The sequence below is a fragment of the Schistocerca piceifrons genome, chromosome 2 (genome assembly GCF_021461385.2).
Source record: "Schistocerca piceifrons isolate TAMUIC-IGC-003096 chromosome 2, iqSchPice1.1, whole genome shotgun sequence".
In the NCBI taxonomy this organism is placed as follows: domain Eukaryota; kingdom Metazoa; phylum Arthropoda; class Insecta; order Orthoptera; family Acrididae; genus Schistocerca; species Schistocerca piceifrons.
The window spans coordinates 153,220,958-153,365,136 of NC_060139.1; positions in this window are offsets into that span (position 1 = coordinate 153,220,958).

Consider the following 144,179-nt stretch of genomic DNA (forward strand, 5'->3'; position numbering starts at 1 on the left):
GCCTAGAAAAACATTGACCTGTAATGCCATGGCTTGTTTTTCCAGCCATACCATTAAACACAACGCATGGATAGACTTGACCATAGTGGATTTGGAGGCTCATTAAACAGCTTCTATGATCCTATGCAACCATTTCCGTGATAGTAACTGCTTGCTTGTGGTTACTCTGAGCAGTCACTGAACCTTCGTCTCTTTCCGAATCTTGTTACCAGTTTAAGGTATTACCGTCCAGATGTAAGAGAATTATTTCATTATGCAACTCTTCAATTAATGGTTTCAACTTAGGATCAGTGCAAACTAAGATTATATCCAGCGATTAAGCAAATGGCTTAATTTTATTAAATCCTAAAGACATGGGCACTCATTGGAACACTACAGCGAGGTTTTCTATATTGGCTTGGACGCTCGCAATGAGGCTGCTACTTACTGAGCAACTGTCGCTTAGCTCACTGATGCTTAACAGTTACGCCTTGTTTCAGTGTGTCTCACAAACAGTGACTCAATCCAGTCACTCTGCCCTCAGCTTCAAATCCAAGTAACAATAGCTCATGTTCTAATTGTCTCTTAATTAAATCCGAGATGCCTAGCATGCCCCTCTATCTCATTGTACAAGGTGAAATAAAGTTACCTGAAACTTCCAAATAATGTACATACACAAATTACAAAAAATGGCTCTGAGCACTATGGGACTTAACTTCTGAGGTCATCAGTCCACTAGAACTTAGAAATACCTAAACCTAACTAACTTAAGGACATCCTATCCATGCCCGAGGCAGGATTCGAACCTACGACAGTAGCGGTCGCGCGGTTCAAGACTGTAGTGCCTAGAACCGCTCGGCCACTCCGGCCGGCCACACAATTACAATCTGTTGTACTATGACACTGGACAAAAACCCCCTGTGAACTTAACACATCCATGATCTGCTGCCATTCAGCTGAACCCAGTGAAAATTACAAAAAAAAAAACAAAAAATAACATTTATTTAACAATTTGACAGATCCAGTACGCAACATGGACACAGTCAGAAAGTATAAAGTTAAAAAAACGAAAAACAGACAACCTTTAATAAATGCAATCGTCATTCAGTCAAAAACATAACGTTACATCTATAATAAACTCAACTAAGAAATATTCACAGTTAAACATATTTTCTTTAAAATTACATTGAACTACTCTAATATTTGTACGTATGGAGCTGGTGCTAGAATAGCTTAAAAATTTATGTTACTTGCATCCTTCAAAAGAGTGTGTAGTCGAAATGATACAAATGTTTACCAAGCAGACACCCCGAAAATTTCTTAATGAGAAAGACCCTTATATTTTGGATGAAGTTCCATTGGATATACCAGATAAAGAGTGCTGAAAACTGTCACCAAGACATCAAAAGTAGAAAGAACCTACCAGAACAACCTTAAGACTAGAGAACATAACAAGCTCTGAAAAGAAACACAGTTTACAACATTATTCTAATAATTGAATTTAATACACAGTTACAAATTTTCATTCGAAGAAAGCAACCAATTTGGTCCGATCAAAGCAACAACAGCCCAACTTTTAATGTAACAACTGTTTAAATATTAACTATATTTCATGAACCATCTTTTGGACAGATGAATTTCTAATCATGGGACTCCACACAATCACACATGTTATTAAATATAGCATACTCAAAAATGCTAAAGACACAGACTTATATTCTAAGGCAGCTTTAATGACACACAAAACAATATACGTGACCATTTGGCCAAGGTGAGACTTTAAGCAGTTCTGAAAATATTTGATAAATGTATGATGCAGCAAGAAATTTTAATACAGCAAACAATTCATCTGACTTGATAGTGTGACACCAAAACCATTACATTTTTTCCACTGAAGTAAGCTTATTAAATCTGCTTAAGTTTGACATACAACAGCAGTGCCAAAACCTATGAATAATCACACAAGTATTTTATCATACCTCCTGAGCATGGGCCAGTTTTGTGCTATATGTGCTGCATTTGTTGGGCTCAATACATTAGCCTAATATACCAGCAACGACACAGTAGGTTTCATTCAAAATCATATAACACAATTAAAAAAACCAGCTGGGTCTGAAACCCACAACCTTATACTAGGTTGCATAGTATATGGCAAACAACGAAACAAAAAATTTTCTTCAACAAATAACATAGAGACATGAGTCAAAATACAAATAAGCTGATTGCTCTTGCAGAGCTGTAACTGAATACCAGAGAAACTCACTATACTTGCAGTTATTCTGACAATAATAATGATAATAAAATAATAATAATGATGATGATTAGCCATGTAATATTGGCGCTTCTTGCCAGTACAGAATGTGGACTGAGTGAGACAGAATGGTTGTGCAGCAGCCACCACTTAACAGACAATGTCTACAAAACTTCAAGCCCACACAAGTAGAATGGTGAAGATAAACCAAGAAATTGCTCACCATTACAGTTTGTTATTCTGCAGTGAAGTCGTTCCGGAACTGACTTTCTTATGAAACTCTGCAAAGCACTGATTACAGAATAAAGACCACAGGGCAAGTCGGGTGGCTGACAACACACGCTGCCCCTTCCGTCATGGCCACAGACCCACTGCTGATATGAATAAGCTGCTGACAGCCAAGATCCCCAACTGCACTTGTGCTTCCTCATCCGTGCGACTCTGTGCCATACTTCCTATGCTATTCCTCAGCAGGCACCACCGCCTAGAAAACTGTAAATTCGTTCTGACAGAAGCGGCCAAAGAGTGCAAGGTAAGAAGGATCGACACTAGAAGACAAGTCATAAGGATTGCTGGAGCATGGCACAACATGGTCTAAATAATTGATTTCTTCTAGAAGAAATTGACTCTATACTTACAGTTAAATGAGCTGCCTGTAACCTCTTGAGTATTTCTGTTCGTTGTTGCCTATGCTCCTTCAATTCTTTTGAAAAGATGATTATATGAAGGTACACCAGACACTGACAAGGTTTCAATCCTTTTAACACTATGTCCAGTAAACGCTGGAACGTCCCCAGTGCAGCATATGGAGCCACTTCTAACTGATTTCACCGATGTTTCAAGTCCATTATCGAGAAGTACTGGCACTGCTCAAGATTATCAATTATTTCTGTGATGTTTGGAATAGTGTAGATATCTGTCTCATTCTTACTATTTAAATGGCGATAATCACAACTGAGCCGTGCTACGGCTCGCGTTAGTGCTGTTTGTAGGTTTCCGCCCTCTCTTGGAGGCCAGACAGTATCGTTTAGTTGGCATGGTTGCGGTTGATTGTCTTATTCTCGTGTTGACTAGCGCCACTCGGTTTCACAAGCTTGTCCTCTCCGCTAGTGGCAGCAGCGGCGGTTATCGGTATGTAGTTACTGTTGTCCTATCTTTGGGGCGACGTCGTTGTTTTTCTGGGTCGTGTGAGTGTGCGGGCTCGGTTGGGGACTCAGAAGGAGCCCGGACCGCGCAGTGCCAGTATACGCTGGGACCGCTGCGGGCACGCACGGATGCCGAATGGAAGGGCTGTGGTCATGAGGGTGCGCGACCACGTCGTAAACCGGATCCACCAAGCTTTAAGATGAGTGCATTTCAATCCAAGTAGAGAAACCTTCACCATTGTGATATCTCGCCATTATCCAGCGACTTGGGTTCGTGTTGCTGCTCGTAGTGTCGCCAAGGCGAAGAGTAGCGAATGGACTGCTTTGGGAAGGCGGACATGATTAGCTTTACTCGACTTCTTATTACTATTTACTGCGTTCAACTTGTTACAATTTGTGAAGTTCAACCAGCGGTAATTTTTCTTGCCTCGTGGCCGCTAACTCCCCATTTACCTGCCCTGTGGGCCGGTTGGTGATTCTTCTACTCTGGTGGTAGTGATTCCTTTCTCGTTCCGGAGCACAGTATTCTGGGGACGTAGTGCAGACCGCCAGTTCCGGCTTTGGCGTATTGTTCCATCGTTGCATTTGACTTATCAGACATCAGGTAGCTTCAGCAAGATTATCATTAGTTATTCATTAGACTGCCACTAGTCTGAGTTACAATCTTGTGAAGTGAATGCAACTTTTTGCTGCCTCTCTCTTCGCTCGCGAAAGTGTTTGTCACCGAACCTTCTCAGAGGTTGATTCCTGGAGCACCGTCTGTGGCCCCTTGGTTCTTGTAAGACGTGTGATCTAAAAGGAGGTCTGATGGGCAGTAGTTCAGTGTAACGCTCCTTCAGTCCACACCTTCTGCGGGTATATCTGCCTCAGTACACTTTAAGGAACTTATGTACTGGTCTTTGTGTTTTATTATTGTATTATTTATTACAATACCTTGTAATGCCTACATTAAAGGTTATATATGTCTAGTTTGAGCCGTGTGTGGCTCGAGTTCTTGCCGTTCATAACTTGGCGTCTTGCAATAGCGGTAGGGGCGTCTCGTTTCCTTCTTGTGTTAATGGAGCCACTGAGTTTGCTAATATTGTTTGTCCACGAGAGGCAGCAGCAGCGGTTATCGATAGCCAGTACTGTGGTACTGTCTTTGGTGCCACTGCTTGTATTTCCGGGTCGGAATGCAGCAGTGAGGAGGTCTGCAGCGCTAGGGCAGGCTGGGACCGCTGGCTTCGTGCAGGCACTGTCGGATCGAGGGGCTGTAGCCGACGACCGAGCCCAGGATGTTTGAAGTTGGGGTGAACCTCATGCAGTAGTGAAACCTTCACTGTTTAACATCTCGCTGTTGTTTGCGTGTTGCTGCTCCCAGGGTCGGTGAGACCAACCACAACAAGTGGAGTGTGTCAGGTTGGCAGAAACTATTAACCGCCTTCTACTGCTTGATATTAGTTTGAATTTGGTGTTGTTATTGGTGAAGTGCAACCAGCGGTATCTTACTGCCTAGTCGCGACTAATGCCCCAGTTACCTGCCCCAAAGGTTAGCGTAATTTGCGGCAGTGTGCTTTTCCTCGTCTTGCCACTGCTGTCCTGCGTGGCGTGTAATTTGACAACTTCCTTGATTGTTGTATGGATGTCTACCTTGGTTATAATGGTTCCTTCTGCTTTTTGGTGTTTTAAAAACCGGATTCTGGAGACGCAGTGCTATCCGTCACTTCGCCCTCGCCTGAATTATTCCATCGTTGTACTGATTATCTGGCGAAAGGTGGATTTGGTAAAAGGGTTCATCGGTGTTTAAAGCGTCTCTAGTTCGAGTTGCCCTCCTTAGCTGACATTACTCTTGGCCGCCAGTCTCACAGATTGCACAGCTGTAGTGACCTTCCTCAGAGAGCATTGCCTGTGGATCACCCTGTATTACTTGGTCAAGTTGTCATCATTATTTAAAATTCACATTAATGTTTTAACGTGTAATTGCCTTCCTTACATGTTATCCAGGCCTAGAGCCGTTAATTGTTTGTAAAATTTCTTGTGGCCTTCAGCCGAAAAATAATTTTCAATTCTGTCTTAATAAGGCCTTCAGCCGTCACTATAGCCTGTTACAGTTTATTGAGATTGTTTAAAAAAGGTTTTATTATTTTTAATGCGTAACTGCCTACCTTATTTGTAATACAGGCCTTCAACCTTTGAGTATTCTGGAATTGCTTGTGGCCTTCAGCCAGCGAATAATTTTGAAGTTTTTCTTAATCAGGCCTTCAGCCGTTGATTGTGTGTAACATTGCTTGTGGCCTTCAGCCAACAAATAATTTGCAATTCTTTATTAATAAGGTCTTCAGCCGTTACTATAGCTTGTTACAGTTTTTTGACTGTTTAAGAAGAAAATATCTTAGTATTTGTTAACGTGTAACTGTTTCCCTCACTTTTAATTCAGTCCTTCAGCTGTTGAATAGTCTGAAGTTGCTTGCGGCCTTCAGCCGACAAATAATTTTGAATTCATTCATAGTAAGGCCTTCAGCCGTCAGTGTAGTAAATTCGTTTAAAGTGATGTTTGAAAATTATTTCCTAAAATAAAGTGTATGTGTTTACTGTAGCCAACAGTAGCTGTTTACGGCCCCATCCATAATCGTTGCCTTATGCTGCCTCTTCCTGACTACCAAGTCCCATAGTTAATAGTTCTCGTCGCCTTCTGGGATAAATATAGCAGTGTAGTGTTCAGTGGGTGTTAAAGGTTGTGTTACAAAGTTTACCATCATCTTATTTCACCCGTCTGGTGATCAGTTGCTTTTTTTTTAATTAACCTTTGCTATTATATTTGCTGTGTTACATTTACAGCAGGTTTCTATATTTTTTATATTATTGCCGTTCCTGGTGTATAAGGCCTTCAGCCGTGATTGTGGTCACTTTCCTTAATATTCTAATTTGATATTGGCATTTACGCAGTAAGCCTTTAAAAGCTTTTTTACTGCCATTCCAGGCGTCTGATGCCTTCTGCTGTGTTTGTGGCGACTTGCCTTTAATATTTCAATACCTAATTTGTAAGTTGCAGCGAGTTTTAAACAATTCTTAATTTATTGCCATTCCTGGCGGGTGAGGCCTTCTGCCCAGATCACAGTGGCTTGCTTTTAAAACATTATCAGCTGTATCTGTATTTAATGGTGATTTAATAAATTGTAACTCACTGAAAACACTATTATTTACACAGTTGTTTATTCCTTCATTAATAACGTGTGGTATTTTTATTTATTGTTGAGTCTGGAATTACTAGTTTAAAATAAATTGTGTGTAACTGTAAAAGGCAACCAATAGTAACTGATTACGGCCCCGTCCACAATCGTAACCGAATCCTTCCTTCCCTTGACTACCAGGTCTCAACAACAGAATAGATATTTCCTCAAACCGTCAGCAGACTTCTTTGATACAATCGCAATTGCCACCCCACCTCCCACGGGCTGCAAATCTTCAATTTTACCCTAAGCCAACTGCTGATGGATAACCTTCTCCAAAGTCGGTTGCAGAGAGCATGGCATTCTCTACGGCCTCCAATAAACTGCTGCTTCGTTCCCCGTTGGAATCCTGTGTTATGTCTTGGGAATTGTTGGCAGCGGCCATTGCTGAAAGAGCAGATCTTGAAATTCGATGAACAGTTCGTCCACTGTGCTCTCTCAGTGCCCTTTAAATGCTTCACCTCCTCACGAAATGCAGTCCCAGCAGCAACCTGTGCCCTCTTAACAGCCCACTCCTCTTGTGCACCTATCTTCCTCATCCGGGATTTCCAACATTTTAAGAACCTTCAACATCGCAGCCCGTCAGCAATCGTTGGTTAATATATTAAAAAACTAGAAACCCGCCTCGGTTGCGAAAAAAGTACCTAGTGTTAACCTAGGTTTCGGCGTAGATAACTACACCTTCTGCAGAACAATGAAACCCACAAGTGAGTTTTATTGTTCTGAAGAAGGTGTAGCTATCTACGCCGAAACCTAGGTTAACACTAGGTACTTTTTTCGCAATCGAGGCGGGTTTCTAGTTTTTTAATATATTTCCAACATTACCCCTAATATTCACTTTAACAACTGAACCGTCTCAGCACCAAAACTATTCTCATTGACAGGTATCACCTCTGATCTGTGCCTTCCTTGCAAGCGTACGATACTACTTTTCAATAAGCAACATGCCGAAACTAGTACCTCACTATCTTCCAGATGTTCCCCTACAAATAACATACAGATCTGTAATTCAGGCTCCACACTCAGCCACAGTGATTTTCCGGTACTACTTGAAGCACGGTCATTCAGATTAAACCGTAATGTCATTGTTTGCGGTTTAAGTGGACTGCCTTGGACAATAAATGTTCCTGGCGCTAGAGCAACCTGATCAACATTAACGACAGTATCCCCTAGATGGAATGTCTTCCCACTAACCTCCACTATACGTCGCAAAAGGCCAGTTATGGCATGATGCTGACGTAGTACGATACTGGAGACCTCCCTACATCAGTGAAGAGTCCTGCTGCGAAATGAGCTCCACCGACCAGTGAAGACATGCATGGAGACACCACAGACAACAGAGGGATACCAAACGGATTGCTGGGCACCATATGGCCCGACATGCAGGAGTGATGGTCTGGGGTGATGTTTCCTTTTATAGAAGGACACACCGTTGGTTGTCATTCGCACCCCTTTACAGAACGATGGTATGTAGACGATATTCAACCCCCGTTCTCTTATCCTTCATGACAAGCCAGCCTGGGCTTACATTTCAGCAAGATAATGCCTGTTGCTTTTCTTCGTGCTTGCCAAATGCTACCTTGGCCATCAAGGTCGCCATATCTCTCCCCAGTCAAGAACGTTTGAAGCATTACAGCCAGGCCCTCCAACCACTTCGGGATTTTCACGATCTAAGTCGCCAGTTGAACAGAATTCGGCACGACATCCTCAGGAGGACATTCAGCAACTCTTTCAGTTAATACCAAGCCGAATAAATGCCTGCCAGAGGTGGACCAACGCATTATTGACTTGCGCAATTTGTGGAGCTCTTTCTCCTGAACAAGTTATTCCATTTTTCTGAAATTGTAATCATTTGTTTGTCTGTACATGCACAACACGTCTACCAATTTCCGTCGTATCGGCTGCTGTCCTAATTACCAGCTAGACGAACCAGAATTGATCGCGTTGTGTACCCAATGGCAACAAAAATCATCAAACCAGGAGCTGAGCCCATGTGACAACGACAAAAGTTCGATTTCTTCAGAGCATCCACGCCATCGTGATGCTGTGCGCAGAACCGGATCTCATCTGAACAGATGATGTGCTGCCTTTCCGCTGTCCAGTATTGTCTTTGGGTTCACCACTGCAGGCCCGCCTCTCTTCATTGTCGCATCAAGGGAAGCCGCAACCATGATCATTGTATTGAGAATCCACGTTACCTCAGACATCGTTGAACTGTCCGTTTAGATATTTGACTAGCTACAACGAAGGCTTCCCGACCCTATGTACGTCATTTTCCAGTCCGTGTACGATTCCGCACAGTCCAGAGATCAGTATGTCTGCCATATCGGATGCTACTCCCGCGGGTTAGCCCAGATCCTGCTTGAACTTCAATATGGTCCTCCTGAATCTATCGATTCCATATTCGCACGTCAGTCGCAGGATACCGACCAACACGAGCAGGAATATCGCGGGACGCAGCCTCTATGGAGCACGATACAGCGGCCTTCGCAGTACGGCAGTAGGAATGCCGCAGAAATGACGACACGGAGATAATGCAGACAGCAGAGTTCGCTGCAGATTTTGAGGATGAGGTACAAAAAAGCTTTGTTTGGTATAAAAAAGAATCTGTAGATTTTAGGAGTTCTTTTTAAGAAAGGTATATAAATTCGTTAATATTGCATTTATGGAATTTCAAAAGTAAACTTTTTCAAACTATCTTTAATACGGAGCCTCTAATCTTGTTATGATTTCTGTCGTATATAGAGGTGGTCTCTTCGTAAGTGGACCCTGGCTCTCATACTGATCTCAGTTACAGGAAGGTGTCCGTGGCTCATTAATGGGAGACTGGTGGTGCTTGACGAGGGTTCCCAAGGTGGTGGTCCCGCAGTCACGACGGACTCTCCACTGAAGCTTCCAACAACACTATCGTAAATGAATTCTTCAATAAATGCTATTCAGCTCAATATCGTCAGTTACTAAGATCCCAGAGCTCCCAGAGCTCCTCTCTCAACCACTAAATTCTCGGTACAATGAAACATCAGAACAGTTGGATGAACTGATTTCTTAATCATTTGTAATAATTTCGTGAACTTCTACCAGTTATTCCATAAATAAGATGTACTGCTCGACGTGGAAGGAGTTTTCCACAGATGGATGACAAATACTGCAGTGATTTAATTCGACAAGCTAAAGACGTGTAAGCCGGCCGCTGTGACCGAGCGGTTATAGGCGCTTCAGTCCGGAACCGCGCTGCTGCTGCGATCGCACGTTCGAATCCTGCCTCGGGCGTGGATGTGTGTGATGTCCGTAGGTTAGCTAGGTTTAAGTAGCTCTAAGTCTAGGGGACTGATGACCTCAAATCTTAAGTCACATAGTGCTTAGAGTCATCTGAACCATTTTGAAAGCCGTGTATTAGTATTTAAAATAAAAGCCATGTTCCAAAGAATCATTTATTAATTACAATCCAAAGTGTTAAATATAATTATTATTGCAGTGACTGCACCTATGGATTTTGTTTTAAAATGCTACTCTAACAATGCAGTCTGAGGAACTGGGTTTTTGTTTTACTACAAATGTGTAGTATGAAGACATTCATGGGTGCATATCCTGCTATTTTGGGCATATTCTGAGGCTTAACAAGGCTTTCTGTCTGCTTATAACGAGAAAACATGGAGTATTATTTAAGCAGTTTACCTTTTTGATGTTAAACTCCACAATGTCATTTTTGGTAATCATTTCGTGGTAGTGATGATTCTCTCGTCTTGTCTACCATGACAGATAAGAGCGCAGTCTCAGAATATCGTCAAATTTTATATTAAATATATGTGTAAGTTTATGGTGCTAAATATGGAATAATTATTAATGAAGACAGCAATCGCTGTTAGTGGTAACTATCCTTAGACCTGATAATAAAGTTTCTTTCACGTCCGTAAAATCCATACATATTATAAAAAATTGATGTACCTATGTTTGTATGTTCTACATCTGGTCCTAAACATTGGATCGATTTCAACCAAACTTGGTACGCATATAAGCTGCTGCCTCTAAAGAATTTCTATGTGGCTGAGAACCGACGGGGTACGGGTGGGGGTGAAAAAGCAGTGTAGCGCACAAGGCGCGAATATCAAATTTTAGTCATCCAGAATTTGAGAATGAGAGCGCATAGTGACTCACAACAAACTTTACACATAAACTCAAACATTTAATAAACTTTTTCCCCCTGATAACCCTCACAAAATCATATTAGGAAAAAGTTTATCGATTACTACATTTTCGTTGTTCAAGTAGTAAAAGTGTCGTACGAAGCATTGTTCTAATTTATTACTTCTTTACTATTAACTGTATTAGCGATACATTTTGCAGGCAGTATTCACATACACCACTGAATGCACCAGCAAAACTATGTGATTGTATAACATACAGTTCGGGAGATTTGGCATCGTAAACTGTGGGATACATGAAAAACTGTCGCATCGTGCAAGACATATAAATTTATCACTTTGTTGTTACTAGCCCTATTCGCAACGCTTTTGGCAGACAGTATCCACGTATTCAATTGAATTTATCTACGAAAATAGATCATTTTACGAATTTCAGTTCGGGATTTAATATCAAATACTGAGGTACGTGAAAAACTACCGCATCATGCATGACGCTTTAATTTATTACATCTTTAACTCTATTTGCAACATATTTCGCAAACAGTATCGGTACATGCCGCTAATGCGCCTGGAAAAATGTATCATTGTTCGATGCATAGTTCAGAAGTTAAGACGTCGTAACCACTGAAACCCGTGAAAAGCTGCCCGATTAGGGATGTGTTTTAATTTGTTACTTCCGTATTGCTAACTCTGTTCACATCATATTTCGCAGATAGTCGCTACATATACCAATCCATGTATTTGCAAAATTGTATGATTGTACAGCACATAGATCAAGAGATATGACATCATAAACATTGAGCTGCATGAAAATTAAACTGCAGAACGAAGCTCTCTATAGATACAGGTGAAATGGGATGTACAAACACATATGAAATATGTTAAATATACTCGAAATGTACTCGCGTTTGAAATATGCATACGCGGGCAAAGTCTAGGGTGAAAAGCACATCCTAAACCTTTGGAACGATTTCAACAAAATCTGGTACACATACTAGTTACGATCTGGTAAGAAATACCGCGGGGTAAGTATCACCAGCCTCCTATTGGATAAGTGGAGAGAGAAGGGTGGAAAAGGAGATGGACAGAGAGGGGAGAGGGAAATGTGCATGGAGAGGGAAGAACCTCAGCTTCTTTTACACTCCTGGAAATTGAAATAAGAACACCGTGAATTCATTGTCCCAGGAAGGGGAAACTTTATTGACACATTCCTGGGGTCAGATACATCACATGATCACACTGACAGAACCACAGGCACATAGACACAGGCAACAGAGCATGCACAATGTCGGCACTAGTACAGTGTATATCCACCTTTCGCAGCAATGCAGGCTGCTATTCTCCCATGGAGACGACCGTAGAGATGCTGGATGTAGTCCTGTGGAACGGCTTGCCATGCCATTTCCACCTGGCGCCTCAGTTGGACCAGCGTTCGTGCTGGACGTGCAGACCGCGTGAGACGACGCTTCATCCAGTCCCAAACATGCTCAATGGGGGACAGATCCGGAGATCTTGCTGGCCAGGGTAGTTGACTTACACCTTCTAGAGCACGTTGGGTGGCACGGGATACATGCGGACGTGCATTGTCCTGTTGGAACAGCAAGTTCCCTTGCCGGTCTAGGAGTGGTAGAACGATGGGTTCGATGACGGTTTGGATGTACCGTGCACTATTCAGTGTTCACTCGACGATCACCAGTGGTGTACGGCCAGTGTAGGAGATCGCTCCCCACACCATGATGCCGGGTGTTGGCCCTGTGTGCCTCGGTCGTATGCAGTCCTGATTGTGGCGCTCACCTGCACGGCGCCAAACACGCATACGACCATCATTGGCACCAAGGCAGAAGCGACTCTCATCGCTGAAGACGACACGTCTCCATTCGTCCCTCCATTCACGCCTGTCGCGACACCACTGGAGGCGGGCTGCACGATGTTGGGGCGTGAGCGGAAGACGGCCTAACGGTGTGCGGGACCGTAGCCCAGCTTCATGGAGACGGTTGCGAATGGTCCTCGCCGATACCCCAGGAGCAACAGAGTCCCTAATTTGCTGGGAAGTGGCGGTGCGGTCCCCTACGGCACTGCGTAGGATCCTACGGTCTTGGCGTGCATCCGTGCGTCGCTGCGGTCCGGTCCCAGGTCGACGGGCACGTGCACCTTCCGCCGACCACTGGCGACAACATCGATGTACTGTGGAGACCTCACGCCCCACGTGTTGAGCAGTTCGGCGGTACGTCCACCCGGCCTCCCGCATGCCCACTATACGCCCTCGCTCAAAGTCCGTCAACTGCACATACGGTTCACGTCCACGCTGTCGCGGCATGCTACCAGTGTTAAAGACTGCGATGGAGCTCCGTATGCCACGGCAAACTGGCTGACACTGACGGCGGCGGTGCACAAATGCTGCGCAGCTAGCGCCATTCGACGGCCAACACCGCGGTTCCTGGTGTGTCCGCTGTGCCGTGCGTGTGATCATTGCTTGTACAGCCCTCTCGCAGTGTCCGGAGCAAGTATGGTGGGTCTGACACACCGGTGTCAATGTGTTCTTTTTTCCATTTCCAGGAGTGTACTATGTTTTTGTGTATGTCTCGTCTTCACTTCCTGTATGTGATACAGCATCAGAGTCAGTGTCTTGTTTGTATCTGTGTTGTCTGCTATGTACCGCTGATCTGAGCCTTCTAGCTTACGGTCTCTCCTGTTTGTATGCCGCATGTAGTGCACGCGACACTTCGTCTGTGATGTTGTTTGTAGAGTCCCACTCATTCCGTCTGCGTATTAAGTGTCCTACACTATGTGATCAAAAGTATCCGGACACCCCAAAAAACATACGTTTCTCATATTAGGTGCATTGTGCTGCCAAGTACTCCATATCAGCGACTTCAGTAGTCATTAGACATCGTGACAGAGCAAATTTGGAGCGCTCCGCTGAACTCACGGATTTCGAACGTGGTCAGGTGATTGGGTGTCACTTGTGCCATACGTCTGTACGCGAGATTTCCACACTCCTAAACATCCCTAGGTCCACTGTTTCCAATGTGATAGTGACGTGGAAACGTGAAGGGACACGTACGGCACAAAAGCGTACAGGCCGACCTCGTCTGTTGACACAGAGACCGGCGACAGTTGAAGAGGGTCGTAATGTGTAATAGGCAGACATCTAACCAGACCGTCACACAGGAATTCCAAAATGCATCAGGATCCACTGCAAGTACTATGACAGTAGGCGAGAGGTGAGAAAACTTGGATTTCATTGTCGAGCGGCTGCTCATAAGCCACACATCACGCCGGTGAATGCCAAACAACGCCTCGCTTGGTGTAAGGAGCGTAAACATTGGACGATTGAACAGTGGAAAAACGTTGTGTGGAGTGATGAATCACGGTACACAATGTGGCGATCCGATGGCAGGGTGTGGGTATGACGAATTCCCGGTAAACATCATCTGCCAACGTGTGTAGTGCAAACAGTAAAACTCGGAAGCGGTGGTGTTATGGTGTGGTCGCGTTTTTCATGGAGGGGGCTTGCACCCCTTGTTGTTTTGCGTGACACTATCACAGCATAGGCCTACACTGATGTTTTAAGCACCTTCTTGCTTCCCACTGTTGAAGAGCAATTCAGGGATGGCGATTGCATCTTTCAACACGATCGAGCACCTGTTCATAATGCACGGCCTGTGATTGAGTGGTTACACGACAATAACATTCCTGTAATGGACTGGCCTGCACAGAGTCCTGACCGGAATTCTATAGAACACCTTTGGAAAGCCGACGTCGTGCCACGCCTCAAGGATCGGTCGATACCTCTCCTGAGTGCAGCACTCCACGAAGAATGGGCTGCCATTCCCCAAGAAAACTCCCAGTACCTGATTGAACGTAAGACTGCAAGAGTGGAACGTATGATCACCACGAACTTGTGAGTCATTTTCAGCTAGATGTCCGGATACTTTTGATCACATAGTGTATGTCTTGGATCCCCGACCTCGGTCTTGCATGTCCTAGGGCATCGCAGATGAGCTCTGTGTGTTCAGGTGAGCCATTCTCACCACAGGCACAAGTAAATGTCTGTTTTAAGCCAAACCTGTGGAGGTGAACAAGGATACGAGCAGTGGCTCAAGAGCAAGTGCACCATGTCGCATGTTGGATTAATATAGTTCGAATTCATCCGTTGTCGGATACTGGGAAAGACAGAGTAGACCCGTCTTCCCTTGAGAATTGTGTCCCATTCTGTCTGCCATGTATCACTTCTCCACTTACCTAATTTCCGTTTGTCTATTATGTCTTGTCCAGTTACTTCTCTTATTTTTTCGCGTCTTCCTCCCTTCAGCGATAGGCCGCTCCTCTGTGGTGAACTGTAATATCTGTAGGGAAAATTTCCAGGACGACACACAGTAGCTCAGTCGTGGTCGAATCGAAAGCCCCCGAGATACTGATTAGAACATTCTTCGGGCCGCACCTCACATGGTTTTACGCGTACCTACTCATAATCGCCCCCCCCCCCCCCCCCCCATGAACCATGGACCTTGCCCTTGGTGGGGAGGCTTGCATGCCTCAACGATACAGATAGCCGTACCGTAGGTGCAACCACAACGGAGGGGTATCTGTTGAGAGGCCAGACAAACGTGTGGTTCCTGAAGAGGGGCAGCAGCCTTTCCAGTAGTTGCAGGGGCAACAGTCTGGATGATTTACTGATCTGGCCCTGTAACACTAACCAAAACGGCCTTGCTGTTGTGGCACTGCGAACGGCTGAAAGCAAGGGAAAACTACACCCGTAATTTTTCCCGAGGGCAGGCAGCTTTACTGTATGATTAAATGTGAAAGCGTCCTCTTGGGTAAAATATTCCGGAGGTAAAATAGTCTCCCATTCGGATCTCCGGGCGGGGACTACTCAAGAGGATGTCGTTATCAGGAGAAAGAAAACTGGCGTTCTACGGACCGGAGCGTGGAATGTCAGATCCCTTAATCGGGCAGGTAGGTTAGAAAATTTAAAAAGGGAAATGGATAGGTTAAAGTTAGATATAGTGGGAATTAGTGAAGTTCGGTGGCAGGAGGAACAAGACTTTTGGTCAGGTGAATACAGGGTTATAAATACAAAATCAAATAGGGTAATGCAGCAGTAGGTTTAATAACGAATAAAATAATAGGAGTACGGGTAAGCTACTACAAACAGCATAGTGAACGCATTATTGTGGCCAAGATAGATACGAAGCCCACGCCTACTACAGTAGTACAAGTTTATATGCCAACTAGCTCTGCAGGTGATGAAGAAATTGATGATATGTGTGATGAGATAAAAGAAATTATTCAGGTAGTGAAGAGAGACGAAAAGTTAATAGTCATACGTGACTGGAATTCGACAGTAGGAAAAGGAAGAGAAGGAAACGTAGTAGGTGAATATGGATTGGGGCTAAGAAACGAAAGAGGAAGCCGCCTGGTAGAATTTTGCACAGAGCATAACTTAATCGTAGCTAACACTTGGTTCAAGAATCATGAAAGAAGATTGTATACTTGGAAGAACCCTGGAGATACTAGAAGGTTTCAGATAGATTATATAATGGTAAGACAGAGATTTAGGAACCATATTTTAAATTGTAAGACATTTCCAGGGGAAGATGTGGACTCTGACCACAACCTATTGGTTATGAACTGTAGATTAAAACTGAAGAAACTGCAAAAAGGTGGGAATTTAAGGAGATGGGACCTGGATAAACTGAAAAAATCAGAGGTTGTACAGAGTTTCAGGGAGAGCATAAGGGAAAAATTGACAGGAATGGGGGAAAGAAATACCGTAGAAGAAGAATGGGTAGCTTTGAGGAATGAAATAGTGAAGGCAGCAGAGGACCAAGTAGGCAAAAAGACGAGGGCTAGTAGAAATCCTTGGGTAACAGAAGAGATACTGAATTTAATTGATGAAAGGAGAAAATACAAAAATGCAGTAAGTGAAGCAGGCAAAAAGGAATACAAACGTCTCAAAAATGAGATGGACAGGAAGTGCAAAACGGCTAAGCAGGGATGGCTAGAAGATAAATGTAAGGATGTAGGGGCTTATCTCACCAGGGCTAAGATAGATACTGCCTACAGGAAAATTAAAGAGACCTTTGGAGAAAAGAGAACCACTTGCATGAATATCAAGAACTCAGATGGGAACCCAGTTCTAAGGAAAGAAGGGAAAGTAGAAAGGTGGAAGGAGTATATAGAGTGTCTATACAGCGGCGACGTTCTTGAGGACAATATTATGGAAATGGAAGAGGAGGTAGATGAAGATGCAATGGGAGATATGACACTGCGTGAAGAGTTTGACACAGCACTGAAAGACCTAAGTCGAAACAAGCCCCTGGAGTAGACAACATTCCATTAGAACTACTGACAGCCTTGGGAGAGCCAGTCCTGACAAAACTCTACCATCTGGTGAGCAAGATGTATGAGACAGGCGAAAATCCCTCAGATTTCAAGAAGAATATAATAATTCCAATCCCAAAGAAAGCAGGTGTTGACAGATGTGAAAGATGTGAAAATTACCGAACTATCAGTTTAATAAGTCACAGCTGCAAAATACTAACGCGAATTCCTTACAGACGCATGGAAAAACTGGTAGAAGCCGACCTCGGGGAAGATTAGTTAGGATTCCGTAGAAATGTTGGAACACGTGAGGCAATACTGAGCCTACGACTTATCTTAGAAGAAAGATTAAGGAAAGGCAAACCTACGTTTCCAGCATTTGTAGACATAGAGAAAGCGTTTGACAATGTTGACTGGAATATTCTCTTTCAAATTCTGAAGGTGGCAGGGGTAAAATCCAGGGAGCGAAAGGCTATTTACAATTTGTACAGGAAGCAGATGGCAGTTATAAGATTCGAGGGGCATGAAAGGGAAGCAGTGGTTGTAGCCTCTCACCGATGCTATTCAATCTGTATATTGAGCAAGCAGTAAAGGAAACAAAAGAAAAGTTCGGAGTAGGTATTAAAATCCATGGAGAAGAAATAAAAACTTTGAGGTTCGCCGATGACATGTAATTCTCTCAGAGGCAGCAAAGGACTTGGAAGAGCAGTTGACAGTGTCTTGAAAGGAGGGTATAAGATGAACATCAACAAAAGCGAAACGAGGATAATGGAATGTAGTCGAATTAAATCGTGTGATGCTGCGGGAATTAGATTAGGAAATGAGATACTTAAAGAAGTAAAGCAGTTTTGCTATTTGGGGAGCGAAATAACTGATGAAGGTCGAAGTAAAGAGGATATAAAATGTAGACTGGCAATGGCAAGGAAAGCATTTCTGAAGAAGAGAAATTTGTTAACATCGAGTATAGATTTAAGTGTCAGGAAGTAATTTCTGAATGTATTTGTATGGAGTGTAGCCTTGTATGGAAATGAAACGTGGACGATTAATAGTTTAGACAAGAAGAGAATAGAAGCTTTCGAAAAGTGGTGCTACAGAAGAATGCTGAAGATTAGATGGGTAGATCACATAAGTAACGAGGAGGTATTGAATACAATTGGAGAGAAGAGGAGTGTGGCATAACTTCACTAGAAGAAGGGATCGGTTGGTAGGGCATATTCTGAGACATCAAGTCCAATTTAATACTGGAGGGCAGCGTGGATGGTAAAAACCGTAGAGGGAGACCAAGGGATGAATACAATAAGCAGATTCGGAAGGATGTAGGCTGCAGTAGGTACTGGGAGATGAAGGAGCTTGCACAGGATAGAGTAGCATGGAGAGCTGCGTCAATCCAGTCTGAGGACTGAAGACCATAACAACAACTCATATTCGATGAAGCCAAGCACTAGCACTACCTCAGGGAAGGGTGCTTTATGAAACGACTACTGGTCATAGACTGACGAGATGATCCATGTTTCCTTGCCTGAAGCTCTTTCGTCTGTAACCGTATGTTCTTGCGTAATTCGGTTATTTGTGTTGCTGTAAAATGAGTGTTTACTGCAAAGACCGCATCCGTGGCTTTGTTTTCATCTGTGATTTGCATGTACTGCATCGGAAGGTCTGGAATTCTACCACCTCTAGCGTACGTTTCCAGTAGAAACAATATATCCGTGCATACCTCGTTCACTAGGAAGTTTTCTTCGATGTATTCGTAGGGCTTTTTTCTTACTTCGTGACTTTGTGACTCTGTCTGATGTATTGGACGGTGCTGTTTGTCTCTTCATCCAGTTTCCTGTCTTGGATGATGTTGGGGTCTCATCTGTTGAAGATTGTGATTTTTCAGTGTAAACTTTATGTGTGTTCATGCTGTTTTTAATATCCATATCGTATGTGTTCACTCACTGGTAATTGATTCTTGCACTTCAAATGCCTTTTCGTGCGTTTACCCAACGTAGATGAAACGTACAGCGTGCATGTATGGTTTACATTTTAATGTGCCAAATTCATATTATTCTGTAGTTGTAATTTCGTTATAAGGTAACCTGCCCTCTGGTGAAGGTAGAGTTAATTTACGTTTATGTTGTTTCTGTTTGTCCGGATGTACTGGTGTTTCGTCTGCGTCGTGATCCTACACTCTTGATGGGCCTGACCGTGTCTCGGATGTCTACCGGCATTTTTATGTACTTCTGTTAAGTGTAGTGTATTATGTTTAATGACTGTCACGATCCTGTTCTTGGTGGGTATGACAGTGCCTCGGGTGGCTAAAGTCATTTTTGTGAACATCTGTTGAGTGCAGGCCGGCCGGTGTGGCCGTGCGGTTCTAAGCGCTTCAGTTTGGAACCGCGTGACCGCTACGGTCGCAGGTTCGAATCCTGCCTTGGGCATGGATGTGTGTGATGTCCTTAGGTTAGTTAGGTTTAAGTACTTCTAAGTTCTAGGGGACTGATGACCTTAGGAGTTAAGTCCCAGAGTGCACAGAGCCATTTGAACCATTTTTTTTTTTTTTTGTTGAGTGCAGTGTGTTGTTTATGATGTCTTCTTTGCTGAGGGCTTCCTCTCCCAGTTCTTCTACTGTAATAAAGGTCGCCGTTTGGAATGTTGTCCACTGGAGACGTTCGTGTTTGATGGCGTCGTAGAAACACACACCGTCGATGTAGTCTGCTAGACTAAAACATTTTTCTTGAGCAGTGTGGCAACTACTGCGGGTTTTGGTGTTCGCTGGAGAGTCTGTGGTCAGCAGCAGCCCACGTTGTTGCTACAGCACGTCGCCACACTCTTGTTTGAGCTGTTGGTGATTTTTATTTGCTTCTGCGACGTGCTATGCTGGTGTTGATATCTGTTTTTTGTTGAAAGCACTGTTGTTGGTATTTAAATTCATATCTCTACCTCAGTTTTCAAAGGGTGTTGTGGTCTCACTGCTTTTGCTTTGGTGCGTGCTAGTTGACATTGTTGGTGACGTCATACTCAGCTTTTCCTATTTAACTTTCATTGTATTCTTTGTAAGTAGGGCATTCTAGTCCACCAGCTTTGTTATGTGTTCTATTCCTGTTCTTGCAAGGAATACAGCCAACAGTTGTTTCTTCATGACATTCAAATATTTTTGACCAGATCGCATATATCCCCACAAATAGCTTCCCTCTCACATCTTTTCTATGAATGGCCCAAAATCCCAACAGTGGAGGCACTTTTGCACTGACACAAAGTCCCTAATGCGTAAAGATTCAAATTGTACGTAGATCCTATCCCTTTCTAATAACAATAAACTGACCTTTGATATCACCTCTAGAATACTATATATTATTTCGTGTTCTTCTCCCTTTCGGACCTATTTTGAGTCGTATTCTGACTACTTCTCGAAATTCCTCTTTAGTGACGTGGTCGCTGAAATTCATTTCAAAGAGTTCTAGAAATTCTTAATAAGTGTAGTTGAAACCCTGTTTACTACCAGTAGTGGTCACAGTTTTCTGGGTTCTTCCCATCGAATGTCCTCTAAATACAGGGTGATTCAAAAAGTATACCACAACTTTAGGAATTTAAAACTCTGCAACGACAAAAGGCAGAGCTAAGCACTATCTGTCGGCGAATTAAGGGAGCTATAAAGTTTCATTTAGTTGTACATTTGTTCGCCATTTCAGCCAATAAAATTTTTGGTCCCTTTTTCTTCGAAGGTGCTACTGTAACTGGACTACAGTATCTGGAGATGTTAGAGAATTGGCTGTTCCCTCAGCTCGAACAAGAAGCACAACAATTCATATTTCAGCAGGATGGAGCGCCACCACATTGGCACTTATCTGTCCGTAACTACCTGAACGTCAACTACCCGAGGCGATGGATCGGCCGCCAGGCAGCCCGTGACAGAGCACTTCATCACTGGCCTCCAAGAAGCCCTGATCTTACCCCCTGCGATTTTTTCTTATGGGGGTATGTTAAGGATATGGTGTTTCGGCCACCTCTCCCAGCCACCATTGATGATTTGAAACGAGAAATAACAGCAGCTATCCAAACTGTTACGCCTGATATGCTACAGAGAGTGTGGAACGAGTTGGAGTATCGGGTTGATATTGCTCGTGTGTCTGGAGGGGGCCATATTGAACATCTCTGAACTTGTTTTTGAATGAAAAAAAAAACTTTTTAAATACTCTTTGTAATGATGTATAACAGAAGGTTATATTATGTTTCTTTCATTAAATACACATTTTTAAAGTTGTGGTATTCTTTTTGAATCACCCTGTATGATGAAATAATGTCCCTCTTGTCTGCTTGTGTCTCAGTTCCAAGAATTTTTGTGTTTGCTTTGTTCCTCATTGCTTTGACTTTTATTTTGTAAAGTCTAGGTCTGTAGCGTCAGGGGCCTTGCCGTCGCTTTTTCCCTAAGCAATCTTCCGTTTTCAGATCTTAGTTCATTATTTCGTCTACGAAGTCTGATTTGACCGAATGTTGCTGGCCAGACTTCATATCTAGCTGTTGCAGTAATTTTTGTAGACACCCTTTTCCGCTTTAGTTTTAATTGAAAATCCGTCAGAATTTCATCTACAGCTGCTATCAATTTTGATTCCACGTTTTTATGTCTGGGTCTTACATCCCCTGTTGAGCTTGTTCGTCTGTTCACTCTTTGTTCCCATGTTGATGTGCTGTCGTTCCCATTTCCTACTTACGTTACTGTAGTGTTTAATTTCGGCTTGTGACCGCCTTCATCGGTGTTTGTTGCGCCGGCTTATGTGACCGAGAGGTTCTAGGCGCTTCAGTCCGGAACCATGCGGTTGCTAAGGTCGCAGGTTCGAATCCTGCCTCGGGCAGGGATATGGGTGATGTTCTTAGGTTAGTTAGGTTTAAGTAGTTCTAAGTCTAAGGGGCTGATGATCTCACATGTTAAGTCCCATAGTGCTAAGAGCCATTTGAACCATTTTGTGTTTGTTGCAACCGACGCCAGCTTGGTGCTCAATGTATGCTCCAGTGCTCGCGTGTTTGCTCGAACGTGGAGCATGGACAGTCCGATATGTACGTACTCAAAATCTTTCACAAAATGAAGCACAGGTGGCCGACACTGGGCACTACCTGGTAACCGCCAGCCAGCTCCATATCTCTGGGTCTAATGCAAGTGAAAAACATTCTTAGTCCTAATAAACACTGTTAACTCGGCTTTCGTGTTCAGGCAGTGTGCCGCTGCCAGTTTTAAAGAAGAGCGAGGAAATAAGAGCCACACAAATGAACGCAAGGGGGACGAGCCATTGGACACAGACAGATGGAAGGAGGAGATGATCTAATAGAAGACTGGAACAAATTCATACTCGGGCGACGCCGGGTACTCAGCTAGTATTAATTATTACATGTGCAGCGGTGCAACACTTAACAGCGCTCATTTACATATCCATATTAATCACGCGGGAGCGAGCTCGCAAGTCACTGCCGCGTATAGCTTAAACAACACTTACAGCCTCTAATGCGCTGCATATTGTTACGTAACCTAAGAAGTCTGCAAATCTCCGGTGTCCGCAAGTCTCCCTGTCCGCTTATCTCCAGACACCTTTAGCAGACGTTTCTTCTTTTTACCCGAGCTATAACCGAGATGGATCCGAGAACAAGCGACGCCTCTCCCCCTTTTTTTTTTACCTTGTACACTGCCACCGGTGTCAGTTTTCACTAGTATTTGCGATGCACCCCTCCCAGTTTGAAGCTCCAGTCGGCCGCTACTAACTGCGATACGTCATGTATAGAAAAGCCTCTGGTAACCCTCACAGCTTGGCGACCCCAGCAACTGCTTGGTCGCTTGGGCCTTAAACCAGTTCTAAGTGTAACACACTTTCTCACAAACAAACTTTTGTAAAGCCTTGTCGCCAATTTTGTAAGCCGTCGTCGCCAGTTTTGTAAACGCCTCGTCGCTACTGCTATGGAGGCCGAGTTGCCACTGTTGTTACGGTAGACCGAGTTTGTGAGTTCGTGAAACGGCTTTTGGTGCAGTACACCGCTGAGACAATTTATCCCGGCCACTATTACACAGCTATGCCCCAGGCTCAGGTAACAGGATAGAATAACGAAGGTTCTACAACACTCCAACAAGTTAGTAACACAGTCACACCAATGAGTTAAAAAGGTTTACTTATCTTTTTGACTTGTTGAATGGTTAATGAGCCGTGGCGACTGCCGCTAGTTATGCTCCACTTGCGTCGTTGATATCGACTCTCGTCTGGTATCTCTGACTGTTCCGCCTTAGGTTTCCCGGCTTGGAGTGTGGCCGGGGGCTCTCTCTCCGGTCGACGTTCAACGAGGCAACATGTTTTGAAGGCAGCCCCCCGTCTCGATCCGCTGTGCCTGGGCCTCACCGACCTCGCCGTCCTTGCACTTTTGCCGCGCGCCGGGCGTACGGTGCTGATAAATCGACGCTTTTGCGCGCGAAACGGTGGCGGGTCCGTCATCTCATTTGTGAAACTTATGGTGGCATGTTGTATCTGCCGGAGATCAGTTAAGGATGGTTCTGAATAAGACAGTGCTATACGGAACATACAAAGTCTAAGGCTTCGAAGTGTTGTTTTCGCGGAGCAGAGTCTAAATATTTCGGCAAATGCCAAAGTGAATAGAGTTTTACTGCTTGTTTTAAAGGTTGCTTGCAGTGTTAATTTAATGTAGTATGTTAATTAGTGTGTTCTTCGCCCAGTTTTGGTTTTAGACTTTCGTTTAATATGAAGGGCAGAACTTTTGTTAAGTCAGTGTAATTTTAATTGTTCTTTTAGTCGGTAAATGTCTCATTTTGGTTTTCAGTTATGTTACAGATAGTCACGTATTTAGTGGCCTTGTATGGTCTTGAAAAAGGTGAATCACGAGTAGAACTTGTCTGCAGCGTGAATTATTTACTGTTGCAGAAATTGCCTGGTATGTGGGGCACATACGGTTTGTCGGCTTGGCGGACAGGCTAAGATTGTGTGTGTGTGTTGGTGTGTTTTCTGCCCTGACTTGCAGCCTGATCATCTTCGAAATTGCTTGGCGGTTGTTTTCTACTCGTTTGTTCCGAGTACCACCGTGTATAAGGCGCGCTTCCATCCTTTAGTTAAATATCCGGTCTGTCCGCCCGGACGGACGAGATCTTTTCTTATGTAACTCAAGGTGAATCATTAGGGTTGTGTAAATTTTGGTTGTTTCAGCAGTGAACTTAATAGTGTGCTTACGGTGGTGACTGTCTCTGATTCTTTTGCAATCAGATCTAATTATTATCTTTGAAATACTGTTTGTTATATTAATTCATGATCTAATCACATAGTTTTTCTAAGTTTGGTGAAGGACAAGCGTCCAAAATTTAAAGACTTGATCCTTCATAATTCCATTTGTATTTTTTTTAAAAAAAAAGGGGGGGGGACAGACTGTTAGAGTCAGGTGTATATTTTCTTAAGAGGACAAAGGTCCGAATTAAATGTTTATATTGTTATTCTAATTCTGTAATTCTGTAATAATGAAATTTGTTCTTTATTTGAAATTAAAATTATGTACCAACCACAAGTTTGTCCATCTGCAAAGATCCCTAGCTTCCCATCTCCTCTGACTAGCTGTGGTTAAATTGCAATGTTGGTTTCTCTAGCAGGTAACTTGAGTAGTAACACAGCTCAGTTAAGTCTGCAACACTCCATGTAACATAACACAAAAAAGACCCTCAATGGCTAAGTGGAAATAATCGTAGGCTGACATCACAGAACATAGTAAATGCAATTGACAGCAACTGTGTTTTCACTTCTAAGAGTTTACTAAACGACTTTCACCGTCTAAGTCAGTCCTGGACGAGGATCTGCAGCCAAGTGGTCGAGAGCTGCTCTTCCATCTCCCGGGTAGGCTTCTGTCCGTTATCGTCCGGTATTTGGCCGAGGCAAAGTCGATTTCTTCATCCTCAGCGCCGCCCGTGGCGCTGGTGGAACTCGCGCAAGTGGCGAGCCTCTATGGCACTGGTACCAGCTCGCATCTTTGCGCCTATGGTGCTTTGTCCTAGCTGTTTGGACGACATCACAAACAACGATAAAATAAATAAAATACGATCTCTGAATGATAAAGCCACTGGGGAACTACGACCACAGCCATAGATGGAAACATAATAGACCAAAGACACTATTAGCAAGGAACTAAACATCCATGGTCCACAGCACGCTAACACAACAGTACTGGCGAGCCACTGAAACAGAGGCACTACTGGCAACCCCAGATCTTCGACCCGCCGAAAAACACGCAGTCGCAGGGAAGCCGTACTGTACCAGCCGTACTGTACCAGCCACACACACCCCCTGCACTGTGAGCTGATCTATGGCCGATCGTCCACTAATGTATGACGACCTCGGACTGTTACAGGGACGCAGCAGCTGCAGCAGGCCCAAGAGAATTCACAGGAGCCCAGCTGCAGCCCCCGGACTGACCCATCTGCAACGAGCACCCGCAGCGACGAAGGTAACGATGCACGATACCTCACACTAACGTAATCTCATCTTGCATGCACTGTGAAACATCCTCGTTTTGTCCATTATTGGGTTTTGAGCGATTTACCGAAGCCGCCAAACAGTTAATTGTTATGATTATATGACCGTGTGCCTAATGGATGAAGGCTACCGGTTTTCCTGCTGTGGTTTCGGGGGTATTACAACCGAAAGCGGCTGTTCTGAGACGGAATAATTAACGATTGAGAGTTTGTCTACTGAGGACCACAAAGGTTGCGATATACAAACTGATATGTATTTTCTACTAACACACAAATTACGAGGCAGTTGCTACCTTCGGCTTACACGTTTAATTACGGTTATGTCTTTTATTAGATGCTGATTTCAAGTACTTCGTCACACGTAATGATGATGGTTAACATTCACAACAATCCTCACTGCAATCCATGGTTGTTGCTGGCCGACGCGTTTGACGCGAAACACGTAATCCGGCACTTGTCACTTTCGGTTTCATATCACTCCCGAATCGGTATTAGTGAGGGTCAACCCCACGACGATCAGGGGGTCGTTCTCACTCGTCATACTCGGGTGAATTTTACCGTTTACAACTCACTCGACCACCATTCTTGCCCGTCTCGCCCGCACCACAGCTCCTCACCCAACACTCTCTAGTACTACTGCGCACGCAACACTCGTCTGACTGCCTACTGTAGCGCTCGACAATCGACTCCTGTCTGCTGTCGACCCGGGCGTCGGATACTAGCACCTATGTTCGTGGGATCACGGATCCCTTGCAACTGTCGCAGCTAGCAAGCCGCTACTGCCCTTACTACCCGTCCTACTGTCGCAGAGATTATTTTCCCCTTGGCGCTTTCCTTGGCACTTTTTTCACTCTGCCCTTACAAACCGCTACCCTTCGATCGCTTTCGTCCGCTTTCTGTCTCCTGATGGACCATGTCAATGAAAAAATCCTACCCAGAGACATGGACAACATCACAGCCCGCATCCTGTGACGGCTGATTCGAAAACTAACATGTTGTACGGAGGTGACAGTACAACATTTGGTTTTGTCACCACGTCGGTGCCGGCCGGAGTGGCCGAGCGGTTCTAGGCGCTACAGTTTCGAACCGCGCGACCGGTACGGTCGCTGGTTCGAATCCTGCCTCGGGCATGGATGTGTGTGATGTCCTTAGGTTAGTCAGGTTTAAGTAGTTCTAAGTTCTAGGGGACTGATAACCTCAGAAGTTACGTCCCATAGTGCTCAGAGCCATTTGAACCATTTGAACCACGTCGGTGTGGTGACCAAAGAGAACGCATCTCTACCTGGACTAGAATCTTTTGCCGGCCGAGATGTCATCGCCTACAAGACTTGGCACTGTGGAATAGACCCCAAGACGCAAAGTAGACCTAGTTTTGCTTATAGTAATATGCCTTTTACTTTGTATACCCGCTCATGTAGAAAAGTGTCTAATGATGAGAAAATACTCTATGGATGAAAGGACTTGGTGTACTTGCTGAGAATGTAACTGCAACTGGTGATATTACTTTGTATTACAATTATTAATAAAGAGATATCCTTGACTCCTGTAACCGGGGGCGTCAGCCTAAAACCGCTAGTCGTACATCTGGTGATCGGGGGCTCAAGGATGCAACAATCTGAAAAAATTAACAAAGCATATTGCCGCACTGCCCGCTGGGCGCCCCGCCGGCCGGTTATGCAACCCGCCCGGCTTGGCGCTAGGCCGGCGCACCAGCGGGTACGCTCGCTCCGAGTGGGACTAGAGCGCGCTTACGGCATAGCCCTCGCCTGCTGGTGCCTGCATAGTCTAAGTCCGTTATCAGCGTCTTACGTAATCAAGGTCACGCTCTAGCTATATAAGCGGGCAGTGCATGCCAGCGGAACCAAAACCACCTCCTCCCAAACACCCAATGTGGCTTTCGACCTTCCTTCTCTGCTGATGACCATCTTTAAAATGGTTCAAATGGCTCTGAGCAATATGGGACTCAACTGCTGAGGTCATTAGTCCCCTAGAACGTAGAACTAGTTAAACCTAACTAACCTAAGCACATCACAAACATCCATGCCCGAGGCAGGATTCGAACCTGCAACCGTAGCGGTCTTGCGGTTCCAGACTGCAGCGCCTTTAACCGCACGGCCACTTCGGCCGGCGATGACCATCTCCTCCGCCTCACTCATCTCCTCTCCCTCCAGCTTAACTCCCGTCGCTCCGCCATTTTTGTCTCCCTTGACCTCGAAAAGGCCTACGACCGTGTCTGGCATCCCGGTCTCCTGTTTAAACTCCAAACCTACGCCCTTCCTATCAACTACATCCGTCTGGTGGCCTCCTTCCTCTCCCACCGCCCCTCCTATGTTACCATCCATAATGCCACTTCCTACGCCTTCTACCCCTCTGCAGGTGTGCCCCAGGGCTCTGTCCTCTCCCCTCTCCTCTACCTCCTGTACACGGCAGATATGCCCGAACCCCCCCCCCCCCTCCAGTAGACCTCTTGCAATATGCTGATGACACCGCATTCCTCGCCCTCGCTCCTACCCTCCAACGGTCCCAACGCCTTCTCCAGACTCACCTTGACCTTTTTGCTGCATGGTGTAACCAGTGGCTCCTGAAACTCAACCCTTCCAAGACCCAGGCAATCATCGTAGGTCGTACCACTCGCTCCTTCCGGCTCCTGGATTTCTCCCTTACTGTCTGCGCCCGTCCTGTCCGCCTCGCCCCCACCCTCACCTACCTTGGCCTCACCATTGACCGTCACCTCACCTGGATCCCTCATCTCCGCTCCATCCAATCCAAAGCCCACAACCACCTCCGACTCCTCAAACTCCTCTCCGGCCGGACATGGGGGTTGCACCCCTCTACCATCCTCCACACCTACACATCCTTAATCCGTCCCATCCTCTGCTATGCCAGTCCTGCCTGGATATCTGCCCCCCCCCCAAATTCTATAAGTCCCTCCAGATCCTTGAGCGTCATGCACTCCGCCTTGCCTTCCGTATACGCCTCCCGTCCCCACGCGGATCCTCTATGATCTCATTCCTTTCCCCCATCTGCTCCTATTCCTCGAACATATCCGCGTCCTCTGCACCTCCCGCCGTCTTGAACCCCCTCACCTCCTGGTTGCTCCTCTCCTCTCCGATACCCGCCCCCTGCCACGTCTTCACCGTTGTGTCTCCCCTACCCTCCATCTCTACACCCTACATCTCCTTTCCCAAGGTGGCTTCCATCAACTCCCCCTCCCGGATGATGCCCTCTCTCCCTCCATTTACCCCTCCTATCAACTCTGATCCTCACTCCCCCTTCTTTCCTCTGTCCTTTTTCCGGGCTCCCTCTCCCCCCCTTCCATCCTCTTTCTTCCCCACCTCCCCTCTCTTTGCCCCCTTCTCTCCCCTGTATCCTTTTCCATTTCCCTCCCCTGCCTCCTCTCATTCCCTCATGCGTCTGCCCTCCTCCCCCTTTATTAGTCCTCTCCCTCCTTGGTTCCCCCCTTTTCGTTTTTTCCTCTCCTCCCTCCTTGTTTTTCCCCCTCCTGCGGGTCCCCCCCCCCCCCCATCTGCCTTTGGCTCGGGAGTGTCGTCTTTGTGCTGCCACTTTCGTGCAGTGTTCTACAGTGAGTGTTCTACAGTGCGTGTTTTACAGTGAGTGTTCCGTTGTGTTTTTTGGGACTGGTTGCGAACGGCCATCATACTGTCGCTGGGTGTGCCTTTTATCTCTTGCGAACAGAAACCAGACTGTCGCCATGTTTTTTTAATTGTGTGTCTACTATGTTACTTGTCTGATTCCTGTGTATTTTATCTACAGTGCCAACCCCTTTTGCTTTCTGTTTTAACTTTCCGGAATTTTACGCCATTTTACACTTTAAATCACCATTTTATCGCCTATTTTTCCTTGTTTCTTTCTTCTTCCTTTATTTAAAAAATGTCTGTAGGCTGTAGAGCAGCGTAGTAAGCTGCTCCCAGCCCGCCCCCTTCGGGGGGGAATTGAAAATCAATAAAGAAAAAAAAAAGCCAGCGGAATCATTCCGCTGTGAGCTCTATCTGCAACAGCACTGAAGCACTATGCCACGTCGACGTGTTTATCGTCATCTCGCCGCCGCATACCAGTTTATAAACACATAATCAGCCTTGAAAATAAACAGAACGTAGGTGGCGTTGCTTTTATCTACTTCTTGCAGTTGCGGTCAAACGCTTATCATTCGCGTATCGTATCATGTAGTACATTTCATGTCATGTTGCGACCATCTTTGTGCTGTTGCAGTTTTAACATCCAGCAGTGTATAAAAGAAAAATCTACAGAAGTCACTTAAATGAACTTTTCCGTAATATAAACTGTGTTAAGCTGCACAAAACGGCGCTGTGTTAAGAGTAGGAGTTGCAAGAAGTTAAGTGCGGTAGCAGATGTAGATGCGCACTCGCATAATAGCAGGAAATGCGGAGAAGGGCCGACGATTGAACTGCTCGCAGACCACGGGTCGCTGCCCCCCGAGGACTGAGGCCGCTCAGGGGTACGGAATGAGGCGGCTATCCTGTGTCCGGGAACGTGTGCGGCTATCCGCGCTGGGATGCCGGAGGTCCGCCGCCCTCGGCGTCGCGGTCCCCTCCTTGTCGGTAGGCGGGAGGCGGCGGAGGCGGAGGCGGGGGCGGCTTAACTTCATTTGCGCTCCCAAAATTGAGCCTTTCATGTCGGCGCTGCGAGCCGCTACCTTTGTCCCGGCAGCTGCCGCCGGAGCAAGGAGCCTGCGTAGGCGGGCGAACGACCAGCGCCGAGGCGTGGCGACAATTAGATTGCTGGCGCCCGCGACACCCGCTAACGACGCGGCACACTTTCCGGCGAGGGCGGGCGCCCGGCTGTGGTTGCAGGCGCCCTGTTTAAAATTCCAGCGGCGCGGGACGGCGCGTCTTTGCGTAGCAGCAACTTCCTTCATCTCTTAGATGGTTACCCTTTAAATGTCGTTGAATGGGGCTACTTCTGATAGCTGCACTTCGAACTGTGTAAGCTTTAGGAGAGGCATGTGCGCGAAGGAGAAAGTGTCTAAACCTAAGAAAAGTATACAAGGATTTCGTGAGGGCCACATGGACGTATATTTCTGGATGTTATACACTGAAGGGCCGAAGAAACTGGTAAAAGCATGCGTAATAAAATATAGAGATATGTAAACAGACAGAATACGGCGCTGCGGTTGGCAACGCCTATATAAGACAAGTGTTTGGCGCACTTGTTAGATCGGTTACTGCCGCTACGACGACAGGTTATCGAGATTTAAGTGACTTCGACCGTGCTGCTATAGCGCGAGCGACGGGACACAGCATCTTCGAGGTTGCGATGAAGTGACGATTTTCCCGTACTGTAATTTCACGAGTGTACTGTGAATATCAGGAATCCGGTAAAACATCAAATCTCCGACACTGCAGCGGCGGGAAGAACATCCTGCAAGAACGAGAGCAAAGAGGACTGAAGAGATTCGTTCAGCGTGACGGGAGTGTAACCCTTCCGCAAACTGCTGCATATTTCAATACTGGGCCATCAACAAGTGTCAGCGTGCGAACCATTCAGCGGAACATCATCGATATGGTCTTTCAGAGCCAAAGGCCCACTCTTGTACACTTGACGACTGCACGACATAAAGCATCACGTCTCGCCTGGGCCCATCAAAACCACATTGGACTGATGATGACTGGAAACATATTGCCTAATCGGACGAGTCTCGTTTCAGATTGTATCGTGCGGATGGACGTGTAAGGGTATCGAGAGAAACTCATGAATCCTTGGACCCTGCATGTCAGAAGCGGACTCTTCAAGTTGGTGGAAACTCTGCAGTGGTGTGGGACGTGTGCAGCTGGAGTGATATGGGACCCCTGACACGTCTAGATACGACTTTGACAGGTGACATGTACGTAAACATCCTGTCTGGTCACCTGCATCCATTCATGCCCATTTGGAATTCCGACGGACTTGGGAAATTCCAGCAGGGCAATGCAACCCCACACTTACAGAATTGCTACAGAGTGGCTCCAGGAACATTCTTCTGAGTTTAAACATTCCGATGGCCACCAAACTCCCCAGACATGAACAATATTGAGCGTCTGTGGGATGCCTTGCAACGTGCTCTTCAGAAGAGATCCCCATCCCCTCGTACTTTTACGTATTTATTGACAGCCCTGCAGGATTCATGATGTCAGTTCCCTTCAGCACTACTTCAGATATTACTCGAGTTCATGACACGTCGTGTTGCGGCACTTCTGAGCGCTCGCGGGGTCCTACACGATATTAAGCAAGTTTCCTTAGCTCTTCAGTGTAGAAAAGACACCCAAGTATTTTTCCTTCACTAGATACCCCTTCTAAAGGTAATACAACAAAATTGCCAGTGCAGTACCCTCGTAAGCATGTAATCATGTAGGCTCTTACATGAAACAAAAGCAGACATCACCTGAGTTCAGTAACCCCTTCTGCGACATGGGAAGATTTCAGGGTTCCACTTACATCGCATTACAATAGCAGGAACACAAAATGCGAAAGCTGCGATAATAGCAGTTAATAAAAGCTTCAAAGGAAACATAGATCACGCAGTTTTGCCTTTGCTCTGAACGCATCGCCACAACAGAAATAATAGACGGACATGATGTATGGCTCATATCATCTACATTCGCTCAATAGTCGTATGATATAAAACCTTCCTTAGACAAAATAAAAGACATTGCACGACACTCAGAAAGAAAAAGGCTGCTCGTTCTAACCGATATCAAAGCAAAATCCCCCTTGTGAATCTCAGATAGAACTGACGACAGAGGACAACTAGTGCTTGACGTGGTAATTGAACGCAACTTGTTCATACTATAGGGAGGGACAGCCACCTATCTACCGCGGAGACGGTGGTGGCGTAGGTAACATAGATCTTCCTCTAGTCAACACATGGAGGGCATTAGATAGAGCCACGACGGCATAGGATTCGGCGCCTTTGAAACCCGCCTCTTTCTTCAGATATGTTAATGATACTTTTGTTGTCTGGCCTCATGGTAGTGAGAATTTTAATGCCTTTTTAGAACATCTGAACTCGATCCACCCGGACACGTTTTACGATAGAGGTGGAAGAGGATGGTTGCCTTCCATTTCTTGACGTTTTGGTTAGGAGAAAGGTTGATGGATCATTGGGACATGCAGTTTACAGGAAACGTACTCACACTGACTTGTACTTACAGACTGATTGTTGTCACCATCCGGCTCAGTGTGAAGGGGTACTTCGCACCTTGTTACACAGGGATGATGATACTGGTTTGCGTAAGGCGGGTGTATATCGCATTCCTTGTAGCCGAAATATCGGCGGACGCTGTAAAATTACCTGGCTGAATACCCGTAAGTTGTTAGAAAAATGACTTCTTTGGTATTTCAGAGAGTTGTAGGTGGTCGAAACCATAGGAGAACACAGACTGAAATATATTCAACCAATAATTCGGATCGTTGGGTGCAACTGCTACTCGGAGAAGAAGAGGGGCCGGCGGATGTGGCCGAGTGCTTCTAGGCGCTACAGTCTGAACCGCGCGACCGCTACGGTACAGTGAAGTGACAAAAGTCATGGAATATCTCCTAATACCATGTCACACGTCCTTTTGTCGGGTGTAGTGCAGTGGCTTGATGTGGCATGGAATCAACAAGTCGTTGGAAGGTCGCTGCAGAAATACTGAAATATGCTGCCTCTATAGGCGTCCATAACCGCGAAAGTGTTGCCGGTGCAGGACTCTGTGCACGAACTGATCACTCGATCACGACCCATAAGTGTTCGATGGCATTCACGTCGTGCGATCTGGGAGGCCAAATCATTCGCTCGAATTATCCAGAATCTTCTACAAACCAGGCGAGAACAATTGTGGCCCGGTGACATGGCGCAATGTCAACCATAAAAATTCCGTCGTTGTTAGGAAACTTGAAGTCCACGAATGGCTGTAGTTGGTGATCGCTTCCCTTGGACGTGAGGGCCAAGTCAATTCCTCGTAAACACAGCCCACACCATAATGGAACCACTAACAGCGTGTACAGTGCCTTGTTGACAGCTTGGGTCCATGGCTTCATGGGGTCTGCGCCTCGCTGGAACCCTACCATCAGCTCTTACCAGATGAAATCGGGACTCGTCTGACCAGTCCACGGACTTCCAGTCGCCTAGGATCCAACTGATATGAGCCCAGGAAAGGTGCTGCAGGTGATGTCGCGCCGCTCGTCTGCTGCTATAACCCATTAACACCAGATTTCGCCGCACTGTCGTAACGGACACGTTCATCGTACACCCACATTGATTCTGCGATCATTTCACGCTGTGTTGTTTGTCTGCTAGCTCTGACAACTCTACGCCAACGCCACTCTCCTCGATCGTTAAGCGACGGCCGTCGGCCACTGCGTTGTCCGTGGTGAGAGGTAATGCCTGAAATTTGGTGTCCTCGGTACAGTCTTAACACTGTGGATTTCAGAATACCGAATACCCTAACGATTTCTGGAATGCCATGTCCCATGCTTCTAGCTCCAACTATCATTCCACTTTCAAAGCCTGTTAATTCCCGTCGTGCAGCCATAATCACTTCGGAAACCTTTCCGTATGAATTACCTGAGTACAAATGACGGCTCTATGTAAGTAGACTGTTTATGTTTTTATACTGGTAACGCCACGTACCCCCCCCCCCCCCCCCCCCCGAGGGTGAACCATGGACCTTGCCGTTGGTGGGGAGGCTTGCGTGCCTCAACGATACAGATAGCCGTACCGTAGGTGCAACCACAACGAAGGGGTATCTGTTGAGAGGCCAGACATACGTGTGGTTCCTGAAGAGGGGCAGCAGCCTTTTCAGTAGTTGCAGGGGCAACAGTCTGAATGATTGACTGACCTGGCCTTTTAACACTAACCAAAACGGCCTTACTGTTGTGGTACTGCGAACGGCTGAAAGCAAGGGGAAACTAAGGCCGTAATTTTTCCCGATGGCATGCAGCTTTACTGTATGATTAAATGATGATGATGACGTCCTCTTGGGTAAAATATTCCGGAGGTAAAATAGTCCCCCATTCGGATCTCCGGGCAGGGGCTACTCAAGAGGACGTCGTTATCAGGAGAAAGAAAACTGGCGTTCTGCGGATCAGATCCCTTAATCAGGCAGGTAGGTTAGAAAATTTAAAAAGCGAAATTGATAGGTTAAAGTTAGATTAGTGGGAATTAGTGACTTTCGGTGGCAGGAGAAACAAGACTTTTGGTCAGGCGAATACAATGTTATAAATACAAAATCAAATAGGGGTAATGCAGGAGTAGGTTTAATAATGAATAAAAAAGGAGTGCGGATAAGCTACTATAAAAAGCATAGTGAACACATTATTGTGGCCAAGATAGACACGAAGACCACGCCTACTACAGTAGTACACGTTTATATGCCAACTAGCTCTGCAGACGATGAAGAAATTAATGAAATGTATGATGAGATAAAAGAAATAATTCAGGTAGTGAAGGAGAGACGAAAATTTAATAGTCATGGGTGACTGGAATTCGACAGTAAGAAAAGGAAGAGAAGGAAAGAGATGGAAACGTAGTAGGTGAATATGGATTGGGGCTAAGAAATGAAAGAGGAAGCCGCATGGTTGAATTTTGCACAGAGCATAACTTAATCATAGCTAACACTTGGTTCAAGAATCATAAAAGAAGGTTGTACACATGGAAGAATCCTGGAGATACTAGAAGGTTTCAGATAGATTATATAATGGTAAGACAGAGATTTAGGTACCAGATGTGGACTCTGACCACAATCTATTGGTTATGAACTGTAGATTAAAACTGAAGAAACTGCAAAAAGGTGGGAATTTAAGGAGATGGGACCTGGATAAACTGACTAAACCAGAGGTTGTACAGAGTTTCAGGGAGAGCATAAGGGGACAATTGGCAGGAATGGGGGAAAGAAATACAGTAGAAGGAGAATGGGTAGCTTTGAGGAATGAAATAGTGAAGGCAGCAGAGGATCAAGTACGTAAAAAGACGAGGGCTAGTAGAAATCCTTGGGTAACAGAAGAGATACTGAATTTAATTGATGAAAGGAGAAAATACAAAAATGCAGTAATTGAAGCAGGCAAAAAAGGAATACAAACGTCTCAAAAATGAGATCGACAGGAAGTGCAAAATGGCTAAGCAGGGATGGGTAGAGGACAAATGTAAGGATGTAGAGGGGTAAGATAGATACTGGCTACAAGAAAATTAAAAAGACCTTTGGAGAAAAGAGAACCACTTGCATGAATATCAAGAGCTCTGATGGAAACCCAGTTCTAAGCAAAGAAGGGAAAGCAGAAAGGTGGAAGAAGTATATAGAGGGTCTATACAGGGGCGATGATCTTGAGGACAATGTTATGGAAATGGAAATGGAAGAGGAGGTAGATGATGAAATGGGAGATATGATACTGCGTGAAGAGTTTGACAGAGCACTGAAAGACCTAAGTCGAAACAAGGCCCCGGGAGTAGACAACATTCCATTAGAACTACTGACAGCCTTGGGAGAGCCAGTCCTGACGAAACTCTACCACCTGGTGAGCAAGATGTATTAGACAGGCGAAATTCCTTCAGACTTCAAGAAGAATATAATAATTCCAATCCCAAAGATAGCAGGTGTTGACAGATGTGAAAATTACCGAACTATTAGTTTAATAAGTCCCAGCTCCAAAATACTAACGCGAATTCGTTACAGACGAATGGAAAAACTGGTAGAAGCCGACCTCGGGGAAGATCAGTTTGGATTCCGTAGAAATGTTGGATCACGTGAGGCAATACTGAGCCTACGACTTATCTTAGAAGCTAGATTAAGGAAGGGCAAACCTACGTTTCTAGCATTTGTAGACTTAGAGAAAGCTTTTGACAAAGTTGACTGGAATACTCTCTTTCAAATTCTAAAGGTTGCAGGGGTAAAATACAGGGAGCGAAAGGCTATTTACAATTTGTACAGAAAGCAGATGGCAGTTATAAGAGTCGAGGGACATGAAAGGGAAGCAGTGGTTGGGAAGGGAGTGAGACAGGGTTGTAGCCTCTCCCCAATGCTATTCAATCTGTATATTGAGCAAGCAGTAAAGGAAACAAAAGAAAAGTACGTATCAGGTATTAAAATCCATGGAGAAGAAATAAAAACTTTGTGGTTCGCCGTTGACATTGTAATTCTGTCAGAGACAGCAAAGGGCTTCGAAGAGTAGTTGAACTGAATGGACAGTGTCTTGAAAGGAGGGTAGAAGATGAACATCAACAAAAGCAAAACAAGGATAATAGAGTGTAGTCGAAGTAAGTCGGGTGATGCTGAGGGAATTGGATTAGGAAATGAGACACTTAAAGTAGTAATGGATTGTTGCTCTTTGGGGTGCAAAATAACTGATGATGGTCGAAGTAGAGAGGATATAAACTGTAGCCTGGCAATGGCAAGGAAACCGTTTCTGAAGAAGAGAAATTTGTTAACATCGAGTACAGATTTAAGTGTCAGGAAGTTGTTTGTGAAAGTATTTGTATGGAGTGTAGCCATGTATGAAAGTGAAACATGGGCGATAAGTAGTTTAGACAAGAAGAGAATAGAAGCTTTCGAAATGTGGTACTACAGAAGAATGCTCAAGATTCGATGGGTAGATCACATAACTAATGAGGAGGTATTGAATAGAATTGGGGAGAAGAGGAGTTTGTGCACAACTTGACCAGAAGAAGGGATCGGTTGGTAGGACATATTCTGAGGCATGACGGGATCACCAGTTTAGTATTGGAGGGCAGCGTGGAGGGTAAAAATCGTAGAGGCTGACCGAGAGATGAATACACCAAACAGATTCAGAAGGGTGTAGGTTGCAGTAGGTACTGGGAGATGAAGAAGCTTGCACAGGATAGAGTAGCATGGAGAGCTGCATCAAACCAGTCTCTGGACTGAAGACCACAACAAAACAACATAGTAACGGATACATTCATCGCACACCCACATTGATTTCTGCGATTATTCCACGCTGTGTTGTTTGTCTCCTAGCTCTGACAACTCTACGCCAACGCCACTCTCCTCTATCGTTAAGCGAAGGCCGTCGGCCACTGCGTTGTCCGTGGTGAGAGGTAATGCCTGAAATTTGGTGTCCTCGGTACAGTCTTAACACTGTGGATTTCAGAATATTGAATACCCTAACGATTTCTGGAATGCATTGTCCCACGCGTCTAGCTCCAACTATCATTCCACGTTCAAAGTCTGTTAATTCTCGTCGTGTGGCCATGATCACTTCGGAAACCTTTTCGTATGAATTACCTGAGTACAAATGACAGCTCCGTCAATGCACTGCTCTTTTATAGCTTGTATACGTGATAATACCGCCATCTGTTTGTATGCATATGATTTTTACCACCTCAGTGTACGACTTTATTTTAACTAAACATGTAATGTTACAACCATGTTTATGATATCTGGAGTGTTTTTAAGAAAAATTGCCGCAGTCAGTTGACGGCCCTTGAGGGTTGGCGCAGTGATTTGCAGGCTGCAAGTATTTGCATCAATGCCTGCTGCTGTTGTCAGTACAGCAGTGTTATTGACAGTTTTAATCTGTACCTAAATGTATAGCGTTACAATCACTTCTTAAGAAGACTAGAATAGTTTGAAGTTTTTTAAACAAAGGACAATTTTAAAAATTTGTAGAGTTTGTATCCGAATATAATAGTGTGATTGAGGGACGCATACCGAGAGGAACTATTTTATATTAGCGGAGATACAGCGGTGCTGTGGCATGACGACAACGCGTATGAACTAATATTATTCACTGATGGTGCCTGTCACGCACACTTAACGACATATGCTAAGTTGACCTAGTGGGGGGTAGTCAATTGCACGGCTGAAAGTGAGTTCGAATATACAAAGTGAACCAGAACGCCACCGACAAAATTTCGGACGTTGTTTAGGGATATCTTCGGAGTATTTCTGATATAAAGCCCTGTGGTCTCGAGTGGCTCTTTACAGATTACTGCTGTAATTATGACTTATTCAAACTTTCTGGCAGATTGAATCTGTGTGCTGGACCGAGACTCGAACTCGGGACCTTTGCCTTTCTCGGGCAAATGCTGTACCAACTGAGCTACCCAAGCACGACTTACGATCCGTCCTCACAGCTTTAATTCCGCCAGTACTTTGCCTACCTTCCTACCTTCGCCTGTCTTCCAGGAGTGCTAGTTCTGCAAGGTATGTAGGAGAGCTTCTGCGAAGTTTGGAAGGTAGGAGAAGAGGTACTGGCGGAATTAAAGCTGTGAGGACGGGTCGTGAGTCGTGCTTGGGTAGCTCAGTTGATAGTCGGCACGGTAGCTCAGCGTGTTCGGCCAGAGGGTTAGCTCCCCTCTGTAATAATAATAAAAAAAACTGAGTTAATCGATCAACGACGAACTTAAATGGGTGTCTTACGACGTTCACCCCAAGCAGATGCAACGAACAAAAGAGAACAAAATGAGATTAAAAAAAAAAAGTTGGTAGAGCATTTGCCCGCGAAAGGCAAAGGTCCCATGTTCGAGTCGCGGTCCGGCACACAGTCTTAATCTGCCAGGAAGTTTCATATCGTCGCACACTCCGCTGCAGACTGAAAATTTCTTTCTGGGCCATTTATTCACTTCATCGCCTCCAAGTGCCTTTATTTACGGGAATAAATCTTCACATGAGTGAAAGAGACTGTAATATGATGACACAAAACACAGAGTGGTGCAAGAATCCACAAATAAACTAATGTAGTGTAATGGGGCTTCCACTGATGGGAGAAGAGCATAACCTTGTTGTGCCGCTCTTCTATTTCATTCAGTGAACCCACACACGAGACGCATTTCAGCAAACTCTCCATCATTAAATCTATTCATGTTATTGCTGTGTGTCATTTTTAACGTACAACTATCTCCAACCGTAGACAAAAAAAGCGACAGAACCGACCAGTGCCGAATATAATCTTGAAGTTGAAGAGTTAAGTGGGCATTACTGTTGTCATCAACGAGCATCATGAGTCACTGGAACAGGTGTTTGCAAAGAAGACACAACGCATGCATTCGACACATGCAGCGTTACGCAGATATTCGCAGTGCGGTACAGATACAGAGATAAATGTGGGCAAGAAATCAAAGAAAATGCAGTTTTTCTCCAACGATCCACCGGAGAAAACGGATCCCTTATACCAAAATACTCAGAAAATATACACGAACAATCTCTGATATTTTGTCCGTGGAGTTCTGGGGCGCCCTATATACTGTGAGAAGAGAACCAAATTTTTATATATCACAATGGAATTAGCCATCGTAATGAACCGTAGTGATCTGTACATGCAGCATGCTTGAGAATCATTATGTAAGGGTGTCTAGAATTAAAGTTCCAGTCTCAAAACGCTGTAAAAAGAGAGCCACTGTTCAGAATGATGTCAAACAATGTCAAATTTGAACAGCGCATTACTGACGCGGGGGAAAACGTCATGGAGCAAAGAAAAGAAAATTTTACCAATGGATGGCTCTGTAATCGTCTGAACGTAGGTGGTGTCGACTACAAATGAGAGATGAATCGCAATATGACGGCTATGGTTTGAGTTGCACGTTACACCATCTGTACTCTTCAATGTGCACAACTGCACAAGTTCGGCAATCAACAGTCGTGACACTGTTACTTAAATAAGTTCATCGACCACGACAAGGTCGTACTACATCCGATGGGAAAAATCGAACAACCAAATAAAAAGCAAAATGAAATTGGTTTCCAATTGTCCTGGGGCCATAACGTCGTAAAAAACAAATGACATCGGCTTTTAATTGTCCTGGGGGCATAACAGCATAAAAAGCAAAATGACATCGCTTTCTTGTGCGACTGGTGCAAGACATGTTGAATATGATTTCTACCGTTCCCTGCCACTAGCTGAAATCGAGAAACAGCATGTTCCACAACAGGTAGCAGTGTCTCCGGGATCACGTTCAGAATGCGTTGCGCAGTTCGTGCTTTCAATTCATCTGCGTTCGTAACTGAGGCACGGAACACATCTTTCAGGTAACTCCACAGTCAGAAGTCATACGGATTAAAATCAGGTGATATGGACAGCCGGGCATGGGTGTGTGTGTTCGTCCTTAAGATAATTTAAGTAGTGTGTAAGCTTAGGGACTGATGAAAATGGCTCTGAGCACTATGGGACTTAACTTCTGAGGTCATCAGTCCCCTAGAACTTAGAACTAATTAAACCTAACTAACCTAAGGACATCACACACATCCATGCCCGAGACAGGATTCGAACCTGCGACCGTAGCGGTCGCTCGGTTCCAGACTGTAGCGCCTAGAACCGGTCGGCCAGGGACTGATGACCTTAGCAGTTAAGTCCCATAAGAGTTCACACACATTTGAACATTTGGTATTTCTAGCATTTCCTAAATGCCTCTGCAGCAGCCGCTTTATGTGCGTAGAAGTGCCATCTTGCATGAAAATGATCATACCCAGCCATCCACGCTGTTAAAGTGTTGCTGCGCGGGGTAGCCGTGCAATCTGGGGCGCATTGTCACGGTTCGCGCAGCTTCCCCGCCGTCGGAGGTTCGCGTACTCCCTCGGACATGGGTGTGTGTGTTGTCCTTAGCGTAAGCTAGTTTAAGTTAGATTGATTAAGTAGTGCGTAAGCCTAGGAACCGATGACTTCACCGAGCGAGGTGGTGCAATGGTTAGACACTGGACTCGCATTCGGGAGGATGACGGTTCAATCCCGCGTCCGGCCATCCTGATTTAGGTTTTCCGTGATTTCCCTAAATCAGTCCAGGCAAATGCCGGGATGGTTCCTCTGAAAGGGCACGGCCGACTTCCTTCCCCATCCTTCCCTAATCCGATGAGACCGATGACCACGCTGTCTGGTCTCCTTCCCCAAAAACAACCAACCAACCAACGATGACTTCAGCAGTTTGGTCCCATAGTCCTTACCACAAACTTCAAAATTTTTTGTTTAAGTGTTGTACTGACGTCGGTGCCCAAAAGACCCTCATAGCGTTTTCTCGTACCAGTGGCGGTACAGGCAACAGGACCCGCAGGACCCATCTCCCCGAAAAAAATACGGCACTACGGCTATTTCCAAGCAGGCAATAAATTCCAGACCGAACGTTTTTGTTGCTGGCAGGTCATAAGGAAGCAACTCCTGAACAAGAGTGGTTTTGTATGGATAGTAATGCAGGATCTTTCTAGGGATTTTATGCACTGTGCTCGCAGGCGTGTCCAATGTTCGGGCAATTCCCTATGCACTGTATGATTGAACAACACTCCTCGAACTCTCCTGCAGTTCTGTGGCCACATCTTCGACAGACGTCGAATCAGCTGGTTTGCTCCCTCTGTCATACTGCATTCCAAAGGAACCTGTCTTTTCGAATTTTGTAATCATTTACCAAACCCTTATCATCCATCCGACCAATGCCTATCTTCATACCCTTGAGTGTTCGAAACTTCTGCAGGGCTACTGGTGTAGTCTCCGTTCTTGTAAAAGAGCTTTACAAGCAGCACGCGATCCGTCATGGAGATAGTCACGTTGGGCATTTCGATCGCAAACTGAGGAACAGCTGTGTGACGCGTATCTGTTGGTGCGCATGCTCTGAAGACCTTGTGAAACTGGATGAATATTTTTGAGACACCCTGTACCTCAGCACAGAGCAAACACCCTGTAGCGTCCAGACGTCGCAAGTGAGGCTCTGGCAAATCTCCCACCACGTGCCGTCAGCTGGCCGTGTTCCCCTCGGTGATGTCTCGTCGGCAGAGCGCAGCCTCACAGGGCGCAGGCTCTCGTGGCAGGTGGATAATTAAGAGCCGGGAGGCGGCAGCGAAAGTAACAGCCTCCGGCGACGCAGACGCCGCCGTCGACGGCGCCCTTTCCCGGCGCTGTGCGCTGCGGCGCGCAGAGATTAGGAGCCGGCGGCGGCTTTTGTCTGCCGCTATCGCCACTAATCCAGGCCGCGGAGGCGACCCAGACCCCAGACCCTGGCCCCACCCCGGCTGTGCCGCCGAGCACGGCAAGAGGGATGCGAGGCCACCGCGCGGAAACTCCTCTCCTCCCAGCTCTGGCCAGGAAACCGGCTGCCTGCGAGGAAGCAGATTCGCGAAAAATTTTATCTCAGCCTCCGGTGAGAACATAAGCCGAAAAAAATTCTAGTTTCTGAGTGAAGTGGCCACTTTAGGAGAAGGAGGGGGTGGGGGTGAGAGGGTGGGGGAGAGGGACGGGCATTCGTTGTGTATTGCCGTGGTCATAAAGTGAGTTTTATTATTTCAGAGCACATGTGTTTGGTACACAACCTTCAGAGGTGATCCTGAGCTATTGATAGAACTTCCAGAGCTGCACTGTCCGTCCCAACCCCTCGTTAGCCACCTTTCTGCAGTTACATAAGCTCTTTTAGCAATTTTGTAATATTTTTGGTAGGTTTAATAAAAACAAAGTTCTGAAAATTCTGCTCAAATGAATAATACTGGTGAAAAACATTGCATGCAAGTAATTACACTGTCTCACAGGAAACACCGAGCTCCCAGAAGAGGAGCAGAAAACGAAATGAAGCCTCACGGCTTGAGAGGGTATGTCATGATTTTCCTTACAAAATCGGGTCAAATTTGTAAACAGTTTGGCAGTATGAGCACACTTACCAATATGCCATTGCAGCCCCTCTCGCCTTGATCCATTCACTGATTCGGTTGGGAAGAGTGTCAAGAAGCTGTTGTTTCCTCTTTTGAGGTAAACGTATGCACAATTGTTGTAACTTGTTCTTGATATCGTGGATAATAGCACAGGGGCGGATCCGAAGTTCCAGCTTTTCCCAACGCGTTCTACAAGGGGCAGACTGGGGATCTCGCTGGCCACAAAAGTACCTCAACATTACGTAGTTAGTTCACAAAAAGACGTGTCATGTGTGGATGAGCCATGTCCTATCGAAAAATGGCAGCACGATGTGGTCTCATGAGAGGTAGCGCTTGAGGACGTGAATGTCCGTGACGTATCGTTCTACCGTCAGAAATATGCCTCATTCACCCGTGACAATCACCCACACCATCGCGCCGTAAGTAGTCCCTCTGAGTCTCACCGCACCATTGGAAGAAGGGGACCTCCCCTAGGTCGTCGCCATACTAGCTGGCGATGATCAGTTCTCGTGTCCGCCCCAATAGCTGAGTGGTCGGCGTGACGGATTGCCGTCCTACGGGCCCGGGTTTGATTCCCGGCTGGGTCGGGAATTTTCTCCGCTCAGGGACTGGATGTTGTGTTGTCCTCATCATCATTTGATCCCCATCCGGCGAGCAGGTCGCCCAATGTGGCGTCGAATGTAATAAGACCTGCACCAAGGAGGCCGGACCTGCCCGTAAGGGGCCTCCCGGCCAATGACGCCAAATGCTCATTTCATCAGTTGGCGTGATTCACAATCACGATTCATTGCCGAACTCAATACTACGCTATTCAACAGCAGTCCATGCTTCTCGGTCACAGCAACGGGCCAAACGCAGTCGTGTGTTGTGTTGTGGTATTAACGGAAGCCTAAACATAGGCAGTTAATTCCCTAGTGCTAGTGCTGTTAGTCACCGACCATCTGTAGGCATGACACTGAATGCTGTAGGGAGTCCATTATTTCTTCTCAGATAGCAGACGCAGACGTAAAGAGGTTACGATGAGCTTGGTGAGCAATACCGCGTTCCTACCTTGTGGTCGTCAGATGTCGACCGGAATCTTGACCTCGAGAATCCCTGTACGCAAGTTCCCACGCAGTCCGACAACGGACCACTATCATGTCCGATCAGAATACCCCACAAATCTCGATACTGTAGGATTCGTCCAGCATGACAAATGGGGACCCAGAAAGAGTCCCCTTTCAAACCTTGTCCGGTGCTGCCAACGCTATCTCATACGACTACATGCTCGTCCTGCGTCCTTCACAGTGATCACTCAACATATGCTGTATATGCTCCTTACAAACCCTATCCGACCTGGGAACAACACTAAACACGAACAACACTGATGCGACCTAGTAGCTGTGCTCCCTGTCACAGACCGTTGCAACTCTAAATCATTCACATACTCGCCGGTGGTGCGTACGTGGTGCGTACGTGTGCGGAGTTACATTGACATCCGATGACGTCATACGGGTCATGTTAGGTAGTAATCGTCTCCTCATGAAAGTATTTGGACTAAACGAAACTCCAGAAAGTATACAGGGATATCAGCTTGCATTTACTGTCGCGGGGCAAGGGAAAGGTTTTTTCTGATGGGTATAAGATAGAAACACGAGGGCTATGAGAAGTCAGGGACTATGCGGCTGGTCCCGGCGGAGGTTCAAGTCCTCCCTCGGGCATGGGTGTGTGTGTTTGTCCTTAGGATAATTTAGGTTAAGCAGTGTGTAAGCTTAGGGACTGATGACCTTAGCAGTTAAGTCCCATAAGATTTCACACACATTTGAACATTTTTGAGCTATGAGAAGTCACATACCTCTCCTGGTCGCTTCTCAGTCCGTCTTTCTTCTCTTTTTATCGGTCATACTTGCCTTCACATTTGAAGGAGGTCTATCTTGACTCCCCTTGTTGAGATGACAGTCTACATTTACATCTACATATAGACTCCGCAAACCACCGTAAGGTGCGTGGCGGAAGGTACCCTGTACCACAACTTGTTATTTCCCTTCCTGTTCCACTCGCAAATGGAACGAGGGAAAACCAAATGTCTGTACTCCTCCGTAGGAGGACCCTTTCACGTTATGTGTGTTGGCGAAAGCGGAATAGTTCGACAGTCAGCTTCAGATGATTGGTACCTAAATTTTCTTAACAGTGTTTCCCGAAAAGAACGTCGCCTTCCCTCCGGGGATTCCCATTTGAGTTCCCGAAGCATCTCCGTAACACTTTTTTTATTCTAACTTACCAGTAACAAATCTAGCAGCCCTCCTCTGAATTGCTTCGGTGTCTCCCTTCAATACGACCTGGTACGGATCCCAAACACTCGAACAGTACTCAATAATAAGTCGAACCAGTGTCCTATATGCGGTCTCCTTTACAGGCGAACCACTCTTTCCTAAAATTATCCCAACAAACCGAAGTCGATCACTTTCCTTCCCTACCACAGTTGTCACATGCTCGATCCACCTCATATCGCTTTTCAAACATTACAGTCGGCGCGGTGGCTGATGGGAGCGACCGTAGAGGCATTTCCCACTGGCACTTTTCTGGGTGAGTGGTGATGAGTGGAAGTCAGGTGACTTGTGGCCGGTACAGACTGTTTCTGCCCTTTAGTTAGGAAACCATCGGAAGTGAGGGTATCATCTGGAGTGCCCCAGGGAAGTGTGGTAGGTCTGCTGTTGTTTTATATCTACATAAATGATCTTTTGGATAGGGTGGATAGCAATGTTGATGATGCTGTGGTGTACGGGAAGGGGTTGTCGTTGAGTGACTGTAGGAGGATACAAGATGACTTGGACAGGATTTGTGATTGGTGTAAAGAATGGCAGCTAACTCTGAATATAGATAAATGTAAATTAATGCAGATGAATCCAGTAATGTTTGAATACTCCATTAGTAGTGTAGCGCTTGACACAGTCACGTCGATTAAATATTTGGGCGTAACATTGCAAAGCGTAATGAAGTGGGACAAGCATGTAATGGCAGTTGTGGGGAAGGCGGATAGTCGTCTTCGGTTCATTGGTAGACTTTTGGGATGATGTGGTTCATCTGTAAAGGAGACCGCTTATAAAACACTTACACGACCTATTATTGAGTACTGCTCGGGCGTTTGGGATCCCTATCAGGTCAGATTGAGGGAGGACATAGAAGCAATTCAGAGGCGGGCTGCTAGATTTGTTACTGGTAGGTTTGATCATCACGCAAGTGTTACGGAAATGCTTCAGGAACTCGGGTGGGAGTCTCTAGAGGAAAGGAGGCGTTCTTTTCGTGAATCGCTACTGAGGAAATTTAGAGAACCAGCATTTGAAGCTGACTGCAGTACAATTTTACTGCCGCCAGCTTACATTTCGCGGAAAGACCACAAAGATAAGATAAGAGAGATTAGGGCTCGTACAGAAGCATATAGGTAGTCATTTTTCCCTCGTTCTGTTTGGGAGTGGAACAGAGAGACAAGATGCTACTTGTGGTACGAGGTACCCTCCGCCACGCACCGTGTGGTGGATTGCGGAGTATGTATGTAGATGTAGATTTAGAACAATGCAGAGCACCGTAGCAACAATGGCATTTTATTACTCAGCAAAGCGAAGTGGATATCCAGCTGTTGCGAGAACTAATACAGTCGCGCGACATGGTATAGTCACACTCCAAGTGGTAGCCAAGACTTTCATCTGGTGGTAATACACCAGCAGACGAAAGTTCTTGCTGCCATTGATAAACTTTGGGACAGCATTATCAGAGAAGAAATTGAAATTCGTGTGACTTTTAGTTTAACAGTAACACTGGAAGCGAACTAAGCAATGCGTTGGAGCCATACTAAGCACAATCAAACGAAACATTACACCCAGAAGTGAAATATCACAGGCAGGGTGGGTGGAAAGCAAATGAAACTCTCCCCTCCACAATGCAACAGCACGCACCCACATCAACGATCATGAAGCGGGACCAACGAGACTTGAACTTTGAACTGGCAAGTGTAAATACCGGGAGCCCACAGCAGAGGGGAAGGCAGGACCAGACTTACCTGCATACTTCGTAGAGGAGAAGGCAGAACTAATGGCCAGAACACCAGCAGCGTCTTTCACACCGAATCTGTTTCCCTCAGACCCAATATTCATTCAAAGGGACCAGGATGTTACACGACTTGTAGGCCAGCGCGCTCGCGACGAAATCAGACATCAAATCACATGATCTATTAAGCAAACTTCACGTAGGAAAGTTCCAGGTCCAATTGGTATTCATCAAGGAGTTCACAGATAAAGCTATAGATTATTTAACATTCGTCTCGAGTACCACCTACGACACCAACACTCCCCTGCCTACTGGAAGGCGGTCGAGGTCCTGATGTTCAGGAAGCCAGGGAAACACCATTCCTTTCAACAAAATTATCGATCCATCAGCCTGCTGATCTCGCTCAATAAGAATGTTGAGAAGCTGATTCTAAAATGAATGCCTAGGCGCTGCATCGGAACCCTGAGGCCAGAGCAGTTCGGCTCCAAGAATCACCACTCCACTGCACAACAAATCCTCCGCATAGTTGAATACAAGCAAAGCAATTGAGCCTGTGTTCTCAGACGTAAAAAAAGCCTTCGGTCGTGTCTGGCTCAACGGCCTCAATTCAACGATGCTGATTTTCCTGACGGACTCATATGTCTCACACATTCATTTCCCACGACAGAAGTTTCAATACTGACATTCAGGGCAAACAATCAGGACACGGTATTCAAGCCGTTGTCCCCCAAGGCAGCCTCCTCGGGCTCCTCTTTCTTGATGCTGAGGGAATTAGATTAGGAAATGAGACTCTTAAAGTAGTAAAGGAGTTTTGCTATTTGGGGAGCAAAATAACTGATGATGGTCGAAGTAGACAGGATATAAAATGTAGACTGGCAATGGCAAGGAAAGCGTTTCTGAGGAAGAGAAATTTGTTAACATCGAGTGTAGATTTAAGTGTCAGGAAGTCGTTTCTGAAAGTATTTGTATGGAGTGTAGCCATGTATGGAAGTGAAACATGGACGATAAATAGTTTGGACAGGAAGAGAATAGAAGCTTTCGAAATGTGGTGCTACAGAAGAATGCTCAAGATTAGATGGGTAGATCACATAACTAATGAGGAGGTATTGAATAGGATTGGGGAGAAGAGAAGTTTGTGGCACAACTTGACTAGAAGAAGTTATCGGTTGATAGGACATGTTCTGAGACATCAAGGGATCACCAATTTAGTATTGGAGGGCAGCGTGGAGGGTAAAAATCGCAGAGGGAGACCAAGAGATGAATACACTAAGCAGATTTGGAAGGATGTAGGTTGCAGTAGTTACTGGGAGATGAAGAAGCTTGCACAGGATAGAGCAGCATGGAGAGCTGCATTAAACCAGTCTCGGGACTGAAGACCACAACAACAACAACAACAACAACACAAAACATTAGTGTCTACGAAGGCGAAGCTGCCGTCTCAATCCTAAATTGGAAATCATCAAATATACATTCACTACTACAGACAGCACTCATAACTGTTGAACATTGGTTGGAGAAATGGCGTATCAAGGTAAACGTCGACAAGTGCGGTGCAGATCTATTCACACGCAGACCGAAACAACACTGCGAACAAATAACTCTACACACATGCCCAGCACATTTCTAAGATAAAATGTTCAGATGTGTGTGAAATCTTATGGGACTTAAACTGCTAAGGTCATCAGTCCCTAATCTTACACACTACTTAACCTAAATTATCCTAAGGACAAACACTCACACACCCATGCCCGAGGGAGGACTCGAACCTCCGCCGGGACCTGCCGCACAGTCCATGACTGCAGCGCCTGAGACCGCTCGGCTAATCCCGCGCGGCAAACTTCGTGGACTTCCGATGACTGGATTCAGCAGTACACCCGAGAACCACGAAAGTAGCATATACGGCGGGAGTGCCTCAGATAACAACTTCGAAAATGTTCCGACAATATACAGTCGTTAAAATCAGTCGAGGAACCGTCTGCTTCGAAGCCCCGTATGTTGCAACGCGTTCCACTGCAACATTTTAGAAGCACATCGCAACAGACCTTCGCTTCAAATATGAACGAACAATGCTGCTCCATATTTGCGCGGCAATAATCCACAATAATGCCACCTCGTCAGAGCGGCTGTAGTCCTTAATGCACGCCTCGGATGAAACAGTTTAGAGCACTGGTGCTGGAACAAATTTTCACCGCTACTTCGTGCCATACAAAGGAAGTACAGGTGCTATCAGTGTCTCGGATTAAATTCGAAATCTTTCCGCATTGAGTGGTGGCATCTGACACTGTAGATGGTGATATATGTATATAAGAGGGCTACATATAAGGAGAAATGATAGTGAAAGAAGTATATATCATGAGAAATCATTGTTTGTTTGGTATATGTGATAGTTTCTTTGCAATGTTTACCACTAGGAGCACCTTTGCATATCTGAATACGTAAGTGATAAGTATTCTTTGGCTATCAGAGGTTGTAGTACCATTGAGTAGATCCTGGGTGAGTGAAGCAGCCAGTTGCAGTTGTCGACCAGAAAGGAAAAGAGAGTGTTGTATCATAGCAGAATGATGAGCCTGGATGGCAGGCGTCCCACACAGACAACGAAATTTTATTTTAGAAGAGGCTCCCTGTTGTGTAATTGAGGACTGAGGATTAAGGATGAGTTGAGATGATATTATAGAGAGACGACTCTTATGGGAAAAGGTTAACTGCATTGAGTTTCTTTCGCTGCAAGTGCTAATCGCGGAGTACTGTAGTGCTAAGATTTAATTGTGTTTAGTAATATCTGCTTGTTGGTGTTCTTATGTTTAAAAAAGGAGTTTGTGATTACTGAGCCCATACTGGCACAGAAATCCAAGAGTTGTTTCCCGTTCCTGTTAGCCTCCACATCCTCTCCAAATTTTCCCATAACCTTTTCATACCCTTCTGTTCGATTTCCAATCCTGGCGTTAAAATCACCCATGAGCAGAACACTGTCCTTGTCCTTTAACAACTACATCACTGAGTGCCTCATAAAAACTATCCATCTTATCTTGATCTGTCCCTTCACAATGCGAATATACTGACACAATCCTAATTTTCTTGCTAGACATTGTCAAATCTATCCATATCAGTCGTTCGTTTACATACCTTATTGCAACTACGCTGGGTTCCATTTCTTTCCCGATGTAAAGCCCTACACCCCATTGTGCTATTCCTGCTTTGACTCCTGACAGGTAGACCTTGTATTCTCCCACTTCCTCTTCTTTCTCACCCCTTACCCGAATGTCACTAACAGCTAAAACGTCCAGCCCCACCATACTTGCAGCCTCTGCCAGCTCTACCTTCTTCCCAGAGTAGCCCCCATTGATATTAATAGCTCCCCGTCTCATTACCATTTGTCTGTCAAGTCGTATCTTAGGAGTCCCTGGTTTGTCAGTTAGAGGTGGGACTCCGTCACCTCCAAAGGTCCGAGGCATTTTGCTCTGATTGTTGCCAGCATCATATTTAAAGTACCAGGGAAGCAGGTTGCTAGCCTTACTTGCCCCGAGTCCCATTGGGTTTTACCCCTAACGGTTGAGGGACTAACCGGTGGATTTGGTAGTCTTTACCGTATGAGCACAAAGGTGACTGTCGGGACCACTTACTTGGCCACTCATACGTTGCCCGTGGTTCATGAACTAGGACATGACTACAGGAACCCACACCATAAACCACCCTCCGTATCAACAACAAAAATACGATAGCAATATTCCACTACCTCTCGTTACTCTCTCCATATCAGCAACACAAACACGATACTAAAATTTCACTATCTTTCTTTTCCCCCCTCCATATCAACAACACAAACACGACAGCAGAATTATCTCTCTTTTCTCTACCCAACATCAACAGAAACATGATAGTAAAATTTCACTCTCTCACTTTTTTCTCTCTCCCTGTCAACGACACTAACACGATAATAAAATTTCGCTATCCTTTTTTCTCTCTCCGTATCAACAATGCAAACTCGATAGGAACACTAAATAAATGTAAATGTCGTGTGACTAGGGCCTCCCGTCCAGTAGACCGTTCGCCGGGTGCAAGTCTTTCGATTTGACGCCACTTCGGCGACTTGCACGTCGATGGCGATGAAATGATGATGATTAGGACAACACAACATCCAGTCCCTGAGCGGAGAAAATCTACGACCCAGCCGGGAATCGAGCCCGGGCTCTTAGGATCGACATCCTGTCGCGCTGACCACATTTTTTTTCTTTTTTTTCATTTCATTCGATATAGTTCGTTGCGTTTAGTCTGGTCGGACGTCACATGACATCCGTTCAAGTTCATCGTTGATTACTTGTCTCAGTCTTTTTTTTATTACAGAGAGCACGCAGCCCTCTGACCGAACACACTGAGCTACCGTGCCGGCCCCACTCAGCTACCGGTGGAATTGGAACACTGACTTCTTCGTAATAGGCACCACAGCTCCGAAAATGTAAGGAACGGCATAACATTATAAAAAAAATTATGCTAACAAGTTGAATAAGACAGAAACCCCATGGACTGTTACGCGTGGATGAAAACATGTTACGCATTGCTGCGCAAGGCATGTGATCTTTCGTACATCTTAAGAGGATGACGCAACCACATCTGTTATGCCCTTAAGGACGAGCAAAATTTCAAATTATTTAGTTACTTAGCTTAAAAAAAGGTTACCTTTAAATTACAACCAGGTAGATAAAATTTCATTTCTTAAACGATATTTAAAACTTCACCTGCACTCATCTCCGTCATACCCACTCAACATGTAAGCAACTTATATCTCGCGAAGGACACACACACACACACACACACACACACACACACACACACACACACACACACACACACACACACACAGACGCAAACACACACAAACACACACACACACACACACAGCGAAACCATTAACCATCATCCAACAACGGAAGCTATGTCAACAGTCCAGAACGCTTGACCATTCAGAATTTCTCTTTCCTAGCGTATCTCGCACCGAACAGAGTCCATGAGTTGACAATTTTTTATTTAATTTTGTGACCAGACGCACATACTTTCGCCACAGTTGTCAGTTAACGTGAGTGGGGAAGTCGCGTGCGCTGTCTGTCTGTGAGTTGACTAAATTTGGTTCTAAGTCTTATCAAATTAGAACTGTTTATATGTATCGCATTATCTGACGTAGGGAATGGTGGCCAGCCCAGTAGCTACCTAAACTAGCGCCAAAACCGCCTAAAAGCCGCAATCAGGCTGGTAGATGTACTGCATCGAAGGTCATCACTTTGTCCGCGCTAGTTCCATCGGGGTCTAATTCAGCGTTCTGCCTCACCAGCTAGCGCGTTGCCCGTTAAGCTATCTGCGCAGGTTTTCCCGTTCAGAAAACAGCTCACTGCGTATTACCACAGCTTTTTACTATCCGAATATCACCTCTCTTTACCCATCACAGCCGTGATCGAAATAGCTGCGACCGGCCGCGGTGGCCGAGCGGTTCAAGGAGCTTCAGTCCGGAACCACGTGGCTGCTACGGTCGCAGGTTCGAATCCTGCCTCCGGCATGAATGTGTTTGGTGTCCTTAGGTTAGTTACGTTTACGTAGTTCTAAGTCTATGGGACTGATGACGTCAGATGTTAAGTCCCGTAGTGCTTAGAACCATTTGAACCTCTTTTTTTTTTTTTAATGGCTGCAGACAGCCACGACTTTTCACTTACATATGTACTCCACTACTGAGCATCACACGCTACAAGTCACGAGTTACGATTTCCGGAAATGACATCTACAATCAGGTCACAAAAGTTACGGGATGCCTGCTAACATCGTGTCGGACCCGCTTTGGCCAGGGTAGTGCAGCAACTCGACGTGGCATGCACTCCCCTGTAGAAATACTGAGTTACACTGTCTCTGTAGCCTTCCGTATTTGCAAAAGTGTTGCCGTTGCGGGATTTTGTGAACGAACTGACCTCTCGATTATGTCACATACATATTCGATGGGAGGCCAAATCAATCGCTCGAATTGTCCAGAATATTCCTGAAATCAATCACAAACAATTGTGGCCTGGTGACATGGCGCATTGTCAACCATAAGAATCCCCATTTTTGTCTCCAAGAAGCTGAACATAACCATTTCCAGTCAATGATCGTGAGAGCTGGTTTCTCAGGATGGGGCAGGATAAGGTTACGATTGTGGAAGGGGCCGTAATTAGCTACTCTCGGTTGCACAACAAGTACGTGGAGGCCTGATTTAGAAGTCAGGAAAACAATTCCAAATAGCACACATCTCAACAATTACCTTGCTTTTAAAGCAAGTTTGCTTTAAAAAAACTTATGGCAACATGGCCTTATTATGAAAGAAGTGAAATTATTGATCGGCTGAAGGCCACACACATCTTCAAATCACAAACGGCTGAAGGCCTCACCAACAATAATTAGAAAATTACAAATATCCGTAAAACAAATATCACAATCTAATGAAACAGAATAAGCGTTTCTCAGCAAGTGTTCCAAGGGTCGGCCTGGGAAGGTAACTCGAACATGGGCAGCTTAAGCGCCGACCGACCGACTAACCAATGCGCCTAACGTACGATCACCGGTACAACGATGGAATATTTTTAGCCAAGAGCGAAGAGACAACAGCACTACGTCTCCAGAAAACACCCAAGGCCAAAGGTAACGCTAGAACCGAGGTAGACCTCCAAAAAAATATGCACAGTACAATACAAGAAGCTGTCGAACTACACTACACGCCTTGTCGGACAGCAACAACACGACGAGGAAATGTACACTGCCGGAAAAGTACGCTAACCTCCAAGGCAGGTAACTGGGGCATTAGCGGCCACAAGGAAGAATATTCCGCTGGTTGCACTTCACTAATGAGAATAATACTAAATTCAATGATGAATAACAAATAGAGAAAGACGGCTCCAATATTTCACTGCCTCGAAACACTTCACTCGTTGCCGCCAGGCTCAACGGCCCTGGGAGCAACAACCCACCGACCAAAGGCGAGATCTCAGAATAGTCGAGGTTGCATTACAGTTAACTCTTCACTCAACATAACGTCCAGGGTTCGGTGTGCAACGAAGTCGTCGCTCTCGCAGCTACCCCTCCTCGATCCGGCAGTGGCAGCACGCCGCCAGTGGCCCCAGCTTGCCCTTGCGCTGCACAACGCGACCCAGGAATACTAGCGATCGCTCCAAAGGTAGTACCACAGTACTCGTATCTATAAGCGCTGCTACTGCCACTCACGGGCAGGCAAGCCAGCAACTTAGTGACGCAAGTAAATCGAATAAGAAACGACTTGCCTTGCCAAAACCGCAATGACAAGATGCCAAGCAATAAACGGCATCAACACGAGCCGCGCACGGCTCAGATTGCTTCAGCTGGACCAAAGAACCCAGTCCATTCTATTTAAAGACAACCCACACCATTATGTAGTCGTCACAAGCCTGCACAGTACCTTTGGTCCACGGCTTCGTGGGGTCTGCGCCACACTCTAACAACACCACCACCTCTTATCAACTAAAACCGGGACTCGACTAACTAGATCACGTTTTTCCCGTCGTCTAGAGTCCATCCGATATGGTCACGAACGCAGGATAAGCGCCGCTGGCGATGTCGTGCTGTTAGCAGAGGCACTCGCTTCGGTCATTTGCTGCCACACCCCATTAACGCCAAATTTCGCCGCACTGTCCAAACGGATACGTTCATCGTACGTCACACATTCATTTCTGCGGTTATTTCACGCAGTGTTGCTTGTTGTTAGCACTGACAACGCTACGAAAATGACGCTGCCCTCCGTCGTGGTGGTCGTCGGCCACTGCGCTGTCCGTGGTGAGAAGTAATGCCTGAAATTTGTCGGAGTGGCAGAGCGGATCTAGGCGCTACAGTCTGGCACCGCGCAACTGCTACGGTCGCAGGTTCGAGTCCTCCCTCGGACATGGATGTGTTTTAGAAGTTGTAAGTTCTAGGGGACTGATGACCTCAGAAGTTAAGTCCCATAGTGCTCAGAGCCATTTGAACCATTTTGAAATTTGGTATTCTTGCCTGGCTCTTGACACTGTGGATCTCGGAATATTGATTTCCCTAATGATTTCCGAAATGTAATGTTGCAAATGTCGAACTACAACTACCATTCCGTCTTCAAAGTATGTTACTTTCCATCGTCCGGTCATAACCACGTCGGAAACCTTTCCACATGAATCACCTGAATGCAAATAACAGCTCTGCCAATGCACTGCCCTTTTATACCTTCATTACGCGATACTACCGTCATCTGTATACACTGATAAGTCAGAACATTATGACCATCTACCTAACAGCCGGCATGTCCACCTTTGGCACGGGTACGACGGCGACACGTCGTGGCATGGAGGGCATAAGGGCTTGGTAAGTCGCTCGAGCGATTTGGCACCACTTCTGCACACACAAGGCACCTAATTCCTCTAAATTCCGGGAAGGGGGCGATGAGCTCTGACGCCACGTTCAGTCGCATCTCAGAGATGTTCGATCGGGTTTAGATCTGGTGAATTCGAGGGGGCGGGGGGGGGGGGGGGAGCGCATCAACTGGAACTCGCCACAGTGTTCCTCGAACCACTCCATCAAGCTCCTCACCTTGGGACATGGCGCGTTATCTTGTTGAAAAATGCCACTGGCATCAGGAGACACGATCGTCATGAAGGTATATGTCGTGGTCTGCAACCAGTATACAATGCTCCTTGGCCGTCATGGTGCCTGCCAGGAACTCCACTGGACTCGTGGATGCCCACGTGAATGTTCCCGATAGTGAAATGTAGCCGTCACAAGCTTTACAGGTCCCGTGGAAGTCGACGGATTCGTTCCTTCCCATCGGCATGATGAAGGAATTATCAGGAATCATCAGACCCTGCAGTAGTCTGCCACTGAGCCAACGTCCGGTGCCGATGGTAAAGTGCCCATTTCGGTCATACAAGGGGACCTTCCATCCTGTAAATCACGGATTTTGATGCGCTTCAAATATGTTGTAGAGGCATTTACCCTGAGTACCTGGATATCTGGTTTTTAGCGACGGGCCTTGGCTTTTGAGAAAATCGATTTTGAAGTTCTTTGCGCGCCTTGCATGCCCGTTAACATTACCTACATTCCGAATAAGTCAGTATAGCGCAGCATTAAAGGTTCACAGCTACCGCGCTGGAGGTACCGTGTTCGAATCCTGTTCCCACATATTTTTTTATCTATGTAAAAACGACGCCACGTTCAGTCGCATCTCAGAGATGTTCGGTCGGGTTCAGATCTGGTGAATTCGAGGGGGCGGGGGGGGGGGGGGGGGGGCGGGGGAGCGCATCAACTGGAACTCGCCACAGTGTTCCTCGAACCACTCCATCAACCTCCTCACTTTGGGACATGGCGCGTTATCTTATTGAAAAATGCCACTGGCATCAGGAGACACGATCGTCATGAAGGTATATGTCGTGGTCTGCAACCAGTATACAATGCTCCTTGGCCGTCATGGTGCCTGCCTAACGTTCAAAAGCGAGTAGACGAATTAACTGGGAAATATAGAAATGCAGTTGTGTCCTACACGAAATCCGGGAAGTTCACGAAACTGGTGTACGAAGAATTTTTGCGTTCTGTAATACTTCCGTACGTGGGACAGAAATTTTTTTTGTACATTATCGATTCGTGGGGAAGGTAAACTGATTACACTTTATACGTTCTTCTATTCAATGATGAAAGGAAAGCGCACGCTAAAACTGGTCCCACCAAAGTGCACTCTTTATTGCCAGTCCTGCGATGTTTATTTTTACCGACAGGTGAAAATCTTCACGAAAATTATTCAGAATGCTCCGATTTGATGAAAGACAATAGAGAGATCGCTTCTAGGGAAGATTCGACAAAATTACATTCGCCAAACCTACATCAATTCAGCGCACCTAATTTTGAAAGCACGATTAGATAACCATGGTTCGCATCGAAATTAAGCGGACGAAAGAAATCTTTTTGAAGGCAAACGAATTGTGTTTCCCGGTATCGCTCATGAAGAAACCGTGCGCTTGCAGGACGGTTGCTTTCAGAAAATGCGCGTGGTGTTTGCGAAAATTTGTGCTTCGGTTGTTTCTATGATAAGTCTCACCCACAATATTGTTCCGAAAATGACAATGAAAAAATAAGATTTTGTAACATTGTACGACAGAAAAAATTAATAACTGAATATGTATTTATAATTTCGCACGCCATAACCATTTGTTGATATTCTTTGAAATAAAATTGAAAAGTTCGGTCGATTTTGAAAAAAACAGTACATGAGCAGGACTCGAACACAATACCTCCAGCTCGGTAGCCCTTAAGCTTTACCGCTGCGTTACGCTGACTTGCTCGGAATATATGCAATGTTACACAATGAACTTCAAAATCGATTTTCTCAAAAACCAATGACCGTCGCTAAAAAAACCGGATAACCAGATACTCAGCGTAAGTGCCTCTACAACACATTTGAAAGGGCATCAAAATCCGTGATTTACAATATGTAGGGTCCCCTTGTTAGTTGCCGATGTCGTGGTGCTAACATTGGCACATGCATGGGTCGTCGGCTGCATAGGCCCATCGGCTTGGAGTGTTTGTTGTGCTGTGTGTTCAGTATTACTTATATGGCTCAAATGGCTCTGAGCGCTATCGGACTTAACATCTGAGGTCATCAGTCCCCTAGAATTTAGAACTACTTAAACCTAACTAACCTAAGGACATCACACACATCCATGCCCGAGGCAGGATTCGAACCTGCGACCGTAGCGGTCACGCGGTTCCAGGCTGAAGCGCCTAGAACCGCACGGCTACACCGGCCGGCCAGTGTTACTTATACTCTGCCCAGCATTAAAGTCTGATGTTAGTTTCGCCACAGTTCGCCGCCTGTCCTGTTTCACCAGTCTGCCCACCGTACGACGTCCGACATTTGTAATGAGGGCGGCTGCCTAATGCCACGACGTTGGACGTGGCTTCAACTTGGTTTCGCCACGTATTGAAAACATTCACTCCTCGAACCCCCGGAAAGTCTTGCAGTTTCCGAAATGCTCGAGCCGAGCCTCCGTGCCATCACAGTCTGCCCTCGGTCACACTCGTATAGATGGTGCCTTCCTCATTCTACACACGAACAGCACCCTCACTTATATATATTACATGTGTGTCTGACTAGTAGTCATTCCTCGCCAGGTGACGTTGCTATCGCCTAGACGGGTTTATTTCGATAGTAGGTCGGTAGTCATAACGTTCTCACAGTTCAGTGTGTGTTAACATCGCTATCAACGTGACTTTTACCACTTCAGCTTATGTGATCAGATCAACGTGAATCGGTTCTGTATACAAAAAGTCGTTCTCGTTTACATTCGTTTTTTGGGTAGCAATCTCTTAATTTTAGTCTTTAGAAAGTGTCTTGCTCAATACTAATTCCTGCAACACGTTTGCCATCTTGTAGTAAAGTCTAGACGTTCAGTCAGTGCGCAAGTGGAGCGGGCCTCGTTTTAAATAATGAGTGAGGTAAGCGATTACATTTCAGATTAAGACACCGCTGGATCTCTCCACGTCCGCTAAAAGGCGGCGAGTCTGTGCAGTGGCAGTTCATCACAGACTGCCGCGGCCGCGGGGAGACGCCCGAGAGGGGCCGGTGCAGGAATGGTGCAGGGGGAACACGGCGCACGCCCCTCTCGCCTAAAGAGAGTAATTAATAATTGAAAGAGCATCAGGCCGGGACAAGGGGAATACTTTGTACTCGAGCAGCTGAGGCCTCAAGAATCGTCACTTATGTATGCGGCAGTCGCTCTAGGGCCGACGCAAACACTCGCCGCGGTGATTGGTTACGACGCAGAGCGTCTCTGACGTGTGTCCCTCGGCGAAGCTAGTCTAGGTAGTCGACTCGAGATCTAGGCACATTCTCTCCGCTACCGAAGACGTACCTACTTGACTCTAAAGTACACTGCATATATTAAATTGTAAAAACGTGCAGGTGGTTTGAAACAATCGTCAAAGAGTACTGCATACTTGGATATAACAATGATTAACAGTTAAGAGAGAAAGGAAGAAAGAAAGATTAATTAGAGAGGTCCTCATTCAGAAATCGCGTTTTAATGTTGGTTATTTGCGAAAAGAATGTGTTACGCCTCATGGGGGAGTAAAGTGGTCATCCTAAGGAATATGATAGTTTTCTCTGACGTAACGTCATAGATAAGCATATGAAATGCAATTACGTAAAAAGAGTCATAACACCAAGAAGGGGTGTTTTGACATAAATGAAAGCTGGTAGGCTTGTGTATACATCTGAAAGATGACGTCTATTCATATTTGGCGCCAGTCGTATAAAAGTGGCGCTAGTAGTGCCACTATGAGCATAAAAATCAGGTTTGCTTTAAATACGCGTTGTGACGGTCGTGAGCGTTTCAAGACCCAAGCAATCATCGTAGGTCGTACCACTCGCTCCTTCCGGCTCCTGGATTTCTCCCTTACCATCTGCGCCCGCCCTGTCCGCCTCTCCCCCACCCTCACCCACCTTGGCCTCACCATTGACCGTCACCTCAGAGGATGCCTCCACTCCATCCAATCCAAAGCCCACAACCAACTCTGACTCCTCAGACTCCTCTCTGGCCAGACATGAGGGTTGCGCTCCTCTACCATCCACCACATCTACAAGTCTTAATCCGTCCCATCCTCTGTTATGCCAGTCCCGCCTGGCTATCCGCCCCCCCCCCCTTCCCTAAATTCTATAAGTCCCTCCAGATCCTCGAGCACCATGAACTCTGCCTCACCTTCCATATCCACCTCCCGTCCCCCATGCGGATCCTCTACAACATCATTCCTTTCCCCCATCTGCTCCTGTTCCTCGAACATATCCACATCCTCTATACCTCCCGCTGCCTTGATCCCCCTCACCCCCTGGTTGCCCCTCTCCTCTACAATCCCTGCCTCTGCCACGCCTTTACTGTTGTATCCTCCCCTACCCTCCATCTCTGCACCCTTCATCTCCTTTCCCAAGGTGGCTTCCGTCAACTCCCAGATGATGCCCTCTGTCCCTCCGTTTATCTCTCCTATCAACTCTGTCCTTTCCCTGGGCTCACTCTTCCCCCCCCCTTCCATCCTATCTTCTCCACACCTAACCTCTCTCTGTCTCCCCTCTCCCCCCCTTAGTCCTTTGTATACCACTCCTCTGCCTTTCCCCACTCCCTATCGCATCTGCCCAGCACCTGCCCCCCTCTTATAGGTCCTCGTCCTCCATCGGCTCCTTTCCCCCCTCCCCCCACTTCGTTTTCTCCTCTCCGTCTCCCCCTTTCCTTTCCCGTCATCTGCCCAGGTTCCCCCCATCTGCCCTCGGCTGTGGTATATCATATTTATGCCAATTTATTAGTGCAGTGTTCAAGTGAACGTTCAGTGTTGTTCGTCTTTCCAAAGTGATGCGAACAGAAACCATGCTGTCGCTGGATGTAAATTTTATATCTCTTGCGAACAGAAACCAGACTGCCGCCGCATTTTTTTAATTGTCTGTCTATTCTTTTATCTGTCTGCTTCATATGTATTTCATTAGCATCATCAACCCTTTGTTCTATCTTTTAAGTTCCACGATTTTCCGCCATTTTACCATTCAAGTCACGGACTTTGTCGCCTGCTTTTATTATTTATTATCTTCATTTTTTAAAAACAAATTCTGTAGGCTGAAGAGGGGCGTACTAAACTGCTGCCAGCCTGCCCCCTTCGGGGGGGGGGGGGGGGGGGGGGGGAAATCGAAACTCAATAAAGAAAAAAAAAAAGAAAAAAGTCGTGAGCGTTAGTAGCCTTTGAGTTTCGACGTGGTGAGTTGGTGTTAGTCATGAATGCCTTTAAGGCCACAAAGACGTCATTGTCGAAACCTCACTGAGTTTGTAGCAGGTCGTGTAACAGGCCACAAGAAGCTGGATGTTCCTTCCGTGATACTGCAGAAAGACGTGGCAGGGATGTAGCCAGTGTACATGACTGCTGGCATCGGTGGTCACTGGAATGAACGGTCTCAAGAAGACTGGGCTCCGGACGGGCACGTGTCGCTACTGGGATGTACCATACGGCCCCGGCACATCGTACTGCATCTCTAGCAGCAATTTGAGCAGCAGTTGTCACCACAGTGACACAACGAACTGTTACAAATCAGTTACTTCAAGGACAGCTCCGAGCCAGACGCCCTGTAGCGTAAATTCCACTGACTCCAAACCACCGCTTTTTGCGACTTCAGTGGTGTCAAGCGAGAGCTCATTGTAAGGCAGGGTGGAGATCTGCTGTGCTTCTGATGTCATCTGGATCTGCCTCCGTACCAGTAATGGCCATGGATTGGTTAGAAGGCTAATTGAGAGTCTGGAACCAACCTCCCTGCGTGCTAGACACGCTGGACCTACACCAGCAGTTACGGTCTGGAGTGCGATTTCGTATGACATCAGGAGCACTCTCTTACCTATCCCACGCACCCTGACTGCTAATTTGTTTGTCAATCAGGTCATTCGATCTGTTGTGCTGCCATTCATGAGCAGCATTCCAGTGGGTGTTTCACAACAGGATAACGCTCCCCCACATACTGCTGTTGTAACGCAACTTGGTCTACAGTGTGCCGACATGTTGCCGTGGACAGCTCGATCTTCAGACCTATCCCCAATCGGGAACGTATGGGACGTCATGAGACGACAACTCAAGTGTCATCGACAGCCACCATTAACTGTCCATGTACTGCGACCAAAAGGCATCAAATTTCATCCCACAAAGTGACATCCGGTACCTATACAACACAATGCATGGACGATTGTATGCTTGCATTCAACGTTCTGGCGATTACATCGGTTATTAACGTGCCAGAACTTCACATTTGCAATGGGTTATCTCGCGCTTACATTAACCTGTAATCTTCCAATCTTAATCTCATAAATAAGTTACCTAGGCAAATGTATTCACGAACTTTCTTTACTCTACATTAATTACTTTTTGGTGCTCTGGTTTTTTTTTTCGTTAGTATTATATATGTCTGTATAAACTGTATGCATTCCGTAACTGTAAAACAATAGTATTGTTATTTCTGATCCTCCGATCGTAGTAGAAAAGTGAGCTTAAGTGAAAGTCCGCAATATGGCCACTTTGCCCAGTAGGTTCGGAAAATTTGCCAGAGGCCGAGAAAGGATTTTCTAAGGCTTATGTTTGGATGTCTCCTAAACCGTATGACCCAGTCCTTGCTTGCCATATCTTTCTCTTTTTGTTGTATGGGTGTGGTAAATTATTCCACACTTCAAGCTGAAACGCCTAGTAGCTTAAATAAGTTACTGGTCAAAAATATATTTGAGGACTTCTTCCTGTTTCTCTTGGTTCAATACACATCTGAGGTTTGTCTTCAGTAGCGTCATGTGTTTTTTTTTAACTTTTCTTTTCATTTTGAGACACTAGATAGTACAGATACTGCACCAAACTGCTTCACTTCTTTTCTTACAGCATCTAATACCTGCTGCGTAGCTTGGGAACCCCATAATAGCTGTAATCATTTTCTTAAAATAATTTTATGACGTCTTAACAGACATAAGAGAATACAGCCTTTTACCTAGTTGCTAATGCACTAATGCCTTATTACAGTTATTTTACGAAGCACTTTTGCCTTATTATAAACACTATTGTCTTGAAACAAGGCAAATACTTTACAAAGTGGCTGCTTCGCCCTCTCAAGCAACTGGCCACTAAGCCCGACTAGATGCCACTGCGCTAAACGTTATCTGAACGTGAAATTACATAATCTAGGGAGACCACAAACACGTGGTTACAGAGGATAAAATATAACGTTTTAACAGTATTTTAGCAATTATCTATCACTATACATTGTAATGAAATTCCATTTTCAGACTTGGACGGCTGGTAGTGGAGACCAAAACGATAAATTCAGCATAGGAACTCAAGTCTGAAAACCTATGGTTTGCCCGCTACACGCAAAATACCACAGCACACGTTGCTCTTTGACCCCTGTTACTTGTCGTCTGGATCCACTTAATACGGCTTGATGTGTCGAACGCTGACGTCAGCACAGATTTAGTACCTCTATAGCATGATCCGGTACACACTATCACCATTACTCCAGCATCGCCACAAGGAACCAGTAAGCCTTCCTCAGATGCCATAGAGGACTCGCACATCAAGGATTTCGTGTGACCCCATAGGCTCTAATCTAGTGAATCCGAGTCGTGCAGTCCAAGTAATCGGGCCAACACGACCTACCCACTGTTGCTCAATTTGTAGATCCAGATGATCTCTGATCCCACATCAAAAATGAGTTAGTGCCTCGTCATGCTGGAACCACATCTTTTGATGTACATGCAGCGGCACACCTTGGCATGGGACAGCAGGTGATCGGTGATTTACGTGCTTTGTACCCTAGTAAATGGCGCCGAATATGCGGAAGATTGAACGTGCGTTGTGCTATTCTGCGTCTAGCGGGAAAACGGTACCATTTCCGAACATGAGCTCCAATGCTAAACTTAACTGTCTTGGTCGCCACTACAAGTCCTGAACGTCTGTTGAGGGAATTTATATATTCCTTCTATACTTGTTTAATACATGCTTGAATTTGTCACTTGCCTTACATCAGACGCAAAGAAAACACAAAATACACTCTAAGACAAGGAAAACGACACATCACGGAGGAATTATCCGAATGAAACGGAAATCGATACCTATGATATATGCCGCGCGGAATAGCCGCGCGGTCTGTGGGCATCTTGTCACGGTCCGCGCAATTCCCCCCTTTGGAAGTTCGAGTCCTCCTTCGGGCATGGGTGTGTGTGTCGTCCTTAGCGTAAGTTATTTTAAAATTTAAATTAGATTAAGTGGTGTTGAAACGTTCCCTTAGAAAAATTATTAATGACTGTGCTTAAAATGACACATAATTCTCTGCTCATTTCAATAGTGTCATCTACCTCAAACGTACTTTAAAAATCATGATCCCATACCAAATACATCATTCAAAGCTCTCATGGAATCACAATTGTTCCGAAAAAAGTATGAATATATCACAAAGTACAGACAAATTTCATAAGTGTGAAGTTATCCAACTGTGTAATTACGTAAACACCTGTCACTGATGTAGTAAAATAAATGTTTGTCTCTCTCTCAGTTAAATGATCAGATAGCTGTGTGATTTATGTGTTAGAGAAATATGGTACCGATGTGTAAAGATGTATAACCAAGTACCATATTCGCTAGGGCTCCTTGTGCTTGCCAAACACATGGTACACAAAGTAGGCGTATACCCCCCCTGAGGATTAATGTAATTATACTCTCAGGTGTTAAGATTTCAGCAATGGAATGAAATGTATCACGGAAAACTTTCTTTGTATCTTTGTGATTCAAAAATCTTTAACAGTAAGTAAATGTTTTAAGTACAATGTTAATCACTCAAATACGTGTACTGCAGCGTTAAACTGTGCGTCTTGTTGTAAGATAATCTCTGTTATTACTTGACGGTGAAAATGTTCGAAGTGTCGTAATTATCGTCGCCCATAAGCGAAGTTCTGTAGAAGTCAATGTACTTACCTCGTAATAAATAAAAGTGAAATGCTACGCATATAGATAACATAGTTATTTCGTACAGTACCGTGATCAAGAAAGTGCTATACTGTAATGTATTGTTGTTCTACGAAAAAGGCTGTCACATTGTAGCTATACCACAAAAGTTACTGTTAAAATATGTTTCCCTTTCCAGAAGAATTCAGAAAAACTGTGCAGATATAAAACAGATACAGCACAAAAGCAACAATGTAAATTGTGTCACACATTAGTAGCGTCGTGATATAATCGTGAAGCTGTCAAAGAAACCAAATGCTAAGTCATGTTTAATCTCACAGAAAGTACTTTAAATAAAGAATGTCTTTTCAAGTAAACCAAAATCTTGCATCAAAATCTCATTAGCAGTACTGGTATATGCTCTATGTATGTGAGCCTTATAGTCGTTACGTAATCGTGCAACTAACAAGCAAGAATGTACACATACAATAACACTGTGTCGTCTGTTCACTATAACAATGCGCTCGTAAATACTGTTTAAATATGTTCCCTAGGTTCTAGACTGGATAGTCAACTTCAAAACATTGTTGCATGTTAACAGTTTCTCAGTGTGACAAATTGTACTAGTAATGTTTGGTGATAAATTTTATTTTAAAGACTAAGTTAAAAATCAGATTATCTCTAAACGGTTTTACATGTGAAATACGGTGTAAACCTTTACTCTTCCTAGTACGCAGAGTTTCAACTTCAACGCAATTATCATGTGGCATACGTCGCATTCTGTAAGGTCCATTGTAAATCAGAAAGAATTTGTGACTCAAGTGTTTCTTCTTATGTGGCAATGAATGAGCTTTAACGAGAACTTTCTGACATCAATTCTCTCATTGTTTTCCTCCCAACTGGTCATTAGAGCACAGATTAGAATTTATGTGTGGCTATTTAGAAAATGAACCAGCTGTCCACGATCCTACTACGGTGTCGTAGCAGGCGGAGAGGTGATACTCCGACGTGGCGCGTCCCAGGTGGCGGATAGGGGGGTCCTCACCGGTTTACCGGCGGACTTGAGCGAAATAAAATAGCTCTCGCGGACCAAACACTAAACAACCTCTACGGCTAACAACCGTAGTTGTAACTCGGAGCTTGCTCCATACAAGGTTGACTACCTTTGAAAGTCAAACATGGAAGGAAATCTTTCAAGGAATAATCCACCGCTTGGCAATAACCAAGGAAGACTGCACTCGGATACGGTGGGCAGTCACCTGAAAGATAACTTGGATGAGTCGGAGCATCTGAAAATACCCAAAACGGACAGACGACCAAAACTCAAGACAGGACAAATAAACTACATTGCGACACACAATATAAATTCCCTCATACAACCAGGCAAACTCAAAATTCTGACGGATGAAATGGATCGCAAGGGGATTCTCATAACCGGACTTCAAGAAAAGAGAAATACTGATCAGGAGCCGATAGAATCACAAGGATATAGGATTTATAAGGGAATACCAGGGAAAAGAGTCATGAAACAGTGTCCACAATTTGGAACAGGATTCGTGGTGAGTCTGAAAATAATAGAGTCCATAATAGAATTTAAAGCACAATCTCCCAGGCTCTCAACATTAACTCTAAAAGCTGCAAATAAAATGTACACAATAATAAATGCCCATGCCCCGACAAATGATAAAAATAATAAAAAAGAACACAGAGAAGAGGTAGAAAAATTTTGGGAGCTCTTAGATCAAACGACAAATAACATTAATAAAAATCACATCAAAATTTTAATTGGAGACTTCAATGCCCAGTTAGGAAGGGAAAAGAGATATAGAGACATAATAGGGAAATGGACAGCACAAAGAAGAACAAACAAAAATGGCATAAGACTAGTGGAATTTTGCAGAAACCATGACATGATCTCAAAGTCGACGTATTTTAAGAGAAGACCAAGTAAACTAAAAACTTGGAAACATCCAGACTGGAAGAAAGGAGAATGGCAACTGGACCATGTCTGCATTGATAAGAATTACCACAAGGAAATTTACAATGTGAAAGTACTGAGAGGGACAGATACCGGATCAGATCATTACATGATAAAAATTAAAATTAAATTAACCCCATTAGCAAAGAAAAAATCCCACCAGAAGAAGAAGAGAACCTATGACCCTCATAAACTGATACAAAATGGGGATTATGAAGCATAAACCAGGGATATAAAAATAGCAGATGATCTGGAAGAAATAATTCCCAAATTGAAACAAATAGCTGAACAAGTTGCTCCTATAAATCCAAGGAAAAAACACCAGTGGTGGAACGATGAATGTGATGAAGCAGTGTTGGATCGACACCAAGCCTGGTTAAGGCATCAAAATGAAAAAACAGAAAAATCATATTTGGAACTCACAAAACAAAGGAAGACAACACAAAAAATAATAAGGAGAGTTAAACGTCAGTACCAAAAAGATATACTTCTAATGATAGAAACAAATAGTGAAAAAACAAACTCAAGAGACTATTACAAAATATTTGGCAGACAATTACAAAGATATGATCCTCCAACATTAATGTTAAAAGATAAAGATAATAACCTAGCCCATAGCAATAGTAAAAATACAGAAATTCTAGCAGAAACATTTAACAAGTTACTAAATTGTGAAGATCCCCCAGAACTTCTTCAGATAAACACAGAAACCCCAATTAAAACACCAGCAGAAAATATAAATCCACCTACAATTAATGAGGTCTACAGAGCTTTGAAAGAACTCAAAAACTACAAAGAAAGTGGAGAAGATCAAACGTTTGCTGAACTTTGGAAATATGCAGCAGAACCAGTAAAGATAGCATTACACCAATGCATAGTAAAAATCTGGAATGAAGAGAAATTACCAGAAAATTGGACTACTGCTATAATACATCCATTACATAAGAAAGGAGAAAAATCAAATCCAGACAACTATAGAGGAATTTCCCTTTTGGACTGCACGTATAAGATCATGTCAAGAATACTATACAACCGCTGTAAAGATCAATTAGAACTGGAACTGGGAGAATATCAAGGAGGATTTAGATCCTGGAGAAGCTGCCCAGAACAGATAATCACCTTGAAGTTAGTTATGGATGTCTACAAAAGAAGGCAAAAACAACTAGTCATAACCTTTGTAGATTTCAAAAAGGCATATGATTGCATCCATAGATCTTCAATGATGAAAATATTAAGGAATTTTGGACTTCATCCTAAATTAATAAAAATGATACAGTTAACCTTAACAAACACCAAATCCAAAGTAAAATTTAGAGGAGAAATATCTGAACCATTTACGATTAAAACAGGGTTGAGACAGGGAGATTGTTTATCACCATTGCTATTCAATTGTGCTCTTGAATATGTAATGAGAGAATGGTACAAGGAAAATCCTATGAATATTAAAATTGGAACTAAGAAAGATAAAATAAACCTAAATTGCTTGGGATTTGCTGATGACCTAGCATTACTAGGTAATAATATTCAGGAAGCCACGAAACAAATAACAAGCTTACAAAATATAGCACAAAAATTAGGACTCCAGATATCATTTGAAAAGACTGAAATAATGGTAACGGATCCACTTGTAATAGATCACATCACAGTGAACAATAGGGAAATTAAAATAGTGAAACAATTTAAATACCTGGGTGAAATTATAACACATAAATTGGACGAGAAACCTGCATGGCGAGCAAGAACTAATAAAATGATAAAAGCTCAAAAACTAACATGGTCTACGTACAATAAAAAATGTCTATCAATTAAAACAAAATTAAAACATTACAAGACGGTGGTTCAACCAGAGGTTACATACGGAAGTGAAACTCTTTTTAAAGTCACCCAGAAAAACAGAATTGACAAACTTTTAAAAGTAGAGAGAAGAATTGCTAGAGCATGCATAAATAAGAAATATGAAAAAGCTGGGCAATGGCGGATAGTTCCAAATGAAGTGGTACACAGAGAACTGGAGCCCATCACTGATACTATACGAAAGAAAAGGATCTCTTTTTGTGGTCACATTCTGAGGACACCAGAAACCAGATTATCAAGGAAAATTATTGAGAAACTCTGGAATTTGAAACAACAAGGAGGATGGCTTAAGGAAATAAGAGAGGATATGGAAGAACTGGAAATAACTCTGGATGATTTGCAGAACAAAACGCCAAATTTAAAGAAGTTGAGGGACACAGAAATAAGATTTAAACCAAAAATTGACAAACGACATACAATGAAAAGGGTATTTACAGATAAGGAACGACGAAAAGCATCGGAACGAATGAAGAGATACTGGGCCACTCGGAAGGGGAAAATACCAAAGAAGAGGACCAGAAATGATTGACTGAAGTGGTCCAATGAGGCCGTAAAAGCAGAAGAAGAAGAAGAACCAGCTGTAAGAATGCGATCGGTCATTGTTACGTCATGTCGGCCGTTCCATCTCTAAATTCGGTGCACCTTGCCAATTTCTTTCATAATTTCCGAAATTCCCTGTGTTATTATTTTGTGGCTTTTCGGTATTTCTAAGTCCCTCTTCCCGTATTGGAGCGCGAGTGTCCTCTGAAATATATAATTCTTGTATTACCTGTGTCAACTGATCTTGTACTTCCCGGATTTCTCTTTTGTATTGTGTATTGATATGATTCTGATTGTGTTTGAATTTTCTAATTTGTTCATACTCTTCTGTGTCATTAAAGACTACCGGTCTTGTGTCATTCAAAGTATCATCTACCTTCGTAGATAAATTATTTAGCTGATCCGAAAGTTCGACTACTTTCTCTGATAATGAACTAATTTCCTCCACGTGTCTTTCTGAACCAATTTTCAGAGTATCTACTGTGTCCTTTAAGTTTTCCTGAGGTTTTGCAAGTTGCGTAACCGAAACGGTAGATGCAACTCAGTCAATTTTAGCGCGCAAGGTCTCGTGATTTTTCATGAACAATAGTTTGCAGTTCTTTTATGGCTGCTTCGTTATTCTGCAACGCATTTGCATAACGCGAGAAAATAGGTTGAAAATGCTCACAAATTTGTGTTTTTACGTTATTACAGACTTTTTGACATTTCGATTCGATGTTATGTAACTCAGTAGTTAAATCTTCACGTGTTTGTTGAAGTGTTTCTTTAATTTGTTTCTAATTTTGTTCCATTTGTTGCTGTGACTGTTTTTGATTTTGTTCCATTGCGTCTAACTTTCGAAGATTTTGTCCCAACTGTTTCTGATTTTGTTCAAGCGTTGTGTCTAACTTTTGTAGCCTTTGTCCCATTTGCATTAACTGTAATAACAATGCACTGATGTTTGAAACATGTTCCTCAGTGGTATTCGGCAGTGCATTTGGACCGGCAATATTCGCATTTTGAAAAGCAGAAAATGTGTCTTGACTTATTTGAGAAAACGGTGAGGACGCAAAACCTGAATCTACAGTATTTGCAAGATTGCGTCCTGTCATTTCGGATTCCTGAGGCGACCTGTTGCCGAGTGATCAATCGATAGTACTTCCCTGTTCACTAATAGTTTCACTGTCTACACCATTATTTGTCGCCCGCTCCATTTCCCTATGCACAATTACCAAATTACTATTCTGAATATTTGTTAATTCATTACACCGTGGCACCCACACACTACTCTCGTCTTCACTGTCATTTCTCATTTTACTTTGGAGCCTAGTATTATGTTTTTCACATGCCATTATTGTGACAATATTTCGCATGATAACACAGAAAAGCACAATTTGAAGAGCAAAATAAGAAAACACATTAACATAGCATTGAAAATAATGTCTAATTAACTGCAATCACAGCTGCAAAATACTCAGTGCAAATCTACATGCATGCCACTACTGTTTTACTGTACAACAATGGAAAACTACAACTACAAAGGAAATTATCTCTATAATTACATGCTAGCGATAAACAATAGCTACACTAATTACACAAACAACAAGAAAAAATCAGAAGATTCCAGTGAGGTATCCTGGGAGGGTCGCCATAAGAAACGTTCCCTTAGAAAAATTATTAATGAGTGTGCTTAAACTGACACACAATATTTTTTTAGTGCAACACAATCTGACTTTGAAAAATCCCTACAAAAGAATGGCCCTGACTAACAATAACCTATACCTTTCATGAATCACATACCTCACAAAAATCTTGGTTACTCGAACTACTGCAATACAGCAAGCGCCACTACTGCCAGCTAAATAAAAGACTAACTACTGAAGGCACTAACTACTAATAGGCATAGTTAGCAAATCAAAGATTTTAATAGAGAACAAACAATGTATTTACCTTAATAGTGTTCAAAAGTCATAATATATATGTCAGTTCATGACATCCAGTATTACAAATTTACTCTCTGATGGACACACATCCAGATCATCCGCTCTCAAAACTCCACCATCTCTCTCCCCACATCCACCACTGCTGGCAGCTCACCTCCAACTGTGCAACACTATGCACTGTTAACAGCCAACTGCCCAACACTATAATAGCAAATTCCAACAATGCCAACCAGCCACAGACCTTCACACAGCATAGCCAGTGATTTTCATACAGAGCGCTAGGTGACGTTACCACCATGAGAGTGTGTAAGCTTAGGGATTGATGACCTCAGCAGTCCCATAAGACCTTACCACAAATTTCCTATTTTTGTATTACACAGACAAACTAATTAATACAAAGTCAGATAAATTGAATGATTTATTCAAGAGAAAGTACTTCACAAATTAAGAAAGTCACTAATTCGTTCATCCATCTCTGGCTTTTATGCAAGCAGTAATTCGGCTTGGGATTGATTGATAGAGTAGTTGGATGTCCTGCTGAGGTATATTGCGCCAAAATCTGTCCAGGATGGTTTGCCATGAAGGGCAACGGAAATGGGGGTAGAATACTGTCGTTGTAATGGTACCGCTGATGACAACACAGGGGGTCCTGCTGTGAAATCAAATGGCACCCTAGAACTTGACCGTATGGCGGGCGACAGTCAACTTCGTATTCCGCTGCTGTCCAGGACGTCTCCAGGTACTTTTTCGCTCGTCATCGGGGCTCAATTGGAAGTGGGACTCATCGCTGAAGACAATTCTGCACCAGTCAACGAGATTCCAGTCCGCGAGGCGTCTGGAGGCGCCTCAGACTGTGGTGGGATATCAACCTGACTGTAGGCTGCCGTACGCCACGGCAACCAGGAGCGATGATCTGCGGTCCCATTTCTTTTCATATCAGAAGACTTTTGGTCGTCATAAAAAAAAGGTTCAAATGGCTCTGAGCACTATGGAACTTAATATATCAGGTCATCAGTGCCCTGGAACTTAGAACTATTTAAACCTAACTAACCTAAGGACATCACACACTTCCATGCCCGAGGCAGGATTCGAACCTGCGACCGTAGCGGTCGCGCGGTTCTAGACTGAAGCGCCTATAACCGCTCGGCCACTGCGGCCGGCTTTTTGTCGTCATCCACGACAACCTTACAGCCCGTCGGTACGTCGACGATATTCTACGCCCCGTTTTGTTGCTCTTCTTGGAAAAACCATCCTGGACTTACATTTCAGTAAGATAATGCCCACTCGTACACGGCGAGAGTTTGTACTGGTTGTACTTGCCAAGTCCTACTTCCCTCGTTGTGCGTCGTTTCCTGTTTTCCGTCGTTTTTTATATAGTTTTAAATGTTCGCCACTAGGCTGAAACAGTCTCCAAGAGAATATAACGAAATGGCCACTTCACCCGCCATGTCCACTGCCGTCCTTGCCCTACAACAGTGAGAAGCATCGGACAACAACTGTCGTAATCCGACTGATGCAGACTCAAGCCCTATCGATACTATGCTATGTCGTTCTGCGACCTTCGACATAGCTGCTCACATTGGCAGGGCTTCGACAAATCATGCGAATACAGAATCGAGGGTTCAGGCAGGCCATACTCAATGCTCCCAAGCGATTAGTAACCCTGACGACAGACATATTGTTTGCTTGGCCATGCAGGATAGTACAGCCACCCCGCTTACCTTGTGTCATGAAGTAGGCTTGTTTGCACCAAGACATGTATATACATGGACTGTCGGCACAGCGATCATAGTCGCAACTTTCCTTGACAGGACAACAGAAAAAAAGGGGCGCCGACAGTGTTATGCCCCAAAAACTATACAGAACCATCACGATGGACGTGTGTATGTGTGTGTGTGTGTGTGTGTGTGTGTGTGTGTGTGTGTGTAGATTCCAAGGACAACGGCCGTTGACAGATTCAGATTGCATTCCTTATCGTCATAGAGGCCCGTCCTCTGGCATGATAGCATGAGGTGCTATTGGGTATACATCACTATTATTTCTGATTCGCATAGATGACCATTTACATACCAAGTCATCCATTCCTGATGTTTCAAGGGCTTTAACTGTGTCCTAATGTTCAGATCACATCGACGTTATAGACTGAAGTGATAGAAGTCAAGTTTTACTTCTTAATACCGTGTAGGACCTCCTTTTGCCCGGCATATGCAGCACCTCGAAATGGCGTGCACTCAACAAGTCGTCGGAAGTCCCCTGCAGAAACACTGAGCCACGCTCCCTCTATAGCCATCCATAATTGCGAAAGTGTTGCCGGTGTATGATTTTGTGCACGAACTAACCTTAGGATTACTTTCCATAAATCTGGGATGGGATCGTTTTGGGGCGATCTGATGGCCAAACCATTCGCTCGAATTGTCCAGAATGTTCTCCACACCATTCGTGAACAACTGTGGGCCAGCGACAATTCCATTCTTGCTTGGAAACATGAAGTCCATGAATGGCTGCAAATGGTCTCCAAGAAGCGGAACAGAACAATTTCCAATAAATGATCGGTTAAGTCGGACCACAGGATCCATTCCATTTCACGTAATCGGAGCCCACACTATTATCGAACCGGCACCAGCTTATGCCTTGCGCCGGCCGCAGTGGTCGAGCGGTTAGAGGAGCTTCAGTCTGGAACCACGGAACCGCTACGGTCGCAGGTTCGAATCCCGCCTCGGGCATTGATGTGTGTGATGTCCTTAGGTAAGTTAGGTTTAAGTAGTTCTAAGTTCTAGGGGACTGATGACCTCAGATGTTAAGTCCCATAGTGCTCAGAGCCATTTTTTTATGCCTTGCCTTGTTGACAGCTTGGGTCCACGGCTTCGTGAGGTCTGCGCCACACTGTAACCCTACCATCAGCACTTATCACCGGAAATCTGGACTCATCTGACCAGACCACGGTTTTTCAGCCGTCCACTGTCCAGCCGATATGGTCACGAGCCCAGGAGAGGCGCTGCAGGCGATTTCGTGCTGTTAGGAAAGGCATTCGCGTCGGTCGTCTACTGCCATAGCCCACTAACGTCAAATTTCATCGCACTGTCATAACATAAATGTTCGATAGGTGGCCAAACAATTCGCTCGAATTGTCCATAATGTTCTTAAATCCAGTCATGAACAATTGTGGCCTGGTGATATGGCGCAGTTTCAATCATAAAAGTTCCATTGTTGTTTGGGAATAAAGTCCATGAATAGTTAAGAATTGTCTCCAAGTAGCGGAACATAAACGTTTCCAGTTAGTGATCGGTTCACTTGGAGGTGAGGATCCAGTCCTTTCCACATAAACACTGCCCACACCATTACGAAGGCACCACCAGATTGCACTGTGCCTTGTTGACAACTTAGGTCCATGGCTTCGTGGGGTCTGTACCACTCGTATCCTACCATCAGCTCTTTCCAGCTGATGTCGTGACCCATCTGATCAGACCAAGGTTTTCCAGTCTTCTAGGTTCCAACCGTTATGGTCCAAGTCCAGAAGAGGCGCTGCAAGCAATGTAGACGAATACTGACTGGCCCCATTGTACATCTACGTGATTACTTTGCTATTCACAACAAAGTGCCTGGCAGAGGGTTCAATGAACCACCTTAAAGCTGTCTCTCTACCGTTCCACTCTCGAACGGCACGCGGGAAAAACGAGCACTTAAATTTTTCTGTGCCAGCCCTCATTTCTCTTATTTTATCCTGATGATCATTTCTCCCTGTGTAGGTGGGTGGCAACAGAATGTTTTCGCAATCGGAGGAGAAAACTGGTGATTGAATTTTCCTTAGAAGATCCCGCCGCAACGAAAAAGCCTTTGTTTTAATGATTGCCACTCCAACTCAAGTATCATGTCTGTGACACTATCTTCCCTATTTCGCGATAATACAAAACGAGTTGCCCTTCTTCGTACATTTTCGATGTCATCCGTCAGTCCCGCCTGATTCGAATCCCACACCGCACAGCAGTACTCCAGAATATGGCGGACAATTGTGGTGTAAGCAGTCTCTTTAGTAGACCTGTTGCAGCTTCTAAGTGTTCTGCCAATCAATCGCAGTCTTTGGTTTGCTCCATCCACAATATTATCTATGTGACCGTTCCAATGTAGGTTATTTGTAATTGTAATCCCTAAGTATTTAGCTGAATTTACAGTCTTCATATTTGTGTGACTTATCGTGTAGTGGAAATTTAGCTGATTTCTTTTAGTGCTCTTTTAGTACCACACCGCCGGATTTATGTTCAGCTCCCTCATTAATATACAGTCACATTATTTAGCTGTATAATATTAATCCTTTATTACAATGCGTCGTGATATTCCAGTAACTGTAATTAGCCCTTCATGGTATTTAATGGCCGTTGGTTCTTTTCGCTGCCGCTAGTAATTGTTTATCAAACGAATTATATCAACAAAGTTTACTTATCGGTTTAATGGAATTCTATTTCTGAAATGAAGTGTCGGTATAAGGGGGAAGGCAAAAAATGAAGGCGATTTTAATAAGAGAGACTTCTTCTTTCGGGTAAACATTACTGCATGTAACATCATTTCTGTACATTTATCTTGTCATCAGTATTGTGACTGGTTTGATGCGGCCCACCACGAATTCTTCTCTTGCGCCAATCTCTTCACCCCAGAGTAGTACCTGCAGCCTACGTCCTCAATTATCTGATGTACAGCTTGTAAGGTGTCAGGCAAATCCAACACCTTCCATGAAAACCCTGACATGATAAGCAAATCCAGTAGTATGTATGAGCAAATGGAATACCACAGACTAACACAAAATGCCTAAATGCACGTCATACCTTACCACCGTAAGACAGACACAGTTCCGAGGGGAGAAACGAGAACAGAAGCCGATAGCAGAACCGTGTTAAGCTAGAAGGCCCTACGATAAGGGACGGACACCCACGTCGCCAGTTAACCACCAGGACCACCCCCCAGCCCATGTTAAAAGCTAGAGCCCTCCAGAAGAACAGTATAGATCTTACAATAACACTAAAAGGGCCACACCAGCCGCAAGTTTTAGCGTGAGACTTTTTCGCGTCTCTGTTACGTTGCAAACGTTAAAAACATTGCCCCACCACGAAAAGTATAACGTTTCTCATTGGATAGACAGAAATTTTGTAGGCAGAGCTTAAGGTTAACATTGAGACCCCGACCGGTCAGATGAAAACACAGCCAGACAGTTTTTTTTTAAACCAACGTCGGTAAATGGTAGTAAGCAGAAGTTAGGAAAGAGTTGCTTCCGAGAGGGCGAGCTGTATGGAGCTGCGCCGGCCGCCGCCCCCTGACAAACACCGACAAGGTAATGAACGCACGCGATGCCGCATTTTTGAGCGCGTACGGCTTCTCTCAGAACTGCAGAAGTCTCATCTGTTACATCCCCTTTTTACGTAATACTAGCGTCAATCGTCAATTGAAGCTCATAGTATTCACATTTGCTACGTAAGTTAAAATCTGAAACGCGATGATTTTTCTGTTATATAACTATTGAGAAGCCACATCAGCCACTGTAATTTACAAGTTAGATAAGTAATTAAAGATAATTGAGGGTCAGTGTAGACCATTTTGATAGTTTTCTCTTTTGTGAAACTTAATTTAAACCTAGATTATAGATGTGATATGGCATAGGTCATCCTTCGATCCATTGTAGAAATTGGAAACCCGCTCAGGGAATATTCGTTCACATTTTTGTTGAACGCAGTTGGTTTTTATCATCCTGTATTAAAACATTTCCTTATATCAATAGTGCAATTTATAATAACGTGAATAATGTACGTCAAGGCACAGTAAACCTAGGTCAGCATACGACAGAGGAGCAGGAAAGTAGAGAGACAGCCGATGAGGATTCTAACTTGCGACTTGAATACATAGAACCCATAGTACAAGTAATCAGAGCTCCCTCACCACAGAGTACAAGGAATTCGAGCAGAAACGTGTCACCGCACAATTCAATGCAATCGGTTGCAAACCAACACTTGGGTGAAAACATAGAGCGTAGGACGTCGGAAGAAAACCCAATAGGACCCACCAATCTGGCAGAATTATTACAATTAATGACGGAAACCATGACAAGACAAAATAAAGAAATTGTGAACCAAATTAAAATTCAGAATGCAGAAACGACGAAACAATTTTCAGAAACTACGAGACAAATGCGTGAGATTAAAGAACAAAACAAAAAAATTCAGTTACACCTAAGTCATATTAAAGACGAGGCAAAATCATCTCGAGAAGTGATAGGAAACTTAGTAACAGGTCACAATCAATTGAGAACAGACATTGACAAGGTACAAGCGGACGTACAAACATTCCGTAATGACACTCTGGACGAGATCAAAACATTACTTAACAACGCCCAGGGAGAAGTCAAGAAACTAGAGAAACAGATAAACGTAATTACTAGACAAGCAGCAGGTACAGCGCGTGAAACTGTTGAAAACAGTGTGCTACACAAACGTATCACAAAAGCAGCGCTGAAAAGATAAGATAACCGCATAGTCAAAATAGAAACACATACGAAGCGACAATTTCAGAAATTGCGAACAGAGTTGTTGCAAACCATTGAAGAGCGTAGTGAACAGGATCGAACAAGCACTGAGTCTGCAACCACATCCGTATCTGTAACAGCACCGGAAAAACAAACAATTAACGAAGATATCATGCATTTGCGATTCCAATCACAGGCGAAAAGTAACATACGTGAAATCAGACAGCCTGCACCGCGGGTAGCCGAAAGTTACAGTGGACAATATCCAATGGATCTACCACAACCGGAAAGAACGATGGGAGAAATGATCAGAAACAAAAGTGGCGAAGAATCGCGAATTTCATATGGAACTATGACGAAGTACGACAACGATCATTTCCTCGCAGTCAAAAAATTTCAACACTTTCGAGAAGGAAGCTAATTACATCCACGAACTCTTATTGATCAATTCCGAGTAGGATTACCAGAACACTGGACGCTAGCACACAAATTAGACTTTATATGTGCACACATGTCAGGAACAGTCGCAGAAACCATGCAAAATGTTGCAGCGACATGCCGATCGTACGAAGATTTCAGAGAAAAGTTTCTCTCACGATATTGGTCCAGCGAAGCACAGAACAGAGTGAAGTACGAATTTTTACAGAACCCATATTTTAAAAATTCAGGAGAGAAGAGTCCCGTGAAATTTTTCGAATTAATGGCAAAGAAAAATCAATGCTTAGATGTACCATATAGTGACGGAGAGTTGATTAAATTATGCGCGATGAAGTTACCATTGAAATACCAGCTATCATTAGTAGGTCGCGGAGGCAATGACGTCGAAGCATATAAGGTATTCTAAGGGAACTAGAGTTCATATTTTCGGAAGATGACGCAAGAAAAAGACGAAGCGCACGTGAAAACGAAAGCAAAAAGCAGTGGAATCCACAAGACATAGTACGAAGAAACAATAATTACGAACCATGTGATAACTTCGCACCAAGAAACGACGACAGATTTCCACAAAGAACCGGTTGTGGATTTATAAGAGAATATGGCAATAACTATAATTCACCCAGGAACGGCAACAACTATTACAGAGGGAATAACGACAACCGGAACGGGTATTGGAGAACCAATAGACCGACAAATTATCAACAAAGAAACCACTATGAACAAGCTGAACAAGAAAGGAGAATACAGAGAGAAGAGGAGGAGGTAAGACCACCAAACCCCGAAAAACGTTCGAATTGACAGCTAAGCGCCCATGCCAATGGGAATGACGCACCGACCCAGGACAATTGCAGCACCTTCAACAGAGAAGTAAAAATCTTATCACGAGAAGAGAAGAAGGAAGAAACAAATCCGCAGGGACCAGATGAAAACGAAGACAGGAAAATAACAATATCGTGTTGGGACGAAATTAATTGGGAGAATACTGACGAGGAAGATGAATTACCAGAGACATGCACAACGAATGTAGGAGGAAAGGACGAAGTAATGAGTATTGCAGAGCTATTTGAGATGGAAACCAGGGAAAGCGAATTCAATGAGGATATGCGCAGTCGACAGAAGTTGAAAATAAGTTACTAGTGGGCACACAACCCAACGTATATAATGAAGGAAGTTATGAAGCGGTAATTAGAGCATTTAGATGCGATTATGTGGAAGTAGCGACGAAGAAGGAGAAGATAAACGAGGATGAGGAAAAAGTAGAGGATGTTGAAGAAAGCGTAAATGAAGGAAGAAATAGAGAAGAGGAAATAAAAGAGAGAGAAGTAGCAGTCGAAGCTTACTTATCCTACAGAAAGTTAGAATTCACAAGGGAAATTCCTGAAAAGACTCATGTATGATTCATTGGAGGATTCGTTGATGAAAGAAGAAGAAGAACAGAACCAATCCTTTCAAATTCAACCAATTGTGAAGGCCATGGTAAAGCATATCCCAGTCAATATTGTAATTGATAGCGGAAGTGAACTGACTGCGATCTCAGAAAATTTATTCATGCAGTGTAGTGCCAATGAGGAATTGCCAGTTCTGAAAACACGTAAGATTAAGGTAAGAGGTCCTATTAGAAACAATGCTGAGGAAGTTACGAGACAAACAAGGTTAACTCTTTCGTGTCAAGGTCAAAAGATCGAAGCCAACTTCGTGATTATACCTAAACTAACTGTAGATTTGATTATAGGTGCAGATTTTTTAAATGAGAAACGAGCGATAATAGATATGGGGAAAGGTAGCGTAACATTCGGGAATGTCACACTTCTCTTTGAGCAAAAGCTAAAATTAGAAGAAATACCAGTTAGAAACAAACAATTAAGAATGATGCGAGAGGATGAAGAATTAGAATGGAATGCACAAAAGGGGGAATCGCCTCAACACATGTTAGAAGTCCATAAAGAAATCGACGAAAAATGCAACAAGTTCAAGGTATTTCAGAACACAGTAAAAGAGAATTAAAGGGTATTTTGCGAGATAAAGCAGAGGTATTTTTACCTAAGACTAGCAGTATTAAACACTTTCAGCACAAGTTTGAAGTAAACAGCACAAACCATTTAGAGTGCCACCCTACACAATCCTATTAAGCTACAGGAATAAAGTATTCCAGGAGATATCTAAAACGTTAGATGACGATATTATTGAACCAGCTACCTCCACATATAACAGCCCGCTCCATATTGTACAAAAACTACATGGGAGCTCCAGGTTTGTGCTTGATTCCAGACAGATCAACACAATCATAATCACTGAGACAGATCGCCCAGAAAAATTAGAGGAATTGATACAAAACTTCCACGGTGCTAAGATATTTTCATCAATTGACTTACGGAGTAGTTTCTGGCAAATAGAATTGGCCCCAGAATGTAGAAAATTTACAGCGTTTATCGTATTCGGTAGATGTTACCAGTTTAAACGATTGCCATTTGGTTTAAACATATCATCAGCAGCGTTTATTAGGGGATTTAATACAATACTCAGTCCTGAAATTTTACAAAAAATTACTTGTTATGTTGATGATGTGATTATAGCAGAACCCTCTTTGGAACATCACAACGACACATAAAATCAGTTTTTACAGATCATGAAAGAGCATGGGGTCACAGTAAATATAACAAAATCCAAATTTGGAAGGCGAGAGGTCAGATTTCTAGGACACATAATTTCAGAGAAAGGAGTAATGCCCGACCCAGAAAAACTAACGGAAATCAAAGAATTCTGTACTCCATATAATAAGAAAACTCTCAGAGGATTTCTAGGTCTCACCGGATTCAATAAAAAATTTATTTGGATCGATTCTCTGGCAACACCACGCCAATGTGCATTGACTGAAAAAAAACACGCCATGGGTATGGGATCGACAAGCCAATGAGGAATTTTTAAAAGTGAAAAACGCACAACAACAGCACCGATTTTAGCACAACCTGATCTAACACAAAATTTTTGTGTGGCCACTGATAGCGCGAAAACAGGTTTAGGAGTTGTTTTATTCCAAGAATATGAACAGGCAGGGCTAAGATCATATCGAACAATTGCATTTGCCAGTCGTGCACTCACAAAAAGCGAGAAAAACTATTCAGTCACGGAGCTGGAAGCATTGGCCATTGTATGGGGCTTCCAACGTTTCCGATACTTCCTATTCGGAAGAAAAACAAAAGTATACACTGACCACAAAGCATTAGAATTTCTGTTATCAGCTAAACTAACTCATGGGAGGTTAGCCAGATGGATGTTAATACTACAAGAATTTGACTTCACTATTACACACATGCCAGGACCAGCGAATGTATTAGCAGATGTTTTATCACAGTGTCCACAGGGTGCATCCAGTAACATAGGTTTGGAAGCAGCAGAAGACCAGTTTACAATGTACCATATGAAACAAGTACCTTTCGATAACTACATTACGACAGCACTGAAAAACATAGGCAAAGAACAGGACAAGGATCCCGAAATAATAGGAATCAAACACAAGTGGAGATGTAAGGATTTTCCAGACATTCGACAGCACTATCTCGTAAAAAACAATGTTTTATTTTTTAGACGAAATGTTGCAACGAATGAAAGGTTAATTTATATCCCAGATGAACTAATTAATAAGTATGTATGGTATACACATTTAAGTAATGGCCACTTTGGGCCAAAGAAATGCTTTTTAAAAATAAAACAAACAAGCCATTTTCCTAATATGGAGAGACGAATTAGAACAATATTAGTCAAATGCAAAAAATGTGTGAGGGCTAAACACGTCACTTTCCAAACCAAACCACCTATGTTTACAATAATCCCTAAAAAATTAAAACAAATAGCTGCAACAGATTTAATGGGGCCCCTCCAACACATAAAAAATGGATATATTTTCATATTTGTCGTTTTGGAACTTACTTTTAGATATGTTACCTTGACACCATTAAAACGGGCAACAGGTCTTACTATAAGTAAAGCATTTAGACAAAATTTTCTCAGACAAGTAGGTCGAGTGGAACGAATAATTTTGGATAATGGCCCACAATACAAATCAGTGCAATGGCAGAACACGTTAAAACAACACAAAATAAAACCCATCTACATATCTAAGTACAAACCTAACTTAAATCCAGCAGAACGATCTATGAAGGACATAGGCACTTTATGCCGATTATATGCAGGCAAAAGACACAACACTTGGGATATATACCTTAAAGATTTTCAAGAAGTAATAAATGAAATGCCACATAGCACTACACTACTACCTCCAGTTACTGTACTTAAAAATATTGAACCCCCAAACATAACCAGAGAAAATGTTAGATTTCCTATTGTACCACGTAGACAGCACAAACAAATCATAGCAACAGCGCTCTCCAACATCAGAAAGGCAGCCATTAAAAGAAAAGAAAGAGGAGATAGAACAGCAATTAAAAGAACATTCTCAGTAGGCCAGAAAGTATTTGTAAAAACACATCATCTCTCCAGTAAACAGAAACACAAAATACATAAGTTTTACGCTGCATACAAAGGAACTGTCATAATTAGCCGAATTTCTCATGATAATGCTGTGGATCTAATGAACCCAAAAACAGGCAAAACCTTAGGACTTCATCATGTGAGCCATATCAAAAAGTTTGAAGATTAATTTTATTACTGGTAAATAATCAGCACAATATTTCAAGATTATGTTGCAGGTAAGATCGTCAGGAGAAAGAAGAATGAAGAGAGAGGAAGGTGGGAAAAAGAAAGTAGTTTCAATAAAAACAAAAACAAAAATAACACCAATAGTACCATAGATTAAGGTGAAGGGATAAAATGTAGATAGTCTAACAGCATGAAATACTAAAATGTTATACACCACGAAACTACACAAAAATAAAAAACGAATTTGAGGATTCTTTTAGAAGTTAAGACTCAAAATATCTTAGATTTGTAACATGGAAAGGGCGCCAAAATTTGTAAAGCTTTCTAAGTAGGCGTAACACAATGTAGGTACTAGATATATGTTAGATGATTATAAGTAAAACTTTTTGTAAGAACCATTGTAAAAACTCCAGCAAAGACCAGATGCAACGACCCACAAGTTGCAACGCGAGAAGTATCAAGAAAGAAAAGGACATAATTAGCAAGACATGATTCCTACAAGGCAGAAGCGTCGAGAGAAGGGAAAGGACAGCGAGACCAACAGAGGGCCCTTGTATCTGATGTGGGCAGTAAATTGGCCCGCTAAGCAGAACCCTGCTGTGACAGAACACGGAAGGTCAAGAGGGTCTTCGGACGCCCCGACTCAGCGGAACGAGTAATTAACGGCCCGACGAGAAGACCGCTTGGGCAAGCCACCACTGGCAAAAATAAAAATGTGTGTAAAAGTCACAATACTGCTATTAAACAGCACATTTATGCACGAAACTGAAGAAAACTTCCACAAAGTAAAAAATGACACGCCCAAACTATTTATCAAACTGTTACTAAGAGGAGAACTTCAAAGCGACTAGTTATCAGTAAAAATTTCCATATCCTGCCCAGAGAAGAACAAAGAAGCAAGTAAGAAGCAGAGAAAAAGCAGGAAGAACAGAAGTTGAAGATTCGCAAGATTGAGACCAAGAGAGAAGATGGGTGAAGAATAGACGACATATCTTCCCAAATCCCTATCCTATTGTAAACTAGTCGCCTACGAAGTATTACAACGAAAAACGACCGCTTTTAGCGACACATAACGATCACTTTCACGCATACAAAGCCACTAAATTACCAGATTCTGCACTCACAGCTCCATTCCATTATGGGCCATCCACAACAGCAACACACACTTGCAAAGCCAACGAGGAATGACGAACGAAGCTGTACATCAAATACTTGCCCACATCCATCACGCTCGTGTCCATCACCTTCGTGCAAAAACATTCGCCAACCTCATACTTAAACATTCATAGGGTTGTGTGAATGTGTGAAATCAAATTATGTGATGTAGGAATTGTGCAAAAGAAACATGTGTAAAACTAAATAAGTTAAGCACACCAGACAGCTAATAAACTACAAAATAACAGTCATTGACTATGGACTTAGGTAAAAAATAGACTATCGATACAAATATGTCATTAGTTCTGTAATGGACAGTATATAAAGAACAAAAGTAAGGCATAAAAAACACTAAAACTATATGCCACATACTTTCTCCTCATAAAAATAAAAGAATGACTATATTTTACTTATTTCCTCCTTATAGCCCTCCACGGTGGTCTAGCGGTTCTAGGTTCGCAATCCGGAACCGTGCGACTGCTACGGTCGCAGGTTCTAATCATGCCTCGGGCATGGATGTGTGTGATGTCCTTAGGTTAGTTAGGTTTAAGTAGTTCTAAGTTCTAGGGGACTGATGACCACAGAAGTTAAGTCCCATAGTGCTCAGAACCATTTGAACCATTTGAAACTCCTTATAAAAACAAAGAATAAAAAATTATCTTGTTGGAAGTTTTCCCTTTTTTTTAAACATTTGTACCATTTGTTAGGATAATATCTCAATACTTGTCTATGTATATTTCTTTGTCAAAGCAATTCTTGAAAATAATTCTTATTTGTTAGTTTAACAATGTTGAAATGAGTGTCTAGAAACAAAAACATTTTTACATGAGATTTTAAAAATGTGTTAGGAATAGATTTTACTTAATTACTACATTTATAAAAAAATATTTCTAAGAAAATCGATGTGAAAGGCTCCTCACTTTCGATAACAAACTTCTTAAAAAACAAACTTCACACTACAATAAAGAAAGAAAATATTTCAAAATAAATAATAATAATAATAGCATAAAATATTCTTCTCTTGTCAATATAAACATATTTTTGAAAATAATGTGGAAGAATATAAAAATATAAATTGGTAATACAAACTAGCATAGAACCAGAATAACGTGGCTGAACAGTAGGCAACAAAATTTAGATAAAGGAATAATTTTTGACTGACTTGGACAATGAGTCAATCATTGCCTAACTTCAGTGCAAAAATTAAGCTCGAAGGGTGGTGATATGTAAGGTGTGAGGCAAATCCAACACCTTCCATGAAAACCCTGACATCATAAGCAAATCCAGTAGTATGTCACATAGCTCCAAATAAATCGTGACATTAAATTAACCAAAGTAATATGAGTAACGAGTGAGCAAATGGAATTCCACAGACTAACACAAGAATGCCTAAATGCATGTCATACCTTCCCACCGTAAGACAGACGCAGTTCCGAGGGGAGAAACGAGAACAGAAGCCGAGAGCAGAAATTTGTTAAGCTAGAAGGCCCTACGATAAGGGACGGACACCCACGTCGCCAGCTAACCACCAGGACCACCCCCCAGCCCATGTTAAAAGCTAGAGCCCTCTAGAAGAACAGTATAGATCTTACGATAACACAAAGGGCCACACCAGGCGCAAGTTTTAGTGTGAGACTTTTTCGCGTCTCTGTTACGTTGCAAACGTTAAAAACATTGCCCCACCACGAAAAGTAACCGCCAGGACTACCCCCCAGCCCATGTTAAAGGATGGAGCCCTCTAGAAGAACAGTACAGATCTTACGATAACACTAAAAGGGCCACACCAACCGCAAGTTTTAGCGTGAGACTTTTTCGCGTCTCTGTTACGTTGCAAACGTTAAAAACATTGCCCCACCACGAAAAGTATAACGTTTCTCATTGGATAGACAGAAATTTTGTAGGCGGAGCTTAAGGTTTACATTGAGACCCCGATTGGTCAGATGAAAACACAGCCAGACAGTTTTTTTTAAAACCAACGTCGTTAAATGGTAGTAAGGAGAAGTTAGGAAAGAGTTGCTTCCGAGAGGGCGAGCTGTATGGAGCTACGCCGGCCGCCGCCCCCTGACAAACACCGACAAGGTAATGAACGCACGCGATGCCGCATTTTTGAGCGCGTACGGCTTCCCTCAGAACTGCAGAAGTCTCATCTGTTACATCCCCTTTTTACGTAATACCAGTGTCGATTGTCAATCTGAAACACGATGATTTTTCTGTTATATAATTATTGAGAAGCCACATTAGCCACTGTAATTTACGACAAGTTAGATAAGTAATTAAAGATAATTGAGGGTCACTGTAGACCATTTTGATACTTTTCTCTTTTGTGAAACTTAATTTAAACCTAGATTATAGATGTGATATGGCGTAGGTCATCCTTCGATCCATTGTAGAACTTGGAAACCCGCTCAGGGAATATTCGTTCACATTTTTGTTGAATGCAGTTGGTTTTTATCATCCTGTATTAAAACATTTCCTTTTATCGGTAGTGCAATTTATAAACAATGTTTTGTGAGTAGAATAAAATTTCCAATGATAAGCTTAACTGCTTTTTCGACGTTATTTTACCAGCTAACTAAAAATAGGAAAGCCTTGAACCCCTTCCACTAAATTTAGTTAGTATTAAGATTCTTTTACAGGGAGTGCAGTGGAGCTGACGCTGAAATCAGTAAGTATTTGGTTATATCATCGGTAGTCTCACTGAACTCTTCTGAACTCTACATGTCATGTGTGGTCTGGCGTCTCCTTACCAGCAACAGGTCCCAGGTTCAAACTAGTCAATTCCCTAAAAAACACGCTCAGAGCATCGTTGCGTGAAAGTGGTAGGGAGACACGACTTAGAGCAGACAGACACCACGCAGAATGTTAGAAGCTCACTTAAGTACCATGGAAGATATCCCTTGGAGCCTTAACACATGTACGATCATCATAGGCCTTCTTCTTGTCCTCTGTGCACCGATTTTCAGGAGAACCTACTCATTTCTCATCAGTCTGGCAAATCCAAAATATCAGTCTATACCACCACATTTCTAACGTTCAGTTTTTACAAGCCATGATTCATTTTCACAGACTCCTGTGTTCCAAAGTTACGTTCTCACAAATTTCTTCCTCGCATCACAGCTAATGTTTGTCTGCTTTGCACGTCCTTCTTGCTTCGTTTGTCATGCATTATTTTCCTTGCAAATTAGCAGAATTCTTTCGCTTCGTCTACTTCATGGTCACCAATTTTTATGTTAAGTTGGTTAGTATCAATTGTGCTACTTCTCATTATTCTCGTCTTTCTTCGGTTTATTCGCGATCCATATTCTGTACTCATTAGACTGGTCATTGCATGCAACATACATTGTAATACTTCTACACATTCACTGAGGATAGCAATGTCATCAGAGAATCTTGCTATTGATATTTCTTTCACTATGAATTTTAATCGCTCTCTTGAACCTTTCTTTTATTTCCGTCATTGCTTCTTTGATGTCTAGACTGAATCGTATAGGTGAAAGACTACATCCATTATTTTATCTTTCTAATCCGAGATCTTTTTTCTTTGACTTCCAGTCTTGTTATTCCCTCATGGTTCTTGTACATATTGTATATTATCCGGCTTTCCACAGACCTTATACCTATTTTCCTGAAAATTTCGAACATCTCACAAAATTTTCCATTGTCGAAATCTTTTCGTAGGTCGACAAATACTTGGTTTATCTTAAGCCTGCCTTTTTTCTAAAGAAAAACTGATCATTCAACAAATCCTCAGTTTTCGTTCCCACAGAAAGGAATTACAGATGTTGGCTGTGACTGGGCATTGATTGAAATCAATGGGGAAAGTTGAAAATTTGCGTCGTTATGGGAGCCATTCGGACACAGTGATCAGAGCATCTACTTATTAGTTGGAGACCCGGGTTCGACTCCTGGTCCAAACCAGCACATACCCACTAGCAGTCAAGGTCTGTAATTCCTTTGTGTCTTAATTCGTAATGGCTGCTGGTTCAAAAAATGATCTCTGTTCTTCTGGACATGTCAAGAAGAACAGAAATCACACACACACACACACACACACACACATATATATATATATATATATATATATATATATATATATATATATATATACACACACACACACACACACATATATATATATATATATATATATATATGTGTGTGTGTGTGTGTGTGTGTGTGTATGTGTGTGTGTGTGTGTGTGGTTTCTGTTCTTTTTGATATATAATTCCTTTCCATTCGCTTGTGTATAATTCTTGACAACAACTTCGATACTTGGGCCGTTGAGGTGATCGTGTGATCGCACGGATTGCCCTTGCTATCATCAGGATTGCGTGAAGGGTGATATCCCGTTAGTCTGATGGAATGTCTCCAGACTCATAGATTCCTCAAACCAACTGGGATAGTCATTTAGTTGACACATTCCCCACTGATATTAGAAACTCCAAATTAATATTATTTATGCTTTCCACATCGCTAGACTACAAATTCACCCTCAACCTGAATGTGTTTGTTTCATCTCATGATAAGTTTTCTAAATCAGCCTTGGCATCGTGAATATTCACTCATTAATCACGTTCACAATTTCATCAGCAGATGGGATTCTTCTCTGACCCAAAAGGTGAAAATCACTTCGAGCTGGGCTAGGACTGCACATCTGGTGCTCCAGCAGCTTATAACCAGTATTTTCGATACACTGGATTGTTTTCGCAACTTCATTAGTTGTGCGCATTATCCTGCAGCAAAATTACACCCTTTGAACGCTTTCCTCTCCTCTTCAGCTCTCACAGTAGCTCACAGCAGCTGTCACTACTATTCTCTGTTTCATTTTCAGGTGTGTTATTAATCAGTAGTAGACCTTTCATATCCCAAAACTCTGACATCATCAACGATGCAGCAGAAATTAGGGGAAAATGGTTGGTTTGTATTCACACCATAGTCGTCAGTTCGTAGTGATGAACCTGTGTGTCCTGAACGGTTACTATCTGACGGAGAATTTCCTCTTAAAATCTTCAAAAAGGGCGTAGAAAAATTTCCGCTACCAGTCACAATAAAGGTTATTTATTTGTCACACACCCGGTTTCGGGCTTGTGGAAAAATTTCCGCTACCAGTCACAATAAAGGTTATTTATTTGTCACACGCCCGGTTTCGGGCTTGTGTCCATCCTCAGGTTTTTATACATTCACGTACATGTTTATATTGCTGGAGATCAATAAAGATGAAACACCATTATTATAGTTACGCTGTAGTGACTGTTTTTCCACTTAGTTGCACTCTTGTTATCACGACAGCGTAACTATAATAATGATGCTTCATCTTGATTGATCTCCAGCAACATAAACATGTACATGAATGTATAAAAACTTGAGGACGGGCACGAGCCCGAAACGGGTCGTGTGACAAATAAATAACCTTTTATTGTGACTGGTAGCGGAAATTTTTCTAGGTCCTATAAAGGAAAAGTCACAGAGTTCAACGGCATCCACTACGGATAAAATTCATCTTCAAAAAGCCTTAACTTTCACTTTAACACTTCGAAACGTTCCCCTTTCTGTTTGTCAGCTGACATGGTATCCACTGAGTACCAAGTCTATGATAGTTTAGAGACATGTGGACGATTGCAAGTGCTGAAGCATAGGTAATATTGAACTAATGCGCAATACCATCAGTTCTGGCATGACGACCATCATCAATCATTCGCTCACTTGTCTTGATATTCCTGTCCGTTTTCGATGTGGATGGCCCACTCCATACTCTATCTCCCGTCTTTTCTTCTGTGGTATACGCGGACCACAGAGCACTCGTAAAAAAAAAAAAAAAAAAAAAAAAAAATCTAAAATCACTACTAATAAATGCAACACTCAAGAACAGCAGAGGTTAAGAAATATCTTTTCATAACAGTACTGCCAGTTTTTGGAGCTGAGTAAGAACTGCCTTCTCTTAATGACTCGCCCTCACAGTGTTCTTCACGAACCCCACGTCTAAGTATAGTGGCGCAAGTAGAAGTAGCGAAAAGAGCCGACAGTTGCAGATTGGACGACGTAGGGCTGGCAGCCCCGCCGGCTGCGCTAATTGTGCCAGCGCGGTAGCTCGCCAGATGCCACCATACGCCGTCTTATATTTGCACGGTACTACACGCAGACGCGGAATAAGGTTAGCGCCGGCGTATGAAGCGGAATTAGCCAGCCAGAGGCGTGTCTTCCATTTTCGTTATCCTCCTGCTGGCCTAGTGCCTTCCGCACCAGGCCCTAAAATATACTCGCTTACGCGAAAGCTGCGCGTTCAAGAGCCGTAGGGCAGCGGACTCATTGTGGTTTCGGCTCTGCTGATATTACAGACGAAAAGGAAATGAGTTTTCAGGTTAAAACCAGCCTTTAGGAAGTAATAAATTCTCCCTAACAACTTCCACAAGAGTGTTAGCAAGGGCTTTTTGCCGTTTTTACCAAACCATCGTAGGCCTAGATAGGTAGGGAGCAAGTGGAGGAAGGCATTTTGTGTTGTTTATGAACCGACACTTCTCTATCGAAATTTAGAGCTGTGACACAATACTGTGCTTAATAACACTTACGCGATTTAATCCTTAAATAAGGAACAAATTGAAAAAACCAATGATATTTGTAACTGTTTTACTCACTTTTTGTGTGTAATAACTTTCGCGTATGTCTGTGTTGTAACGCGAGCATGAACAATGATGGCAAATCATACCTGATACAGAGTTGCCAAATCTTTCAGAAACTCTTTAATGGTATTGCAATTGACGTTCCCTGATAATAATTATAATATCCTAAAACTGAATGATAAATAATCTACGCTTGGAAATTCTTTATTGTACTGTGCAGTGAACAGTGCTACAACACTTGACGTCACAATATGTGTCTTGCAATGTTAACGCACAAAACAGCAAAGCGAAACCTTTTTGAAATTACGAACAAAACTACTACGGCTATTTTCATTCACGGCTTTCATATGGCATCATTTTTTTGGGGAAATTCATCATGAAGAGAAAAAGTATTCATTGCGCAAAAGCGTGTTATCTCAAGTTGATCTTGCAGACATTTATTTAAGGAACTCGGGATATTCACGGTACTTTCGCAATACATACATTCACTTACGAAATTTGTTATTAATAACCCTCCCAACTAAAAAATGATAGCAAAGTGCATAGCTACAACACTAGAAAATAGATTGATCTTCACTATTCTGGGCTAAAGGTGACTTTGGCACAGAAAGAGGTGAATTATGCTGCTACAAACGTCTTTGGTCATTTATCACACAGTAAGGAAAATTCAAGTTAAACTGTGATGTAACTATCCAAAACGCTTGTCTGAAAATGTCCTGCAAATAAAATTTCTAACACTAAACTGTATACAAGTGAAAGCAACACTGCACTGTAAGAATAAGAGTGTCTGCATAAGAAATTAGTGAACTTTGCGAAATTGTAAAGGAATACTGAATATATAACTCTAGATTCCAAGCTATGTGAGCAGATAACTTTATTTAATCACGTCTGACAATCAAACCTATTGGCCCGAACCAATAAAGAAAAATATCATGCTAAATACTTCCTTTCTCAAACTCATTATCAACTACGCGGATGCAAGCAATGCAGCGACAACGTCATTTGAACAACTTCAGACTTTACAAAATCATGGATCAAAAAAGCAACTTCCTTTGCGTTCACCTATCTGTGTTCTGCCAGGTATTTCTAGACCGCTTAGCAGCATTGGCAGCACACGACTTCCTCACTTACTCCACTCCGAATTAGGGCTGGGTAAATGTTTCTCGCCTTCGAACGGGCTCGAGATTTCGACACGCCGCAGCTTTCGATACAATATCGAGACCGTTCGAACAACCACGTGACATTTAACTCGCGCGGCGCGAGTGCAAGGGAAACGCAAGACGCTACGAACTAGTCACAACAACAAACTACGGATCTGCTTAAAATCTGACGTTTTGTGAAACTCAAAAGGAAATAACGTTAAATCTTACTACTGCACAAACTCCTGTCCTGTTTAATGAATCTGCAGTAAGAGTTCTCATACGGTACCGGTATGTATGCATAAACATTTCCGCTGCTTTTTAAGTAAAGGTACATAGCTTGACTGAACCCCGCACAGTATTTCTACAAAGTGGATTGCTAACAAAGAAAAAAAAAGGTTCAAATGGCTCTGAGCACTATGCGACTTAACTTTTAACTTCTGAGGTCATCAGTCGCCTAGAACTTAGAACTAATTAAACCTAACTAACCTAAGGACAACACACACATCCATGCCCGAGGCAGGATTCGAACCTGCGACGGTAGCAGAGGATTGCAAAATAGCATTTCAGTGTCAGTATAGATAGCATTGCAAAAGCACGTAAAAACTTTACAAATCAGTCTGAAAATGGGATGGCAACATTCAGATGAAACAAGGAAAAATTTAATCAATAATTAAATGCATAAAAAAGAAATACATCGTCGAAAACTGTCTACAATTGCTATCGCCATAATAAATTACAACAACATTGGAGACAGTACCACAAGACGTCACTCACTACATCGTGGGAGGAGCGAAAGCTCTAGAACTGGCAGAATCATGAATGCAAGCTCCTATTTATTTATCAGTTGCCGTTGTTACACATGATCTGCACCCTAGAAAATATTTTAGTCCGTGTTTTGCAGTTTTTTTACTATTAAAATCCATAATGCATTGAAAACGCTAAGACTGGTCGTGTACATAGTAGCAAAAACGATCACTAGGTCGCGGGATAATCGAACAGAACCCGAGATTTTCCAAACTGTGGCGTAAGTTGTTCGAACAGTTCGAGTCATGTCCCAAAACAGCCTTACTCTGAACGTTCACTGGCCACTATAATGTTAGTGACAACCAAAGATCACACAGCTTGTACTCAGAAACTCTGTGGTCTAACAAATCGACTGTTGAAGACATGAACATCGGAAATAAGCTAGAAACCTTACATATTGAAAAATTTATATAATAAAAAACAGTATGCGACGCAGGCAATAATTTTATTTTATAAAATGTGACCAGTTTCGATCATCGTTTGACCATTTTCAGATCGTTTCTCGGTAAACGGAGTAACATGGAAGTCATTAGAGGACACTTAAAAATAGACACACAATAAAAAGGATAAAACTACAGTATAAGTAGAAGACGAAACACCTGTTCTGACTGCTGGAGAGGGTACCATGGAGCATGAAGCACTCTAGGATGGCGTGAGGAACAACTGCTTCATGACATGCGGTTTCCACAGCATAAATAGCGAGAGCTCCGCACACCGTCTCCGGTATTACCTCAGTGATAGCCACTGCCTGTGAAACACAAATTAAATCAGTATAATTACAGTTGTAGGATGAAATACTTAGTTCACGACCACAGTCATGTAAATAGACAACAAACTAAACATTAGATATGCAAACTAAACACTAGATATAGACACCAAGTGCCTACTATACGGACTTGCGCGTAACTTATGTAGAGCAAAGATGGCTCAATAGTACGCCACCATTAACCACAGTAACGGTATGAAGATCGATATGTTCCGTTTAGAAGTCAATGATGCAGGAATATCGGTTTACTATTTTTAAGCGGTACAAACTGTACTATAACACAATTATATACAGAAGAGGATCTGCTATCATGCTCAAAAGTGTCCCGAAGACCTGAATTGCAGTCTGCCTGATTTAGATGCACTCACATAACGTAGCTGTCTTGCAGGTCCTCTAAACTCTTTGCGGTACAATCATTTTGCTATACAAAAATGGATACCGTTTTTATGGAAATCAATCCAGACGTAAAATAACACCGTGGTACTGCAAATACTAGGAAACATGTTAGGGATAAGACAGTTGTTAAAGCTTCTAAACTCAATTTTATTACAATATATGACAGTTCAAAAGCACTATCACAGTCTTAAGAATCTGACAAACTAACTCTGTTACGTCAGTCATACCGTAATCCCTAGGAAAAATTAAACTTTTTTATTAAAAAAATATTTTGAGACAGTATCTAGACTCCTAAATTTTTATGACAAAAAATGAAGTATTTTTGGTCTCTAAAAGGCTGTCCCACACCTGCTAAACGCCTTTCCTGTGGCTGGTTAATGGTTTTGCATAAAGTGGTTGTTGAACTAACCAGCTAATAAAGATAAACATGATTAACCTCGATAAGAACTCCATGGAAACCTCAACATTAACAGTGTATCACCAGTAATTTCACTGTACTGTTGATTCATGAATAATTATTTTTGTACATGTCTTAACTTTAAACGACCAACAAACTTTTTTGTTCTGGATCTGGATTGATACCCAATACCTATAACCACCTCTAATCAAGCAAAGTTTCCGTGTCTGGCGGAGAGTCGACCACGACAACGAGTCTCGTTTCTTACTAGGGATTAGAGAGACATCAAATATAGAAGTCTTCATCGGTATAAGATAGCAAACCTGAAGGTAAAAACGAATTATGAAAATTTTTTGTACTGAACCGGCAAACTTATTAAGACCCTTATATACCCGTTAAGTCACAACGAAAAACATTTAATGTCCTTTAATTCACTGGTAGCAAAGTGTGCATGCGTTTAAATTTGAAATATCATAATTTAAAGTTTAGTGATGGGGCTTCATATTCAAAATTTGTTGGACTGTTAACTGACTAAACTCAAATATTAGATATCGAATTTTTCACCAGTAGTGAGATGTCTGAATCTCAAATGAGGATTCAGTTCTTTTCACCTGACCGGAAATTGAACCCTACACCTTCTGCTCATGTTTCCTATCCACGAATAGACCTCAAGTATCAATTTTTTGCTCACCAACAGTGATGTTTGCATGTTTGGCTAGAAATAATGGCACCTATAGTTATTGTTGACAACACTTGAAGAGGCATTAAAAATTAAAACTATTTTCCGCTAGTAATTCGGTGTGCACATGCTAGAACTTGAAACGAAATTACGAACATTTTTGCGCTGGACCAAGATTTTTAACCCAGATACGTACCTTTCGTGGGGACTCAGAGGAGTCTTCAGTCTTTGGGCGAAAAAGGAAATGGTCGACTTGTATCGCTCCGAGAGGGCCAAATATTGCGAAAGAGAGGTCCGCATTCAAATCATAGTCCAGCACCAAAATTTACAACGTCCCAAGTTCAAAAGAAAAGAAAGAGAGAAGAGTTCTGTGCCCTTAAATGACCCTTGATAATTTAATTTAATTAAATAAAACTTCTAGTGTAAGTAATATTACTGGTGATGGAGTTTCTATTTGCCAGCGTAAACTGGTCTGAACAGTCGGTGGGCAAAGAGCTATAATGTTCAATGTGTAGTCTGAATTCCAATGCAGCCTGAAGTTCTTCACCTGGTGTTACCAGAGCTGACGTAGATCTGTTCGCCTCTGTTAAAAATAGAGAATTGAAGTGGTAATCTAACCAGGCATCTCGTGATATACACTTATATGGTCAAATAACTGTATCGCTGAGAGTTTAGAGGACCTACAAGACAGCTACAGTATATGAACTGCATGCAAGTCAGGTAGAACGCAATTCACTTCGTCCGGGTACTTTTGATCCTGACAGCACAACAAACACATTATGAACAGCACCAGCGTGAGTGGTATTTGTGCGATGACAACCGCACGTCGTGCAGCAGCTGTTCTTCACGCCACCCTAGAGCAGTTCATTCTCCGTGCTACCGTCAGCAGTCAGAATGGACGTTTCGTCTTTTACTTATATTGAAGGTGTATCATTTTTAATGTGTGTCTATGTTTCACGTGCCCTTTAGTGACTTCATGTTACTGTGTTTACAGAGCAACTGCTTAAAGAAGTTATAACGCTGATCGAAATCTTTTACCTTCTTTAAAATAAAATTATTGTACGTGGTGTGGCCTGGCCTATTATATAAAAATTTGCAATAGTAGTTTACGATCTCTGCTATTTATAACAGTAATGTTTAAAGAAATTTTTAAACTAATGAAGGCAAATTTATTTATTTCTCCTTTTAGTAATCCTGACTGTTTGTACAGTAAGGCCCAACGGAGTGTAAGTGCAGATGAAAGAGGCAATCGTTTGACGTTACTACAAAGCAAATGATTCTACAGAAGGTTTAATTATTTCATTTGAGTGTTAAAATAACTTAGACTGACGGAAATGGAATACCATTACCAAATGCTAGCAAACTCATACTCCACTATTTTCATGCTATGGGTTTTGTTCGTTAATATTTCGTCCTTATAAGGGTCTCTTTCCAGTAAATGGGAAACAAATTCACACAGATGCAGAATAGTGGGAATAGACTTTGGGAAAATTCGAGTCAATGTATGGTGTATGCACTGCTGTCCCCTGCATATTTCGGCAATCACTGCTACGTGTAAGTTTCGCGGCCCGAATGCGGCCCTGCCTCACCTAGGAGCTTATTTGTAAACAGAAGAAACTAGGTACTGTGTACAGTCAAACCACCACAGCGAGCGGTGACATAAAGCGTTACAGTTGCGGCACGAAATTACGTCAGCGCAGTCACGTGCGCTCGTGATGCCGTGCATGTACCCTCCCGCAGGCATGTACTTGGATCGGCGCTCCGCCCATGGTAAGTCCCGGTCTCCGAGCAACCAGCAGCTGCTCCAGTTGCCCGCTACGAGTCTCCGTGACGGATCCCCAACTGCCGCTGCCCCTGCCACAGCCTGCCAAGGCGCGACGCCCGTCCTGAGCTAGGTCTGACGCTGCACTTCCGACAGCCACTCGGAAGGCACCTCTTCGCAGTGTTTGTTGTGTGTGTGTGTGTGTGTGTGAAATCTTATGGGACTTAACTGCTAAGGTCATCAATTCCTAAGCTTACACACTACTGAACCTAAATTATCCTAAGGACAAACACACACACCCATGCCTGAGGGAGGACTCGAACCTCCACCGAGACCAGCCGCACAGTCCATGACTGCAGCGCCTGAGACCGCTAGGCTAATCCCGCGCGGCGCAGTGTTTATTGCTGCTGTCTCACGACTCATGGGACCGTATCGTTACAGCACCTTGCTGCTCACCAGTTGTCTGCCTGCGAGCCTGCAGGCTCGTAGGACCATATCGTTACCAGTGGACTGCCTACTAGCTCCAAGCCTCATAGGATTGTGTCCTCTCAGCACTTGCTGCTCATCAGGAGACTGCCCTGGACTCCCCAGTCTCGTGGGACTGGATGGTTGTCATTCTGCCCTGCTCCTCGAGACACTACTGTTCTTAAGCTGTGCAGGTATTATTCTCAGAAGCTGTGTTTATTTTGGTTCTTGAAGTAAACCGTTGTTATTTCAAAGAGTGCATTTCACTAAGTCCAGCCACACCACTGAAATCTGGTTTCGCAGAACAGAGCGGATCAAGTTATGGTTGTGGAAAGGAGCCAAAATCAGTTACTGTCAGTTGCACAAAACACAAAAACTTTATTTTCCTAAAAACACTTAATCACACATGCCCTTAAAAGGATTCAAAACAATACGACTGAATGCCCGAACACAGGTTATTACAATTGCTTTAAGGAATACACCCGGCTGAAGGCCTTACTTAAAAAAGAAAATCTTACATAAATACTTGGCTGAAGGCCTCACACTGACGCAGAGGAACTGAGGCTTCAGGCCGCGATAACAAGAATTTCCAATAGATAAGAAAATTTAAAAAGGTTTTAAAAAAGTGAATTTTCAAATTTTAATTTAAGACGGCTGAAGGCCTTATCTTAAAAATATTTGACGTAAAAGCTCGGCTGAAGACCACATACTGAACATAGAACAACTTACGGCTTAAGGCCTGGATAACAACGATTTTCGGTAGGGCAAAATTCCCCTTTCTTTCTTAAAAAAAAAATTGTTCAAACAAGAATCTTAAAAGTTTTAACTTAAGACATATGAAGGCCTTATTTTAAAATTAATAGGCAGCTGAAGGACTCGCACCGTACCTGAGACAAAAATCACAATCCAAAAACAACAGACTAATGGTGCTCCTCTAACGTATCGTTAAGTGAGATAGGCAGTCAGGCGTAGCGCCGTATAACGATCCTGCCTTGGAGGCGGTTAGGTGGGAGATGTGTCTCAGGGCTGGATAGTGACAGATGGTGACGCGAGACTGGACGCATACGTAGTTTACGTATCAGCCGATAGAGGAAAATATTGGATAGGGGGACTGTGATTTTCGATTGTGCCCACTAGAGTGCACTAAAGTAATAGAATGTTTTTCATAAACTGTTCTAGTATTCTCATAATGTGTTATTACGTCTTTTTGTGTATGTAAAATGTTATAAATAGGTTTTAGCAATATGCATGATGCGTGATTGTGGGTTAATGTTAATATGAAGATAAGTGTTTAACGAGTTATGTAGTGGGATTTAGTGTGGGGACATTTCGAAGAAGTATGGATATGGACAAGGGGGATTTTAGTAGAATAGATTTGTAAAGTAAGTTTATGGTAAAGGGGAAGTTAATTCAGGTATAAGTAACAATAGTAAATAACTTTATGCATAAGCAAAACTTCAGCATATTAGATAATTACGTCGGTAAAAAGTGCAGTCGTGAGGTTTACTATTTTGCGATTGGTCATTGAAGAAAAGCGCGGACTGACGCGGGAGAATGGTTTTGCTATTGGCTGTTGAGCAAACTGACCAATGGTAAAGCAATATTCTTCGCGCGCTTTCTCTGCTGGTAGAGAAGACTTAGAGTATTCTAGAGAAGAGTGGGAGCCTAGCCATGAAACAGTTCGGACGTCCGTAGTAGTAGTTCCGATGGAAATGATAAGTTGCCGGATCTAGCAGTGTTTCAATCATCAAAAGTGTGGTAAAGTGACGGCATAATTATTCCGATGGGCGTGTAGAAATTTCGGAATTATTAAGTGAATTTTGTGACGAGAAAAGACATATACTCCGCGTTGCGTATTGAGCAGGTCGGTGGCTAAAAACTGTGACTGCATTTGGTACCGACAGACTTAATATTTGGCGAGCATTCCCAATCAAAAACAATCAGTATTTTTGTAGCTATTACGCTTTCGGGAAATGCAACACCATAAACTTGATAACGTGAGTGAAAGGGATTGAGAGTGACTGTGTTAAGACTAGCATGGACTTGCTAGTGATACATGTTCACCTAAGTTTCTGAATATATTAATTGAGGACAAAATTTCCAACCTTTCGTTTCGTGTGAAAACTTTCTCCCGAAACGTAGATTAGTGACTTTAATTGCAGCCTGGTTCACGTCGAAAGTGCAGTAGGTTTCACTCGGCTTCCCTACTGATGATATGCTGAGACAATTTTCACAGGTAGGTGCAGGTTATTCGAAAAGGGACGGAAAGAACCGCGCCGCCGCAGCAGCCAAGAATAAGATAAAGTAATGAGATGGCAACCAGACCCAGGGACGGCTAAAGGACCGACCAATAACCTAATCAACTCCGCTGCGCCGACCAACGGCACGACAACGGAAAATATCAGCCGAGGACGAAGATACCAGCAGCACTACGTCTTCAAAATTGGCATCTAAAAACAGCCATAGCAGAATGACCACTCAAAAATATGAACAACACCAAACGCTATCAAACTACACGCGGTTCGGATTACGGTAATGCCCTCGCCGCGGAGACTTCCTCGCTGCTCTGTCCCAACCGACCGACGGCCTACTCCAGTACGCAGACAGCATTAACGTAACTGCTCAGTCGAAATTACACAAGCTAGACACAGTTCCACGAAACAATCGTAAAAGCAATCACTGTGGAACAACCAGGACGACTGAAGAGTCAACACACACAGAGAACCCGAAGCGGTCGACAACCAAATATACGTCGTCCAATGAGACGACCGACCGAACGACCAACCACGGTCGTCCCCATTCACGTCATGTGTGTCAGCGACAGTCGGGCGAGTCTTCGCTGTCCGGACCCCAATGCAGTTCCATCCCGACTCAACTCCATATCCGTTCGGAACGCGGAGACACGGCGACCCGGGCACACTGGTTCGGACCCAACCATGCAGTGGTAACTCTTGCCCATTGACCACCCGACATCTCTGCGCAAGGAAGGAACCGACCCACGTCCGGCAAGATGACCAACTGACGAGGCCCAAAAACTGTCAAGAGACCAAACACACGTCGCCCGATGAGACGACCGACCGAACGACCAACCAGCGGTCGTTCCCGCTCCAGTCTCCCGTCGGACGGTGCATGTGTGTCGCCAGCGGTCGGCGAGTACTGGCTGTCCGGAACTCACTGGCGCTGCATCGCGACTGAACTCCCGACACACGACGAGCCGGAAATACTAGCGGTCGCTTCAAAGATAATACGACAGTGCTCTTATCGATACGCGCTGCTGCTACCACTCACGGGTAGGCAAGCCAGCAACTTAGTGACGCCAGTAAATCGAATAAGAAACGAGGCAACAGTTCCGTAAAGACTAGCTGTCAAGCAAGAAACGGCATGAACACGAGCCGCGCACGGCTGAGCCACTCACAAAGGATAGAACACAATAACTTGAGGTACATGAAAGCTTAATACTCACATAGCGTACAGACAAGTGACTGAAATGCAACGATCGCAGAACGAGCGATGACGAGATGGACAGTACGGCGAGAATAGCAGACACAGTTCCTTCGAGAAGAACTACATCTCGAAAAAAATCGTAGTATTGCTCGACTGACTCTGCAAATAGAAGGATGACAACAAATCCGGGCAGAAGGTTACAGGCAGAGCATCATCACGAACCATCGGCAACAGACTAATGGAGGCTGGGATGAGATACCTAACTGCCAACTGTCGTTACTGGTTACACAATAAGACAGAAAATAGAGACTAGCAGGGTATACAGCGAAAGTGAACTGGGACATTGAGTGACATTTGTGGCGATCAGTGACGAGTCTCACTTCTGTTTGTGGTGATCGTATCTACTCTAACTTCAAGTTTATTTTCTCGTAGCACTGTCTTCGTAATACTGCAGTTATCGGCTGTTTAATGGAAGTATCATTTTCTACTCGCAGTTTTCGTTGATTATCCATGGGGGAATGTTGCCGTTTCACACTAAGCGCTTGCCTCGCATTCTTTATCATACTATGACCGGTCTTATTTACCTCACTGCGCATTTCTCAATTCCGTTTCCGCATATTGACGTCTTGTCCAACATTCGAAGGTGTCAACGCCAGAGAGCGCCAGAGAAATAGTTTTTAAGATGCTTCGATGAACCTTCTGCCGGGCATGTAACTGTGAAATGAAGAGTAGTCATGAAGATGTAGATGTAAATCTAGTATTCTTCTACACTTCTTCCTTCTAAAACATTTACTATTCTTCCTCAAACAGCGTACATACCTCCATGAGACAGGCCAAGACTAGCTAGTTAACTAACTTCTCTTACTTACAGCGCCTTTAGACTACCTAGCAGGGTTCACTTCGAAGAGTAACACGTAACCCTATGCTCGATCAAAAGAATGACAATCTTCGTAGTGCACTAGGCTCGCATTCTGGAGGTGCGGAGTTCAAATTCTCATTCAGCTACACAGATTTAGATTTTCCGTAGTTTCCAAAAATTTTTAATGTGAATGCCGCAACATTTCCCTTGAAAAAGACACATACGTCCCTTGTACAGGACGAGCTTACGTAGTGACTTTGATGATTGATCGACCGTGGGGCATTAAATCCCAATCATCCTCGTTCCGAAAACCAAGCGAGGTGGCGCAGTGACTAGCACACTGGACTCACATTCGGGAGGACGACGGTTCAATCCCGCGTCCGGCCATTCTGATTTAGGTTTTCCGTGATTTTCCTAAATCGCTCCAGGCAATTGCTGGGATGGTTCCTTTGAAAGGGTACGGCCGACTTCCTTCCCCGTCCTTCCCTAATCCGATGAGACTGATGACCTCGCTGTCTGGTCTCCTTCCCCAAACAACCCAACCCAACCTCGTTCAGAATATGTTCAAATGTGTGTGATATCTAATGGGACTTAACTGCTAAGATCATCAGTCCCTGAGCTTACACACTACTTAACCTAAATTATCCTAAGTACAAACACACACACCCATGCCCGAGGGAGGACTCGAACCTTCACCGGGACCAACCGCAAAGTCCGTGACTGCAGCGCCCTAGACAGCTCGGCTAATCCCGCGCGGCCATCCTCGTTCTGCAAGTGGCCTGTTTCCCCTGCGAGTGTGACAGAAACGTCGTTACAGAGATCTTTCTCTCTCTCTCTCTCTCTACAGATTTCGCTGTTGGTAATACGTAAAAACGAATCAACCGATTCCATTTTTGCGCTTCAGCTCTCACACGTAGAATCCTCGCAGAAAGTCGACAGAAATTCTCTTCGCGAGTGCTGCTTCGTATATTTCATTAGCCAAATCGGCGGAGATAGAGGTGTTGGCAAGGCGACAGGGACATACAACGAGACAGAGAGCGAGAGACTCTTTCCGGTTAAACACACAGGGAGAGTCTCCTTTTTCGTCGCGCTTCGCAGCTCCTCCCCGGGCTGATTCTGCCACGGTTTTAATGGCATTTTCCGCGCCCTGATTTCCCGCTGAAGAGCAGCCGCGGCGCCTGCCCGGTTCGTAGCGATTATAATGACGACTGCGAAGACGACATCGTCGCCAGCGGAGGCGGCGGCGGCGGCGGCGGCGGCTGCAGCGGGGACCGCCCCAACAAGTGGAGCGACGCCCGCCCGGCGACCATTAAGGTGCGTCGCGACGCCCTCTAACCAAATTAAGACTCACTCTAATAAATACTTAGCCACGCCCGCCCCGCAGCTGGGGAGCACCGTCTCGGCAGCGCAACCTCCGCAAGCGGCTCTTTGCTTGGGATGTGCCGTGGCGTCATTTACATTGGTGTCCTAAAGCTAAGCACAATCACGAAAAGAGGATATGTTGCCTTATTACGATGTCATGTCGGAAGGATTACCGAACAAACTACAGTTAAATCACAAAACAACAGTGTCCGAAACATACACTACTGGCCATTAAAATTGCTACACCACGAAGATGACGTGCTACAGACGCGAAATTTAATCGACGGGAAGAAGATGCTGTGATATGCAAATGATTAGCTTCTCAGAGCATTCACTCAAGGTTGGCGCCGGTGGCGACACCTACAACGTGCTGACATGAGTAAAGTTTCCAACCAATTTCTCATACACAAACAGCAGTTGACCGGCGTTGCCTGGTGAAACGTTGTTGTGATACCTCGTGTAAGGAGGAGAAATGCGTACCATCACGTTTCCGACTTTGATAATGGTCAGATTGTAGCCTATCGCGATTGCGGTTTAACGTATCGCGACAATGCTGCTCACGTTGGTCGAGATCGAATGATTGTTAGCAGAATATGGAATCGGTGGGTTCAGGAGGGTAATACGGAACGCCGGGCTGAATCCCAACGGCCTCGTAGCACTTGCAGTCGAGATGACAGGCATCTTATCCGCATGGCTGTAACGGATCGTGCAGCCACGTCTCGATCCCTGAGTCAACAAATGGGAACGTTTGCAAGACAACAACCATCTGCACGAACAGTTCGACGACGTTTGCAGCAGCATGGACTATCAGCTCGGAGACCATGGCTGCGGTTACCCTTGACGCTGCATCACAGACAGGAGCGCCTGCGATGATGTACTTAACGACGAACCTGGATCAACGAATTGCAAAACGCCATTTTTTCGGATGAATCCAGGTTCTGTGTACAGCTTCATGATGGTCGCATCCGTGTTTGGCGTCATTGCGGTGAACTCACATTGGAAACGTATATTCGTCATCGCCATACTGGCGAATCACCCGCCGTGACGGTATGGGGTGCCATTGGTTACACGTCTCGGTCACCTCTTATTCGCACTGACGGCACTTTGAACAGTGGACGTTACATTTCAGATGTATTACGACCCGTGGCTCTACCCTTCATTCGATCCCTGCGAAACCCTACATTTCAGCAGGATTATGCACGACCGCATGTTGCAGGTCCTGTACTGGCCTTTCTGGATACAGAAAATGTTCTACTGCTGCCCTGGCCAGTATATTCTCCACATCTCTCGCCAATTGAAAACGTCTGGTCAACGGTGGCCGAGCAACTGGCTCGTCACAATACGCCAGTCACTACTCTTGATGAACTGTGGTATCGTGTTAAAGGTGCATGGGCAGCTGTACCTGTACATGCCATCCAGGCTCTGTTTGATTCAATGCCCAGGCGTATCAAGGCCGTTGTTACGGCCAGAAGTGGTTGTTCTGGGTACTGATTTCTCAGGCTCTATGCACCCAAACTGCATGAAAATGTAATCACATGTCAGTTCTAGTGTAATATATTTGTCCAATGAATACCCGTTTATCATCTGCATTTCTTCTTGGTGTAGTAATTTTAATGGCCAGTAGTGTAGTACTGGAAAGGTTCTGATACTACAAAGAAGTTGTTAATAGACGGTATGATTACTCCTAACAGTGACACATGCTAGAAAGCGACGTGGAACGCTATCTGCAAGATGGTTCAAGTGCTATCTTGCATGTGCAGTGTGGAGGTGTGCAAATGTCCTTGGTTATCGCTGACGCGATGCATTTCGTCTCTCTAACGCAACCGAGGTATGTACTATAGGTTTCAGATCCGGGGGACCTCGCTCGCCAGTCCGTCCTACTTACTTACATCCATCCATCAGAACAGCTCGATGCGGACGGACGGACGGACGAGGAAGTCTGGACCAACTGCACTTCTGAAAAGATGAACACGTGGCATCAGTACCTCATGTTCGTACCTCTGAGCGCGTACAGTATTCCTCCGACCACCAACGAAGATGTGCAGCGTCGTACAGTGATTCAAAATTATGCCCCCCACACCATGACGCCATCACCACCAAACCAGCCCTTTCCACCTTGTTCCTGGGAGGAACGTTATCGTCCATAAAGAGGAAGTCTGGATCAACTGCACCTCGGAAAAGGCGAAAATGTAGTAACAGTACCTCACCTTACTGCTGACACCCAAACCTCCAGACGTCAGACACTCATGTCAGTACCATACTTAGAACGCCGATAGAGTATGAACCAAAACATAGATTTAGTTCGTGCTGTGTGCTGTGGTGCATTAGAACATGCGCAAACGGCAATTAAAAGTAACACCAGAACTATGGAGCAGGGTAAAAGCGCATCTGTGACATTTTCTCATGTCTCGTGTAGGTGAGTTGGTACTGCGTGAGGTCATCGTATTAAAGGTCCCACGTTCAAACCCCACTCATGACAATTTGTTTCAAGTGCTGAAGAGTGAAAGTGTGACATTGGAGAACATTTTCCTGAATTGCAGAATGACTTTTCGGAGTTTGTAGCAATTTTCATTTCCCCGTCTGCTATCTCTTCGTTAGTTGAAAGTAGCAGACCTATAGTGAAGATCTGTATAGATAGGTGTGGTGTTCTGCCGGACATGCGCGACAGAACAGACACTACTCGTGATGAAGCAGCTAGTGCATTGATTTTTGAAAGTTATGTATTTATTATTGGTCTTATCATTTTGATCATTATTACTACTATTAGTTTTATTATGTGTATTATTATTATTATTATTATTATTATTACCATTACTACCGCACGTGTGATGCAGTTGTTTCTTCATTTTTCTGTTCTGATTGTATATTCAGTGAAACAACAAATGTACAAGTGTTTACTACTTTCACACCAGCGAAGCGAAAGCACACTGGCACGAGAACATTGATGGATACTCAAACAGCCCTTTTACATGTCATAAAAATGTTGTCCCGTATGAGACTTCCACGCATAAAACAGTAAAAGAATTTTCATCGATGGTGTTTCGGGTGTTATTTTTAATTAACGTTTACGCCCTTTCTGCTGGACGGCAGCTCATAACACGAACTAAATCGGAGTTTTGGTTGATATTGTGTCGACATACAACGTTTGGTACCGATCTGAGTGGCTGACATATGAAGGTTTGGGTGTGGGCGTTTACAGTATTAATCCGACCAGCAAGTAAAATGAGCAGCACCGCCCAGCCATTCAGCATGTTGCCTCCTCACGACATAATGCCATCACCGCAAAACCGGTCGCTTTCCACGATGTTCCTGGGCTTGTATCGGCTGGCGCGAACAGGTCTTATCATTCCACGGGACAGGCCAACTGAACCTGATGGACCACTTGCACCTCTAAAAAAGGCGAACATATGGTAGCAGTACCCCATCTCCGTACCTCTGAGCATTTACAGCATTCTTCCGATCACTAACATAGATGTGCAGCACCACACAGCTATTCAACATGATGTCTCCCCACACCATGACACGATCACCACCAAACCGGCTTCTTTCCACGATGCTCCTGGGATTGTATTGGCTACCGGGTTCTCTCCAGAGTAACATGTGACAAGAATCGTGCCGGCAGGGGTGGCTGAGCGGTTCTAGGCGCTACAGTCTGGAACCGCGCGACCGCTACGGTCGCAGGTTCGAATCCTGCCTCGGGCATGGGTTTGTGTGATGTTCTTAGGTTAGTTAGGTTTAAGTAGTTCTACGTTCTAGGGGACTGATGACCTTAGAAGTTTAGTCCCATAGTTCTCAGAGCCTTTTTAACCATATTTGAACGAGAATCGTTTTCCAAACTGAGGTGGGATTCATCTTTGATGAATATATCACTCCATTTACTCATGGCCCAATTTTGATGTTGCCTATTCCGCAATACACGGTCGCGTCTGTGAGCTGGAGTGAACGACCGGTGAGACGTCTAGCAAATATCCCTGATCTTGTGAGAAATTTTGTCGGGAAACAGCAACTCCTGAGGGAGCTGCAAGCTCTGCAGCCCATCTTCTTGCAGGTGTACTCCGATTTCGTTGGCAGTTACGGCCAGATATTGGCCCTGCAGTGGGGTATTTATTCTTGGTGGACCTTGTAGTGGCCTATGACAAACCTCTCCTGCGTCACGAAACCGTCACCAAATCCTCGAAAGGAGACCTTGTCACACAGGCAAGGATACTGATACTTCGATCAGTATACTTCCAGCCTGATGAGCATTCTGCCCTGCAAAACAGGGTCGAAATGGCGTCTTTGTGAAACTATGCTGTCAGCTTCACCAAGAGACTACACTCTGTTCACTATGAACGGACAAACAAGACACAAACATGAATGGTCTCAAGCACTGTTTACATTTACCTTTCGGTTACGCCGCTATGCACAGTACTCCTTTCCTAAACAAAGTGAACAAGACGAGTTCTTTGGTAAAAATCTACGGTGATGTTGGTGGTTGCTCATCTTTAGTCTTTTTATTTTCTTGATTGGGTGATTATGCTTAACTTTTGGACACTAGCGTATTTGTTTACAGTCCAACAATGGTTGTTACGCTAGATACTGCTCTTTTACTCTCATTCTAATATGAAACTGAAACTAAATCCAACAAAACATGATGATTCTGTAATACTTTGCTTCAAGTCCTGAAGTCGGGATGTTAACGACAAAGGCTAATATAAGACGCCTGCTACTAAAACTGAAAAAAAAGAAAAAAAAAGAAAAAAAGAACTTCCACGAGATATTTTTGTAAAATTATCGGTCTCTAATGTTGTACAGCCTTTCAAGCTGAGCAATAGGTGCCTGTGCGTTCAGACCATTTCTGTCCTTCAGTGCTCAACAGGCTTAATCAAGTAGGTTTACTTCCTTAAGCCACCAGTCTGAAAGGCTTCCTTGCAGACGGTTCCACCCTCTCTCGGGCTCCAAATGAGGACATCTTCCATCCGCCTTTCACAGTTTTACAATAGATCATCTCCTACTGCTGTTCTTAAAGTAGACACCTAGGAATGAAAAGAATAGGAAGTGCAGGAAAGCTAAGGAGAAATGGTTGCGTGAAAAATGTGAATAAATCGAAAAATAAATCATTGTCGGAAGGAGTGTCTCGGCATACAGAAAAATCGAAACAACCTTCGCTGAAATTTAAAGCGAGAGCTCAATTCCGTACAACGCTATTTCTAAAATCACTGGGGGAAGGGCAACGAAACGACTATTCACGTTGGTGTGCAGAATATATGGGACTGCCGGTATCCCTTGAAACTTTCAGAAAAACCATCAGCCACACAATTCTGTAGACTGTAAGAGACGACAAGTGCGAGAATTATCGCAAAATCACCGTAATAGCTCACGCACACAGATTGCTGACAACAATAGTACTCTGAATGGAAAAGAAAATTGAGGATCCGTTAGATGACGATCGATTCAGGAAAGATATAGGCACCAGATTGGCAGTTCTGTCATTGCGTTTCATAATGGAAAAAAGACTGAAGAAAAATAAAGAATTGTTCACGGGATTTGTTGACCTGGAAAAAACCTTCGACAGTGACAATGTTGCAAGATGTTCGAAATTCTGAGAAAAACAAGGGCAAGCCGTAGGAAAGGTAAGCAGTAGGGGAGATGGGTAATATACAATATGTGCAAAAACCAAGACGGAGCAATAAGACTGGAAACCCAAGATCGAAGTGTTAGAATGAAAAAGGGTGTAAGACATTGACACAATCTTGCGCATCCACTGTTTAGTCTATACATCGAAGAAAAAATGACGAAAATAAAAGGTTCAAGAACGGGATTAAAATACAAGGTGAAAACATAACGTTAGTCAGATTCGCTGATGACATTGCTATCCTCAGTGAAAGAGAAGAAGAATTACATCCAGCCGCTATGGCCGAGCGGTTCTAGGCGCTTCAGTCTGGAATCGCGCGACCGCTTCGGTCGCAGGTTCGAATCCTGCGTCGGGCATGGATGTGTGTGATGTGCTTAGGTTAGTTAGGTTTAAGTAGTTCTAAGTTCTAGGGGACTGTTGACCTCAGATGTTAAGTCCCATAGTACTCAGAGCCACCATTTGAAGAATTACAGGATTTGTTGAATGGAGTTAACCTGTCTTATGCGTACAGAATATGGTTTTCGAATAAATGAAGAAATACGAAAATAATGTGATAAGTAGCAAAAACGGGAGCAACGAGAAACTTGAGAGAACTTGTGGTCACGAATTAAATAGAGCTGAAAAATTCTGTTACCTGGTAACAAAATAAACCATTAATGATGGCACAAGGACATAAAAAACAGACTAGCACTGGCAGAAAGGGAATTCATGGCCAAGAGAGGTCTACTAGTGCAAGATTTCACTAGACTTCGGTATGATTTGAAAGGCGACAGGCGACAATGAGTTCAGGCCCTGACAGCAGTCACTTTAACTAGTAAGCCTTCCATTTGATTACCTGGCCCATGTGTCTGCTAAAATGATTTTGCCCTTTGATTGTGTTTGTTGTTGATAGCCTGCATTAGAGGTTATCACATTTATTAGAATCTAAATGAACTTGAAAGCTGAAATAATATTAATGAAATGATGGCCCTGTCATTATCTTAGTCAGCTGTTGACGGGTGATTAATAAGTCAACGCGGGATTGATCTTTTATAAAAGTTACAGCACAAGGTTGTTGATTAAAAAATAGGACAAGAATACATGTTAAACATTATGCTAAATAAAACGTGTACTGATGGCAACAGAAATATGCGCAGCAAACAGGTAACACTCCTCTGGCTGACGGCTGATTGCCAAAGACTAAGGTTTGTCTGATCGAACTATTTACTCTGGCTCAAAACATGTCTAATTCAAAACGAAATTATCTAATACTGCAAAGACTATGATGGATTTATGCTACATGTAAGTTACATTACATCGGTGCAGTTGAGAACAAGCGGCGAGACTGCGATTCTGTTTGCCCTAACAAGCCGATGCAGCAACCTCTCGATGTGTAGTGCTGTCTTAGGTGGCAGTCGTGGTACAAGCGTCTGCATAGCAGCGATGAGCGGAGCCTGTAATACGCTATCGTGGGCATGAAATACGCAAAGTCGCGGCTTGCGATCTGTTAGAGGGATGCAATGCAGCCCTGATATCTTGTCAGATTCCAGGTTGTGATACTCCCGTTCGCCGGCTATACAGTGGACTAGTTTGACCCACTTATATGGCAGTGTGCACAAGGAGGTCAAACGTTGTTTGGTTGGTTTAAAAGGGGGGGGGGGGGGGGGGGGAAGGGACCAAACTGCGAGTTCATGGGTTCCTTGTTCATGGTAAAATAATTACACAAGGGAAAGAAGAAAAGAAAGGAGACGTACAGGACCATAACAGGAGAATGGAAGAACCAGAATAACGACAGAAGGACAACCAACACTACTATGGACAAAACAGGAAAAGAAAACCACAGAGATGGTTCAAATGGCTCTGAGCACTATGGGACTCAACATCTGAGGTCATCAGTCCCCTAGAACGTAGAACTACTTAAACCTAACTAACCTAAGGACATCACACACATCCATGCCCGAGGCAAGATTCGAACCTGCGACCGTAGCAGTCACGCGGTTCCGGACTGGAGTGCCTAGAACCGCATGGCCACCGCCACCGGCGAACCACAGAGAGAAGCTAGAAACAGGTAGAAGGGATAAAAACAAGAGAGCAGATGACCGTGGCTGACCGACCACGAGAATATAAAGGAAAAGCCAGAGACTCTGCGACGCATTAAAACATCCAGCCTAAAACCATTAGAATGGAGAACACAAAGGGATAAAGGACGTGGGCGAAAACTTTAATAGAATGGTAAAACCCACTGTCACATATAAAACGTAAAACTAAATTAGCCTATGAGGTGTTGTCAGCTAAAATGAATGGAAACGAGTCCGTTAACTAAAGAGTCCGTCGCAGGGCAGCTCACCAAGTTATGGGCCACTGTCAGCTGGGCGTCGCACCGACACTGAGGAGGGTCATCACGGCGCAGGAGGTAGCCGTGTCACCCAAGCGTGGCCAATGCGGAGCCGACAGAGAACCACAGAGTCCCTGCTAGAGGCCCGCGTGGAGGTATTCCACACATTCATAGTCTCCTTAATGGCAAGTAGTTTGTTGTGCATACTGAGGTTATGCCATTCCGTCTCCCAAAGCCGCAAAATCTTGCGGCGGGGTACTGAATGCAGGTCAGTTGCAGAGAAGCCGATCTCCATAAGCAGTTTCCGCGTAGCCTGTTTGGCCAGCCCGTCACCAAGTTCGTTGCCTGGGATTCCGACGTAACCTGGGGTCCAGACAAACACCACTGAACGACTGGACCGTTCCAGGGCATAGATGGACTCCTGGATGGTCGCTACCAAAGAATGATGAGGGTAGCACTGGTTGATAGCTTGTAGGTTGGCCGGCCGGAGTGGCCATGCGGTTCTAGGCGCTGCAGTCTGGAGCCGAGCGACCGCTACGGTCGCAGGTTCGAATCCTGCCTCGGGCATGGATGTGTGTGATGTCCTTAGGTTAGTTAGGTTTAATTAGTTCTAAGTTCTAGGCGACTGATGACCTCAGAAGTTAAGTCGCATAGTGCTCAGAGCCATTTGAACCATTTGAATCTTGTTGGTTGCTCAAGCAGTCAGTACACAGAAGAAACGACTCCCGAGGGTATGTACGGGTGTGCTCAAGAGCACGAGATATAGCCACCAGCTCGGCAGTGAAAACACTGCAGCCATCGGGCAAGGATGCTGTTCAGTATGTCCTCCATAGACTTAAACGAAGCCGACGTGATTATCAGCCATCAAGCCGTCGGTGTAAACCACTTCGTCGTCTCGGTACATGCAAAGTATCGAGAGAAAGTGGCAGCGGGGTTATCTGAGTCCTTACGGCCATCTGAAAGGTCCAGGCGAAGCCGCGGCCTAGGTGTACACGATAGAGGTGTACGTGAATGGACCTCAAGTACACCATGGAGGCATAGGTGAACGAACTGCAAGTATAGGTGATAAAGGCAAGGACTCCAGTTCGGAAAGAAGGGATCGGACACGAACTGCAATTGGAAGCCCTGACCTGGGCAACCGATGCGGGAGATGAACCGTGGGTGGGAAAGGAGACGGTAATTCGGATACGCAGGAGAAATACGAACGTGTGCAACGTAACTGGCCAGAAGTTGTGCACGCCTAACCTGCAAGGGAGGGACTCCGGCCTCCACCAGAACGCTGGTCACCGGACCCTTTCTAAAAGCTCCTTTCACTAGGCGAACGCCACAGTGGTGCACTGGGTCGACTAAACGCATCGCTGAGGGCGCCACCGAACCATAAACATGACTAACATAGGCAAGGCGGGATTGAAAAAGGGCTCTGTAAGGCTGCACCAGCGTAGAGCGATCTGCACCCCAGTTGGTATTACTCAGGCGGCGGAGGGCATTGAGGTGCTGCAAACACTTCCGCTTAAGCTGACGAAGACGAGGAAGCCAAGTCAATCGGGCGTCGAAAACCCGTCCTAAGAAACGATATGTCTCCACTACAGTGAGTGTATCGCCATTAAGGTAAAGTCCTGGTTCCGGGGGAACGATACGACGCCGACAGAATTCCATCACACACGACTTTGAGGCCGGAAACTGGAAACCGTGGGATAGAGCCCATGACTGCACCTCGTGGATGGCTCCCTGTAGGCGCCACTCAGCAACACCAGTACTGGTGGAGCAGTACTAAATGCAGAAATCGTCTGCATACAGAGAAGAGGAGACCGTCGGCCATACAGCTGCTGCTAGTCAATTAATGGACACTAATATTAGAGATACACTCAATACAGAGTCCTGCGGGACCCCATTCTCCTGAATATGGGGGGGGAGGCACCAACTTGGACACGGAAAGTACGAAGCGACTTCCGGCGACCACCAAGGGACTGCCTTTCGCTGGGGGCACCCTAAAGAGCGAGGGATCGTGTTTTCTACCGCAGAAAGGATTGTTGTAGTCACCTGCTCAACCATCACATAGATGATCCCATGTGGGGGAGGTTCAACGGTGACAGAGGTGAATGTTTCCCAGTCCGCCTTGTTTAATTAAAGCCCATCTGGACAGGCGTCCATGGGCCTGAAGCCGGGGCAGTGACAGAAAGATGGGGAAGTGGTCACTATCACACAGGTCGTCATGTGCTCTCCAGTGGATAGATGGGAGAAGTCCTGCGCTGTAGATTGATAAATCAATGGCCGAGTAACTACCATGAAACAAACTGAAATGTGTGGTGGCCCCAGTATTTAAGAGGCAGAAGTCGAACTGAGACAATAAAGTTTCGAAATCTCTGCCTCAGCCAGCCAACAAGGGGTTATGGGCAGCAAAATCTCCCCAAAGTAGAAAATGTCTAGGGAATTGATCAATCAGTGCAGCTAATACATTCAGGGGTACTGCACCATCTGGAGGAAGATATACATTGCAGACAGTTATTTCCTGTGTCGTCCTTTTCTGACAGCCACAGCTTCAAGAGGGTTTTAACTACAGACTGAGTTTAGAACATAAACGCAAACTCCACATGACACTCAATTATAGTCGCTATGGTTCCTGTAATAACCCTTATAGCCACTGAGGGCAGGGGTTGGCACTGCCAGGAACCAGGTTTCCTAGAGGGCAATGCCGAAAGCAGGTGTAATGCTTAACAGTTGCCATAGCTCACCACGGCGGTGGAAAAAACCGCTGCAATTCCACTGGAGGAGGACGTGATCGTGATACTGGGAAGGCACGAAACATTCAATGAGGCAGAGCAGGCTACATCCACTGTTTTTGAGGGTCCGGTGAGATCTAGGTTCTCAGCGGACGAGAGAATCTCCACCTCATGCACAGACGCAGAGCTTGTAGGCAGCGGTGATGGGGGTGCCACTGAAATTCCCTTGGTCTTGGGGATCTTATTTTTGGATTTCTCTCGCTGTTCCGTGGTTTTCTCTGGCTGGGAGGGCTTCACTGATTCAGACCGGGACTGAGGATGAGCGTGAAGCCCTGGGACGAGCTGCTTTGGGCTCTTCAGCCACTGGTGGGTGTCATCTTCCCCACTGGCAGAAACCTGGGAAGGGTGTGACCCAAGGGACCCCTTCCTAGCGACAGGAGACGAAGAAGACTTACGCTTCTCCAGCGAAGAAGTGGGGACTGATATCCCCTGTGGTTGGGGGATGTTGCTCCTGAAGTAGGTGGTGCAGGAGCAACAGGGAGGGAAGTGATGCACCCTCACCATCAAGGGGGCAGGTGTAGTCTTCCGGCTCTGAGAGGTGACTGGGGTTGGTGGAGCTGATGGGGCTAGAACTGTCGTAGCAGCAGTGTAAGACAATGTCATACATACGGGATGTAGGTGTTCAAATTTCCTCTTAGCTTCAGTGTAGGTCAGTCGGTCCAGGGTCTTGTGCTCCATGATTTTCCTTTCTTTCTGGAGAATCCTGCAGTCAGGCTAGCAAGGTGAATAGTGCTCTCCACAGTTGACGCAGATGGGAGGTGGGGCACATATAGTATTGGGATGTGATGGGCATACACAATCTCGACATGTGGCGCTGGAAGAACAGCGGGAAGACATATATTTCTGAACTTCCAGCATTTAAAGCACCACATTGGTGGAGGGATATGGGGCTTTACATCACAATGGTAGATCATCACCTTGCTCTTCTTGGGTAGTGTATCACCCTCAAAGGCCAAGATGAAGGCACCGGTGGCAACCTGGCTCTGAGCACTATGGGACTCAACTGCTGAGGTCATTAGTCCCCTAGAACTTAGAACTAGTTAAACCTAACTAACCTAAGGACATCACAAACATCCATGCCCGAGGCAGGATTCGAACCTGCGACCATAGCGGTCTTGCGGTTCCAGACTGCAGCACCTTTAACCGCACGGCCACTTCGGCCGGCGGTGGCAACCTGATTATCCCTCAGACGCTGGTGGTCACTTTGATGAAATACACACCTTGGCGCTCTAAATTTGCGCACAGCTCATCATCAGACTGCAATGGAAGGTCCCTGTAAAATACAGTACCCTGGACCATATTAAGCTCTTACGGGGCGTGATGGTTACAGAAACATCCCCCAGCTTGTCACAAGCGCGTAACGCCCATGACTGGGCAGAGGATGCTGTTTTGATCAAGACTGACCCAGATCTCAATTTGAACAAGCCCTCCACCTCCCTAAACTAGTCCTCTCAACGCTCAACAAAAAACTGAGGCTTCATCATCATGAAAAATTCCCCACCAGCTCTCAAACACACAAGGTACTTGGATGAATAAGATCCACTGCCATCCTTAGCCTGACGTTCTTCCCACAGTGATGCCAGGGAGGGGAAGGATTTGGGGTCATACTTCTGGGAGTTGAATTGAACATGTGACTGCTCAGAGACTGCTGTTGTTTGAGCACTAGCAAGATATAATGTACTATGCTTCATCGAGTGTCATCTACCCCACAGGCGCCACCCAGCCACAACAAAGGCTACCTGGCAGGATGGCCATTACCGGAAGTCCCGATGCCCCAGGGTGATGGGCATCTACTCCTCGGCATACGTGGGGAGTTAACAGCTCAGGCATCAACAGAATGATCCCTGTGCGGTCAGGGGGCTACAACCAACAGGGTACATGCTGGCCCCACCACAGTGGACCAGCTACTGAGCAGGATATCGGGTGCAACCAAGCAAACGAGTCCATTATCATCGTCAGTGTACTGCACAGTTGATGGAAAACCAAGCACCCAGGAAGGTGACCTCGCCCAACAGCAGAAGTGCAAGTCCATGTTGACGAAGGATGCTCTAGGTCTCGGCACATAATGGACATGATGCACCATGTAAGGCGCCCTTCCTCAATTGGCTCGCTCTTCGGGAAAATTTTGAAAAATGTATGTAAAACCCTACAGGGGACCATCACATAAAGGCCAAAACATGTGAGACCCCTTTTAGTCACCTCTTACGACAGGCAGGAATACCTCGGGCCTATTCTAATCCCCGGACCCACAGGGGGTGGGATCAAGCGTCAAGGCAGCAGATTTGTTACGAATAAGATTGCCCTCGGCACAGTGAGTTCTTCAAAATGACTGAAGTCTAAACTGTCGGTACAGCTAAGTCCTTACCACAGGTTCCTCAGTCAAGACCAGTGCTAATGTGAAATCACGCTCAGGATAAGTGTCCCAAGTGCAACCCTCCCATAACAAAAATCAAGGCCAAAACCCTTTCCAGAGTGGAGTCTGACTAGAAGACCCACTTCAGACCAGTCTGAATTGGAAGACCTAGTTTCTCCTCTCCTCACTTTGCATGAAACCTCGGTAAACTCCACAAAAGCACTCCTTCAACTGCCACAACAATGGTTTTGTGGCAATCACAAGACTCCATGAGCTCCAGGGCTCCCCTCTAACTCGTCTGCTCTAGTCATTCTTCCCTTTTCTGGAGAAGCATCCAATCCCTGACTCTCAAATTCCCTCGCAGAGAGAAGAAGACGTTGTGCTCTTGACTTGTTTTTCCTATGGTTACTGGGGTTGTGTTTTGAGTTTCTTTATAGCTCTAAGGTGTACAACATATTTATCACGGAGATCATTATCTGGGCGGGCCAAGCGTTTAAGTGTGTCTGACAGGGGCCTTCGCTGAACTAAGACAAATGTTTTTGTGTCCCTACATGGATCATTTCACAGCCATCACGAATGTTGCTTTGCTTCTAACTTTGTTTCAAAGTCCTGGGGCTTCCAAAAAAACTCAGCAGGCAGAGTGATGGCACCACCTCACAGCTTTCTGCATACCGTCCCATCCATGGTGAACATGGAAACTCACCAGTTTTTATGGCTACCATCATTGTTCACAAAGGATGTTTACGACACTGTCGAAATGCGTTGGCCAGGTGACCTTGATTTCTGTCATTCCCTTGTCTCTGCTTTGTCTAGAGGCGCTTAACATGTAGGTTCAGGCATGCAGTTTTATCGTCTCTTCAGATCGACGAATTGTCTGTACAATGCGAGAAATTTTTGGGACCAGCATTCTGTCCCCAGTAAGTGCTTCGAGATGTTGCTTATCCTGTTGGCTGCACATGGCTTCTAGGCCCCAAATGTTCACTGCAAGATTTACTGTTAAATGATCAAACTGTCTGCTTGTTCTCAGCTCCAGAAAATACTAATCGAAGGAGAGCCATCATAAAGATCCCATACACATTAACAATGTACATGCTGCCATCAATTCATTAACAATGTACATGCTGTCATCAATGTCTGCTCATGCTGATAACTTTCTGTCGCCCCACAAAAACAATGTCTTCAATGTAAAATCAACATTTAAGACTAGCCTTGAACATGAAGAATAGTGAGAGAGTGACTCATCCTCTCTCATTAATATCAAACATAGGGCTTAATTTGAGGAAGAAATTTCTGAGAATATTCGTTTGGAGCACAGCGTTGTATGGTTATGAAATGTGGGCTGTGGGAAAACCAGAACAGAAGAGAATCTAAGCATTTGAGATGCAGTACTGCAGAAAAATTACGAAAATTAAACGGACTGAGGAGGTAAGGAATAAGGAGGTTCTCCGGCGAATTGGCGAAGAAAGGAATGTGTGGAAAATACTGACAAGGAAAAATGACAGGAGCTGTAGGTGTTAAAAACTGTATGGGAAGACAAAAATTGAAGTACACTCGCCAAATAATGGAGGATATGGGTTGACAGTGCTGCTCTGAGATGAAAAGGCTGTCACAGGAGAGAAAATAGTGGCAGGCAACATTAGATCAGTCGGAAGATAAAAAGGGGTTGGGGGAGGGGGGGGGGGAGAGAGGAAGCTATGGAGAGGAGATAAGGTTTTCTGTCAGCCGAATATAAGGTACCAACATGCTTTGTATTGTAGATAACCACAGCTGCAATAATGCATTCCTGTTAAGTAGAATTCGTTATGAATGGCGAAGTAGGGCAGAGACTGAGTTATTGCGAGCGGTTCAGTGATAGGATTGTTTTCATCAGAACCGACAGCAAACCGCAAACAATAGTTCAGATATCTTAGAAAATAAATTAGGGATTAAAATTCTGTGAAAAATAAATAATGGTTTTGAAATCTATGAACAAAAATGCAAAAGGAATATAAAAAATCAAAAATAATCGATTAACAATACATACTTGGTCGCATGGCGGTTTTCTTTTTTTCACCAGATGACACCTCTGTGTTTGGTAACCCATTGCAAATACGGAGACACGACTGGTGCTGCTTATATATTACTAATGAAAAGAAAATATGAAACATTTTTAACTCTGAATATCACTGTACTTTCCATTTATTTTTAAACCCATTTAAGCCTGGTCTGACCGGAGTCACACACGTTCAGTCTCGAGTAACAATGCTACCTTTCTACCAGTGTAGTCCATCAGTTAAGGTACCACATAATTAGTCTTCAAGCGAATTTCATGTGCTTTTTGGTTTGCAGCCACTGTACTCGAGGTCGCAAAAATTTGCAATAAATGTTTTACATATAATCAATAATCACTTTACGACCAATGAAAGCGCGCAGTGAGGTATATCGAATTTTTATACCCTAGAAGTCATCGTAAAATGAACTTCCACCAAAGATTAAATCATCATGAAAATGCTTCCTACTCGTTCCGAGTCTCTCGTTAACATCTACTGTACTCCATGAAATCACTTGGCCGACTCCCCGCTCCAATGCAAGCGTGCATCTTGCACTCCAAAGCCACACCCTCGTTCAGCGATGACAATATCCAAACTGACGTTACCCACGGCCCATCTCAAAGACAATTACCGGCGGTTGTAAACGACACTATCTAAGGTGAGAATGGGCGGTACGCTTACATTCTTTGAATATTTTTGTCGCACAGGAATTCCACTGTCTTCACGGTCTGTGCAGCTCTTCGAAATAAATACCGGCTGGCATATGAAAGCTGTGTTACTTCTGGTCCAAATGCAGGAGTACTCAGTCCAGATTGGTCTGATATGGGGTGGATGACTCTGCGATGAGAAAGGTGCGCGGCCAGTCGCCCTCTTTCGGACAGGCGTCGATGCCCGCTGGTCCGAAGCGGCGTGCTGTGAACTGCAAGGAGTGCTTTGTGCGGAGCAAATGAAAAAACAGCGGGGCTCCGTACACAAAGACCATCCGAGGCGGTGACGGCGCTTTAGCTCTCACGCTTCCTTTCAATTACATAAATTCTCTCCTGAAGGTAGCCTCAGCTGTTAAGGGTATTTCACTTCATATACGACACAGCACGCAGTTAAAATTTTATTTACTGAATACTGTAATAGTACACGAATTTCTAAACGGTCCATCTGAATTCGCAATACTATATCTTCTAGATGGGAGAAGATAGTAACCTTTGGTGAATTTTAACTTTCACAATTAACCACAATGTTTTTAGAATCACGAACACAGTAACAGAAAAATTAAAAAAGAAACGACGTACAACGAAGCAATTATTCAAGAGAAATAACTTCAAAAATTGAAAAAGTCAGTAACGCATTGGTTGATTTATTCAAAGGGAAGGGCCTGAAAGTACCCTTTAAAATACACATAATTGTGAAATATGGCAGTAAATTATGGAAGGCTGAGTACTTGAGAAATGTTGACTGCATATACAGTATTTGAGGATTATCTGATATGGAAATATCTGACACTACCGCTACGCGATGTGAAATCCATAGTGAACTGTCGATCATTTAAACCGACTGCGAGAACCAAGTCTCTCACGAATAAAATTTACGCACGCAGTCTGTGACAAAATGACTTTGTGTTAGAAGTTGGCCCTGAATGTTGCGATCTTTGTTAGTCTGGAAAAAAAATTGCTGTATCAGAACTGCTATCGTAATTACACAATAAATGGTAGCTAAATAAAATGCAAGTGTATATATGTATTATTCTCTCATATTTTACCTCTGAACTTATATTATTCTCGGAAATGCACTCTGACGGTCACTGTGCCTGGCTGTGGATATGAACTACAATGATACTCAAATTTATCGCTTATCTAAGCGCAATAGACTGCTCGTCTGCATTGCAAAATTCAGTTTCTCTCACTGTATTAGTGATGTACAACGCGAGACGGGATTTCATCAATACTCGTGTTACTCGGCACACAACTCACGATGTGCAATGCGAAGTGCAGTCCCATGAATGCAAATGAAAAATCTGGTACTAATATCGCCCACAAAGAAGTAGTTGTATCGACACTTATATGAGCTTCGTTAAGTTATAGCAAAAATACAACTTGGACACTTCTCACACAAGAACTAAAACGCAAAATACCCCCTTTACATTTATTCACTTCATTACAAAAACATTACAGGAAATGTAAACCATAAGCACTGTTATAACAATCAGTTTAGTAAATAATTGCAGCTATAACAAACCACGATCCCTCTGCTTAATATCTATGTTTAAACAACATGTTACAAAAATTGCTCTAAGTAATGCTGCCTCCACTGGTAGGTTGGTTGATTTGGGGGAGGGGACCAAACAGCGAGGTCATTGGTCCCATCGGATTAGGGAAGGATGGGGAAGGAAGACGGCCGTGCACTTTCAAAGGAACCATCCCACCATTTGCCTGAAGCGATTTAGTGAAATCACGAAAAACCTAAATCAGGACGGTCGGACGCGGGTTTTAATGGTCGTCCTCCCGAATGCGAGTCCAGTGTGCTAACCACTGCGGCACCACTCCAGGGCAGGTAAATTTCCACTCATTTCAAACCTAGTACATTACCACACACTTGCTACTAGCACATTCTGACGAAGTAAAACTAAATTCTCTGACCAACGTCTCTGCTCTCGAACGTAATTCCAACGTGTATAATTATAAAGGCATTGTTAAAGCGATATTACAAGGAATGAGAACATTTATCAGATTTAAAAATTCATCCATATTTGTGGCACATGACATACTCAGAATTATCACAGCAAATAGGACAGCCATCTTTCATCACGCATCCACTATTAAACAAGAATTTGGAGATTTGTTTCTGCTGATACAATAAAAGGAGACACTAAAAAAATATGTGTTTACAAACTCCTGGGATGGGTAGCAATACATACGAAATATGTGTGACAAGAACAAATACTAGTAGCATTAAATACATACAGACAGATGTGTCAAGTTTTCAACAGTAAATCATTTTACTTTTTGTTAAAATAGAGAAAAAGTGGAATAACAAAATGCTTTAGGGGTGAACCCATAATCATCTCTGATGAAATACAGTAACATAGTTACATATCGTTTTAAAGCATAGTACAAGCATAACGAAGTATTTATAATTGTCTGTCCAAATTTTGAGAAAACCTATAAGATAGTGTCATGAAATGAGAGGAAAATATCAAAGCAAAGTGTCACATGCAACACTGTTCTGTCACACACACACACACAGACCCACACAGACATATCACAGTTACACCAACATGGTAGTACGGAGACATTTGTAGGGAAGTCTCAGGGAGTCAGCGAGCGTAGTGCTTTGGCTTTAATTTCTCTGCTGACGACCCACAGAGCTCAAAGAAAAGTACGTTTACCAGGCATGTTTGGGAGGTTGGAAGTGTCATATCACGTCCTCCACTGACAACCAAGAGTTTGAATAGTTACAATTATTACTGTAGGATTGACATAATGAACAATGTTTCCATTGGTTTATCTTTCATAATCTGAGACATGATATGACACCCAACATAGTGCCACAGAAAATTATATAAATCATACAGTTTCATTACTGCCATTAAGCTTTATGCTGAGTGTCATCTCCCATGCATGTCCAAATGCATGAAACAAATTTACAAAGGAATTAGATAACTAGTTACATCCATCTCAGTACCATAATGAACTGTCTTGAAAAACATAATTCCATGCACATGTTAGCTTATAAACTTCATATCATATGAATCATATAGAAGATTTGTCAGTAAAATTCTGATGTCATTTTAACCACATTGCTTAAACAAGTATGCAGTTGATCATCATTTTGGCATCAACTGTCAATGTTAAGTATTCATTCATCTGTACTCTAAAAGTACATGACGTAAATGAAAGGATTTCGAACCAGTTTTCTAGATACATCCATGTACCTGTCTGGCTAATCAATAATTCTTCATAAACATAGAGCACAGTTCTGAAAGAAAATGTGTGTTGGTAAATGCATTTGGCTTCTCATTTCTACTACTGCACAGTGTAACTGTAATGTCAGAATTAAACCACACAAATCATCACTACTGGGGCAAAACCTTTCTTTACTCCTCATATACCATATATTACAACGTTAAGATTAACTTTAGTGTTCACCAAAAATATATGGTTATTGTGTACATACTGTCTTAGAATCGAAAACCTTATCAGTGTGGTATTAACGTCATATATTAGTCAATGTATCTAATATTATTAGAGAAACGCTTAGCGGTTACATCATATTAGCACCTGCTGAAGTCCACTGGTGTCACTGAGAATACAAAACCGTTGTCGCTCCTGGTGATAAAAGACTAGTATATAAATAATATGTTCACTAAAAAGCTGGAAATTCCTGAAAATTCTGAGATTAGTTGTCAGCCACAAATAAGGTCTATCATCTATTGAATAATTCCTCGTAAATACAGAGCACAGTTTTGAAAGAAAATGTTCACAGTTAATGTATTTTGATTCTTGTTTCCACTACTACACAACATACATTTTAATGTTAAAGCTAAACCAAGTGCATCATCATTACTAAGACAAACTTTACTTGTAACTGGTTTTCTGAAAAATGTCTTTACACCTTAATAAACGTATCATAAGTCAATATATTATTTGTTCATTACTGCTCAGCATTAGGCACATCTTTACTATTACAAAATATCAACATCTTATTTCATCACACAAACACTTCCACATTATAGGTACATTATCTCCTACCTTCTGATGTCAATACTTCTTTTAAAAATGTTATTGTTTCCTAATTCTCTATCATTCTTTATATTGTGACAAGTTTCTCACAATATCCACATTCAGATCGAATTGTCAATTAACACCTCTGTATTATCAGCAGTCAACAGCTGAGGTTTGTTAGCCTCACGTAATTATTCTCAAAAATATCAATGTGACATCAGTACCGAGACTCACTGATTAAAAAATATTCATAGAAAATTACAATCATCACCAGTTAGGAAACGAGGAAATGGAGTATCAATTAGTTTCAAAATACATCAGAATAGTAGGAGAGAATTATTTACATTTATCAGCTAAATAGAACAGTAGAAGAAATTGAGTCCATTGTGAATTAAAAGATGGAACAGTAACACCCAGTTCGAGATGGCATCAGTTGGCAGCTGGTGTAAGTATCATAGATAAACTGATCTCCTACCTATTCGACGCATTAAAAACTTGGTCTTTAAATACATGGTGAACACATCATGATCTACATGTCTGCAGTGACTCCACACTTCCACAGCACTTTTGTGAACAACGCAAAGAATTCTAAATGTCCATTTTATAGTAGAGATTGAAAATTCTGTCTGTTACCATCTCTCTGTCTACTTCGTGAATAAAATTCCTTACTGTCTGCTTCAAGTTCTTGCAGTAAATATTGAAAGGCCTCACTGTCATTCTCGCAACGTCCTGCATAAATAACGTGTCGCAAACGTGTCGTAATTTAGTCAAACAAATTCTTATTAAATCACAGGAACTGTATGGAATTGACAAGAAACGATTCCTACTTGCCGTATGCTGAAAATGGTCTGCATGGCTGGACAAATCTGATTGTTGAAAACTCTTTAACATAAAACTATTTTTCACTGTATATTGTGTTGCTTCCACCAGGATGCAGACAAGAATGCGTGATAAAATTCGCCTTCCATAGGGCATTCTTGCGCAATTGCCGTCGATCTTTGGACCCATGTCTGATTTTCCGATCAATCCTTCATAATCGGTCATCAAGTTTCTTTACATCAGACTTTTGCGGTAGTTTAATGGTCATTTGTCCCTGTGAAGAGAAAGATATTCTTCCGAATCGGCTAACGGAACACGCTGTGTAACATCAGAATCTTTGTACGCACTGCTATACAGTTGGGTCACGCTTGCAGAAAATTTGTGTATCTGTTTTGTAACTGTATTTAACTGTTCTTGTGTAGAAAATTACGTCTTTTTTAGCCTCAAGCGATGCGCACTGTGCTTCAAGAGATTGTTTCTGAGTTTCAAACTGAAATTTCGACAGTTTCAGTGCTTTCAACACTTTTGATTATTTGTTACAGGGTTGAAATCTTCACGTACATCGTGCTTAACATGCTTAGTTTTCTCATTCAGATCGGCCAACAGTTCCACTTAAAACTTTTTTATTTTTTTGTTCCAAATTGCTGACAATATCCCCTAACTTTTTGTCCAGTCTTCTATCACGTTCTTCAAGTTTTCTATCCTGTTGTTTATTGTTCTCTAATAATACCTTCAGAATAGTTTGCAAAAAGTTAATGTAAAATAGCAAACAAAAAAGAAATCTCTCACACACAGAAGATATACACTACACAGGTAACTACTAAAACCACTTTCTATAAACGTTAATGAAAAAAGTAATATAATTACATTACAGTGAAACAATTCACTATATAAATGCAAATCTAAACTACTGATAATATCATTCTGCATTGAAATACCTACACTTCAGTCAAGAACGCAAAGTATCATACACCATAAAGAATCACTGTCTAATCATGTAACACTTCAAGATTCAGCAAACAAGACGGGGCTGCGGACGGCATCGCCTATATAAGACAACAAGTGCCTGGCGCAGCTGTTAGATCGGTTATTGCTGTTACAACAGCGGGTTATCAAAATTTAAGTGAGTTTGAACGTGATGTTATAGTCGGCGCACGAGCGATGGGACACAGTTTCGCCGAGGTAGCGATGAAGTGGGAAATTTCCTGTACAACCATTTCACGAATGTACCGTAAATATCAGGAACCCGGTAAAACATCAAATCTCCCACATCGCTGCCGCCGGAAAAAGATTCTGCAAGAACGGGACGAACGGCAACTGGAGAGAGTTGTTCAACGTGGCAGAAGTGCAACCCTTCACCAGACCGGTGCAGATTTGAGTGCTGGGCCATCAACAAGTGTCAGCGTGCGAACCATTTGTAAGTAGGCTGTTTAGGTTTTTTTATTGGTAACGCCACGTAGCACTCTGTATGAAAATCACTGGCTGTGCTGTGTGCAGTCTGTGGCTAGCTTGCATTGTTGTCTGCCATTGTAGTGTTGAGCAGCTGGATGTAAACAGCGCGTAGCGTTGCGCAGTTGGAGGTGAGCCGCCAGCAGTGGTGGATGTGGGGAAGTGAGATGGCGGATTTTTGAGTATGGATAATCTGGAGGCGTGTCCATCAGAAACAGTACATTTGTAAGAATAGATGTCATGAACTGCTATATATATTATGACTATTAAGGTAAATACATTGTTTGTTCTCTATTAAAATCTTTCATTTGCTCACTATGCCTATCAGTAGTTAGTTCCTTCCGTAGTTTGAATCTTTTATTTAGCTGGCAGTAGTGGCGCTCGCTGTATTGCAGTAGTTCGAGTAACGAAGATTTTTGTGAGGTAAGTGATTTATGAAACGTATAGGTTAATGTTAGTCAGGGCCATTCTTTTGTAGGGATTTTTGAAAGTTGCGTTGCGCTAAAAGTACTGTGTGACAGTTGAAGCACAGTCATGTATAATTGTTCTAAGGGGACGTTTCATATGTCGACCCTTAGCCGAGGATACCTCACTGGAATCTTCTGATTTTTTCTTGTAGTTTGTATAATTAGTGCAGCCTTTGTTTATTGCTAGAGCGTAATTGTAGAGAGAATTTCCTTCGTAGTTGTAGTTTTGCATTCTTGTACAGTAAAACAGTTGTGGCATGCATGTAGATTTGCACCAAGTATTTCGCAGCTGCGCTTGCAATTAACGAGATATTATTTTCAATGTTATGTTAATGTGTTTTCTTGTTTTGCTCTTCAAATTGTGTTTTTCTGTGTTGTCGTGTGAAATATTGTGACAACAATGGCGTGTGAAAAACGTAATACTAGGCTCCAAAGTAAACTGAGAAACGACAGTGAAGACGAAAGCAGTGTGTTAGCGCAGCCGAGTAATGGATTAACTAATGTTCAAAGTAGTAATTTGGTAATTGTGCATAGGGAAATGGAGCGGGCTGCAAATAATGGTGTAGGCAGTGAAACAATTAGTGAAAAGGGAAGCATTATCGATCGATCGGTTAGCAACAGCTTGCCTCAGGAATCCGAAATGACAGGACACAATCTTGCAAATACTGTAGATTCAGGTTTTGCGTCCTCGCCGTTTTCTCAAATAAGTCAAGACACATTTTCTGCTTTCCAAAATGCGAATATTGCCGGTTCAAATGCAATGCCGAATAGCACTGAGGAACATGTTTCAGACACCAGTGCATTGTTATTACAATTAATGCAACAAATGAGACAAAAGCTTCAAAAGTAAGACACAATCGAACAACTCCAGAGACAAACACAGCAACAGTTAGACACAATGGAACAAAATAAGAGACAAACACAGCAAAAGCTTCAAAAGTTATACACAATGGAACAAAATCTTCGGAAGTTAGACACCACACTTGAACAAACACGTGAAGATTTAACTACTGAGTTACATAACATTGAATCGAAATGTCAAAAAGTCTGTAAAGACGTAAAAACACAAATTTGTGAGCATTTTCAACCTATTTTTCGCGGCATGAAAATGCATTACAGAATCACGAAGCAGCCATAAAAGAACTGCAAACCATTGTTCATTAAAATCATGAGACCTTGTGGGCTAAAATTGACTCAGTTGCATCTACCGATTTGGTTATGCAACTTGCAAAAACTCAGGAAAACTTAAAGGACACATTAGATTCGATTTCAACACAAATGGACACTCTGAAACTTGGTTCGGAAAAACACACTGAGGAAATGTGTTCACTGTCAGAGAAAGTAGCCGAACTTTCGGATCAGTTCACTACCTTATCTACAAAGGTAGATGATGATCTGAATGACACAAGACCTGTAGCCTTCACTGACACAGACGAGTGTGAACAAATTAGAAAATTCAAACAAAATCAAAATCAAATCAATACACAGTACAAAAGAGAAATCTGGGAAGTACAAGATCAGTTGACGCAGGTAATACAAGAATTACATATTTCAGAGGACACTCGCACTCCAATACAGGAAGAGGGACATAGAAATACGGAACAGCCACAAAATAATAACACGAGGCACTTCGGAAATTATGAAAGAAATTGGCAAGGTACACGGAATTTTGAGATGGAACCGCTGAAACGAAGTAACAATGACCGATATGCGACTTGCCGACATGATGATTTTGACTATAAGCTGTTCATTACTACACGTAAATTCAAAACATTTAAGAATTCTGGCAACGACATTCATCCACAAGCGTGGCTCCATCAATTCTCCCATTGTTTCCCTCCCAACTGGTCATTAGAGCACAGATTAGAATTTATGTGTGGCTACTTAGAGAATGAACCAGCTGAAAGAATGCGATCGGTCATTCACGATTGTCACAGTGAAGGAGAATTTTATCATGCCTTCCTCTCAGCATATTGGTCTCAAGCTACACAAGACCGAGTAAAACATGGCATCATAATGATGAAACATTTCGAACAATCTGAATTTTCCAATCTTGTGAAATATTTTGAAGACATGTTGCACAAGAATCAGTACCTGTCAAACCCATACTCATCCGCATTTGTTCAATCAAATTGCCTGAACATTTACGACATATTATTTTGGCAGGACGTTGCAAAGACGACATTGAAGCTTTTCAGGGACTCTTACAAGAATTGGAAATTGACATTGGCAATCGCAGAACACGAAAACAGGAACACAACAATTACAGGTCACATCCGTCACAATTCCACGATGAGAGAAATAATAACTGGACACGACAAGGCTATTCTCACAACACAAATCGTGATCAAAACAGACACCACCCATATGACAACCGTTGGCAGAGTAGTAATAATTACAGGGAAAGATCACCTCTACGCGGTAGTGACTATCACAGAGACAATCAGAGAAACAGACAATATGGGAACCAAAATAATTATTATCAAGGGAGACAGAATAACTTTAGACGCATCAGAACTGGCGGGATTCAAACAGGGCGGGGCCCTCTCGATAAGGTGAATTTGTAGAAGTTAGGTGTCCAAATCCCAATAACGACGTGCGCCAACAAAGAGACAATAGGCAATGACTCATACCGCTGGCAGCCACAAAACGTACTTCTGAAACTGAGGACGCAGCTGCCGTAGCTAGTAATTACGTAAAAATGGAAGACATTAGGGACATCTTACTCCAGGAACACGACGTAAAACATAACAACACTGCATATCCTGTGATTCACATTACAATAAATGACGTAAAATTTACGGCAGTAGTTGACTTTGGCAGTCCCATTTCAGTAATTGGTGAAACAGCCTTTAGCAAATGCAACAAATCGAACGATTGCCCCACACTTCCGTTACGTAAGATTAATTACAAGGTGCTATCGTTGGAAAAAATGTAGATGTACGCGAACAAACCAACTTTGAATTCTTTTGTGAAAGCCACAGCTTCTCTAAGAACTTTCTTATTGTTCCATTATTGTCGACGGAAATTATATTGGGAGTAGACTTTTTGAATGAATACAAAGCAATCTTATACTTTCACGATGCTGAAATGAGTTTAGAGAAAGAAGGCAAGTCAATAGCTTTGAAATTTGAAGATTGGCTCTCAAACCATGACGAAGAAATTAATCAGCTTTACCTCCTGTTAGACAACAGTTCGGAATTTTCTACGGTACTAGACACTAACAATCACTCTGCAAGTACTGACAGGGATGATATCGACGGCATATTTGATACTAATGAGTTAATTCAGAATAAAATTCAAACAATTGAGAATTGTAATGACACTGATAGGCAGGACCTTTTTGAGATTTTTCAAGCACATTCCACAGTTTTTACTCCCAAAACAGGAACAATCAAGGGATTTCAATACCAATTTCGTGTTCGTGAGCATACTAAATTTTGTGTTAGACCATACGTAATTCCAGCACATTATAGGGACCGTGTTAGAACAGAAATACAATCTATGCTTGACGAGGGCATTATTGAGCCTGCAGTAAGCTCATACAACAATCCATTACATGTTGTTGAGAAGAAAAATGGATCGATCAGGCTTGTCTTAGATTCGAGACAAATCAATACTATCATCATTCCTGAAACAGACAGGCCGCAAACGATGGAAGAACTTCTTCAAAATTTTAATTGTGCAAAAGTGTTGTCTTCTATTTATCTCAGATCCAGCTTTTATCAGATCGAACTTCATCTAGAATGTAGAAAATACACAGCTTTCCTTTATTTCGGCGTTTGTTATCAGTTTCGGAAACTTCCTTTTGGTTTGAACATTTCTTCGGCAGCATTCATTCGTGGGCTAAATTCCATATTACCTGAGTTCTTAAAACGTCACATCACCTTATATGTGGACGATATTCTGATAGCAGAAGCCTCATGGGAACAACACAATCGCATCCTCAACAGCGTGTTACATATTTTTGCAGAATCTGGAATTACAGTTAACTTGGAAAAGTCTAAATTCGGTAGGTCAAAGGTGAGGTTTTTGGGACATATTATTTCTTCTAAAGGCATTCAGCCGGATCCTGAAAAGTTAGAAGCAATCAGAGCCATTCCAGTTCCATCCACAAAAAAACAAGTCCGCAGTTTTCTAGGTCTCGTAAATTTTTACCGTCGTTTTCTGAATATGCAAATTCTTGTTACACCAAAACTTTGTTCTCTCACTGGAAAAAATACTATTTGGAACTGGGACGAACAAGCACAGTTGGAATCCAATTCCTTGAAAGAATCGCTACTTAACGCGCCATACTAGCTCATCCAGATCTGTCACAAGATTTCTGCCTTAGCACGGATTCTTCTAAAGTCGGTCTTGGTGCCCATTTATTTCAAGAAGCCACAGAAAAAGACACTACTGTTCAGAAAACCATTGCTTTTGCTAGCCAAGTGCTAACAAAATCTGAAAAAAATGATTCCGTTACTGAATTAGAAGCTTTAGCTATCGTTTGGGCATTTAACAAATTCCGATTCTATCTTTCTGGTAAGCACGTAAAAGTATACAGTGATCATCGTGCATTACAATTTCTTATGTCTTCAAAATTAAATCATGACAGGTTAAAACATTGGCCATTGTTTCTGCAAGAATTCCACTTCACAATAGTCTACATTCCCGGCAAGGAGAACATTGTTGCGGACGCACTGTCACGCGCACCGGCTGGGCTTGAGAAAAGTAACACACAAGGCAACCTCGAGAAAAATTTCAGTATTCTTTACATTGAGAAAGTCGCCTTTGAAAACTTCATCACCACATCTTCAAAGGACATTGATCATGAACAAGATAAAGATCCGATTTGGAAAGATATCAAAGGTAAATGGCATGAAAAGCCGCACACTCAGATTCGGCATTATTATCTGGTTAGAAACAACATACTCTTCAAACGCTGCACTGTTGATGACAAGCTATGGGTACTTTGCATTCCAGACAATTTTGTTAATAAGCTCATTTGGTACATTCATTTCAGCTACGCACATTTTGGTCCACGAAAATGTTATCATATACTTCGAACGACTTGTTATTTTAATACGAGTAATATGGAAAAGAGAATTCGAAGAGTCTTGTCTATTTGTAAACTTTGACAAAAGGCGAAACCATCTACTATCTCACATCGTGCTCCGTTGTTTCCTATCATTCCTTCTCCTTGATCTCTTGGGACCCCTTGTCAGAACATCGAATGGATTTTCGTACGTTCTAGTCGCTGTCGAACTTACTTCAAAATTTGTTTCTTTCACTCCGTTACGTAAAGCCACTGGACGGTCTGTATCCAACGCCTTTGCTAAAAATTTCTTACGTGAAGTTGGACACATTAGTAAAGTCATTTCAGATAACGGACCGCAATTCAGATCTGGTGTTTGGTCATGCATGCTTCGGAACCATAAAATCAAACCTGTTTTTATTTCATTGTACTCACCACATTGTAACCCGTCTGAACGGATTATGAAAGAAATCAATAAGCTTTGCAGACTTTATTGTCACAGAAAACATCAGCATTGGTACAGATATTTACACTTATTTCAAAACGTGCTGAATGAAATGCCTCATGACTCCACTGCTTTACCATTTAATCTTGTACTGAAGAATGAAGAACCACCGAATAGAATCAGAGAGCTTGTACCTTTTCCGAATACACGTAAACTTCGACACAAAGACATAATTGATTTGGCTATCAAAAATATATATTCTGCAGCAGACAAAAGGAGAAAACTACATGGTAAATCAAATGCAAAGGAATTATATATTGGTCAGAAAGTTCTCATTAAAGCTCATTCATTGTCACATAAGAAGAAACACTTGAGACACAAATTCTTTCTAGTTTACAATGGACCTTACAGAATCCGACGTATACCACATGATAATTACGTTGAAGTTGAAACTCTGCGTACTGGGAAGAGTAAAGGTTTACACCACATTTCACATGTAAAACCGTTTATTGAAAGATAATCTGCTTTTTAACTTTGTCTTTGCCATATAACTATTCACTTTACATTACTAGTATGCTTTGTCAGACTTAGAATCTGTTAACATGCAACAATGTTTGAAGTTAAATATCCAGTCAAGAACCAAGAGAACTTATTTAAACAGAAATTACGAATGCATTGTTATTGTGAACAGTGTTATTGTGTGTGTATATTCTTGCTTGTTAGTTGCACGATTACGTAACGACTATAAGGCTCACATACTTCGAACATTTACCAGTGCTGCTAATGAGATTTTAATGCAACATTTTGGTTTACTTGAAAATACATTCTGGATTTAAGGTACTTCTTGTGAGATACCAGACGACACAGTGGTTAGTTTATGTGACAGCTACACGATTTTATCACGACGCTACTAATGAGTGACAATTTACAATGTTGCTTTTGCGGTGTTTCTGTTTTATATCTGCACAGTTTTTCTGAATTATTCTGGAAAGTAAAACATGTTTTAGTAGTAACTTTTGTGGTATAGCTACAATGAGACAGCCTTTTCCGTAGCACAACAATACGTTACAGCACAGTACTTTCTTCATCATGGCAATAAGCGTAATAACTAAGATATCTATACGCGAAGCATTTCACTTTTGTTTATCATGAGGTAAGTACATTTACTTCTGAAGAACTTAGCTTTCGGAGGACGATAACTACGACACTTCCACAGAGATTATCTTACAACAAGACGCACAGTTTAGCGTTACAGTACACGTATTTGAGTGATTAATTTTGTACTTAAAACATTTATTTTTAAAGATATTTGAAGTACAATGATACAAAGGTTTTCCGCAATACATTTCATTCCATTGCTGTAATCTGTAACACCTGAGGGTATAATTACATTAATCCTTAGGGAGGTACACGCTTACTTTGTGTACCATGTGTCTGGCAAACACAAGGAGCCCTAGCTAATATGGTATTTGCTTATACAACTTTACACATCGGTACCATATTTCTCTACCACATAAATTACACAGCTATCTGATCATTTAACTGAGAGAGACAAACTTTTTTTTTACTACGTCAGTGACAGATGTTTACGCAATTACACAGCTGGATAACTTCACACTTATGGAATTGTATTTTGTCTGTAGTGTGTGAACCCTTCATATTTTTCGGGAAGATTGTGATACTATGAGAGCTTTGAATGATGTATTTGGTATGGGATCATGATTTTTAAAGTACGTTTGAGGTAGATGACACTATTGAAATGAGCAGAGAATTATTTTTAGGTTTTGAAATTATGACGTTTCACATTCAACGAAACATAATCGTTATGGGCTTTCAGAACCGAAGGACGACTCGTATACCGTTGATGACTGCGCGATATAAAGCTTTACGCATCGCCTGGGCTCGTCAACACTGACATTGGACGTTGATGACTGGAAAAATGTTGCCTGGTCGGATGAGTCTGGTTTCAAATTATATCGAGGCTAGTTCTGAAAGTTCGTTCAGGCCGCACAGAGTCAGTACAAATTGAAGAAATGACCAAGATTTAGCACTTCTCAGCCATAGGCCAAAACAGAAAAGTTCTCACCGTAATAAAGTGGCTAGCGCGCTAACAAAATAATAAATACAACTCTTCCTCGTAACTCCGCTATATTTATGGCCATACAATATGTCTGCTTCGATGTCCATTAGCTTCTAAGGGTTGCCGCCAATGGCAATATTCAACTTTCTACAGCTGAGTGCCACCTCGCCGACCTTTACCAGACACGTACACCGTGCTCGTGGAGTTAACATTTCGCTCATACAAGAACATAAACTCCTCTAGACAAGCTCGCACACACGTGTTAAAATACACTTTCCCAACGGCTTTCCTATCCTCAGCATGCTCGGCCAAAGAGAAGCTCACGCCGGAAGCGAAGTCGATAACGTGTCGCGCGCCAGTTGCACTGGCAAGCACGGCACAAAAACTACACGCAATAACGACCGCAAATATTTCTAACGGCATTACTGGGTACCATTTGCCTTCTTTTAAGGCTTAGTATTTTGGCTTATTCCATACTTTCATCCTTTCTATTTGTCCTGTACTGGCCGGCCGAAGTGGCCGAGCGGTTCTAGGCGCTACAGCCTCGAACCGCGCGACCGCTACGGTCGCAGGTTCGAATCCTGGCTCGGGCATGGATGTGTGTGATGTCCTTAGGTTAGTTAGGTTTAAGTAGTTCTAAGTTCTAGGGGACTGATGACCTCAGCAGTAAAGTCCCATAGTACTCAGAGCCATTTGAACCATTTGTCCTGTACTGGTCACTTCAGCTTTGGATACCTGTAACACCTAGCGTCCTGAGAAATCGAAACAATATATTTCAATCCCGTCAGCCACGGCATTGGTTAGCATGAGGTGGGTGTCTACAATAACGTATACAGCTGCTATGTGTCAGGTGGCGCAGTGGTAGCACACTGGACTCGCATTCGGGAGGACGACGGTTCAATCCCGTCTCCAGCCATCCTGATTTAGGTTTTCCGTGATTTCCCTAAATCGTTTCAGGCAAATGCCGGGATGGTTCCTTTGAAAGGGCACGGCCGATTTCCTTCCCAATCCTTCCCTAACCCGAGCTTGCGCTCCGTCTCTAATGACCTCGTTGTCGACGGGACGTTAAACACTAACCTAACCTAACCTGCTACGTGTCACACGTTGGTCAGACCATCAGGATCGACGTACAGAGCATAAACGTCACGAAAACGCTTACAGCAACCAAAAAAATCTATTGTTACAGAACATTGCCTCGGGACCTGTCATCTTCTGGAATATAAGGTGTACCCTTAAAATAACAGGACTATTACAGTAAAACATTTTATTTCAAACACATGTTTAGTTGTAGTCATCATCATTACATTCTCCTTCTCTGCCCCTACCACGCTCCATGTGAATTTTTCATTAAATGAAACAGTGCGGAAGTCTTCCTCTGTGAGCTTCTTGATTCCGCGTGCCGGTTTTCCTTCCACAGCTTCAACGGACTAAAATATCGTTCCTTGTAATGCGGGCTTGGCCTTGGGGTATAGATAAAAGTGACATGGTGTTATGTTAGGCGAATAAGGTGGGCGGTCTAACAATAGGACGCTGTACGTCGATAGAACCCTCTTAACAAACAACGCAGTATGAGCTGATGCGCTGTATCGACGCAGAACCCACAACTTGTTCTTCCATAATGCGGGCCGTTTTATTCTTATTTTCTCACGGAGTTCAGAAATAACCTCAAGGTAGTAATATCGATTAATAGTTTGACCTTCGGGAACCCAATGAAGATACACAATTCAATTAATATCAAAAATAAACAGTCATCACCGCTCTCAATCCTGAATTGCTCATTCCAACTTTGGTGACCCACGGTCACGTTGGGGCCCTTACAATGCATGGAATGGGGCTTAGTTTCTGGATCATAAGTGAAAAACCAAGATTCGTCATATTTTATTCACTATTTCCAAAAAATTAGGATCATCTTCAGTGGTATTCACGAGCTTCTTAAAGTCCGATCGTGAGAATTTTCGGCACCAATTTCACACACACGTTTCTCATTGATTACGCAAAATTTGCGTTACTGATTCTTTGTCTATTTCTACGGATTCAGAAATCGATCGAATACTCAACCGACCGTCAGATGGAATCAGATTAGCTACTTTCTCGATATTTTCATCCGTTCTTTATAGTGAGGGGCATCTCGGGAGTGAGTCATCTTCAACGTCTTCTCGGCCATCTTGGAAACACTTGAACTACTCAAAAACTGGAGTATGTGATTAAGTTCCTCGTCATACACCTCTTAATAACAGATACGTTCAGTAGCAGTTTTTCCAAGTTTCATGTGGAACTTTACGACAATTCGTTGCTCTGTTATTACGCTTATAATTTCTTTTCTGCAAAACAAAATAATAACTCTGTCCGAGACGAAGGTCAAGGCCACACAGATTTGTCTACAGACACCACAGCTGCCGCAGACGATTGATAAGCCGTCACGCTTCACAGCTATTGGTCGGCCATCTTTGGCGCATGCGTACTTATTCTGTAAGATCACCATTCCCGTTATTTTACAACATATCGTTTAACACAGGAGTCCTAGAGAACACTTGCAGCTTTGAGATAGCATTACTTAGTACTCGACATTAAATTAGCATCTGACATTGTAAATAGAAACGGAGTTTCCTGCGAAGATGCTTCCTGAAATCCAGATCTCCTCCTGGTCAAACAACGGAGGGGCGGAGTTAATGCTACTTCCGCACACGCAGCCGGCTGGGGTGGCCGAGCGGTTCTACGCGCTACAGTCTGGGACCGCGCGACCGCTACGGCCGCAAGTTCGAATCCTGCCTCGGGCATGGATGTGTGTGATGTCCTTAGGTTAGTTAGGTTTAAGTAGTTCTAAGTTCTAGAGGATTGATGACCTCAGAAGTTAAGTCCCATAGTGCTCAGAGCCATTTTTTTGAATCTCACACGCACGAATTAATGTTCACCCTCTGCAACTTCTGAAATTTGTGTTCTTTGGTTGTGCCATGGAGCTAGCGTTTTACGGCGTGCGCGTATGTGTGTGTGTGTGTGTGTGTGTGTGTGTGTGTGTGTGTGTGTGTGTTTTGTGTGATCTTTCTACATATGCCGTAAAATGGCTGTCGGTTGGCGTAGCGCTGTCTACGAAGGTTTTAAATTTCCTTACATAGCCATCTGTCGTTGTACATATGCCTTCAAAACGACGAGCTGTTCACCGGTCCCAGTATTGGTGACCGTTGATGACGACATCCGGCTGTATTCCCGTAACTCCTATGAACATGTAATAGACGGGGAGAAACTCAGGTTTCACTTTGTTGAGCTTTTTTCCCTATTCTCATAACGTTCAACTGATGCAAAAGTACACACAATCAAATGTTTCTCCGCTGTCCTGAGAATTACAACGAATCCCAGCGAGGACGAGTGTTGCAGTAATGCAATGTGTTGAGCATGATATCCGCTACATTGCTAACGGAGACACTGAGTTTGTGTGCAATCTGCTTCACGTGAATAGGACGATCGGCTTGGTTCCAACCTCCGAAACGCCACACGCTGCAATCCGAGATGGATGTGCTTGGCTGCCCAGACCTTTGTTTGTCTAGTCTCGCTGTTGTGGCTTTATCAAATTTCTGGTACCAAAACTCAACATGTTGCTGTGACATTAAACAAGTTCCATAAACTTCCAGTAGTTGAGGATAGCCGGCCGGAGTGACCGAGCGGTTCTAGACGCTACAGTCTGGAATCGCGCGACCGCTACGGTCGCAGATTCGAACCCTGCCTCGGGCATGGATGTGTGTAATGTCCTTAGGTTAGTTAGGTTTAAGTAGTCCTAAGTTCTAGGGGACTGATGACCCGAGAAGTTAAGTCCCATAGTGCTCAGAGCCATTTGAACCAGTTGAGGATGAATTACAACTGGCGACGTTTTCTTTAAACGCAAAAACCTTGTTTTCCGATCGTACATCCATGGCAAACAAAGCATCCGTCAACGTTTGCACACTGATACTGCATTTCGAAGCGCAATGGCACATCCACCCTCTTGTACAGGCGACATTTGAAAGCTTTGTCTCTTTTTTGGAGCGTGCTGACAGCGAGAAACTTACTGGTTTGATCACATTTTGTACAAGTAACGTAGATTAATTAAAGAGGTTAAAAACGTGCTGATGTTTTGGTGACAAGATGATGGTGATATGGTATAAATTTTTTTCATTATGAGGATGATGTTGCGGAGGCTCCTGATAAGTACAGACAAAGGTACGGATGTGGGAATTACTGGAGTGAATGTCATATAGAACAGCATGTTGGATGTATATGTGTGAAGGAACACAGACAGAATGTTGGTGTTGATTGCAATGCCAGCTGGGCAAGGAATGGGTTGCTTGGAGCCCTCGTCTGGGTGAGTGAGGTCGGTTATGGTTGAAACGAAAGGTAGATTTCAGATATCAGTTCTTGGAGGGGAAGGCAGTTGAAATATCTTGGGAAAAATCTTGGGAAACGACACGACGTGTTTGGAGATGAATGTGGTAGCAGTCAGGCAACAAAAGCCGACCGCGACAGACGCAGCAAAAGATGAGTAACCGCATTTGTCGTTTACTAGTTCCTAACCCAGAGCGAATTTTATTATATTATCTGTGTGCTTTAAGAGTTTAGTTTCTTGAGTTTCTGCGTGTAAATTTAACATCTAATAGCCACAGTTCTCGCGTTTTCGTTTGAGTCAGAAAGTAAACCGATTTTATGAGATATTACAAGTTCCAAATCAGGGTCAAATTATTTAGTTTCACCTGAGTGCTTCGGTAGTTAGGTTTTTTAATATCTGCGTATTACTAGACACAGTTCTTGCGTTTTCGGCAGGTTCTACAGTACAATCGCGCAGCACGTGCTGATAGTCCGTTTATCTGCATAGTTTAGTTTTCCACGGTCTTTAGTATGGACAGGGACTGCGACTGTTGTGTGCGGATGCGAGCCGAGTTGGTGACACTTCGCTCTCAGCTTCAGGCTGTGATGGCTTCGGTTACACAGCTTGAGTCTGCATTGGATGGGCACCACTGTTGTGGGCCGGTCGTGGGGATCCAGCGGACGTCCAGCACGTCAGAGTCCTCCGATCGGTCCTCACCAGTGACCAACCCAGTTACTGCTCGCACTGAGGCTGACCCCTCACTTGTCGTCGAGTGGGAGGTCGGCCTGGGGCGAAGCAGGTGGCAATAGACCTCCCAGGTGGGCACACATAAGGCCTCCCTGGTTTGTCTGACAAACAGGTTCCAGGTGCTGTCTGTGGCTAACACTGTCGCTGAGCCAGATGCTGTCGCCTGTCCTGTTTCAGAGGAAACCACTCAGCCTGCAAGATCCGGGCAATCGCAGAGGGTGAGATTATTGGTAATTGGGAGCTCCAACGTTAGGCGCGTTATGGGGCCCTTAGGGACTTGGCTGACAAGAAGGGTAAGAAATCCAATGTGCACTCCGTGTGCATACCGTGTGGAGTCATTCCAGATGTGGAAAGGGTCCTCCCAGATGCCATGAAGAGCACAGGGTGCAGCCAACTGCAGGTGGTTGCTCACGTCGGTACCAATGATGTGTGTCACTTTTGATCAGAAGAGGTTCTCTCTGGTTTCGAGCGGCTAACAGAAGTGGCAAAGGCTGCCAGTCTTGCTTGCACGATGAAAGCAGAGCTGACCATTTGCAGCATAATCGACAGGACCGATTGCGGACCTCTGGTACACATCCGAGTGAAGGGTCTCAATCAGAGGCTCAGACGGTTCTGCGACCGTGTAGGCTGCAGAATCCTCGACTTGCGCCAAAGGGTGGTTGGGTTTCGGGTTCCGTTGAATAGGTCATTGGTCCATTATACTCAGGAGGCGGCTACACGAGTGGTAGGGGTTGTGTGGCGTGGATTGCGTGGTTTTTTAGGTTAGAGGGTCTCGGGAAAATACAAGAAAGGCTTCAGACACAAAGGGTGCAGGTTGAACACAGGAAAAACGTAGATACAGGAACCATTGGTATAACAGTTGTAAACTGTCGTAGCTGTGTTGGGAAAGTACCAGAGTTCGACGCGCTAATGGAAAGCACTGATGCTCAAATCGTTTTAGGCACTGAAAGCTCGCTAAAGCCGAATATAAGCTCAGCCGAAATGTTTGCGAAGAACCTAACGGTGTTCCGAAAGGATAGGCTAAACACGGTTGGCGGAGGCGTGTTTGTTGATGTCAGAAGTAGTTTAACTTGACGAGAAATTGAAGTAGGTACTTCCTGTGAGTTAGTATGGGCAGAGGTCGTTGTTGGCAACCAGATTAAAATAATAATTGGATCCTTTTACCGACCTCCAAATTCAGATGATACAGTTGCTGAAAGGTTCAAAGAAAACATGAGTTTGATTTCAAACACGTACCCGAATCATACGATAATAGTTGGTGGTGACTTTAATTTACCCTCGACATGTTGGCGAAAATACTTGTTTAATTCCGGAGGTACACAGAAAATATCATCCGAAATTGTGCTAAACGCATTCTCTGAAAATTGTCTCGAGCAATTAGTTCATCAACCCACGCGAATAGTAAACGGTTGTGAAAACGCACTTGACCTCTTAGCAACAAAAAATCCTGAGTTAATAACGAGCATCAAAACCGATTTAGGGATTAGTGAACATAGGGCTGTCGTAGCAAGATTGAATATTGTAATCCCCAAATCCTCGAAAAATAAGCAAAAAATATACATGTTCAAAAAACCAGATAAAAATTTACTTGATGCCTTCCTAAGAGTCAAAGTCCACTCATTCAAAATTAATAATATAAGTGTAGACCAGACGTGGCTTAAATTCAAAGAAATAGTATCGGCAGCAATTGAGAGATTTATACCAAATAAATTAACAAACGGCGGAGCTGATCCTCCTTGGTACACAAAATGGGTTAGAAAACTGTTGCAGAAACAACGAAACAACCATGCCAAATTTAAACAGACGCAAAATCCCCAAGATTGATGACCTTTTACAGAAGCTCGAAATTTAAAGCGGACTTCAATGCGAGATTCCTATAACAGTTTCCACAACGAAACTTTGCCTCGAAACCTGGCAGCAAATCCAAAGCGATTCTGATCGTATGTGAAGTATGTTAGCGGCAAGAAACAATCAATGCCTTCTCTGCGCGATAGCAATGGAGATACCATCGAAGACAGTTCTGCCAAAGCAGAGTTACTAAACACAGCCTTCCGAAATGCCTTCACAAAAGAAGACGAAGTAAATATCCCAGAATTCGAATCGAGAACAGCTGCCAACATGAGTAACGTAGAAGTAAATATCCTCGGAGTAGTGAAACAACTTAAATCACTTAATAAAAGCAAGTCTTCTGGTCCAGACTGTGTACCAACTAGGTTCCTTTCGGAGTATGCTGACGCATTCGCTCCATACTTAACAATCATATACAACCGTTCGCTCGACAAAAGATTCGTACCCAAAGACTGGAAAGCTGCACACGTTACACAAATATACAAGACAGGCAGTAGGAGTAATCCACTAAATTACAGGCTCATATCGTTAACGTCGATATGCAGCAGGATTTTAGAACATATATTGTGTTCGAACATAATGAATTACCTCCAAAAAAACGGTCTATTGACACACGGTCAACATGGGTTTAGAAAACATCGTTCCTGTGAAACACGACTAGCTCTTAATTCATGTGGTGGTCTAGCGGTTCAGGCGCTCAGTCCGGAACCGCGGGACTGCTACGGTCGCAGGTTCGAATCCTGCCTCGGGCATGGATGTGTGTGATGTCCTTAGGTTAGTTAGGTTTAAGTAGCTCTAAGTTCTAGGGGACTGATGACCACAGATGTTAAGTCCCATAGTGCTCAAAGCCATTTGAACCATTTGAACCATCTTAATTCATATGAATTGCTGAGTGTTATGGACAAGGGATTTCAGATCGATTCAGTATTTCTGGATTTCCAGAAGGCTTTTGACACTGTACCACACAAGCGGCTCGTAGTGAAATTGCGTACTTATGGAATATCGTCTCAGTTATGCGACTGCCGGCCGCTGGTGGCCGAGCGTTTCTAGGCGCTTCAGTCTGGAACCGCACGACCGCTACGGTCGCAGGTTCGAATCCTGCCTCGGGCATGGATGTGTGTGATGTCCTTAGGTTAGTTAGGTTTATGTAGTTCTAAGTTCTAGGGGACTGATGACCACAGATGTTAAGTCCCATAGTGCTCAGAGCCATTTTAGTTATGCGACTAGATTTGTGATTTCCTGTCAGAGAGGACACAGTTCGTTGTAACTGACGGAAAGTCTTCGAGTAAAACAGAAGTGATTTCTGGCGTTCCCCAAGGTAGTGTTATAGGCCCTTTGCTGTTCCTTATCTATATAAACGATTTGGGACTCAATCTGGGCAGCCGTCTTCGGTTGTTTGCAGATGACGCTGTCGTTTATCGACTAATAAAGTCATCAGAAGATCAAAACAAACTGCAAAACGATTTAGAAGAAATATCGGAATGGTGCGAAAAATGGCAGTTGACCTTAAATAACGAAAAGTGTGAGGTCATCCACATGAGTGCTAAAAGGAACGCGTTAAACTTCGGTTACACGACAAAGCAGTCTAATTTAAAAGCCGTAAATTCGGCTAAATACCTAGGTATTACAATTACGAACAATTTAAATTGGAAGGAACACACAGAAGGCTAACCAAAGACTGCGTTTTATTGGCAGGACACTTAGAAAATGTAACAGACCTACTGAGGAGACTGCCTACACTACGCTTGTCCGTCTACTTTTAGAATACTGTTGCACGGTGTGGGATCCTTACCAGATAGGACTGACTGAGTACATCGAAAAAGTTCAAAGAAAGGCAGCACGTTTTGTATTATCGCGCAATATGGGATAGAGTGTCACAGAAATGATACAGAATTTGGGATGGACATCATTGAAAGAAAGGCGTTTTTCGTTGCGACGGAATCTTCTCACGAAATTCCAATCACCAACTTTCTCCTCCGAATGCGAAAATATTTTGTTGACACCGACGTACATAGGAAGGAACGATCACCAAGATAAAATAAGGGAAATCAGAGCTCGCACGGAAAGATATAGATGTACATTCTTTCCGCGCGCTATACGAAATTGGAATCATAGAGAATTGTGAAGGTGGTTCGACGAACCCTCTGCCAGGCACTTAAATGCGATTTGCAGAGTATCGCTGTAGATGTAGATGTTGATAGAGGTGCGACGGCAGACCAAGGTTCTAAAGACTGAGTCTATACAGGCAGTTCAGACCCAAGTCTACGGGACATACGAAGGAGGCGAAGGAGTTATAGGTATCTGAGGAGTTGTGGGAACTTGATGGGCTGATGCAGGTTACGAGTGGAAGCCGGGGAGGATTGTATGACGTTCCAGGATTTGGAGGGAGTGATTAAACTTGGTTGAAACTGTATGCTATATTGGCTTAGGTAAGAATGGGGCGGCTGAGGTTCTAAATGTATGGATGATACTCATGAGATTTAAGTATCATGTCTGGGCACTTACAAGGAGAACACGGCAAGTGCCATAACTCGTCTTCCCAGAAACGTCGCTCAGTGAAAGAAGTGTAACAATAAGCCAACACCTTTCTCTGGTAATCCGTAGATACTCGACAGTTTTTGAGAAAACGATGGTCAAAGTTTTCGATGGACTTTACATGCCTTTTAAGTCGCGCTGGTTTCAGCAGACACCATTGCACAGTGGCTAGCGTCGCGGCTTGTCAGTTTTGTGGCGCGCGTCCGAAACCCGATTATTGTTTTTATTTATTTCATTATTGTTTTATCATTTATCTACCCATGTCCGTAGGAGGTTATTACACGAATCTTTCTCATCAAATTATGGGATACATATTACTTGTAAAATTACAACTGAGTTTTAGAATAAGTTTCATACATCTATTATGTAATACATGGGTGAATGGTATTTTCAAAGGCTACAACATTTTTAAATTCTCATATTCTTATATTTCATTTTTACATCAGTTCTTATATTGTATTCTTATGTTTATTCTTCAGGAAGATTTTATGCATTGGATGATAGCGATCATAGAAACATTCCAAACACAACGAACATTGCGCGAATGTAAGTTTGGCACAGTAACATTTCTTCGTACAAGTTTCATTCACGAAAGAAATGTTTATATTGAAGAAGATTTCACGCGTTGGCAGTACTTTCTCGGCAAACCTCGCATATGGAACCACTTCACCTGTTGATTGCAACTCATTATGAATCAAGATACACTACTGGGATTTCACCGAAACAATTTCAGATAAATTTCTCATTTATTTATTGTTTTTACTTAATCCAATCACAAACATACAATTAGCAGACGGATAAGGACAACATTATTTCAATATATGTTGAAAACATATAGTCTGGTTTCGAACACGAGACGCAAAAGTGTGAAATTGCGACGTTAGCCACTGTACCGGAGCTGCGATTAAATTATTTACTCCATAAAAGGCAGGTAACTGAAGTCCTCCCGAACAGGCCATGAAGGCCCAAAGGTACCGACCGGCCGCCGTGTCATCATCAGCCCACAGGCGTCATTGGATGCGGATATGGAGGGGCATGTGGTCAGCACACCGCTCTCCCGGCCGTATGTCAGTTTCCGAGACCGGGACCGCTATTTCTCAACCGAGTAGCTCCTCAGTTTGCCTCACAAGGGCTGAGTGCACCCCGCTTGCCAACAAAGCTCGGCAGACCGGATGGTCACCAATCCAAGTGCTAACCCAGCCCGACAGCGCTTGACTTCGGTGATCTGACGGGAAGCGGTGTTACCACTGCGGCAAGGCCGTTGGTAAAAGGCAGGTAAAGGACCTCGAAAATTCTGACCATCGTTTTCTCAGAAACGGGCGAGTATCTAGGGATAAACCAAGACATATCTTTGCTTATTTTGATCCCTCTTCCACCGAGCGAAGTTTCTGGGAGACAGGTTTATGGCACTTGCCGTGTTCTTCTCGTTGGTAGTTTAGTCTATTGTGGGCTTTATTTTGGAAGGTTAGTAGATGAGGGTTCCCAGTTACCTTTGGTCTATAGTTAATCTATGATATTTCAGTTTTTTAATTATTTTTTTAATTGGACGATCATCTAATGGTGTGCGAGACTAAATGTTTGGGTGGTTTTTCCTGTAATTACTGCGTTGTTGTTCAGGATTGATCGAAAGGTAGCTCAAAAAAGGATTCGAATGGTCCTAATCACTATGGGACTTAACATTTGAGGTCATCAGTCCCCTAGACTTAGAACTACTTAAACCTAACTAACCTAAGAACATCACACACATCCACACCCGAGGCAGGATTCGAGCCTGCAGAGGCGTAGCGGCCTATACCGATCCTGCCTTGGAGTCGGTTAAGTGGGAGATGTGTCTCAGAGCTGGATAGTGACAGATGGTGACGCGAGACTGGACGCGGACGTAGTTTATGTATCAGCCGCTAGAGGACAGTATTGGATAGGGGACTTTGGTTTAGTTCCGATTGTGCTCACTAGAGTGCTCTAAAGTAATAGAATGTTTTTCATAACCTGTTCTAGTATTTTCATTAAGTGTTATTATGTCTTTTTGTGTATGTAAAACGTTATAAATGTGTTTTAGCGGTATGAATGATGCGTGAGTGTGGTTTAAGGTTAATATGAAGATAATTGTTTAACGAGTTATGTAGTGGGATTTAGTGTGGGGACATTTCGAAGAAGTATGGATGTGGACAAAGGGGATTTTTTGTAGAATAGATTTGTAAAGTAAGTTTATGGTATTGGGAAAGTTAATTCAGGTATAAATAAGAATAGTAAATAACTTTATGCATAAAC